Source organism: Balaenoptera acutorostrata, chromosome 3 (assembly GCF_949987535.1).
Source record: "Balaenoptera acutorostrata chromosome 3, mBalAcu1.1, whole genome shotgun sequence".
Classification (NCBI taxonomy): Eukaryota; Metazoa; Chordata; class Mammalia; order Artiodactyla; family Balaenopteridae; genus Balaenoptera; species Balaenoptera acutorostrata.
Genome location: NC_080066.1, coordinates 81,338,655 through 81,467,176, shown reverse-complemented (window position 1 = coordinate 81,467,176; position 128,522 = coordinate 81,338,655). Strand labels below are relative to the sequence as shown.

The window sequence follows — 128,522 nt, the reverse complement described above, 5'->3', positions numbered from 1 at the left end:
GTTCTATCTAGATAGGAATCCTTGATAAGGTGGGATTATAATTTACTACCTTATACGCCTGTCCCCCACACTGGACTGAAAACTCCTCAAAGGCAAAGATCTGGGTTTTGGCCATTTCTGGATCCTGCCCAGTTTCTCACAGGCTACCGGGCACAGAGGAAGCCCTTGAATGGATTCACGTGAAGAAGGAATGAAGGTTTCTCCCACAAATGAACCCGTAGGCCCACCCTTCTAAAATCCCCCCCTTCCGAGGTGGTGAAACCACCTCAGAAGCCCGTGGCCAGGCCCTGAAGGCTAAAAAGTACTTGACACTGACGATGCCGGAAGGTGGCTAAGCTGCTGACTCAAGAAAACCAACTTCGTCTTCCAAGACGGTCGCCTGATCTATCCTCAAGTTGTTTCGCCCAGACACATCCTGGCCTCATGCTTGCCTGACACCTTTGCCTGCTTCTTCAAGGGCCACCAGTTTCGCTCAAACAGCTTTCTCGTTCTTGTACCCTTTTGTTCTGTTGCTGTCTCATATGTTATCCAAATGATCCATTCTAACCCCTTCACACCTGGATCAGGAGACCTTCACCACACAAAGCCAACAGTGTGGACCACATCCTCCCATCCCCAAACCAGGATACAGTCCTTTGCAACCTGGGGTGTCCCAGGAAACCTGGGATAAATACTCATCGTATCTATAGAACCGACACTAAACCTTGATCCATTTTTAACGTAAATGGTCTTAATAACCACAAACATATTGGGGAGAAGAACAGTGAACAAAGCTTAACTGTTTTGTTGACTAACTGACTGTAGTTTTCATAGGCATGGTGACCATATTTCTGTAATTTTCTAACACAGTGTTTTTTTTTTAAACCTTAATTTTATTGGTGTATGGTTGATTTACAGTGTTGTGTTGGTTTCAGTTGTACAGCAAAGTGATTCAGTTATGCATATACATATATTCATTCTTTTTTAGATTCTTTTCTCTTATAGGTTATCACAGAATATTGAGTTCTCTGCGCTGTACAGTATGTCCTTGTTGGTTATCTATCTTTATATAGTAGTGTGTGTATGTTCATCCCAAGCTCCTGATTTATCCCTCCCCTCTAATGCAATGTTAATTTCAAATGTTCCATTAGTGGAAACATTTTTAATGCTGAATATTATGATTCATGTTGTACTGTTTTCAATAAAAGCAGTTCTTTATGTGTATATAAAAAAAAAAAAGGCTGCAAGAAGTAAAAACTACTTTTTATTAGTTTTGCTGTACACTGAACAGAGAAATGGGGTGACAGCTGGAAACAGGTGTGGGGGCAAAGGTTACTTTTTAAAGACAGGATCATAATATAGCGTGTTTGTATTTTGATGGAACCACATTTGGAGAACCTCTCGCCCACGGTAATCAGTTCCATAGAGAAAATGTAGCTAAAGATGACTACACAGTAATGTTTCTTTAATATGGACTAAAAAAAGCTAAAGTGTATAAAACCAAAGGCACAGAGAGGATGAACACAGAATTATTCACCAATTTATAGTGTATTTAGAACTAGGATACGTAAGAACAATCCAAAAAAAGCATTAGCGTATGGACTGTAAAGTATTAATTTAACTATTTTGGGAGATACACTAAATAAAGTAGTACATTTGGAATATGCTATCCTAAAGTGTAAAAAATAAACGTACTCTGTAATTTTTCCAAAAAGAAAGACTCCATTTCAGATAACAGTTTGAACAATCAATTCTCCTGGAAGATACTTAAAGCAAATTAATTTGAAAACTCACATACTTTAGGCAAACTTTCCTTCCTTTACACAATTATCAGAATATTTGAAGTTTTTTTTTTTTTTTTTAAATTATATCATTCCCACATTTTCATTCTTTTTTTTTTTTTTTAAATACTCCAACTCCTTTTCTTTTTCTTTTCTTTTTTTTTTTTTTAAATATTTCCTCTTTTTTATTTATTTATTTACTTATTGGCTGTGTTGGGTCTTCAGTTCGCGCGAGGGCTTTCTCTAGTTACGGCAAGCGGGGGCCACTCCTCATCGCGGTGCGGGGACCGCTCTTCATCGCGGTGCGCGGGCCTTTCACCATCGCGGCCCCTCCCGTTGCGGGGCACAGGCTCCAGACGCGCAGGCTCAGCAGTTGTGGCTCACGGGCCCAGCCGCTCCGCGGCATGTGGGATCCTCCCAGACCAGGGCTCGAACCCGCGTCCCCCGCACTAGCAGGCAGACCCTCAACCACTGCGCCACCAGGGAAGCCCAGAATATTTGAAGTTTTACCTCCATTTATTGACTGATCATTTCTTGAAATACAGCATGAACTCTCAGCTTCAAATGAAACTGAAGGCTTATCTTCCCAAAGGAATATTTTACCAATTTGTTTAGGTCTTTTTTCCTCTTTTAGCTATAAACTAAAAGACTATCATAAATATAATTTACCCCGTCAATAATCTAATTAATATATTTGACCAAATAACGTTGGTTGGTTTTTACTATCTATAATAGCTCAAAATTATTCTGAGTTTATTATGTTCTAGGTACTATACTAAGCAGTTCGTTTATTAAACAAAAACCATGTTTATTTCGGTCATAAAAAGGCTAAAATGAAGTATGTTCTAAGTACTGTCAAAAGTAGCTCCTTGGGCTTCCCTGGTGGCGCAGTGGTTGAGAGTCTGCCTGCTAGTGCAGGGGACACGGGTTCGAGCCCTGGTCTGGGAAGATCCCGCATGCCGCGGAGCGACTGGGCCCATGAGCCACAATTGCTGAGCCTGCGCGTCTGGAGCCTGTGCTCCGCAACGGGAGGGGCCGCGATAGTGAAAGGCCCGCGCACCGCGATGAAGAGCGGTCCCCGCACCGCGATGAGGAGTGGCCCCCACTTGCCGTAACTGGGGAAAGCCCTCGCACGAACCGAAGACCCAACGCAGCCAAAAATAAATAAATAAATAAATAAATAAATAAATAAATAAATAAAGTAGCTATTAAAAAAAAAAAAAAAAGTAGCTCCTTGAAGAGAGTATCTTCAGCGAGAGATGGTCTTAGAGTCATATGCCTTTAAAACATTTTAGAAGGGCGCATCACAACATCAACTGAATAAATCACTCAATTAATGTTCTTTCAGAGAAAAAAAAAAAAAAAAGGCAAATCACACTTCAAAGAGAAGATGCTGGTAACCTTGTCATGACCTGAAGAATTAACCTGGTTTTACTGTTAGTACACGAGAGTTAGTTACAGTGAGGTATGTCTTAAGGTTTGTAAACAAAGGGAATTATCCTAAACTTTGTAGGAAAAAGGAAGCCTGTTATGTAGAACTGCATACATGATGCCATGAAACATTCCATTCATTAAACTAATCATCCAGGTTCTGAGTCCCTGTTTGCCAAGCAACTTTATGATTTGATTTACCATATCAAATCTGCTCATAAAGAGAAATGAATTTTCATTTAACCTACCATGAGAATGAACATCCTCAGTCAATTTCTGATTACGAATTAATAATAAGTAGGCAATCTGTTTTACTTAGTCTCCTGAGCTTGGTTAACGTGACTCTGATCCTTGCAGATGGGCCAGCTCTTGAGGCCCTTTGAGAGTGAGACTGAGCCAGATCAATTCAATAAGGTAATGAAACACACCCTTGTTATCAGGCTTCTTGGGAGATCATATACCAACCTTTTCCCCAGGTGGTATGTGCAAAAGTCCTTTGCTTTTTTATTCTCCACATAGATGAGGTTTGTTGAAAAGAACCTGGCTTGCCAGTGGCAAGTGGTCTCTCCTTGGCCAAACTCTAAATGGGCTTCTCTGAGCCACTTTTTCAACTAGGCCTCATCCTTGTGTAAGCAGATGGGGTAGGGGCTCCCTGGAGAAAGAACCAGATACAGCTTCTTGACATAAGAGAAGCCATTTTAGGCCTAAACCATTTTGTGATCTAAGCCTGGCCACCATGCTTGCCTTTGAATAGGTCTCAGTAATAATGATCTTAAGGGAATAAAAGAACAAAGGACTCTTATCAGGCAAGAGAAGGAAGAACAGCAAAGATAACAAATCAGATAATAAAGACTCTCAGTTCATTTCAATGGTAAAGATTAGCCTGAAGCACTTTTTTGAGCTGTTCTGCAGAATTTAAACCCCCTCCAGGGCTCAAACACCAGATCTACTGGAAGCTAAGGGATGATGATGTTGACCTTTTCTGACCCTCATAGCTTCAATCACGCTTGGAACTCTGTCGACCTTTGCCCCAATTCTATGCAGAATTCTCTGCTCAAGCTCCTTCATAAATATGCATACACCAGCCAAGCCCCTTCATGAATATACACGTACCCTTAGCTTAAAACTTCCCTAATTTTGCTGTTCCAGGATACACTCCTTTGGGAAAGATCGCCTGTGTTCTCCCTACTTATTGCAAATAATAAATGGGTCCTTCTTTCGCTCTTTCCCTTGGTTGCGTCTTTTGGCTCAACATCCACCAGGAGGTGAACCCAGTTTTCGGGTAACACTTGGGCCTTGTCCTTCAGAGCCTAGTTGTAACAAGACTCTTGTTAAACCCTCTCGTTCAACTCCACGTAAGCCTGACTCTTAAGAAGTGCCCTCATGGAGAAGCGCAACACAGGGTCACAGGGTCATTGGTGAAAGCAAAGGGGAGAGTAGAAACTGATCTGAGCTTAGGCTGAAACTTGAAACTGCTATGGATATGGAGGTCAGAAGGGAGCATGGGCATGAATCCTGAATGGTGGGGAAACTCGAAACCATCACAACCAAGAGGTGGGTTCCATGACACCCGCCCCTCAGGTGAGCAGCCCTGACTCCTTTGCCCCCATGAGGGAAGGCCCACTCACCTGACTTGTCCCCCCGGAGTGAAGAGAGGCCCCACTTTTGAGTGTTGTGTGTCAATAACATTGTTGTGTCACCGGTGGTCATGTTGATCAGTTGAAGAGGATAAGATTTAAAAAAAAAACAAAAACTTGTTAAATCGGTTTAACCACAATCCCACCATCAACATCTGATCACCTTCAATGTCTAACCAAATTCCTCATCTCTCACCATCTCCCAGGTGATATCTGATCAAAATGGCCTGCCTTCAGCAGGAATCCTGTTAGGTTAGTTTAGCCAGAATCTCCCTACCCCTGATGTTTCCTCTCAGTAATTTTCTATCCACTGACAAGCCACCCCCTTTCCCACTTCCCCCCGACCCCACTATTGCTCCTTGGCTATAAATCATCACCTGTCCATTCTGTAGTAGGAACTGAACCCAGTTCTATACTGAGTGCTCTTTTCTCCAATTTAATAGTTCCTGAGTAATACTTGTTTTTACTGCTGTAACTACTGTCCAGCTCTAGTTTTTTGTGATACTAGGAAACTGGAACAGGATATGTTTACTTAAATACATGTGTTTACTTTCCATTTAACTATTAGACAGCATTGATCTATTAGGAGTAATACTTTTACCTCTGTCAGTAAAGAGCTAAAATGTGTAAAAGAAAAGTTATCCCAAACCTGGTCTGGGACAAACCTTTTTTTGCTTGATGTAATTCTCTTTCTGGAAAGAAAGGAGGAAATGAGCATCCCTGACAAAATGCTTACGCATGTTTAATGAGATAGAGACACATTTTGTGAAACTAGTTACTTACCCACCCTAGCTGACTCTCATGTGATTGTCAGTCAAGAGGCAAGTGGCATGTAAGGAAATAACTCTTTTTAAAAATTTAGTCTAGGACTTCCCTGGTGGTGCAGTGGTTAAGAATCTGCCTGCCAATGCAGGGGACATGGGTTCGAGCCCTGGTCCGGGAAGATTCCACATGCCGTGGAGCAACTAAGTCTGAGCAACACAACTACTGAGCCTGCGCACCACAACTACTGAAGTCTGTGCGCCTAGAGCCCATGCTCCGGAACAAGAGAAGCCACCGCAATGAGAAGCCTGCGCACTGCAACGAAGAGTAGCCCCTGCTCGCCACAACTAGAGAAAAGCCTGCATGCAGCAACAAAGACCCAATGCAGCCAAAAATAAATTAATTTTTAAAAATAATAAACAAAATAAAAATCTAGTCTAACAATAATCTAATTATTTCCTATTCCTATTTCCTATTATTTCTGTTAAAGAGAAAAATCACAGGCCCAAAATGGCAGCACTTGTGTTAAAAGCCCATGATTTAATACCTAAGCTAACAGCAGTTTTGACCTTTCCCAGAAATGTAATCTTAATCAATCAATTTGGAATTTGCTGGTCAGCACCAAGAGGTAATCTGTCACTTGGGCCCTCTCCAACTCCACCCAACACCCTAAAGGAAGAAGAAGCAATCTGCCTGACAAAACCCTTCCCAGCAAAAGATGCCTTAGCCTAAAAATAATCCATTATTTTTTTTCATTAATAGCTCCCTTGTGCCCCACACTTCTTTCTATAAAAACCTTCCCTTTTGTACAACCTCTCAGGGGGCCCTTCTAGTTGCTAGATATGATACTGCTTAAATCATGAATCACTGAATAAGGCCAATTAGGTCTTCAGACTTTGAACTTTGTTTTTTAACATTTCCTATTTCTATAAAGCATCAATTGCAAAATGGACTAACTAGCAGTTTTTCCTTTGCATGCACAATTTTGATATAGCTTTGATATTTGTTTATTACCAAATTTGCAGAAAAGGTTTCTTTAATTAATGTGTACACTGTGTATTTACGTAATAAGCAGTTACGGTAGGGGGTCCTCAGAGAAAGAGATCCAGGCATGGCTTTCTTGACATAAGAGAAGCCATTTTAGGCCTAAGCCATTTTGTGATCTAAGCCTGGCCACAATGCTTGCCCTCAGTAATAATGATCTTAAGGGAACAAAAGAACAAAGGACTCTTATCAGGCAAGAGAAGGAACAACAACAGAGATAACAAATCGGATAATAAAGACTTCCAGGGGCTTCCCTGGTGGCACAGTGGTTGAGAATCTGCCTGCCAATGCAGGGGACACGGGTTCGAGCCCTGGTCTGGGAAGATCCCACATGCCGCGGAGTGGCTGGGCCCGTGAGCCACAATTACTAGCCTGCGCGTCTGGAACTTGTGCTCCACAACGAGAGGCCGCGATAATGAGAGGCCCGCGCACCATGATGAAGAGCGGCCCCCACTTGCCGCAACTAGAGAAAGCCCTGGCACAGAAACGAAGACGCAACACAGCCATGAATAAATAAATAAATAAAAATTAAAAAAAAAAAAGAAAAGCCGGTTCCTTTAAAAAAAAATAAAATAAAATAAAGACTTCCAGATCTGTTTCAATGGTAAAGATTAGCCTGAAGCACTTTTTTGAGCTGTTCTGCAGAATTTAAACCCCCTCCAGGGCTCAACCACCAGATCTACTGGAAGCTAAGGGATGATGATGTTGACCTTTTCTGACCTTCATGACTTCAATCAACTAAAGCCTGGAACTCTGTTGACCTTTGCCCAATGCCATGCAGAATTCTTTCCTCAAGCTCCTTCATGAATATGCATGGACCCTTAGCTTAAAACTTCCCCAAGTTTGCTGTTCTGGGAGACACTGCCTTGGGAAAGATCCCCAGTGTTCTCCTTACTTGCTGCAAGTAATAAATCCTTCCTTCTCTGGCTTGGTCATGTCAAAGGACTACCATGACAATTCTTTCTTTTAATAATCTTTTACTCATAGGCTTTAATGATAACACTATTATTTGGGAAGCATGTTTTTATCATAAATGAAATGGGAATGTCTGTATCTATATTTTAACTCTATCACTACTTCAGTCTAAGACAGAAGTCCCTTAATAGAAGATTGCTCAAAAAAGGTCAAGTGAATACAAATGAGTGTCTGTTGCTTTTAAACCAAGACTTAGAGGACAGGGTCAAAAAGAATAAATAACTACTTAAGACTCCCTTCTTCTACCTCCTCCAAAAATAGATTTTTTTGCTCTTAGGGTAGCTATTGGGCCCAGTTTTTGTTTTCTGATCGGGATAGTAATAGGAATGAGACAGGAGGGAAGGGGGCAGGGCACAACCTTTAAAAGAATGACACAGCCATTGAGGATGCAGAAACTAGTTAGAACCAACTAGGTCCAAGATGGCAGAAGATTCAACTTCCAGTAGCCCTTGAGCCTCATTACACGCTCACTGTAATATCAATACATTAGCTAAATGATACATCCACAGGCACCATGACAGCTCCAAGGCTGACCATAAAAGTCCAAAAAGTGGGTGGTGGCCCAATTCCTGGAAATCCCTGCCCCTTGTCCAAGATAGTAGGAATAATCCTCCCACCTATGAAATTACCCAGCCCGTAAAAACTATCCCCCCCACACCTCAGCAACACTCTTGCCTTTTGAGATGGACCACATTCTGACTATGGAATGCGTATATCTCTAAACAAACCTGCTTTCGCTTTACTATGGCTCGCTCTTGAATTATTTCCTGCGCGAAGCCAAGGATCCTCACTTGGTGGCCTGTCCCAGGGACTCACCCGAGACCTGGGACATGACCATCCTCATGTGTCCCATTTTTCCTGCAACAGGAAGAGCCTGAGGAAAGACTAGTTTGGTTAAAGTATTTTGAATGTCAAACTGGTATGAGACAAACAGAAGAACCACCTCTATTTTGGTCACATTTATTTTTAAAAATAAAAGCAAACCAGGGGAACTTCCCTGGTGGCACAGTGGTTGAGAGTCCGCCTGCCAATGCAGGGGACACGCGTTTGAGGCCTGGTCCAGGAAGATCCCACATGCTGCGGAGCAACTATGCCCATGCACCACAACTACTGAGCCTGTGCTCTAGAGCCTGCAAGCCACAACTACTAAGCCCGAGTGCCACAACTACTGAAGCCCGTGTGCCTAGAGCCCGTGCTCGGCAAAGGAGAGGCTACCGCAATGAAAAGCTCGCGCACCACAACAAAGAGTAGCCCCGGCTCACTGCAGCAACAAAGACCCAACACAGCCATTAATTAATTAATTAATTAATTAATTAAAACAAAAAAACCAAACCAGGGTTGATTATAAGAAAAAAGCAATCCTGTCTCACCAGAAGGTCTGATAACTGGGCAGAACTGCTATAGAAGTTATCAAGAGTTGCTTTATAGAAGTAAAAATTTCAAGGTTGCTGAACTAGGATACTCTTACATATTCAAAAAAGTACTGCTTTTTTTTTTTTAAGAAAGAGGCTGTTTTATGATCCACTTGAATGACATCTGATGAACAAATACTATAAAAACTTACTCCTAAAAATTTTGTTTTGTTTTCCTAAAAATCCTCTACATATAATCACAGAGAAATGTGACAACTATTGGATGCAAAAGGGAAGCTGTACTGGTTTTGCTTAATGCTTGCATTATCACACAGTGGTGGTGCAATCCGGTGTCAGTATCATAATACTCTAAGTTAACATTTTCACCTTTGCTTCCTTTTTTTTTTTTAAATAAATTTATTTATTTATTTTTGGCTGTGTTAGGACTTTGTTGCTGCGAATGGGCTTTAGCTGCAGCGAGCAAGGGCTACTCTTCGTTGTGGTGTGTGGGCTTCTCATTGCGGTGGCTTCTCTTGTTGTGGACCACGGGCTCTAGGCGCACAGGCTTCAGTAGGTGTAGCACGCAGGCTCAGTAGTTGTGGCTCTCAGGCTCTAGAGCACAGGCTCAGTGGTTGTGGCGCCCGGGCTTAGTTGCTCTGCGGCATGTGGGATCTTCCCGGACCAGGGCTCGAACCCCTGTCCCCTCCATTGGCAGGCGGATTCTTAACCACTGGGCCACCAAGGAAGTCCCTGTTGCCTTCTTCTGTTTTTTTCCTGATGTACTTGAAGGTACTAGAAAAAATCTCACTAGAAAATTTATCATCACCAGATAGTGTTATAAAATATGATCGACGCTTTGGCAAACACTTCCCACAACTAAAGTTGAAGATAAGGTTTCCCAAACAGTTGTTTTACTAGGGTAAACTGGTCTAACCTCAAACAACAGGTAGCGGAGCAGTATTTTTTTAAAAGAAGGTTCTGTGCATTTGGAAACTAAGTCAAAACATCAGTATTGATTATACCAAGGCCAATCATTCAGACAATTAAATAGAGTATTTAATACAAACAAAAATACTTTATAAACACAATCTTTTATTTTAAACTTCTCCATGTTAAAAATGAATCAGTAAGTGTCCTGGTAATCACACCAACAAATATTTTGTTAGTTATAAGGGCAAGCTGAATTCAGTAACAAAAAAATATAATTAAATTATGTTGTAATATGAAACAAATAATTAAGATAGATTATTCTTACTTTGATTTACTTATTCAAAAGCCATTGAAATCAAACATTTCATTTTCTACAGATGTGTAGTATTCTGCCCTGTACAGAACTAAAGAGAAAGTGATTCTGTATAATCAGCCATAATATGCAGAGATTCCTAATGCCTCCAGTTATTTTTGTAAAACTTAGAACAATACCTAGTATAATACTTAGTTGCTTCTAGTAGTCATTAAGATTTTAGTTCTGTTCCTTGAATTATATTCCGAATCTTCTCAGCATCATTTTGTACAATTTTGTTGGATGGATCAATCTTAAGGGCAGCTTCATAATCCTGTAGGCCTATATTTATATAGCAATGATGATGAATAAAATATTTTATAAATACTTGTGTTATCTAAACAATATTTTTTAAAAATAAAAAGAATCATTAAATCCATGGTTCAGCACAAGCAACAGGTTTTAGTCAGATTCCCATTTTCACATACATGGTGTCTAAGAGACGGAAGAAATTTTTCAGTAATTTCAGAAATAATTATGATTTCATTCAAGATTCAGTAAGAAGCAGTTATTTTAAACTGAAATACAAATAAGCTAACAGCTTAAATTCATTAAAGCATGAATAGACTCAAAACTCATATATCAAAAGGACATTTTATCACTTCAATGAAAAAGTAATAAATGTTATCTTATTTCAAAATTCTAGATTTTAAAAAATAATTTTGGTACACTCAATCCATACTTTATATAATTTATAGACTATAGTTTATGCTTTTTTTTTTCCTAATTATCCTATCTACAAAATTTCTTTGAGGAAAATTGGTTAAAAAGGAAAGCATTGTGGACTGGTTGTTAAATATATATAACTGAATCTAAATCTTTAACAAAAATATCAGTGAGAAGAATTTCTAAGGAAACTTGCGTTCCAGGTGCTATTGATTTGCCATGCCACTTCAGGCAAATCACTTAACGTCTCTAAGTCTCCATTTTCTCATCTTTAAAATGAAGGGTCCTTTTAGCTCAAAAAAGTCTAGGATGCTGTAATTCCTAAAGAATGCTTATAGTGTTTCATTCCTGTCTTGATAATTTTTATCGTCATGAAGTTGGACAAGACTCTTAAAAAAAAGGATAGGCATATAAACCTAATTTGGATGCTTTGGTTAGAAAAATCTAAAAAGGCCAGAAACAAGCTTACAAACAAGTCAGAAATAATAAAACTTTATAAGTTAAAGCCAATTCCCTGGCAAGACATCATCAGGAATAGGCCTTTAGGCCTTGAATAAAGGGAAACTGAACGGGAATCTGGGTAGGGAAGTATGGGAAGAAGAGCACTGAAGATAAAACTCGGGGGCAACATGAGTAACTGCAAATAGTCCTTAATTACATTAAAAATGAAAAACAATAAAACTTAAATAAATATGGCTTCCATACACATGAGACCAAATTACAAACCTTAGTACGGTCTCACAAAAATAAGCAATTGATCATACATTGTGATAGATCAGTTATTTCTGAGCTTATGAATGTATATATGTATATATGTATGTATGCAGTATCTGCGTGTCTGACCAAAGAAGGTCATTTTAAAATTTCCATTATATCTTAAGTGACTCATTTATCACACATCTTTCCACAAAAAAACTTGTCTGATACTACAGCATCTCCCTAGACCTAGGGAGATGTTTATATCTTGTGTTAATTCCCTTCTACAACAATGATTTTTTAAAATATTTCAAATCATCTTTTGTTTTGTCAGATAAATTGCAAAGAATAAATTAAATGCTAAAAGTATAAAATAATGGAGTCATCTTGAATAATGGCAATGACTTTTTTTTAGAGTATAACTTCGAACTTAAAACATTTCTGTCATTTCTTACCTTCTACATACAATTCTAGTTGACAGAATGCTGTTCCACGTCGTACATGTGCCTTCATTCTTGCATTAGCATTGTCTGCAACAGGTGGTGTCAATAATTCTAGTGCCTTACAAAAAGAAAAAAAAATAGGGAAATAGGGAAAAATATAATTTCCTAATTTAAACTTGAGCAAAAACATGATAAAACTCAACTTTAAAACAAGCCTCGGGCTTCCCTGGTGGCGCAGTGGTTGAGAATCTGCCTGCTAATGCAGGAGACACGGGTTCGAGCCCTGGTCTGGGAAGATCCCACATGCCACGGAGCGGCTGGGCCCGTGAGCCACAGCTGCTGAGCCTGCGCGTCTGGAGCCTGTGCCCCGCAACGGGAGGGGCCGCGATAGTGAAAGGCCCGCGCACCGCGATGAAGAGCGGTCCCCGCACCGCGATGAAGAGTGGCCCCCACTTGCCGCAACTAGAGAAAGCCCTCGCACGAACCGAAGACCCAGCACAGCCAAAAATAAATAAATTAATTAATTAAATAAATAAATTTAAAAAAAAAAAAACAAGCCTCAAGCCCTCACCCACCTAAATTTTTGGCTTAACTAGGACAGGAATTTATCAAATACATACATTTATGTTGAACAATTTTAGGACTTGTTCAATTGTTCCTATATGAGATTCATACCCTTGCCCCCAAACTTATGATTTAGTTTATCATTTGAAACCTCTACAGCTTTACCTTTACTAGCAGGGATGATTAAATAGCATTAATTTAATTAATGCTATTAATTATAGTATTATATATAATATATATAATGCTTCTATATTTAAATTTGGTGATTCAGTTTATTCATTCATTCAATAAATATTTGTTTGTGCCCGAAATTATGCTACTAATAGGAAAACTGGATCATAAAAATATTGTCAGATCTTCAATAGCTTAATGAGATCAAAATATGAGGACTTGATTGTTTCCTCCATATCCTCAATCTCAAGGAGACACATAAGAGATTTTGCATGTGATTTCCCTTAAAACAAGTTACTTTGATATGGGGGGAAAAAAAAAGAAAAAACTAGAAGTTTAAGATAATGACATGATATTCATAATGGAAATTAGAATATACTAAATTACTCTGAAAATGGAAAAATGATCATGGAGATATCCTTTTACTGTGCAAGCAGTAGTGACACCAAGTGTTCTTCTATCTCGCATTAAGTCTGCAAAACTTTAATAAGAAAAAAGGTGAGCACAAACTGACAACCATTTACTAATTTCCTTCTGAACTTCAACTGATACACCAGGGCAATTGATAGGGGATCTCTAATCTAATTTGAAGTCTCAAGAAACACTAGTTTCTTGTCCATTAAAAAAATTCTTTTTGGGGGGAATTCCCTGGGGGTCCATTGGTTAGGACTCTGTGCTTCCAATGCAGGGGACACAGGTTCGATCCCTAGTTGGGGAACTAAGATCCTGCAAGCCATGTGGCACGGCCAAAAATATATATATTTTTTTTTTTTCAGTAAAAAGATGTAATAAGCAAGATTCTTAAAATCCTTGCATCTCATTTATTCAAATTTAACTGACAAAAGATAAGGGCATCATTTAAACCAATAAATAGGAGCATAACAATTTTAAAGCACCATATATAAATAAATAGATATACATACCTTAGAAGAATCTTCTATGGCCTTGTGTAAGTTTTTCAGTTTTAGATGGCAAGCAGCCCGATTCAAATATAGTAGTGGAATCTTATTATTTAGTCTTATGGCTAAGTTGTATGCATTAATAGCTGCCAAATAGTTTTCTGTTGCAAACAATTTGCTAATGAGATGAAAACATAAAAGAAAAACAATGTAACACTATAAGAGAAACACAGAAATAATATCTAATGATATTTGGCACAGGGGATGGATGGCTTCCTTTCTTTCCATTCCTTGTAAAATGGACATTGCGGGCGGCACTAAGCCCACCTATCCTCCATACATCAGCATGTAATCTGAACGGGACTGACCTCACCTCCACCTCCAAGGGTAGCCAATCAGTAGCTTAAGCCAATAGGCATATTTCCATCCTCCCTGCTACAATGATTGACAAAGGGATGGATTTATGACCTAAACTGGTCTATTCAGAATGAAGCCTGTGATTTGATTACCAACGTTGGAGAACGAAAAATTGGGAAAACTCCCCCTGCTGGACACAAATGAAGAAAGCACATAAGCCCAAATTGTTGCTGACCATTTTTAATACTGTGGGAGGAGCTAGCACTAGAATAAAGTTGATACTATTGAATTATGAAAAGGATAAAAAGGCAGTTAAGCTGTTGGACCAAGCTTTACCCGAAATGTAACACACCTTTAGCTTTTTAGTTATATAAGCCAATAAATTCCTTTAAACATTAAGTCAGTTTAAATTGGGTTTCTCAGTTACTTGCAAAACAAAAGCATCCTAATAAATACACTCTTTCAGTTCAAACCTTCCAAAATTCTCTTCAAATAAAGAGACGTACATAATTAAAGGATGTATTTAAAACATAAAGTTTCTTTTTTGTTTTTCATGTACAATTCCTGGTATTTCGAAAAATGCATAAACATAAGGAAAATAGAAAATACTTTGCCAAATATAAAAGTGCCATATAAACAACACTTTGTATTCATTTCCAGTCGATTGTACTGTACACTTTACAATTCTAGAATAATAAGCACGATGACTTCAAAAGTAGACCCATAAAAGGAGCCAGCAATTCATGAATAAAAGGTAAAATGATACCACTGTGACATCTAACCTAAGCCTGACTCAAGTTTAAAATAACTTCCACAAACTAGAAAAGCTAATTCTGTGGGAACAGTTTAGCTTTCTGAAATGTCTCATTTCAGCTAGGATGTTTCTGACTGCAAGTAACAGAACCTCAACTCAAACTGGTGTAAACAAGGAAGGAAATAGATCACCTCACATTAAGCAAGTTCAGAGGCAAAGGCTCCATGCCCAATATGACCAGCAGAACAAGGATCTTATCAAGGCCTCAGGTTCCTTCCATTTCTCCACCCTACTGGACTCAGCAGCTACTTCATCCTGGAGCTGGTTTTCCTCATGCATAGTTCAAGGTGCCACATTCAGGCACAATATTCATTAGAAGAAAATGGGACAGTATTTTCTGGGATATGCTCCTTGAGAGCTAGAAAACCTTGCCCAGAAATCTCCCAGTTCACTTCCTTTCCCATCTCACTGACCAAAAATATCTACCCTTAAAAAATATTTTGCCTTAAAAAACCCACCAGTTTCTCCTGTTCTCAATTCTTCTACCCATTCTCTCTCTCTCCAGTTTCACTCCTCAATGCTATATACTGCTGTTTGGGAACTTTTAAAAAAATTCAACAATATGACCATCTGTCCATGTTAATAAATATAGAGATATACTATTTTTACAGAGATTTTTACAGACCACTCTCTCATTTGTGCAAGGATTTCTAAAACCAGTCTCCTCCTACTGATAGACACTTAGGTGTTTTGTTTCCCAATACTTAGTTTTTATAAACAATATTATAATAAACATTACTGCACATATACATAAAACACACACACACACCAGCAGTGTAATGAAAGTAATCCTGATTTGTTGCAGTCAATCAGAATTTATAGCTGAACTTGGGATAAGGTCCCCACCCTAAAGTCACACAGGCAAGGTCTACACACCTAAACAAAATAGGGACTCCGCCAACAAGGATAAACGGAGATGATAAATGTTGGCTAGATAACCAATTGTGTCTACTACAAACCTTCTTTTTAAATTAATTTAATTTTAATTTTAAAATCTACCATTTTAACCATTTTTAAGTGTACAGCTTAGTGGCATTAAATACATACACACTTTTGTACAACCATCAGCACCATCCATATCTAGAACTTTCTCATCTTACCAAAATGAAACTCTATACTTACTGAACAATAACTCCCCATTCCCTCCTACCTTTGACAACCACCCTTCTTTTTCTGTCTCTGTGAGTTTGACTACTCTAGGTACCTCATATAAGTGGAGTCATATAAGGACAATATTTGTCCTTTTGTGCCTAGCTTATTTTACTTAGCATAATGTCTTCAAGGTTCATCATGTTGTAGCACGTGCCAATATTGTCTTCCTTTCTAAGGTTGAATAATAGTCTACTGTATGGATATATCACATTTGTTTATTCATTTATCCATCAACAGACCCTTGGGTTGCTTTCACCTTTTGGCTATTGTGAATAACGCTGCTATAAACATGGGTGTACAAATATCTGTTTGTGTCCCTGCTTTCAATACTTTTGTGTGTATATCTAGACATAGAACCGCTGGGTCATATGGGAATTCTTTTTTTTTGGTCATGCTGCACAGCATGCAGGATCTTAGTTCCCTAACCAGGGTTCGAACCCGTGCCCCCTGCAGTGGAAGCATGGAATCCTAACCACTGGACTGCCAGGGAATTCCCTCATATGGTAATTCTATTTTTAACTTTTTGAGGAGCCTCCGTACTGTTTTCTCTACTGTGCACCACCATTTTACATTCCCACCAACAGTGTTCAAAGGTTCCAATTTTTCTACAACCTCACCAACACTTGTTATTTTCTGGGGTTTTTTTTGTTGTTTGTTTGTTTTTTAATAATAGCCATCCTTCTGTGTGTGAAGTAGTATCTCATTGTGCTTTTCATTTGCATTTTCTGAATGATTAGTGATGTTCGGCATCTTTCCACGTGCTTATTAGCCATGTGCATATCTTTGAAGAAAGGTCTATTTAAGTCCTTTGCACATTTTTTAATCAGGCTGTTTATTTTTTGCTGTTGAGTTGTAGAAGTTCTTTATATGTACTCTGATATTAACCCTTTTCAGATATATGATTTGCAAATATTTTCTCTATTCCATGGGTTGTCTTTTCACTCCGTTGACAGTATCTTTGATGCACAAAAGTTTTTAATTTTGATGCATTCCAAAATAACCATTTTTTCTTTTGTTACCTGTGCTTTTGATGTCACATCCAAGAAATATTGCCAAATCCAATGTCATGAAGAACCCTATGTTTTCCCCTAAGAGTTTTATAGTTTTAGCTCTTATGTTTAGGTGTTTGATCCATTTTGAGTTAATTTTTGTATATGGTGTTAGGTAAGGGTTCAAATTCATTCTTTGGAATAAAGACTGAAAATGGAATGAAAACTGGATATCCAGTTTTTCCAACACCATTTGTTGAAAAACAACATCCTTTCTCCATTAAATAGTCTTAGCACCCTTGTTGAAAATCATTTGACCATATGATTTTCATATATGAAGGTTGTTTCTGGGCTATCTATTCCACTGGTTTATATCTATATAAACCTTATATTAATACATTCATTTGGAGTTCCATTTTTCATCTTTAACATAAGTTTACAGTTTTATAATGTAACAGTTTTATCAGAAAAATTCTCCCAGATTCTAAAGGAAGAAGAACTTACAATGAGCAGTATTAAAAGAACCAGTGTAGGATGTAGGAAACAAACTTATGGTTACCAGGAGGGAAAAGGGGGGAGAGGGATAAACTGGGAGATTGGGATTGACATATACACACTACTATATATAAAACAGATAACTAATAAGGACCTATTGTACAACACAAGGAACTCTACTCAACACTCTGTAATGATCTATATGGGAAAAGAATCTAAAAAAGAGTACATATATGTATATGTATAACAGATTCACTTTGCTGTACACCTGAAACTAACACAACATTATAAATCAACTATACGCCAATAAAAATTTTAAAAAATAAGAGCCACTGTAGGAGGCATAAGAGCAAGAAATATGAAGTACTAAACATTTTTAATGTTTACATATATATTAAAATATAAATCCAAGTGAACATTACATTCTTTAAAGTTCAATACCAGTACAAACAACCAATAAAGCATAATTTGCTTTATGGCTTTCAGAATGGTTCTGAACTCAGAAATAGCTGAATTTCAAAAGGAAAGGGAAAAAAAATTAAACCTCTGTCTTAAGGGCAGTAGCCTTTGAACACCAAATTTAAACAGAGAAGCTAATAACCAGTAAGTCTCGCCTGAAGACTCCAAATAAAGCAATGCCAGTGAAAAGAATTATGCAAAAGTACTCATTCAAAACACATTGAGTCCTTATGGTACTGACTGTACAGAAAGAACAAAAGAGACGTGGACAATTGCGAACACTCCTGTCATTTTTATGATGATTGATTGGTTTGACTTTGTAAAGAAAGAAACATTCTGATTGGCAATGGCCAAAAGGGCCAAACATTTTGAGCAACGGTTCAGCATAGGAGAAGTTACAAGAAGCAGGAGTGATAAGAAAGAAGCAATGTGGAGGGAAGTAAAGAAAGGGGCAGAAAAAAGTTAAGAGAAATCAAAAGCAGTGGGGCTTATACTGATACTGGGTATAAAATAGATAACTAATGAGAACATACTGTATAGCACAGGGAACTCTACTTAATGCACTGTGGTGACCTAAATGGGGAGGAAATCCAAAAAAGAGGGGATATATGTATATGTATGGCTGATTCACTTTGCTGTACAGTAGAAACTAACACAACACTGTAAAGCAACTATACTCCAATAAAAATTAATTAAAAAAAAAAGAAATGACTAAAGGAAGCAAGATGTAGAATTTGTACCTTGATAGCACTGTTCTTTGTATACTGAGATGTTACAGATTATATGTCACACCGTCATTTTATATATAGTAAGAAAAAATCTGCCAGTTAAACTATAACAGTGTTTGCTTACTTGAAAAAAAAAAAAGCAGTGGGGCTTAGAAACAGCAATGGAGGCAGAGAGTAACACATATTCCAATACAAGACACAACAGCTCTGTTTTGTGGGTAATAAGGACTCTAACAGCCACCTACCCCTCAAAAGACTTTTAAGGTCCTTGTTTCTTTCAGCATCTTAGGTGGGTAGAAAACATTCTTGGTATCTCAAGAGCTTCTAAAACTGAGTATTAGTGCACCTTAGTGAAGGAACATCAACCAGTACAATTTAGCACTCAGGATGGAAGGAGGAAAAGGACACTGCACACAAAATAAAATGACAAGTTAGGCCATAATAGGGACTGTACTGCAACAGAATATTATGGGCTGTAAAATACATACAATCAACAAACAAAATTATAATTATGTCAAAGAAGTCATCCTAGAATATGGCTTCTAAACTTTAAGTCAGGCAAAAGGTAGCAGCATAAGAAAACTGTCTTATCTCCATAAACAAATAAAGTTGTAAAAAATGCAGCAGAGCAACAAGGCAGATTTGGCAGATCTGTTCTGAAAGTAGGCAAGTACAAGTAAATACTGGGAGACAATTCTCCATGGCTCTTTTACCCTGTGTGTCATATGTCAGATGCACTGACAGCTTCTGTTTGGGACTATCTTTTCAAAGATGTTTGTATAGAGCACAGCCTTGGAAGATAGAGATAGTGTCTCTCTCTGGGGCAAAGAATAGATTTGTTCACTGCTCAGTATAATAAAGATATTATCACCTTGTGAGGCAAAAGTTGGACAGGTTTGCTTATAATCCTCTCTAAAAAGCTGTGCTCCTTAAGCTTGGCCTTCTCAGCTACGGTACAAAACCTACTGTGTGTACAGCATCCACCTGGGTCCCCCTCTGCATTGGCCCCATGGGACTTTAGGGGCAGAGGGAACCAACACGAAGGTCATTCTGTTTGATGTGCCTTGAATAGTGAAGTCCTTTCTCTTTGACTCATGAGTCTCCTGACTTCTGTCAGCACCTATGAAACTGTGGTAGGCTAACTCTTCACAGTTCTTGCCAGGGCATGGATCCAAACCAAAGTGTTAGAAAGAAATTCAATCTGGCAAGTAGAACTGTATGCTGTGTTGGGAGAAGATGGTAACAGGTGGTTAACAATCAGTATCAAAAAGTCCAACATGAAGTAAAAGGACATCCAGACAGGCAGATAGAATCCAGCTACAGAAAATTCACAAACAGCAAGCAAACAGAAATTCAGACTGGCACAAGTTGGTACTAGGTTAGTCAGTCATCAAATAGCAGGCTCCCACACACAAAGCTGGGGTTCAGAAGAGAATTAACTTGGGTGGAAAGAGAATAAGTAAAAGCAGAGCAGAGCCTCAGTCTTAAAAGGACTGGAGTATTGGGCAGGCTATAAAATCTGACACTTAGGCCAAGAGAAAAAAAAAGAAAATTCAGACACTAGAACTAATGTAGGTAATTTTATGTAACAACAGTAATATGATGCTGGGCGCTAGATTGTAGAATTATATATCCTTAATTTCCTCCTATCTAACATTACAATTTGCTGTACAGAGTGAGGTATGCAGATGGCATTCAAGTGGTCCTAATGTGGGGGAAGAAGGAACTTTCAGTCTGGGGTTAAGAGAGCATCCAAAAAAACGCATGCTAAAACTCAAGCACAAAGTAACATCAGTGGGACAGAACAACGATTCATCTAACCTTATATGATTATAATTGACTGGAAGGGTAGCTATTATTTACAGATTCTGAGTCATGTAAGGCTGTTAAATAACAACACACCATGTGAATATATAAATTAGAGCACAGAAACTCTGTTTTATGAGATGTTCTCAGTAAAAAGCTATCTGGTACAATGTTAATTGCCAACGGTAAAATGTTCTCATGAGCAAATAAAATTACCTAAGCTTATAAATTTTCCTGAAAGGTAGATTTGGCATCTAAAACTAAGACTTGGCAGTAGAATGCTAGGTAAAAAAAATGAAAACATTCTATGGCTTTTTCTAAGAGTCTCTTTCGAGTAGATACAATCCCATAAACAGTTTTCTCAAACTATTGCTCTTTTGGAAGGCTTGTCCACTTCTACCCACGGGTTTAAAAACAATAAAGGACAGTGGACTGTTTTTGCCTGTGTAAATATAGAAGGCTAGCATGAAACAAAGCCTCTGGAGAAGAAAGTATTTGAAAGTATTTTATCTTTTGGCTTAAATTCAACACTGCTTCTGAATGGGTTCTATTATGTCTGTTTCTGTCTTTTGTACTGCATTACATTGCCAGAGAGGATACATTTCTCTCTAATAATTAGTACCTTTCCTTTTATCTGTTTGTACTTGGCTCTATGAGTAACTGTACTTTGTTTCTCTGGGTGTCACTGGTAAATAAGTTTTCTTCCATCTCTCCTCATTTTTAACTCTTTTCTTCTCCTATTTTGCTTCTCTTTCTTATTCTACCTAATTGGAGGCAGTGAGGCAAAATGGTACAAAAAACAACAGAGACTGAAGTGATTACAATCTACCAGTCACACCCGACTGCAACCAAGTACACTTTTGCACTAGGTTGCTGGCAATTCATTGCTTTTGCCAGCAGTCACACACACACACACACACACACACACACACACACACACACACACACGTCTTTTGCTGTACTTGTCAAATTCCAACCTCAGCTCACTGATCTTATCTGCTCTTTCCTCTCTTAAATCAAAATCACAGCATTAGTATATCAAAAATAAAACCAGACCACACACTGTCTAAGACGTTTAGCCAGTCCCAGCACCAAAAACATCTTATGCCAAAGGACTTTCTAACCATCTCCATCAACCTGCTACCTTTGGGCTGATCAAAAAGCATGCTTCTTCTTTGTCCTCACGTGAAAGTTTGTATTTGCTGGTCTTTCCTACTCTCATCCTCCTCTATTCCTTTGCACTTTCTCATTCCTGTTCTACCATAATTGACTCCAACTCCCAACCCAATCCTTTCTTAATCCTCAAAATTTCCACACAATGCTTTTTAAAGTAAGCCTGGCTCTTTCCGGAGGGCAGTGCTATCTCTACCACTGTCTCTACAGAGGACCATCAGGGAAGGGGCTAGGACCATAGGACTTGGCATTTTCCAGACTCGCTTCTGCTAGTTCCAAGGTGTAATTCTCCCCTTATGAAAAAATCATCATCCTTTGGGACTCCAGACATCTTTACCCTGTGGCCTTCCAGTCTCTGTCATCTAACTGGCTTTTTAAGAGCATTATTCTCTTATTCATTGAGGGCTTTGAAACCTGGCTCCCAGCAACTGTCTCCATCCCAATTTATGCCATAATTCCAGAAGATTCTAAGGTTTATGTATATGACCCATTTATCAATTTAGCCTTGAAATACCTGGGACTCCTTAACTCAGATTACCTTCCCTTCAACTTCACTTTTGCTACCCACTCCCTGGGCCACATCTTGGACTTTGTCGTCACCTGAATTGTACTACTTCAGCGATATCAAACTCTGGAATCCCAGCCACTGACCAGAACTTTCTATTCTGCAAACTTTCCCTTTATAGTCAACCTTCAACCTTACAGTGCCCTCTAATTTCTTTTTTTTTTTTTAATTAATTAATTAATTAATTTTATTTATGGCTGTGTTGGGTCTTCATTTCTGTGCGAGGGCTTTCTCCAGTTGTGGCAAGCGGGGGCCACTCTTCATCACGGTGCACGGGCCTCTCATTATCACAGCCTCTCTTGTTGTGGAGCACAGGCTCCAGACGCGCAGGCTCAGTAGTTGTGGCTCACGGGCCTAGTTGCTCCGCGGCATGTGGGATCCTCCCAGACCAGGGCTCGAACCCGTGTCCCCTGCATTGACAGGCAGACCCTCAACCACTGCACCACCAGGGAAGCCGCCTCTAATTTCTTAACTGCTCTGTATTCTCTTAGTCCACTGGGCCCCTCAGGGCATCTCTTCCTTTCTAACACAGCCTAGATTTCATGGTTAAATATCCGAGCTATTTTTCCATGAGCAATCTGGTCCCTTGCACTACTAGTCTTCTGCTATACTTGTCAGTCAAAACTCCAACCTTGGATCAATGATCTATTCTTAAATCCAAAACACTAAACACTACAGAAGATAAATCACATAGTTATACTGACTGGCATCTCTATGAATTCACGTTCTCTAATCTAGCAGAGCCCTCAACAGTACCCACCAAGCAATTATTGTTAGAAATGTATCTAGTTTCATACTTGCCTTCACTTTCTTTCCTTCCGTCTCAGAAAATAAACTCTGTCTATTGCAACTTAATCTTTCAATATTTTCTAGACCAAAGAAACCAATCCAACAGGAGAGCACCTTCAGCTATGCACACTTCAGTACTCTCAGGCTGCAAGGAAGAGCAATTCATGGTCACACCACTTGGGCTGCCTTCACGAAGGCTGAACAATTGGAACAAAAGGACAGGAAGAAGATGTTATTTATCTCTGAGAGGTGCACAGCACTATCTGAAACACAAGCTTCATAATCATATTGACTTGGGATTGAATCCTGGTTCTACTTATAAACTACCACCTGAGACAAGTTTCGTAACCTCTCTAGCCCTAGTCTACATTTATAAAATCGTAATAAAGATAATAATATCCAACTAGCTAGATTGCTAAAGGAATTAAAAGAGCTATTTTGTGCAAAGCTGCTAGCCTCTCAATAAACATTTGTTAAATGAGTGCAAAAGCAGTGGTTCCTAGCCAACTACAGTTGTGAGGATTTAATGAGATAGTATATGTGAAGCTCTTGTAACCTATCACAAGCTATGAACATAATAACTGTGATTATGACAATGGCAGCTTAAAGATAAGCAAACACTATTAAACAAATAATTTAGACTGGATACACCTGGGGGGCAGGGCAGGCAGAAGGCCAGCAGACGGGGTAAAAACCAAGGGGGGTTGGAGCTTCAAGATGGCGGAAGCGTAAGACGTGGAGATCACCTTCCTCTCCACAAATACATCAGAAATACATCTACATGTGGAACAACTACAGAACACCTACTGAACGCTGGCAGAAGACCTCAGACCTCCTAAAAGGCAAGAAACTCCCTACGTACCTGCGTAGGGCAAAAGAAAAAACAGAGACAAAAGAATAGGGACGGGACCTGCACCAGTGGGAGGGAGCTGTGAAGGAGGAAAGGTTTCCACACACTAGGAAGCCCTTTCGCGGGCGGAGACTGTGGGTGGTGGAGGGGGGAGCTTCGGAGCCACGGAGGAGAGCGCAGCCACAGGGGTGCGGAGGGCAAAGCGGAGAGATTCCTGCACAGAGGATCGGTGCCGAGCAGCACTCACCAGCCCGAGAGGCTTGTCTGCTCACCCGCTGGGGCGGGCGGGGGCTGGGAGCTGAGGCTCAGGCTTCGGTCAGATCGCAGGGAGAGGACTGGGGTTGGCGGTGTGAACACAGCCTGAAGGGGGCTAGTGCACCACGGCTAGCCAGGACGGAGTCTGGGAAAAAGTCTGGACCTGCCGAAGAGGCAAGAGACTTTTTCTTGCCTCTTTGTTTCCTGGTGCGCGAGGAAAGAGGATTAAGAGTGCCGCTTAAAGGAGCTCCAGAGACAGGCGCGAACCGCGGCTATCAGCGCAGACCCCAGAGACAGGCATGGGACGCTAAGGCTGCTGCTGCAGCCACCAAGAAGCCTGTGTGCAAGCACAGGTCACTATTTACACCTCCCCTCCCGGGAGCCTGTGCAGCCCGCCACGGCCAGGGTCCCGTGATCCAGGCACAACTTCCCCGGGAGAACGCACGGGGCGCCTCAGGCTGGAGCAAGTCACGCCGGCCTCTGCCGCCGCAGGCTCACCCCACAACCGTGCCCCTCCCTCCCCCCCGCCTGAGTGAGCCAGAGCCCCTGAATCAGCTGCTCCTTTAACCCCGTCCTGTCTGAGTGAAGAACAGATGCCCTCAGGAGACCTACATGCAGAGGCAGGTCCAAATCCAAAGCTGAACCCCGGGAGCTGTGCGAACAAAGAAGAGAAAGGGAAATCTCTCCCAGCAGGCTCAGGAGCAGCGGATTAAATCTCCACAATCAACTTGATGTACCTGCATCTATGGAATACCTGAATAGACAACGAATCATCCCAAATTGAGGAGGTGGACATTGGGAGCAAAGATATATTTTTTTTTCCCTTTTTCTCTTATTGTGAGTGTGTATGTGTACGCTTCTGTGTGTGATTTTGTCTGTATAGCTTTGCTTTTACCATTTGTCCTAGGGTTCTGTCTGTCCATTTTCTGTTTTTTTTTTTAACTTTTAAAAAAATTTTTCTTAATAATTATTTTTTATTTTAATAACTTTATTTTATTTTATTTTACTTTATTTTATTTAATTTTATCTTCTTCTTTCTTTCTTTCTATTTTTTCTCCCTTTTATTCTGAGCCGTGTGGATAAAAGGCTCTTGGTGCTCCAGCCAGGCATCATGGCTGTGCCTCTGAGGTGGGAGAGCCAAGTTCAGGACACTGGTCCACAAGAGACCTCCCAGCTCCATGTAATACCAAACAGCGAAAATCTCCCAGAGATCTCCATCTCAAGGCCAACACCCAGCTTCACTAAATGACCACCAAGCTACAGTGCTAGACACCCCATGCCAAACAACTAGCAAGACAGGAACACAACCCCATCCACTAGCAGAGAGGCTGCCTAAAATCATAAGGCCACAGACACCCCAAAACACAGCACCAGACGTGGACCTGCCCACCAGAAAGACAAGATCCAGCCTCATCCACCAGAACACAGGCACTAGTCCCCTCCACCAGGAAGCCTACACAACCCACTGAACCAACCTTAGCCACTGGGGACAGACACCAAAAACAACAGGAACTACGAACCTGCAGCCTGCGAAAAGGAGACCCCAAACACAGTAAGTTAGGCAAAATGATAAGACAGAAAAACACACAGCAGATGAAGGACCGAGGCAAACACCCACCAGACCTAACAAATGAAGAGGAAATAGGCAGTCTACCTGAAAAAGAATTCATAATAATGATAGTAAAGATGATCCAAAATCTTGGAAATAGAATAGAGAAAATACAAGAAACATTTAACAAGGACCTAGAAGAACTAAAGAGCAAACAAACAGTGATGAACAACACAATAAATGAAATTAAAAATTCTCTAGAAGGGATCAACAGCAGAATAACTGAGGCAGAAGAACAGATAAGTGACCTGGAAGATAATATAGTGGAAATAACTACTGCAGAGCAGAATAAAGAAAAAAGAATGAAAAGAATGGAGGACAGTCTCGGAGACCTCTGGGACACCATTAAACGCACCAACATTCGAATTATAGGGGTACCAGAAGAAGAAGAGAAAAAGAAAGGGACTGAGAAAATATTTGAAGAGATTATAGTTGAAAACTTCCCTAATATGGGAGAGGAAATAGTTAATCAAGTCCAAGAAGCACAGAGAGTCCCATACAGGACAAATCCAAGCAGAAACACGCCAAGACACATATTAATCAAACTATCAAAAATTAAATACAAAGAAAACATATTAAAAGTAGCAAGGGAAAAACAACAAATAACACACAAGGGAATCCCCATAAGGTTAACAGCTGATCTTTCAGCAGAAACTCTGCAAGCCAGAAGGGAGTAGCAGGACATATTTAAAGTGATGAAGGAGAAAAACCTACAACCAAGATTACTCTACCTAGCAAGGATCTCATTCAGATTTGATGGAGAAATTAAAACCTTTACAGACAAGCAAAAGCTAAGAGAATTCAGCACCACCAAACCAGCTTTACAACAAATGCTAAAGGAACTTCTCTAGGCAAGAAACACAAGAGAAGGAAAAGACCTACAATAACAAACCCAAAACAATTAAGAAAATGATAATAGGAACGTACATATCAATAATTACCTTAGATGTAAATGGATTAAATGCTCCAACCAAAAGACATAGACTGGCTGAATGGATACAAAAACAAGACCCGTATATATGCTGTCTACAAGAGACCCACTTCAGACCTAGGGACACATACAGACTGAAAGTGAGGGGATGGAAACAGATATTCCGTGCAAATGGAAATCAAAAGAAAGCTGGAGGGCTTCCCTGGCGGCGCAGTGGTTGAGAATCTGCCTGCCGGTGCAGGGGACACGGGTTCGAGCTCTGGTCTGGGAAGATCCCACATGCCGCGGAGCAGCTGGGCCCGTGAGCCACAGCTGCTGAGCCTGCGCGTCTGGAGCCTGTGCTCCGCAACAGGAGAGGCCGCGATAGTGAGAGGCCCGTGCACCGCGATGAAGAGTGGCCCCCACTTGCCGCAACTAGAGAAAGCCCTGGCACAGAAGCGAAGCCCCAACACAGCCAAAAATAAATAAATAAATAAAGTGTAAAATTAAAAAAAAAAAAAGCCTCCTCACTGGGCTCCCTATCTGTGGTCCTTCTCCATTTCGTCATATAATGATGGTCTTAGCTCCATGTGCCAGGAACTGGACAAAGCATTTAAAAAAAAAAAAAAAAAAGAAAGCTGGAGTAGCAGTTCTCATATCAGACAAAATAGACTTTAAAATGAAGACTATTACAAGAGATAAAGAAGGACACTACATAATGATCAAGGGATCGATCCAAGAGGAAGGTATAACAATTGTAAATATTTATGCACCCAACATAGGAGCACCTCAATACATAAGGCAAATACTAACAGCCATAAAAGGGGAAATCGACAGTAACACAATCATAGTAGGGGACTTTAACACCCCACTTTCACCAATGGACAGATCATCCAAAATGAAAATAAATAAGGAAACACAAGCTTTAAATGATACATTAAACAAGGTGGACTTAATTGATATTTATAGGACATTCCATCCAAAAACAACAGAATACACATTTTTCTCAAGTGCTCATGGAACATTCTCAGGGTAGATCATATCTTGGGTCACAAATCAAGCCTTGGTAAATTTAAGAAAATTGAATCATATCAAGTATCTTTTCCGACCACAACGCTATGAGACTAGATATTAATTACAGGAAAAAATCTGTAAAAAATACAAACACATGGAGGCTAAACAATACACTACTTAATAACCAAGAGATCACTGAAGAAATCAAAGAGGAAATCAAAAAATACCTAGAAACAAATGACAGTGAAAACATGATGACCCAAAACCTATGCAATGCAGCAAAAGCAATTCTAAGAGGGAAGTTTATAGCAATATAATCCTACCTTAAGAAACAAGAAACATCTCAAATAAACAACCTAACCTTACACCTAAAGCAATTAGAGAAAGAAGAACAAAAAAACCCCAAAGTTAGCAGAAGGAAAGAAATTATAAAGATCAGATCAGAAATAAATGAAAAAGAAATGAAGGAAATGAGAGCAAAGATCAGTAAAAGCAAAAGCTGGTTCTTTGAGAAGATAAACAAAACTTATAAACCACTAGCCAGACTCATCAAGAAAAAAAGGGAGAAGACTCAAATCAATAGAATTACAAATGAAAAGGGAGAAGTAACAACTGACACTGCAGAAATACAAAGGATCATGAGAGATTACTACAAGCAACAGTATGCCAATGAAATGGACAACCTGGAAGAAATGGACAAATTCTTAGAAATGCACAACCTTCCGAGACTGAACCAGGAAGAAATAGAAAATATGAACAGACCAATCACAAGCACTGAAATTGAAACTGTGATTAAAAATCTTCCAACAGGGCTCCCCTGGTGGCGCAGTGGTTGAGAATCTGCCTGCTAATGCAGGGGACACGGGTTCGAACCCTGGTCTGGGAAGATCCCACATGCCGCGGAGCAACTAGGCCCGTGAGCCACAACTACTGAGCCTGCGCATCTGGAGCCTGTGCTCCGCAACAAGAGAGGCCACAATAGTGAGAGGCCCGCACACCGCGATGAAGAGTGGCCCCCACTTGCCGCAACTAGAGAAAGCCCTAGCACAGAAACGAAGACCCAACATAGCAATCAATCAATCAATCAATCAATAAATCTTTAAAAAAAAAAAAATCTTCCAACAAACAAAAGCCCAGGACCAGATGGCTTCACAGCTGAATTCTATCAAACATTTAGAGAAGAGCTAACACCTATCCTTCTCAAACTCTTCCAAAATATTGCAGAGGGAGGAACACTCCCAAACTCATTCTACGAGGCCACCATCACCCTGATACCAAAACCAGACAAAGATACCACAAAGAAAGAAAACTACAGGCCAATATCACTGATGAACATAGATGCAAAAATCCTCAACAAAATATTAGCAAACAGAATCCAACAGCACATTAAAAGAATCATACACCATGATCATGTGGGGTTTATCCCAGGAATGCAAGGATTCTTCAATACACACAAATCAATCAATGTGATACACCACAGTAACAAAATGAAGGAGAAAAACCATATGATCATCTCAATACATGCAGAGAAAGCTTTCGACAAAATTCAACACCCATTTATGATAAAAAACCCTCCAGAAAGTAGGCATAGAGGGAACTTTCCTCAAAATAATAAAGGCCATATATGACAAACCCACAGCCAACATTGTCCTCAATGGTGAAAAACTGAAACCATTTCCACTAAGATCAGGAACAAGACAAGGTTGCCCACTCTCACCACTATTATTCAACATAGTTTTGGAAGTGTTAGCCACAGCAATCAGAGAAGAAAAAGAAATAAAAGGAATCCAAATCGGAAAAGAAGAAGTAAAGCTGTCACTGTTTGCAGATGACATGATACTATACATAGAGAATCCTAAAGATGCTACCAGAAAACTACTAGAGCTAATCAATGAATTTGGTAAAGTAGCAGGATACAAAATTAATGCACAGATATCTCTAGCATTCCTATATACTAATGATGAAAAATCTGAAAGTGAAATTAAGAAAACACTCCCATTTACCACTGCAACAAAAGGAATAAAATACCTAGGAATAAACCTACCTAAGGAGACAAAAGACCTGTATGCAGAAAATTATAAGACAGTGATGAAAGAAATTAAAGATGATACAAATAGATGGAGAGAAATACCATGTTCTTGGATTGGAAGAATCAACAATGTGAAAATGACTCTACTACCCAAAGCAATCTACAGATTCAATGCAATCTCTATCAAACTGCCAATGGCATTTTTCACAGAACTAGAACAAAAAATTTCACAGTTTGTATGGAAACACAAAAGACCCCAAATAGCCAAAGCAATCCTGAGAAAGAAAAACGGAGCTGGAGGAATCAGGCTCCTTGAGTTCAGACTATACTACAAAGCTACAGTAATCAACACAGTATGGTACTGGCACAAAAACAGAAATATAGATCAATGGAAAAGGATAGAAAACCCAGAGATAAACCCACGCACATATGGTCACCTTATCTTTGATAAAGGAGGCAAGAATATACAGTGGAGAAAAGACAGCCTCTTCAATAAGTGGTGCTGGGAAAACTGGACAGGTACATGGAAAAGTATGAAATCAGAACACTCCCTAACACCATACACAAAAATAAACTCAAAATGGATTAGAGACCTAAATGTAAGGCCAGACACTATAAAACTCTTAGAGGAAAACATAGGCAGAACACTCTATGACATAAATCACAGCAAGATCCTTTTTGACCCACCTCCTAGAGAAATGGCAATAAAAACAAAAATAAACAAATGGGACCTAATGAAACTTAAAAGCTTTTGCACAGCAAAGGAAACCATAAACAAGACCAAAAGACAACCCTCAGAATGGGAGAAAATATTTGCAAACGAAGCAACTGACAAAGGATTAATCTCCAAAATTTACAAGCAGCTCATGCAGCTCAATATCAAAAAAACAAACAACCCAATCCAAAAATGGGCAGAAGACCTAAATAGACATTTCTCCAAAGAAGATATACAAATTGCCAACAAACACATGAAAGAATGCTCAACATCATTAATCATTAGAGAAATGCAAATCAAAACTACAATGAGATATCATCTCACACTGGTCAGAATGGCCATCATCAAAAAATCTACAAACAATAAATGCTGGAGAGGGTGTAGAGAAAAGGGAACCCTCTTGCACTGTTGGTGGGAATGTAAATTGATACAGCCACTGTAGAGGACAGTATGGAGATTCCTTTAAAAACTAAAAATAGAACTACCATATGACCCAGCAATCCCACTACTGGGCATATACCCTGAGAAAACCATAATTCAAAAGGAGACATGTACCAAAATGTTCATTGCAGCTCTATTTACAATAGCCAGGACATGGAAGCAACTTAAGTGTCCATCAACAGATGAATGGATAAAGAAGATGTGGCACATATATATAATGGAATATTACTCAACCATAAAGAAGAAACGAAATTGAGTTATTTGTAGTGAGGTGGATGGACCTAGAGCCTGTCATACAGAGTGAAGTAAGTCATAAAGAGAAAAACAAATACCGTATGCTAACACATGTATATGAAATCTAAGAAAAAAAAAAGGTCATGAAGAACCTAGGGGCAAGACAGGAATAAAGACACAGACCTACTAGAGAATGGACTTGAGGTTATGGGGTGGGGGAAGGGTAAGCTGTGACAAAGTGAGAGAGTGGCATGGACATATATACACTACCAAACGTAAAATAGATAGCTAGTGGGAAGCAGCCGCATAGCACAGGAAGATCAGCTCGGTGCTTTGTGACCACCTAGAGGGGTCGGATAGGGAGGGTGGGAGGGAGGGAGATGCAAGAGGGAAGAGATATGGGAACATATGTATATGTATAACTGATTCACTTTGTTATAAAGCAGAAACTAACACACCATTGTAAAGCAATTATACTCCAATAAAGATGTTAAAAAAACAAAAAACAAAAATCAAGTGGGACTTTGATTTGATGTACAGTGTAAATTTTTTTCAAAAGATATATCTTTATTATAAAGTGTAAAAATGAATGCAACTTTTAACAAGAGGAAAAACAAAACCAAAATCGGGATAAACCATCTACCTTTGGTCTTGACCCAATTTTCTCCACTCTTCTCAAGGATCTTTCAGCCACCTCTTCTGTCTTATCTGCACATCTATTCAAACCTTGTCTATTCTTAAAGAAGAACAAGACAAAACAAAAACTCTGAAAGTTTCTAATCCATTGGCTTCTGGGAGTATTTTTGTGTACTCCTTTATTTTACCAGATCTTCAAATGTTGATAGGTCACAGGGTTTTATCCTTAGGCCACTACTCCTCTGGTCTACGTGCTCTTTTCAGATATCTCACCTACTCTTGTAAATCAACTGCTACATAAATGCTGATAACCTCCAAATCCATAATACACTGCTGGCCTCTCCCCTGAGTTTCAAACTTGCTGGACACTGTCAGTCAGACTCACCAAGAGACAGCTCAAACTCAACATATTCAAAATTGAACTTACCTACATTCCCTCCTAAATGGCCCTCTTCTAGAGTTCTCTAATTCAGTTGGTGGCATCATATAATCAATCATTCAAACTAGAAACCCAAAGTCGCCCACAACTACTCTTCTCTCACTCCCCAACAATCACTCAAGAAGTCCTCCCTATTTTACCTCCTGAATATTTCTCACATTGCTCTCCTCTTCACCCTATAACAATGTCATCATGGTTCAAGACCTCTGCCATAGTTTCTGCAACACTTTTTTCCCCACCTTACAGAATAAAATATAAGAATAACATGAGGCCACTGCCTATTTTTCTAGGTTCATTTGGCATTATTCCTAGCATCAAATTTATGTTTTAGCAAGCAATAAACTACCCAGTTCCTGACCTATATATCACCCTATTCTTGTCTCTGAGCTTTTGCTCATACTGTCTCCTCTGCTTAAAATGAATGCCTTTCTGTCCTTCCTCCTGAAACTCCTACTTATCATTAAGAGGAGCTCAGGTGCTATAATCTTTAGGAAGCTCTTCCTGAAACTACCTTCCTTCCTTTAAGGTTAGGTGCCCCTCTTCTGTATTCTCATTTTACCTTGTTCTATATATTGTACTTCCCACACAGTGTTATAAGTATTTGTATATGTCTCTCTCCTCTACTGATCTCTGTAGCTCAGAGCCTAGCCTACAGTCTGACAAACCGCAAGCAATCAACAGATGTTTATTTAATGGTTCAATAGATGGAGAAGAAGGGAGAGAAGGAGAGGGGATTTTTGTTGGGAGTAAGAGGAACAAACCTGTCAGCCCCAGGCTTCTGAACTTCAGAAAAATTGTTAACTCCAGCTCAACTCCACAAATCAATCTCTGGTGTTGTTATCAGATATGAGAAAAGACCAAGAAAGAACAGAGAGAAGATGAGAAAAGAAAAACACAGACTTTGTGGTTAGACAGATAAATCTCCCCACCAAAGATGTCCACATCCTAATCCCCAAAACCTGTGAATATATTAACTAAAATGGTTAGTTAGAAAGAACCTTGCAGATGTGATTAAGTTATGGCTCTTGCGGTAGGAGATTATCCTGGATTATACAAGTGGGACTAATGTAATTATAAGGGCACTTATAAAAGAGGGAGGCAGGAGAGCCAGAGTCAGACAAGGAAATTGGAAGCAAAATCCAGAGTGACGCAACTGCTGGTTGGGGGCCATAAGCCAAGGAATGTGGGCAGTCTCAAAGCTGGAAAACCCAAGAAAATAGATTCTCCCTTATGGCCTCCAGAAGGATTGCAACTGATATCTTGATTTTAGCCCAGCAAAACCCATTTTAGACTTCTGACCTCCAGAACTATAAGATAATAAACTTGTATTGTTTTAAGCCACTAAGTTTGTGGTAGCTTGCTATGGCAGCAATAGGAAAATAATACAAAAGTGTATAAAATGAGATAAATAATGTCTACAATTGCCTCAAAATATTAACTCAAATTACCACAGAATATAGCAGAATTCATTGTTGTTAATTGTCTAAAAGGTTACACATAGAGCCACGTATAAATAAATAAAAGGACTGTCTGGATATAAAATGATAATTTATAGGATAATTTGATAATCTTTTAAAGATGGATATGACTAATCAAAGTAGCTACACTTTTAAAGAACCATGATTTTAAGGGAAGTATTATGAAGGACTTATGTTAAACGTTAAGTGATTTAAAAAGGGATTTTGATAAGCAATCCAAAAGACATGATATTTTTCATTTCCATGACATATAAATACAAAAGCAATAAAAATAAGAGCCTTATTTAATTGTTATAAGATCTGACTTTTTAAATATGGAAGCACTACCTACAGAATTGGCATATTTGCATTATTTCTCCCCCAAAATCACACACACACATGTCAAGATAACTAGAAAATATGTAAGTATTAATATCTACATAAATTTATTTTAAGTCTCATGGCCAGAGTTCAAACAACTTACTTTCCTTTGTCCTTCAACCATTCTGGGTTCTTTTCCTCTTCTGTTAAATCACAAAGTTCAGGAATGTCAGTATTCATTGCTCTTCGTGCCTCTGCTTGTTTATGTAGCCACTGAAATGAGAATGAAGTTTAATGAAGGACACAAAAGTCTTGTTTTATTAAAAGTTACTTTTAGATTTTCCATTTTCCTATACAAGATGGAAATACTATTTGTTATGGACTGAATGTTTGTGTCCTCCAAAATTCATATGTTGAAGCCCTAATCACCAATGTGATGGTATTTGGAGATGGGGCCTTTGGGCGATAATTAAGCTTGGATGAGGTTATGAGTATGAGACTTCCATCATAAGGTTAGTGTCCTTATAAGAAGAGGGAGAGACCAGAGGGCATGCTCTTCCCCACCCCACCCCACCCCAGCATCCTGACCTTGGTCTTCCCAGCCTCCAGAACTGTGAGAAATAATTGCCTGTTCTTTAAGCCACCCAGTCTATGTACTTTGTTATAGCAGTCTGAGCAGACTGATAAAATATTTGATGGTGGTGATTTTAAACTTCTAGTTTTTATACATCTTTAAGCTTTTTTTTAAACTTCACTAGCTGATCAAGATCAAATGTATAAAAATTTCTAGTCCAAATTTCATCCAAATTTCTGGGAGTTCATGTGAATACTGTTTTATTTTTCTTGTTTATAATATATATATATATATATATATATATTTTTACATTATAAAAATATATAAATGATTTTTTAAATAATTATAATTTTATAGTTACAGTGATACTTTAATAATAAAATATAGAAATATGCTGTTAATAATAAGAAAAAAGTTAATATTTATAAATTGTCATTATATCTTAAGGAGATTCAATTATTTCCACAACTTTTCAATTGAGAGAGGTATCAGTTCACACCTTACAGTTAAAAAAAAAAAAAAAAGCAGTTCTTAGTGCTTACACAACTAAATATACAATATTCAAAATCCCAGAGCTCAGGAATTTATAAATGAATGAAAGCTATTAATGCCAAATGTCACATTAGAAATACTTGATATTAATAATTAATTGTAATAAAGTAATAAATTTACAAATCTTTTCTTACCGCAACATACACTGACCCAAAGTTTATAAATCTATTATGGAAAATGATGTATTTGATAAAATAAATGCACATGCAACATTTTATCTCCTGGGATAAGCAACAACACTGGATATTAAATCAGTGTTTTCTCATCAGCATTCTGGAGCCAAAAAAAAAAGAAAATCCTGCAAAATATATTTTTGTCAAAAGGAAATATTAAATTTTTTCATGAAGTTATATCTTTAGCTTAATGACTACTTTAAAAATTCAGACCCAGTAACAGTTTCAATATATGGAATAAAAAATATTTTCATTGTGGTCACTGTAACTAACAGCAAGTATACCAACCTCCTCTTCTTCTGCTACCTGTGATTCCCGGAGAGCAGTTGGGAATACTCGAGGGGTAAAGTTGATTTTAATATTGCCGACAGAGCGAGGAGCAGGAATACTGTCTTCCTTTAACTTCTCAAAAAATATATTTTCTGAATTTCTCCCTTCAAAAACAATATCAGCAACTAAGTTATTTATCTCTCATTTCCTAGTTAACAAACTGACTTTTAAGGTAATTACACATTAAAGCTACTTCTAAAATCCTATACAAATAATCCAAACATATTTTCTACAATAAGGAATGTAAAATCCCTCATTGAAATTATGGCAGCTAATTATCTGTTCTTTCATCAGTGACCTCAGCTACTTTTCTGGGGTTCTGTTTGTTAAACCACACAGTGTCTAACTTACATTCACTACAGAGGAAGCCACTCTAGGCAACTTAATCTACATCAACTCTAGAGGAGGGCACCTAGGCAAAGCCATCACTTTCCTTAAGCTCCGGTATCAGTATCTCCTATAAGCTCCCTGGTGATGACATAAAAGTTTTTCAGCTATTAAAGACAGCTAATGGGAACAGGCAAAGAGTTGTAATGAAAGGCTATACATTTGTATAAAGGTAGTTAGATGTAATAATTATTAAGTCAATACAAGAGGAGAAATTAATCTATGTGTTAGAATATAAACTATATGAATAAAGGGAAGGAAAGGTACTAAAAAGGAAAAGTACTAAAAACACGATATACAGATTTAAAAGGCAAATATCAAAATTGTTTAAAAAAAGATTTTCCAGAAACATGACAGAGAGTTAATATCCTTGATATAAAATGAACACATAAAATTAAGATATAAAACTTCCAATTTAGGGAAGTGGAAATGGCGCAGTGGTTAAGAATCTGCTTGCCAATGCAGAGGACACGAGTTCAAGCCCTGGTCTAGGAAGATCTCACATGCTGCAGAGCAACTAAGCTCGGGTGCCACAACTACTGAAGCCCACGCACCTAGAGCCCGTGAGCCACAATGAAGAGTAGCCCTCACTCGCCGCAAGTAGAGAAAGCCTGCATGCAGCAACAAAGACCCAACTCAGCCAAAAATAAATAAATTTATATATTTTTTAAAATGTCTGAAAAAAAGAGAAAATTTTTAAAAAATAAAAAATAAAACTTCCACTTTAAAGAAAAATTGAAAATGGCATGAATTAACATTTCAAAGGGAGGGAGGAGGAGAACAAGGAAGAAAGAATAAGGACTCAAACAAAGAAAGTAACATTAACAAAAATTTGAACAAAAAATTTCCACAGATGATTGTGGTTGGGAATGCAGTATCCTACCCATCCTCCCCTCTTTCTTTTAGTAATAGAATCTACTGTGCCAAGGTAGAATCTACAAAATCCAGCCTCCCTTAAGAGTAGGTGTAGTTATGTGCCAAACCTGAGACAACAGAATATGAATACAAGTGCTGTATAAAACTTATGGATCATTATCTTACATGTAAATCTACTCGCAGTGGACTTCCTCTTTCCCCTTCCCACTGGCTAAAAAACAATGCCAACTGCAGCATCCACCTTGGACCCAGAAGTGGAAGCCAAATGATGTGATGATTGATGTGGCCCAACCAGCCTAGATGGCCCTGTGGAACAAAGCCATCTATCAGGCCTAGATTGATTGCTGTTACATAATAAGTCTTAAATTACAGAGAATTCAATTTCTATCTTATTTGATCTATAACTTCGGGCCTCTTTATTTCAGCAGTTGGCTTGAACCTACCTAACACAATGTCCTAAGAATTTTATAGCCTGGTAAACTGTTGTTCACTTGTGAAGCCAAGAGACATTCCTAGATATGTAAGAACTAAGTAAATATACCATCTAGCCATGTTTCCTGAATAAATTACTCAAAGAAATGTTCCAGAACATGGACAAATAAAATTAAGAACTCAGAACTGGGAAACCTGAGGGTAAAAATGAAAAAGGATAGGTTTTCTAAAACATACGAAAAAATGTTGTAAGACTTTTTAATGTTATTACAACAGAAGGAAAACAGAATAAAAAGTAAAAATGAAGTATATAAGTTCACATTTTATACTAATGATTACTAGGATACACAACATGGAGGGAAGAAGCACTATTCTTCCATAATGAGAAATTTAAAAATTACTTTGCTATTAACTTTGCTAAATAAAAGTAAATGAATAAACATTTGAAAATGCTTATGGAAATCATTACGGTGACCATGAGTTACATTAAAAATAGGATATCTAGCTTTCAAAGTCTTACAGTAAAATAAGACACACAGAAAAACATAAAAAGAAATTAGCTTTCTGTTTTCAGCAGCATAGGTTAAAGTTTTAACAAACTTTAACACACAATTTTACAAGCAGACAAAATGCTATGAACACATAAAATGCTTGATAAAAATACAACAAATAAACAAAAGTTTCAAGTACATAGTTCAGTTCAAAAAGTATGCTAAAGAAAAGGCTTATCAGCAACTTATAGCCAGGGTAATCTCAAAAGCTGACAGCTGACAAAAAGCTACTTGGAAAGATTTCAGATATAGATATAGATATCTAGATAGGTATACCTATGAAGGTATATATCTATCTAGATATCCATATCTGTATCTGAAGTTTTATATATATGAATATACTATATATTATACATATATATATTAGAGACTATATATAAAGGATAAAGGCTGGAAATTTAATGCTGATATAGGTACAGAGGTGAGAGCTGAAAAGGCAATTACAGCCTGAGAAGGGCTACACTCTCAGTGAAATGGACACATAAAATCTCTGTCCACAACCCCAGGAAAGTGAAGCATGTCTCTTCCTGGGGCTCTGGATAAGAGAAGAAAAAACGTCTCTCGTGAGAAACCTAAACTTCAGGTATCCGTTCCGAGGAATTCTTACTTCTGCAAACCAGGACACACGAAATTTCCTCATATGCACACATAAAAATAATCCGTGCTGAAGATGAGCACACAAACAAAAACTACAAATCACATGTGGATACACGGTATGTTTCTTCCTTACAGTATGGAGAACAGTCAGCAGACACAACAAACAGGAAGACTGGCCTATTAAGAATTTGAAATAACAGAACAATCTGAAAGAGACTATAATAATTTAAAACATGCTTACTTAAAGAGCTAAGACAGGCTAAAATCCATAATGAAAAACTAAGGAATGAAAAAAGAACAAACAGGTATGAAAGAAGCAAACAGAACTTGCAAAATGAAAAATATTGTCCCTGAAATTGAAAACCTCTAGGACAAGTTTAACAGCACAGCACATTAGGCATATTTGAAGAAAATTTGCAAACTAGAAGAGAGATCTGAGGATATTATACAGAACGCAGCCACGGAAGATAAAGGCAATTTGAAAATAATTTGCTATTTGAAAACAATAGCTTATAACTTCCCAGAACTGAGGTAAGACATACGTTCTTTGAGTGAAACTATACTCCAAGTTCTGATATTATGAGATGAATAAATATAAAACTGCACTTAGAGTAATAAAATCAACATATACCAAAGTGAAGAATTTTAAAGCAACCAGAGACAAAGGATGGATTACCTTATAAAGGATCAATATTGAATCAAGAGCAGACTTTCAGCAGCAATATTAGAAGTCAGAAGGCAATAGAAACATATCTTCAAATTACTGATGGAAAATAACTGTCAATCTTGAATTCTACAACCATGTAAAACATCATTGAATAACAATAACAAAATAAAAATAACTGAACTTAACATTCAGATCTTTATTAAAGAACTACTAGACAGGAATAAAGACGCAGACATAGAGAATGGACTTGAGGACACGGAGAGGGGGAAGGGTAAGCTGGGACGAAGTGAGAGAGTGGCATGGACTTATATATACTACCAAATGTAAAATAGATAGCTAGTGGGAAGCAGCCATATAGCACAGGGAGATCAGCTCAGCTCAGTGACCACATAGAGGGGTGGGATAGGGAGGGTGGGAGGGAGATGCAAGAGGGAGGACGTATGGGGATACATGTATATGCATAGCTGATTCACTTTGTTATAAAGCAGAAACTAACACACCATTGTAAAGCAATTGTACTCCAATAAAGATGTTAAAAAAAAATAAAAAACTACTAAAGGATTTACTTAAAGGAAAGGTAATTGGATCCAGAAAGAACTTAGATGCAAGAAGCAAAGATAATTAAAAAGCAGTAAATATGGGTCAACAGAAAGAGTAATGAGTATATGTGGTAAAGCCACACTAACGACTAAATTTAGAGGTTTAAAAATAAGGTGAGATCACCTGACTCCCTCCCTGCCAAAAAAAGTGGAATAAAATCTTTAGACAGTAACAGAGGATGGGTATGACTGAAGTTCATGTATTAAATTTCCTTCTAATATTTACAAGTAATGGTAGAGATTAAATTTTGTTTAGTATGCACATTAAAAATATAATAATTGTAATTATATCTATGTATCAAAACAGTTCTAAAAAATTTAATATCATTCAGAGAACAAAAATAGAATGTATACCTTTCAAATTAGTAGAAAGGAAAGGAGGTAATTAAGAAAAATTATTTAATCCAAGGCAGAAAAATACAAAAAAGAACAAAAAAGGAAGTCTGGGGGCTTCCCTGGTGGCACAGTGGTTGAGAATCTGCCTGCCAATGCAGGGGACACGGGTTCGAGCCCTGGTCTGGGAAGATCCCACATGCCGTGGAGCAACTAGGCCCGTGAGCCACAATTACTGAGCCTGTGCGTCTGGAGCCTGTGCTCCACAACAAGAGAGGCCACGTTAGTGAGAGGCCCGCACACCGCGATGAAGAGTGGCGCCCGCTCGCCACAACTGGAGAAAGCCGTCGCACAGAAACGAAGACCCAACACAGCCAAAAATAAATAAATAAATAAATAAAACCAAAAAGTTAAAAAAAAAAAAAAAGGAAGTCTGGTAAATATAAATCACAAAGTAAGAGGGCAGAAGGAAATTCTAAGACGTTAGGATATATTTTATTATAGTTTTAAATTTATTTATTTATTTATTTTTGGCTACATTGGGTCTTCGTTGCTGTGTGCAGGCTTTCTCTAGTTGCGGAAAGCGGGGGCTGCTCTTCGTTGCAGTGCGCGGGCTTCCCACTGCAGTGGCTTCTCTTGTTGAGGAGCATGGGCTCTAGGTGCATGGGCTCCAGTAATTGTGACACGCAGGCTCAGTAGTTGTGGCGCGTGGGCTTAGTTCCTCCACAGCATGTGGATTCTTCCCAGACCAGGGCTCAAACCTGGGCTCCCTGCATTGGCAGGTGGATTCTTAACTACCAGGGAGGTAGTGCCACCAGGGAGGTCCCAGGATATATTTTATTTATAATAATAAACCTAAGTAGCCCATATCAAAAGAAAGACTCACAATAAACAAAAATACACACTAGCAAACTACAAATGATTTATAAACACATTTGTATATAACACAATGACCCAGATAATATAAAATATGAGAACAACTGTCATTCCCCTTTTATGCATTTGGAAATTAAAAAAAAAATTCTCCCTAATAATTCAAGGACAAAAAAAAAATCATGATGGGTTACAAAATATTTGCAACTAAATGGCAATGAAAACACAAGATTTCAAGACTTGGTGAATTTATTAATGCAGTATTTAAGAGAAAAAATTATAACTTCATATGCATGTGTTAAAAGATTCAAAAATTAATGCAAACAAATTGTATAAAGAACAGAGAAAACCCAAAGAAACTAGAAGAAGCCAAATAAAAATAAACACAGGAATTAATGGAATAGAAACAAAGAAACAATAAAAGATCAACAAAACCAAAAATTGCTTTTTTGAACAGACAAAATTTGCAAAATGCTGCAATAGTTGATCAAGGAAAAATAAAATACTATTAGGAACAACAACAACAACAAATATATATATATATATATATATATACATTTCTTTTTCAGATTCTTTTCCATTATAGATTACTACAAGACACTGAATATAGTTCCCTGTGCTATACAGCAGGTCCTTGTTTATCTATTTTACATACAGTAGTGTGTATATGTTAATCCCAAACTCCTGATTTATCTCTTCCAACACCCCCCGCTAAAAAAAATGTTTTTTAAAATTATTTCTTATATGTGGAACCTAAAACAAAAACCACACTCATAGATACAGAGAACAGATTGGTGGTTGTCAGAGGTGGGGGGTGGGAGGTGGACAAAATGGGTGATGATGGTCAAAAGGAATGAACTTCTAGTCATAAAATACATAAGCCCTGCAAATGAAATGTACAGCCTGGTGACTATTGCTAATAATACTTTATAGCATATTTGAAAGTTGTTAAGACAGTAAATCTTAAAAGTTCTCATCATAAGAAAAAAAATTCTAACTATGTATGGTACTGGACAGATTTGCTAGATTTACTGTGATGATCACTTCATAATATACACACATATCAAATCATTATATTGTACACCTGAAACTTATAATAAGTCAATTATATCTCAATAAAAAAAAGAATTTTAAAAAAATTATTACCTTTCCTCTGTTTCTCCCTTCCCTCTTCCTAATACTCCTATTATTTGAATGTTGGACAACCTGGATGGATACTCTAGTTGTTTTATCTTTCCTATTTTAAAATCTCTCTGTTGGGTCTTCTCTGGCAGCGCAGTGGTTAAGAATCCGCCCGCCAATGCAAGGCACATGGGTTTGATCCCTGGTCCAGGAAGATCCCACATTCCACAGAGCAACTAAGCCCGTGTGCCACAACTACTGAGCCTGTGCTCTAGAGCCCATGAGCCACAACTACTGAGCCTGCGTGCTGCAACTACCAAAGCCCATGTGTCTACAGCCCATGCTCTGCAACAAGAGAAGCCACTGCAATGAGAAGCCTGCGCACCACAACAAAGAGTAGCCCCTGCTCGCTGCAACTAGAGAAAGCTGGCGGGCAGCAACGAAGACCCAACACAGCCAAAAATAAATAAATAAAATAAAATAAAATAATAAAATCTCTTTGTCATCTTATTCTATTTTCTGGAAAAAAAATTAACTATATTCCAGCTATTTGATTTAATTTTTAATTTTTTAATTACATTTTTAATTTCCAAACCATTCTTTTAGGAAAATTTCTTTATTACAGCCTCTTGCTTTTGTTCAAGGATTAAAATATGTTCTCATCTCTCTGAGGACATTAATTATAGTTCTTTTTTTTAATTTTTGAATTTTATTATTTTTTTTATACAGCAGGCTCTTATTAGTCATCAATTTTATACACATCAATGTATATATGTCAATTCCAATCACCCAATTCATCACACCACCATCCCCAACCCCCGTGGCTTTCCTCCCTTGGTGGCCATAAGTTTGTTCTCTACATCTGTGTCTCAACTTCTGCCCTGCAAACCGGTTCATCTGTACCATTTTTCTAGGTTCCACTTACATGCATTAATATACGATATTTTTCTCTTTCTGACTTACTTCATTCTGTATGCCAGTCTCTAGATCCATCCACGTCTCAACAAATGACCCAATTTCCTTTTATGGCTGAGTAATATTCCATTGTATATATGTACCACATCTTCTTTATCCATTCATCTGTCGATGGGCATTTAGGTTGCTTCCATGACCTGGCTATTGTAAATAGTGCTGCAATGAACATTGGGGTGCATGTGTCTTTTTGAATTATGGTTTTCTCTGGGTATATGCCCACTAGTGGGATTGCTGGATCATATGGTAGTTCTATTTTTAGTTTTTTAAGGAACCTCCATACTGTTCTCCATACTGGCTGTATCAATTTACATTCCCACCAACAGTGCAAGAGGATTCCCTTTTCTCCACACCCTCTCCAGCATTTGTTGTTTGTAGATTTTCTGATGATGCCCATTCTAACTGGTTGTGAGGTGATGCCTCATTGTAGTTTTGATTTGCATTTCTCTAATAATTAGTGATGTTGAGCAGCTTTTCATGTGCTTCTTGGCTATCTGTATGTCTTCTTTGGAGAAATGTCTATTTAGGTCTTCTGCCCATTTTTGGATTGGGGTGTTTGTTTCTTTAATATTGAACTGCATGAGCTGTTTATATATTTTGGAGATTAATCCTCTGTCCGTTGATTCGTTTGCAAATATTTTCTCCCATTATGAGGGTTGTCTTTTGGTCTTGTTTATGGTTTACTTTCCTGTGCAAAAGCTTTTAAGTTTCATTAGGTCCCATTTGTTTATTTTTGGTTTTATTTCCATTACTTTAGGAGGTGGATCAAAAAAGATCTTGCTGTGATTTATGTCAAAGAGTGTTCTTCCTATGTTTTCCCCTAAGAGTTTTATAGTGTCCAATCTTACATTTAGGTATCAAATCCATTTTGAGTTTATTTTTGTGTATGGTGTTAGGCAGTGTTCTAATTTCATTCTTTTACATGTAGCTGTCCAGTTTCCCCAGCACCACTTATTGAAGAGACTGTCTTTTCTCCATTGTATATCCTTGCCTCCTTTGTCATAGATTAGTTGACCATAGGTGCGTGGGTTTATCTCTGGGCTTTCTATCTTGTTCCACTGATCTATGTTTCTATTTTTGTGCCAGTACCATATTGTCTTGATTACTGTAGCTTTGTAGTATAGTCTGAAGTCAGGGAGTCTGATTCCTCCAGCTCCATTTTTTCCCCTCAAGACTGCTTTGGCTATTCGGGGTCTTTTGTGTCTCCATACAAATTTTAAGATGTTTTTTGTTCTAGTTCCGTAAAAAAATGCCATTGGTAATTTGATAGTGATTGCATTGAATCTGTAGATTGCTTTGGGTAGTATAGTCATTTTCACAATGTTGATTCTTCCAATCCAAGAACATGGTATATCTCTCCATCTGTTGGTATCATCTTTAATTTCTTTCATCAGTGTCTTATAATTTTCTGCATACAGGCCTTTTGCCTCCTTAGGTAGGTTTATTCCTAGATATTTTATTCTTGTTGTTGCAATGGTAAAAGGGAGTGTTTTCTTAATTTCTCTTTCAGATTTTTCATCATTAGTGTATAGGTATGCAAGAGATTTCTGTGCATTAATTTTGTATCCTGCAACTTTACCAAATTCATTGATTAGCTCTAGCAGTTTTCTGGTGGCAGTTTTAGGATTCTCTATGTATAGTATCATGTCATCTGCAAACAGTGACAGTTTTACTTTTTCTTTTCCAATTTGTATGCATTTTATTTCTTTTTCTTCTCTGATTGCCGTGGCTAGGACTTCCAAAACTATGTTGAAATAATAGTGGTGAGAGTGGACATCCTTGTCTTGGTCCTGATCTTAGAGGAAATGCTTTCAGTTTTTCACCATTGAGAATGATGTTTGCTGTGGGTTTGTCATATATGGCCTTTATTATGTTGAGGTAGTTTCCCTCTATGCCCACTTTCTGGAGAGTTTTTTATCATAAATGCGTGTTGAATTCTTTCAAAAGCTTTCTCTGCATCTATTGAGATATCATATGGTTTTTATTCTTCAATTTGTTAATATGATGTATCACATTGATTGATTTGCATATATTGAAGAATCCTTGCCTCCCCGGGATAAATCCCACTTGATCATGGTGTATGATCCTTTTAATGTGTTGTTGGATTCTGTTTGCTAGTATTTTGTTGAGGATTTTTGCATCTATATTCATCAGTGATATTGGTCTGTAATTTTCTTTTTTTGTAGTATCTTTGTCTGGTTTTGGTATCAGGGTGATGGTGGCCTCATAGAATGAGTTTGGGAGTGTTCCTTCCTCTGCAATTTTTTGGAAGAGTTTGAGAAGGATGGGTGTTAGCTCTTCTCTAAATGTTTGATAGAATTCAGCTGTGAAGCCGTCTGGTCCTGGACTTTTGTTTGCTGGAAGATTTTTAATCACATTTTCAATTTCATTACTTGTGACTGGTCTGTTCATATTTTCTATTTCTTCCTGGTTCAGTCTTGGAAGGTTATACCTTTCTAAGAATTTGTCCATTTCTTCCAGGTTGCCCATTTTATTGGCATAGAGTTGCTTGTAGTAGTCTCTTAGGATGCTTTGTATTTCTGCGGTGTATGTTGTAACTTCTCCTTTTTCATTTCTAATTTTATTGATTTGAGTCCTCTACCTCTTTTTCTTGATGAGTCTGGCTACTGGTTTATCAATTTTGTTTATCTTCTCAAAGAACCAGCTTTTAGTTTTATTGATCTTTGCTATTGCTTTCTTTGTTTCTATTTCATTTATTTCTGCTCTGATCTTTATGATTTCTTTCCTTCTGCTAACTTTGGGTTTTGTTTATTCTTCTTTCTCTAGTTCCTTTAGGTGTAAGGTTAGATTGTTTACTTGAGATTTTTCTTGTTTCTTGAGGTAGGCTTGTATAGCTATAAACCCCCTCTTAGAACTGCTTTTGCTGCATCCCATAGGTTTTGGATCATCGTGTTTTCATTGTCATTTGTCTCTAGGTATTTTTTTGATTTCCCCTTTGATTTCTTCAGTGATCTCTTGGTTAGTTAGTAATGTATTGTTTAGCCTCTATGTGTTTGTGCTTTTTACGTTTTTTCCCCTGTAATTCATTTCTGATCTCATAGCGTTGTGGTCAGAAAAGACGCTGGATATGATTTCAATTTTCTTAAATTTACTGAGGCTTGATTTGTGACCCAAGATGTGATCTATCCTGGAGAATGTTCCATGCGCACTTGAGAAGAAAGTGTAATCTGCTGTTTTTGGATGGAATGTCCTATAAATATCAATAAAATCTATCTGGTCTATTGTGTCATTTAAAGCTTCTGTTTCCTTATTTATTTTCATTTTGGATGATCTGTCCATTGGTGTAAGTGAGGTGTTAACGTCCACACTATTATTCTGTTACTGTCGATTTCCTGTTTAATAGCTGTTAGCAGTTGCCTTATGTATTGAGGTGCTCCTATGTTGGGTGCATATATATTTATAATCGTTATATCTTCTTCTTGGATTGATCTGTTGATCATTATGTAGTGTCCTTCCTTGTCTCTTGTAACATTCTTTATTTTAAAGTCTATTTTATCAGATATGAGTATTGCTACTCCAGCTTTCTTTTGATTTCCATTTGCATGGAATATCTTTTTCCATCCCCTCACTTTCAGTCTCTATGTGTCCCTAGGCCTGAAGTGCGCCTCTTGTAGACAGCATATAGATGGGTCTTGTTTTTGTATCCATTCAGCAAGCCTGTGTCTTTCGGTTGGAGCATTTAATCCATTCACGTTTAAGGTAATTATCGATATGTATGTTCTTATGACCATTTTCTTAATTGTTTTGGGTTTGTTTTTGTAGGTCCTTTTCTTCTCTTGTGTTTCCCACTTAGAGAAGTTCCTTTAGCATTTGTTGTAGAGCTGGTTTGGTGGTGCTGAATTCTCTTAGCTTTTGCTTGTCTGTAAAGCTTTTGATCTCTCCATCGAATTTGAATAAGATCCTTGCTGGGTAGAGTAATCTTGGTTGTAGGTTCTTCCCATTCATCACTTTAAGTATATCATGCCACTCCCTTCTGGCTTGTAGAGTTTCTGCTGAGAAATCAGCTGTTAACCTTATGGGAGTTCCCTTGTATGTTATTTGTCATTTTTCCCTTGCTGCTTTCAATAATTTTTCTTTGTCTTTATTTTTTGCCAATTTGATTACTATGTGTCTCGGCGTGTTTCTCCTTGGGTTTATCCTGTATGGGACTCGCTGTGCTTCCTGGACTTGGGTGGTTATCTCCTTTCCCATGTTAGGGAAGTTTTTGACTATAATCTCTTCAAATATTTTCTCGGGTCCTTTCTCTCTCTCCTCTCCTTCTGGGACCCCTATAATGTGAATGTTGTTGCGTTTACTGTTGTCCCAGAGGTCTCTTAGGCTGTCTTCATTTCTTTTCATTCTTTTTTCTTTATTCTGTTCCGCAGCAGTGAATTCCACCATTCTGTCTTCCAGGTCACTTATCTGTTCTTCTGCCTCAGTTATTCTGCTATTGATTCTTTCTAGTGTATTTTTCATTTCAGTTACTGTATTGTTCATCTCTGTTTTTTTGTTCTTTAGTTCTTCTAGGTCTTTGTTAAACATTTCTTGCATCTTCTCAATCTTTGTCTCTATTCTTTTTCCGAGGTCCTGGATCATCTTCACTATCATTATTCTGAATTCTTTTTCTGGAAGGTTGCCTATCTCCACTTCATTTAGTTGTTTTTCTGGGGTTTTATCTTGTTATTTCAGCTGATACATAGCCCTCTGCCTTTTCATCTTGTCTATCTTTCTGTGAATAGTAAAGGTTTCTTGATGCACTGTGACTGTTTCCACAAACTGATTTCACCAGGAGTCCCTCATGTGAGGACGTTCTGTCAGATTCTCTTGGTGTGTGAACTGTCTTCAGGTTCAACATATGAATGAAGTTTGGAGGTTGGGGTCCATCCTGCTAGTGTTGGAGGGTCTCCTGCAGAGGCGGGGGGTGGCTGTGGCTCACCGTGGGGACAAGGACACTGGCAGCATAAGTTCTGGGATGTACTCCTTGGCGTGAGCCCCCCCAGAGTCTGCCATTAGCCCCACCTAATTATAGTTCTTTTTAAGTTTTCTTCTATTCCCTGCATTACTTGGTTGTTCCAAATTGCATTTTTCTGTTTGGTTCTTGGCTATCTGCTCATATTAAAGATGAAGTATAAATATTCTGACTGGAAGTTTTGTGTACATGAATCTAATGATTGTTGACTAGTGAGCTTCAGCATGGTGAACTAGTGGGGCCATTATAAATGCCAGGGTTTTTTCATCCTATACTAGTTAGCTTCCCTGTAGAGGAATTCTCCAATCTGCATCCCAGGTGCACTGGGCTCCTGCATGCATATGGGGAAGAGGATAGAGCTGGAGGGGATCTCTTGAATCAGTATTTAAGATTTTTACAATGCAGACTTTCACTCAATCTCTGTATTTTCAGAGCAGAATCTCACTCAGTCCTCAATTGTGCAGAAAGTAAACCTCCAGCTATCTGCTGTAGTATGGGAGGAGATCTGGTAATCAAAGTCCAATGCACTTTCAACCAATCCTATTTTTTCCAGACCTACGTTTGCCCCTACCTTTAGAAGTACCTAGTTCTACCAAGTTGAAAAGGGACAAATCCACTTGCCCTGAAGCCTCATCTCTCCCACTACAATGCTTTTAGTAGCTTAGCAAATAGATAGCTCAGCAAATCAAAACTAGCTCAACAGATACCGGTAACTGACCTCAAGAGGCTTCCCCTTTTGGATTTTTTTTTTTTTTTTGATGTGGAACATTTTTAAAGTCTTTACTGAGTTTGTTACAACATTGCTTCTGTTTTATGTTTTGATCTTTTGGCCTCAAGGCATGTGGGATCTTAGCTCCCTGACCAAGGATCGAACCTGCACGCCCTGCATTGGAAGGCGAAGTCTTAACCACTGGACCACCAGGGAAGTCCCAGCTTCCCCTTTTGAACAAAGCTGTTTCTAACAAGGCAAGAAAGCCCCCATAGTCATGTAACTAATTAATGCTCATTGATTCCCCTTTCCTCATACCTTATAAATATAGACAACAGTACAAGAGCAGGGACCCTCAAATGCAGCCTTTTGGGGGAATGGCCTCACTATGCCTGGCCCTAAGCATAACTCTGTGGAATAGTAAGAACTTGAGGAAATTGTGCACACTTTGATGCTTTCCTGCTTAAAATCAATAAACATTATTTTTTCAATTTTATTGAGAAATAATTCATGTACAATAACTATACTCATTTTAAAGTATATTATATGAGTTCTGACAGATGTACATGCTCCTGAAATCACAATCAACACAGAAAATTTCTATCACCTCTAAGAGTCCCCTATAACCCTGTGAAGTTCATCCTTTCCCTTCACTCCTGGCCCCAGGCAACCACTGATGTGCTCTCAGTCATTATAAATTAGTATTTTCTAGAATTTCTTGCACTATGGACTGCTGTCTTGCTTTTTTCAGAATAATTTTGTGATTCATTCATGTCATGTGTATCAGTAGTTTTCCCTTTTCTAAAAAATAAATTTATTTATTTATTTTTGATGGCATTGGGTCTTCGTTGCTGTGCACGGGTTTTCTCTAGTTGTGGCGAGCAGGGGCTACTCTTCATTGCGGTGTGTGGGTTTCTCATTGTGGTGGCTTCTCTTGTTGCAGACCATGGGCTCTAGGTGCGCAGGCTCAGTAGTTGTGGTGCACAGGCTGAGTTGTTCTGCAGCATGTGGGATCTTCCCGGGCCAGGGATCGCACCCGTGTCCCCTGCATTGGCAGGTGGATTCTTAACCACTGGGCCACCAGAGAAGTCCCAGTTGTCTCCTTTTTATTGAAGAGTAATATTCCATTTTATGAATGTATTTCATAATTTGTTTATCCTTTCACCTGTTGATGGACATTGTTTCCAGTTGTTCACTATTGTAAATAAAGCTGCTGTAAATATTTGAATACAAGTTTTTAGGTGGACACATTTCTCTTGTGTAAATACCTAGGACTAAAATGGTTGAGTTATATGACAGGTTATATGACAGTTGACACTCTTCCAAAGTAGTTGTACCATTTTATATTTTGACCATCATTGTACAAGGTCCAATTGCAGCACATCCTCAATAACACTTTGTACTGATGAACTCTTTAATGTATAATATTAGCTATCTTAGTGGATGTGTAGTATATTTCACTGTGGTTTTAATTTGCATTTCCTTACTGACTAATGATGTTGAACATCATTTCATGTGCATGTTGACCATTCATATGTCTTCTTTTATGAAAAGTCCATTCAAATCTTTTGTCTAATTGTTTATTGGGTAGTTTGTCTTCTGTTAGGTACACGGTGAGGCAAGAATCAATGTTCATTTGTTCCCACAGATACCCAATTGTTCCAGACTTTCCTTTCCCCATTGAACTGTCCTACTTTTGACGAAAAGCATCGGACCATACAGGTAAGGATCTATTTCTGCTCACTGTACTCCCTTCTTTTGACCTTTCTGTTCATCCTTTCACCAGTTCCACCCTATCTTGATTACCATAGCTTGATGTTAAGTCCTCAAATCAGGTAGTATAAAGGTAGTATAAGTCCAACATCTTTGTTCTTATTTTTAAAAATTTCTTTAGCTAGTCTAGGTCATTTGCATTCTAATATAAATTTTAGAATCAACTTGTCGATTTCTACAAAAAGCTTACTGGTATTTCTGTTGGAATTGCATTAAATCTATACATCAATTTAAGGAGAAGTGACATCTTAACAATACTGAGTTTTCCTATTCATGAACATGCTATATCTCTCCATTTGTTTAGGCCTTTAAAAATATCTCTCAGTAAATTTTTATAGTTTTCAGTGATGAGATCTTACACCTCTTTTATTAAATTTATTCCTAAATATTTTTTGTCTTAGTGTTATTATAAATTGATTAAAGTTTAATTTTCCAACTGTTTGCTGTTGGTAAATAAAATCATAAGTGATTTTTGTAATCTTATATCTTGAGATGTTGCTAAATTCACTTATTAGTTCTAGCAGTTATCTGTAGATTCCTTAGGGATTTCTACATAGACAATCATGTCATCTACAAATAGACAGTTTTACTTCTTCCTGTCTAATCTTCATGGCTTTTATTTCTTCTTCTTGTCTTAATACAGCAGTTAGGATCTCTAGTATAATGTTGAATGAGGTAGTGAAAACAGACATGCTTGCCTTGCTCTTCAGCCTAAGGGACAAAGTACACATTAATTCATCAGTAAATGTGATGTTTGCTATAGATTTTTGTGTAGAAGGCTCTTATCAGATTGAGAAAGTTTCTTTCTAGTCCAATTCTTTATTATAAATGGGTGTTGGATTTTCTCAAATGCCTCTTTGCAATATTGAAATAATCACGTTTGTCCTTTGTTCTGTTAGTATAATTAGACTGAATGATTTTCAAATGCTAGATCAACTTTCCCTTCCATTACCCATTTCCAGCAGTCAAAAATTCTCTAGGCTGTGTGAAAAAAAAAACACGACTACAGTGGTTGAACCAAACATGTGTTTATTTTTTCTCACTTAACAAGCTTGAAGAAAGATGGTCCAGCACGATTTATCAGCTTTCCAATGTCATTAATGTCCCAGGCTCTTTCTTCTTCCTTGTTCTATCATTCTTAATGTATGGCATGCCTCTTCATGATCTCAAGAAGTGCTAATGCACTTTTTGGCAAAGATCTTCATCTTAGGTAGAAAAAGGAAAGGGGGAGCAAGCAGAAAGGAACTGGGGACACTTACCTCAGAAAAGTAATACTTTTCTGTAAATCCTTAGTAGGTTTCTTCTTGCATTTCAAGAGCCAGAACTGTGTCACTTGCCTACATACAGTTACAAGAGAGTCTGGGGAAGTAAATTTTGTTTTCCCTTTTTTTTTTTTTAACTAATTTAAAATTACTTTGTAAAAATGAGTCACTGTGCTTTGATCCTTATTTTTTCATTTTATAATAAAAAATTTCAAATATGTACAAAAGTAGGATAGAATAATCACCATCATGCATTCATGACATGACTTCAATTATCAACTCATGGCGAACACCATTTCATCTTTACCTCTATCCACTTTCACATACCATATTATTTTGAAGCAAATCTCAGACATCATATTTACCTATAAATATTTCAGTAGGCATCTCTAAAAGATGAGGACTTTATAAACCTAACTACAATACCATTATCACATCTAAAGAAAAAAAATGTAATTATTCCTTAATTTCTTCAAATATCCAATTAATACTCAAACTTCCAAGAGGTAAGTTTTTTAGCTGGACACATTTCTTCTGTCCCCCACCCCCAAATCATGAGTCTATTGTTGAGTAGGCAATCTACAGCACCCGCTACACCATTTGTATTCAGTATACTATAAAAGTAGCTTGTCTCAAGAACTTTTCTGGGGCAAATAATACAATATTCTTTCTATAGTTAAAAATGCTATCAAATGAGCATTTTTAGTTAAAGGTGGCATTAAAACAGTAGCATTAGACTTTTTAGGAGCAGCCAAGTTTTCCTCTTTAAGAGGTCTAACTTTACTGACCAATGAGACATTTGTCAATTTTTTAAAGCAGTTACTCACAAATCCCGGCTAACTGAAGTTATTTGTATCTACAACATTTTATGTTCCTTAGGCACTGGCCACACGTTAAGTCATATTTGTATATTCCATAACTCCTAGTACAGAGGAGACACTGAGTAAATGAATATTTGTTAAATGCATGGACGAGATGGAAGAAAGTAACCAAAGCCTACTAAAGGATGCTACCGGGCATCCATAATGATACTACTGAAATAAGGAAAAAAAGGACTTCTAGAGTAAAAAATCCAAAAAAAGCTGATTTATACATTTTTTTCCTCCACCATGTTTAATTTCCCTTGTATCCTTGGATGAATGTTTTTTTAAACATCTTCAGGATATCTCTTATATACAAAAGTTTGTTTGGGTTCCACCAGTGTTTTAAAACATCCAATTTGTTTAGAAGTAATTGAAATTAGGAAGGAAATGCTTTCAAATACTCCAGTTGTATCAATATTTTGTTGAAATGGCATTAAAGAAGGAGATAGTGTAGTAGTTAACTTGCATGTCAATATTAAACCACAAAAATATATAAATTTAATAAAGCTACTGCTTAATATTTACTCTAAATGACTTTTTAACATGCTAAACCTCACTGTTAAAGTAGTAAAGACATATAGCCTTTGAAAAGAACATAGGTTTCAGAATCAGATCTGGGCTCAAATCCCATAGGTTTGCTTACTGGGTAGTTGTTTATCCTTTCAAAACGCCTACTTCCTTTAAAATAAGAATAGCAGCACTTACCCCAAAGTGCTGTTGTGAGGATTGAGTGATACAATCAATAAAATTACCTGGCATATAGTAATCATCCAAGAAACATTAATTGTCACTATTATGTAAGTGATTTAACTACAAAATGTTCCATTTACTAAACATAAATAAACCCAAAACAAAGTTTAACATTCTAAAATCAGATAAAAACAAACTCTTAGCTTTCAATAAAGAAAAATGTCCTCTCACCTATTTTTGAATACACCAGAATCAAAGGCCAGAAGAGTTCTTGTCTGCTTACAACAAAGTTTGCTTAACAGTACTCATTTTTCTGAGTTACGTGAGGAAAAGGTCTTTTAATGAAATTCCTATTTTCTTATCTCTAAAGAAATAAGTGAATGCTCCTGGTACTGCTAATTCACTCCAAGTCTTACTGCACCTGAGTTAAACACATATTTAACAACACCTGCATAAATTTCTAAAGGAAGCACATGAGTAAAAACAATATTGAATCTTTGCTCATTTTATTATGAAAACTTCACTACTTCCTAGAAGAAGAAATAAGTCTTTCACCTCAGTCTTTGTATTGTAGTAATTCATATACCAAAATAATGACCTAATACTGTGGATAGATTCATTCACACACATACACACATACACACACACACACACACACTCTGACATATATACTTCACTAACAGGACTCACTTTCCCAGAAAATATTAAGTAATCATTGTACCTTTTGTGACAAGATTTCTAGATACTGAATTCCTAGTAAGACCTTTATGTTTTAATTTTTTTCTCTCTTCTTCAATTTGCTTTTCTTGTTGATATAATTTTTCTTCTCTCTGAATTATTTTATGTTCTTCAGTTTTTCTTTGACGTTCTTTCCAGGCTTCCAATTCTTTAGTTGCTTTTATCCGTTCATTTTCTTTCATATCTTCTATTCTTTTCCTCTCTTCTTCTTCAATCTGAAAAAATTAAAATTACCAAATCTTTTAAAACATACAAAAAGCAATATTTTAAAAATAAGAAATTCGTTATAGCAATTAGTTATTTTTACCTCTAAACACTTGTCATTAAATCTGCAGCAATAGTTAGCAGTGAATAAAGAATTAAAATGGGAACAGTAAATAATTTAGCAGAATGCTCAATGATATGGTGTCACTGAACAAAGGTCTTAGTTCCAGATCTACCATTAACTATTGATATGTTCTTGGGCAGTCACTTTCTCTAGCCTCAGTTTACTTGCATGTAAAATGTGGACAGGCATTCAATTAGATGATATCTAAGGGCTTGGTTAATAAAAATAAAAAAAAAAAAAAAGGAAGAATTTATTACTCTGAAAGTTAAGTCACTTGTCCCAAAATCTTTACACACACACAAAAACATATATGCAAACATTTGCCTTTCTACTAATGCCAGTCTTACCTTGTCTTAAGACTGAAGTTGTGCCAACCTTCACCTGAGGAATGAGGGAATAATAAGAAGGGAATAGGAAGGAGGAACTAGGGAGTTCGTCTCAGGTGGGTGGAAATGTTTGAACTTTGAATCCTGCTGTCAACTATGTTTGCAATAGCAGTTATTTGACATTTCCACATGAAAAGCTAAATATCAGATGAATCTGAAAGCAATACATTGCTCAGTTGTGTGCCAATTTTTCTCCCTTTCACAAACTTCCCTCATATGGGCAAGAAAAAAAAATCCCTGTGAAACAGAGTAACTGGTTATTATATATGGTTGACTCCATGTACCTAACCTTCCTATGGTAACAAAAATTTCTCACCTCTATCGTCCAGAGAAGCAGTGTCTAACAGAACTTTTTTTAATGGTAGTAATGTTCTGTACTATCCAATACATTAGCCACTAGTCACACATGGCTAATGAAGCACTTAAAATGGGGCTAGTGTGACTGAGGAACTGAATTGGTAATTTTATTTATGTTTCATTAATGTAAATTTAAATTAATTTATTTTTAAATAGGACATCTGACACAGCTCTAGAATGACATGCTGGGAAAAAGTTTCCTAGAGGCTGAATTATTTTAGGATATAGAATTAACATTATAGGTATGAAAACCGTGCACTGAAGAGGTATTCTATAATATTTGCATGAGTTAATACCCTCTTCTGGAGACTATTTATTTTCTTATTATACCATGAAACATTTATTTTAAAATAAATTTCACAGATTACTAACAGGAGTTTCTTATAATCCCAGAATTGCACCTAAGGCCTAAACTAAGCACAAAAGATGCTAATTACTATATGTCCTAAATTCAGAGAGCCGCAGTGAGCCGCCAACAGGTTGGGCCAGAAAGCATCTGCACGTGGCAATGAACCAGCATTTAAATGCCTGATAATAGGCCATGATGAACAGTCAGTGTTAGCTAGAGGCAGCCACAACCTAAAAGAAGAAGATGACAACTTCCCCCAGTTTAGTAATATGTTTGCCTTTTTCCCCTTCTTCCTCTGTTCCCCAACACATGGAAGGAGGAAAAAGTATGTGAAGAGTCAGAACGCCTTCACCCCTCATGATCTCTGTTAAGCAGAGTGAATTTTGAAAAGTTTTTTAAAATGCATAAGACTGAGTCTTACTTACCAAAAACAAGACTGTTCTTATAACCAAAAGTAACAAGAAAGTTCTTCTATTATCCCAAGATGTAGTTAAGGGAAATATGTGTGTGCACGCACGCACACATGTGTGCATATAAAGATATATGTATATGCAATTTATAATAGGCTATATTAGAAACACAAAAATAGTCCTCAGGGATTAATGAGGAAGAGGAAGGATTAAAAAAGGCTTCAAAGAGCAAGTGACAGAAGGAACTAGAATGAACAGAAAAACATGAAGAAGGTAATACCTTATGATTATGATAAAGGCAGACTATATACAGCAAAGAGAAACAGAGACAGACAAATGTTAAACAATCCTTGAAGGTCTTATTTTTAAAAAAACATGATAAGGGGAATATACCACTTAAAGGAGGAATGTGTAGTAATTCAGAAAGCTAGAAAAACAATCACCACACTGAAGGAACTGGATTTTAAGTGCTTTGTACTGCTCAAAAAAGGACGCCATATAGTATGGGATATTAGTTTAATACAGACAGCAAATATAAGTAACAGGAGAATAATGAGCAGCTCCTAAACGAAATTCCTGAAGAAAGGGAAATCTATAATTATTTTAATTTGGAATGAATCTCTGGTTTATCAGGCATTGTTCTTTTTAAACCAATCTCATTTATTACGTGTAAAAATAATAAAATACTAGAAAACTGAATCAAGGAAAATTTTAAAATTATAATACATCTTGATCAATGATGTATTTCTTATCTATTGATATTAGGAAATCAAAAGAGAAAAATAGGGCTTCCCTGGTGGCACAGTGGTTGAGAATCTGCCTGCCAATGCAGAGGACACAGGTTCAAGCCCTGGTCTGGAAAGATCCCACATGCTGCGGAGCAACTAGGCCCGTGAGCCACAACTACTGAGCCTGCGCGTCTGGAGCCTGTGCTCTGCAACAAGAGAGGCCACGATAGTGAGAGGCCCGCGCACCACGATGAAGAGTGACCCCCGCTTGCCACAACTAGAGAAAGCCCTCGCACAGAAACGAAGATCCAACACAGCCAAAAATAAATAAATTAATTAATTAATTTTTTAAAAAAGAGAAAATAATATGATCTCACTACTTCTCAAAATACCCTTGATACTAAGAAAAAAAATTTTAGATCAATAAAAGGACCTACACAATATTATGCTTCATGGTGAAGCATTAAAAATATTTCTAGTAAAGTCCCTAAGGCCAATATGCCTACTGCTTTACTATTTTCTTAGCAGGCATAACCTACACAACAGATTTTGTTTAATAAATAAATTTTTAAAATAAAAAAACTTTAAATAAGAAATACAAATATAGATTATGCAGAGATAGAACATCATTATTTGCAAATAATATGGTAGACTACCTAAAAGAACACAAATAATAAACTGACAAACTATTAGAATGAAAAGGAGAGTTCAGCGAGGCAATCACATACAAGATCAACTTACACAAACTCTTATAACTAACTTTCCTACAATCTGGCAATAAACAATTAGGAAATACAATGGAAAAAGTCATTTAATTAGTAACTGCCAGAAAAGCTTTTAAAATGCTACAAGTAAGCGTCACAAAATATGAGCCAGTCCTATATGTAAGCTAAATAATTTTGCTGAGGGATATAAAATGTAAGTCTGAATAAATGGAGATAAATGCCACATTCCTGGAAGAAAATCTCAATATTTTAAATCTCAGTATTTTGATATTCTGCAAATTAATTTATAAGTCAATGTAAATCTAATCAAAATACCAAAAGAACTCTTAGGGAGCTTGATAAGTAACTGTGAAATTCATCCACAGCAGAAAACGTGCAGGTTTTATGGAGGTGTGAAGAGGTTGGCAATTCTCATCCATAAAGATCAAGTATAAAACTAGACAAATTTATCAAAAACAACCAATTCAGGGCAGTGGGAATTAACCAAAGGCAGCCTGCAGATTGATAACTGTTTATTCTAGAAGAACTGATAAAGTTATAGGTAAGAACAGTGGGAGGCTCTGACCTTCTGCCTAAGGTTACTCCCAACCACCCACCTCCAGCCAGGATGACAAGACTGACATTTTCACCAACATGAAACTAGGAAAAAGAACCCAGCAGCTTTGTTAGCAAGAACGGTGGACTCATTTCAGGGTGGGGCAGTGAAAATCTGTGGCTTTGGTGGAGAAAAGTGGTAAACTTGGTGGGAATGAAGAGGGAAAATTGAGGTCTGAGGTTGAGGTCCTAGTTAGGGTAAGTGCCTGAGTAGTCAGAAAATTAAGAGAAAGATCATGTAAATTAGAGAGCCATAGAAGGTCTGTAATAAGCTCACCATACACCCCTGGTTAAACAGCAAGCTATGCATTTCTGGGGGAGATCTAAGGAAGCCTGGCATAAAATAAAGCCAAGGGATACTTGAGAACTTGCTCTGTGAATGTACTTCCAAACCCACACATAGACCAATCAGCAAAGGGGTGGAAACCTTTCAGGCTGAAGGTATTTACTACCTCTGCCCAAATCATTATTTAATAAGTGAGTTACGCAGACACAGGGAAGACCCTTAAGGAAGCCAGTCCAAAAAACAAGAATTAAAAAACTCAGCAGAGACATCAGCAGTTGTATACCACAAGGGTGTCTAGACTGATCCCACAGTTAAAGTCCAGGCAAGTTACTAAAAAATAAACAATTAATTAAAACAGAACTCAGAATTACTATAATCTACTAATTAAAATGTCTAGCTTTCAACCAAAAATATATCAAGAAATAATTACTAAAGAATTCTCAAATTTGAAGAAAACATTACATACCTCAGAGAATTTCAAACCAAAGTAAAATAAATACAAAGAGATACACCTAGATACAACTTAGTCAAACTGCTAAGTAAATACAAAAGCCAAACAAAAACAGGGAAATCTTGAAAGCAGCAAGAAAAAAGGGACTCATTATGTACAGGGGAACAATAATACAATTAAAGGCTGATTCATCATTAGAAACAACGCAGGACAGAAGGCAGTGAAATGACATATTCAAAGCACTGACAGAAAGAAACTAAAACTACAAGTTCTAGATCCAGCAAAACCATTCTTCATAAATGAAGACGAAATAAGCACATTCCAAGATAAATGAAAACTGAGACAAACTATTGCCCACAGACCTGTCCAACAAGATATACCAAAGAAAATCTTCAGGCATAAAGGAAATGGCACTAAACACTAACTCTGATCTGTAAGTAGGAATGAAGAATATGGGAAATGGTAAATATATAGGTAAGTATAAAAGACAACACAGGGACTTCCCTGGCGGTCCAGTGGTTAAGACTTCGTCTTCCAATGCAGGGTGTGCGGGTTCAATCCCTGGTCGGAGAGCTAAGATCTCACATGCCTTGGAGCCAAAAAACCAAAACATAAAACAGAAGCAATATTGTAACAAATTCAATAAAGACTTTAAAAACAATGGTCCACATCAAAAAATCTTAAAAAAAAAAAAAGAATACAAATGGATGAACAAAATGTGGTATATACATAATAATAGAACATTATTCAGTCTTAAAAAGGAAAATTCTGACACATACTAAAAAGTGGATGAACCTTGAAGACATTATGCTAAGTGAAATAAGCCAGGCACAAATGGACAGATATAGTATGATTCCACTTACATGAGATACCTAGAGGAGTCAAATTCATAGAAACAGAAAGTAAAATGCTGGTTGCTAGGGGCTTAGGGAAATGCGGAATGGGACGTTATTATTTAACGGGTACAGAGTTTCAGTCTGAGAAGATGAAAAAGTTCTGGAAATGGATGGTGGTGATGGTTGCACAGTAATGTGAATGTACTTAATATCACTGAACTATACCCTGCTAAATGGTTAAAATGGTAAATTTTATGTTATGTTTTATCCAATTAAAAAATAAATTTAAAAAGAGAATAAATATTTTCTTGCTTTTCTTCTCTTTCTTTAAAAACTTGAGATTTTTTAAAAAGCAATACTTTTTAAAAAAAATAAATTTATTTATTTATTTTTAGCCATGTTGGGTCTTCTTCGTTGCTGCACGCAGGGTTTCTCTAGCTGCAGCAAGCAGGGGGGCTGCTCTTTGTTGCGGTGCAGAGGCTTCTCATTGCAGTGCCTTCTCTTGTTGCGGAGCACAGGCTCTAGGCACATGGGCTTTGGTAGTTGCAGCACGCAGGCTCAGTAGTTGTGGCTCATGGGCTCTAGAGTGCAGGCTCAGTAGTTGTGGTGCACGAGCTTAGTTGCTCCGTGGCATGTGGGCTCTTCCTGGACTAGGGATCGAACCCATGTCCCATGCATTGGCAGGTGGATTCTTAACCACTGCACCACCAGGGAAGTCCCAACACATACTGTTTAGTTTATAATATCCATGTACATATACCTATTCATGAACGGCAATAACAGCCCAAAAATAAGGAGAGAAAAATAGAATTGTATAAAGCAAAGTTGCTATATTTTACTGGAATTGAGTCAGTGTTAACCTAAAGTAGATTATAGATTGTGGTAAGTTAAAGGTGCATATGGCAACAATTAAAAACTTTCACAACCTAAAAAATATATACATATTGTAAAAATTATGTTTATTTATATTAGATTATATATATATACACACACATACATACACATAGACATGTAAATAGCTAAAAGGTCAACAAGGGAGCTCCAGTTTCAGCTCTGACAGGTTAAGCAGTTGTCATTCCTATCCTTATAACAAAAAAAGACACACTGAAAACCAAGTTTTCTTGGACCCATCAGAGAAGTGAGTCACAGGGCAAGCTGCTACCCTGAAACACAGAGATAAGTGTATCCAGAAAGACAAAAAGATCTGCTTGCCTATTGCAGAAGCAACTACAGCTGTAAACTGGTAGGAACACTTAAATGGTAATTTTGACAAAATGCTGGAGTCTGAGTGTGGCCCAGCATGACAGTGAGAAACTCAGGAGCCACAATCTTGGAGGGTGACCCCATATTTTTGTGAGCTTTACCATCAGAAACCCCCCTAGGTTACCATGAATAAGAACTCTGGCAGAAAGGGGGGAAAAATAATCATTGTGAAATACAGAAATACCCCGAGTATTCTCCATAACAAAGATCTACTCTCCAGGAGAAAGGACCTTGTCAGAGCTAAAGGAATTCCCTTCCCGTTGGGGGAAGGGAATTCCTCCCACTCCAGTCCTCCCCAGCCGTCTGGTCCCACCTAAAGGGAGAAAAAAACACAGTTAACTGTCAGGGCTTCAGGAAAATACACGGGGAACACTGCAGCTGGGGAAGAGAATAAGAGCCAGGGGAGAAAAGCTGTATCACTGGAGGAACACTTGTGAAGATCACAGGCCCAAGATACAGGCCCATGAAAAGACTGAGATTTAATGGCAAGATTATAGATTGTTTCCACTCCCTTACAATTTATTACCACACCAACAAGGTTCCAGGATAATGACAGTGGATTACAGAAGAAAGAGCTTATGACAAAGGCTCTCTCTGAGGATGAGTAGACAGAGAAGCCAAAAATCCCAAATTCAAAAGAGAAGGGGAAAAAAAAAAACCAAACCCAAAAAAACACTAGAGGAATTTGAAGCCTCTGGTACCTGTTATGTACAGCTAACATAGCTAACATTAAACATAACCCAAAACCCAGTCAGAGTAAATAAATCTACTCACTAAAGGCATATTAACCTTAGTTTCTATTACCTGATACAATATGCCTAGTGTTCAACAAAAAATTGCAAGGCATGCCAAAGGCAAGATAAAACACATTGTAAAGAGACAAAGCAATCATCAGAACCAGACTCAGACACAACACAGATGTAAGAATTATTAGTCATGGAATTTAAAATAACTGTTTAATATGTTAAGGGTTCTAATGGGAAAAGAAGATAACATGCAAAAATGCCCCCTAAGAATATCTTAAAGTTTTATCTCTGTGGGGACTTCCTTGGTGGTCCAGTGGTTAAGACCCTGGGCTTCTAATGCAGGGGTTGCATGTTTGATCCCTGGGCGGGAAACTAGGATCCCACATGCTGAGCAGAGCGGCCAAAAAAAAAAAAAGTTTTATCTCTGTAAACAAAGAATGTTGCCTGCCATTCTGGTAAACAAACAATGTTGTCCACCATCAAGCCATCAGCCACTGTAGATGCCCCAGTGGTGCACCCTGAGGGGAAATTAGGATGGAGAAAAACAGGATACTGGCCCTAGACAGTTAAGAAGCATTTCAAAGGAATAATTTCAATGAGCCCAGACTCTAGCATCTTCCCATACATAGAAAAGCACTAAAATCATTAACTTGAGATGTCTGTTTCTGTGCCTAGCAGTAATCTTTTGATGTTCAACTACATGTTTTTGTTTTTTCGTTTTTTCAGCAAAAACCCCTATATATCCTGGCTCATTCTTTACCTCTCTGGGACAGTTCCTCAGAGCTATCTGAGAGGCTGTTTCCAGGGCTACAGTCCTCAGTGAGGTCCTTGAATAACACACAGCCTAAAAATTGAGAGTTATGTTTTATCTTTTCAGTCAACATCTTCCACATGGAGCTATATATCATTCTAACAATGAGCTCCCTTAAGCTAAGAAAATTCAAGTATTAATTCAGTCTGAAGTTTAATAAATATAGTATTAAAATTTCTCTTGGAAAGCTATTAACTTCTGAAATTTAATTATTTAGTTGTTTGTTTATATTCTGTGGAAATGATAATCCAGTTAAAATAATACAGATATGTGTTCAAAGCTAAAATGTAACAAAATTGATTTTCATTTCAGTTCCCTTCTCTTCTCCCTACGAACTGTATCACGTCCCCCAAAATTTGTAATGTTGAAGCCCTAACGCTCAATGTGACAATATTTGGAGATAAGGCTTACATGGAGGTAATTAATGTCAAATGAGGTCATAAGGGTGGGGCCCTGATTCAATAGGATCATTGTCCTTATAAGAAGTGACACCAGAGCACTTTCTCTCTCTCTCTGTCTACCATATGAAGACACAGCAAGGACGCAGCCAGCTGCAAGTCAGAAAGAGAGGCCTCAACAGAAAATGAATTGGCCTGAACCTAGATACTGGACTTCCCAGCTTCCAGAACTGTGAGAAAATAAATTTCTGTTACTTAAGCCACACAGTGTGTTTTTTGCTTGTTATGTCAGCCCAAGCAGACTAGGAGATTTTCTTTTCCCTTTGGCAGATTTTCAAATAGGTGAAAGGTGGCCCAAAGATATCATTGAGAGTTATAAGGAGAGCCAATGGCTAATTAATTCACAAAGTAAAAAATCAAACTCATGAATAACTGAGAGGAACTTGTTAAACTCTCCAGCAAATTTGGACATAAGTAAACTGAAAGGCAGAATAACCTAACTAAACTGAAATCTGGACTTTCATATAAAGCATAAGAATTTGTAAGTGTCTTGGAAACTCCATGTGTAGACAAGGATAAGAGCAAACTCTTACTATAGTAGTTAGCTCTATCTGTCCTTGAACAAAAGTTATTACTTGATAGAAAATTCTTTGGTCTTACACTATATGATTTCACAATCCTGTCATGATTTGTTGGTATCTTTCAAAGATTCAGCTTTGGCTTACTGATGAAGAAATTTTTCTTAAGTCAGTACCTGGGTTTACTACACAGAGACATAGTACTGACATATTTACTGTCATATATGTTAAAACGCTTCTATTAAACTAGCCTTCAAATTCAAGGAACAAATCTGACAGAACTGAGGAACAGAAGAAAAATTGTTAGTTTTTTTTTTTTTTTTTAATTTTATAGCTACTTTATTTATTTATTTATTTATTTTTCGCTGTGTTGGGTCTTCGGTTCGTGCGAGGGCTTTCTCCAGTTGCGGCAAGTGGGGGCCACTCTTCATCGCGGTGCGGGGACCGCTCTTCATCGCGGTGCGCGGGCCTTTCACTATCGCGGCCCCTCCCGTTGCGGGGCACAGGCTCCAGACGCGCAGGCTCAGTAGTTGTGGCTCACGGGCCCAGCCGCTCCGTGGCATGTGGGATCCTCCCAGACCAGGGCTCGAACCCGTGTCCCCTGCATTAGCAGGCAGATTCTCAACCACTGCGCCACCAGGGAAGCCCCAAAAATTGTTAGTTTTTTAAACCAGATTTTGACTAATGGAAATGAATTAATATCATACTCTTGTACCCTACTCTTCACCTTATCCTTGCTGTTCAATAGTAATCTTATTCATCTCTGATAACAGACTTTTGCAAACAATTTCCTTTTTGGAGGTGTCCAATTGAACTCAGCTACTTCCATCTCAAAAGACCTTGCTGTTGAGATAACAAGGAACCATCAACAACTTAAATCTCTCAACTTCTCTCTGAAACAAAAGTATTTCTTCTCCCACACTCCCGTTCTTTCCAAGGCTAACAAAAACCTAATCAGTATTATAAATGTGTGATCCTATACTATCCATCTCTTTTCCATAACACTATTTCCATAATACATATACTAGCCACTTGAACAACTCAACTGGTACTCAAGCTTAACTCCATAAAGTGTGGGCCACTTACTTCCATATACAGAGCATTAAAAATATATATATTGCCCTAAAATTATCTACTTATAAACCTTCAGTGACTTCCCAAGAAGCTGATTAGGGTCTAGATTCAGGGACCTAGGGAAAGTAGTGAAAGAAGACTGACTGTCCTGCACTCAAGTTGTAAGAGCTCTGAGAAACTGCCCACAGACTTTCTCTGAGCTCTGTGAGGCAAGGGGACATAGGAAATAAAAAAAAGATTTTAACCACACCTCTGGAAAAGATGAAAAAGCTTATAGTCAGCAAAAAAGTGGATATATATGATTGTTGAAAGTTTATTTCTGCACAGATGCTGTGAATTTGGGATATATTTACACAAAACGTAAGTAGGTCAGTAGACTTGACAAAGTGTAAATATAAGAAAGTGTCAAAGATACTGCCTTTTCTCATGATACCATGCTAACGGCTAAAGTTAATTTCTCATATGTTTGGAAATTTGGTAGATGTACATAGAATTTTAGTGATTCCTGTTAGAACAAAAAGAAATTAAAAGTCTAAAAAATAATCATAGGAAGATAAGCACTGTTCCTTTTTCAAAAATAAATGTTTTGTTATTAGGGAAAACATATGTTTATTATTGGGAATACATAAAAAATTCAAAAAAAAAAAAAGAAAAACAATACTAGTGATCTTAACCCCCATTCATTTTCTATACTTTTTTAATTATCAAAATAAGATTTTATGTAATGACCTTTTTCAAATCGTCAGAAAACACATGGATATGCTACCATATTAACTGAAATGGAAAAGCCAATCTTCAAATTCAAATGTAACTACAAGGGACCCAGAATAACCAAAATAATCTTGAAAAAAACAAAGTTGGAAGGCTCATACTTCCTAATTTCAAAATACATTACAAAGCTACAGTAATCAAGAAAGTGTGGTACTGACATAAGGACAGACATATAGACCAATGCAATAAAATTGACAGTCCAGAAATAAACTCATACATCTATGAGCTGACTGATTTTTGATAAGGCTTTTTAACAAAGGGTGCTGGAACAAATGAATATCCACATGCCAAAGAATGAGACAGGACCCATACTGCACATCATATACAAAAATTAGCTAAAAATGGATCAACAACCTAAATATAAGAAGTAAAACCATAAAACTCTTAGAAGAACACATAGGGTAAATCTTCATGACCCTGGATTTCTCAACAGATTTTTAGATATATATGACTGACACCAAAAGCACAAGCAACAAAAGAAAAAAATAAACAAATTGGACTCTGTGCAAATTTAAAACTTTTGTGTACCACTGGACACTATCAAAGTGAAAATATAATCTACAAAGTAGGAGAAAATATTTGAAAGTCATTTACCTAATAAGGGTCTAGTATCTGGAATATATAAAGAACTCTTACAACTCAACAACAAAAAGACAAATATTCCAATTTAAAAATGGACAAAGGACTTGAATAGACATTTCTCCAAATAAGATATACAAATGGCCAAGACACACATGAAAAGATGCTCAGCATCACTAGTGTCAGGGAAATGCAAATCAAAACCACATTGAGATACCAATTCACACCCAATAGGATGACTATAATCAACAAAATGGAAAATAACAAGTGTTGACAAGGATGTAAGAAACTGGAATCATCATGTATTGCTGGAAGGAATGTAAAAGATGCACCCATTATGAAAAATTATTTGGTGGTTCCTCAAAAAATTAAACATACAATTACAAATGACCCAGCAATTCCATTCCTAGGTTTATTCACAAAAGAATTGAAAACAGGTACTCAAACAAATACTTGTAAGTGAATGTTAACAGTAGCACTATTCACAATAGCCAAAAGATGAAAAGAACCTAAATTTCCACCAACTGATGAATGGATAAACAAATTGTGGTATATGCATGCAATGGAATATTGTTCAGCCACAAAAACGAATGAAGGTCTCAGATATGTTACAACATGGATAAATCCTACAAATATTATACTAAGTGAAAGACAGCAGGCACCAAAGGCCGTATATTGTATGTGAAATGTCCAGAATAGGCAAATTCATAGAGACAGAAAGTATATTAGGGATTTTAAGGGACTAAGGGGAGGGAAGAGTGGGGAGTGACTGCTAATGGGTATGGGGTACCTTTTGGAGGTGATGAAAATATTCCAGAATTAGATAGTCATGATGGTTGTATAACCTGTGAATAAACTAAAAGCCAAAGAATTGTACACTTTATTTTTTTTATGTGTATGTGTGTATATATATATGTACACAAACACACACACACACACACACAATGGAATATTATTCAGCCTTAAAAAAGAAGGAAATCCTGAATCATACATATGTGGAATCTTAAAAGAAAAAGTCAGAATCACAGAAAGTTGAATGGTGGTGCCAGGGGATGGGGGAGTGGGGGAAATGGGAACATATTGGTAAAAGGGTACAAACTTTCAGCTATAAGATGAACAAGTGCTGAGGATCTAATGTATACCATGGTAACTATAGTTGATAAACTGTACTACATAATTGAAAGTTGTTAAGAGGGTAGATCTTAAGGATTCACATTTAAAAAAAAAAAAAAGATAAAAAAAGGGTAGCTATGTTAAGTGATAGATGTGTTAATGAACTTGACTATGGGATTCCTTCCACTATATAAACGTGTATCAAATCTTCACATTGTACACTTGAAATATACAATTTTATTTGTCAATTATACCTCAATAACTGGAAAAAAATAGCTTAAAAATAAAAAGTTACCATGGCAGCAGTTTGAAGAAGACCCTGAGTTCACCTCCTTCAATAAACATACCAAAATTACAACTATTTACAGAGCAATTATGGATGAGAAAGGACCTAAAGACTAACAGAAAAGATTTTCTACAACTAAAAATATATAGAAGGAACCATGAGACAGGTAGAAGGGGTGGAGACCTATGGTCAAGACCCACACCTCCAGCAGGCAACCCACAAACACGAGGATAAACACAGTTGCAAATGTTCTTCCCAAGGAGAGAAGGGTCCAAATCCACATCGGGTTCCCTAGCCCAAGGGTCCTGCACCACAAAGACAAGTCCGCAGAACATGATGCCTTTTTTTTTTTTTAATTTATTTATTTATGGTTGTGTTGGGTCTTCGTTTCTGTGCGAGGGCTTTCTCTAGTTGCAGCAAGCGGGGGCCAATCTTCATCGCGGTGCGCGGGCCTCTCACTATCGCGGCCTCTCTTGTTGTGGAGCACAGGCTCCAGACGCACAGGCTCAGTAATTATGGCTCACGGGCCCAGTTGCTCTGCGGCATGTGGGATCTTCCCAGAACAGGGCTCGAACCCGTGTCCCCTGCATTGGCAGGCAGACTCTCAACCACTGCGCCACCAGGGAAGCCCAGAACATGATGCTTTGAAGGCCAGTGAGGATTTTGCGCAGGAAAGCCGGAGAGCTGTAGGAAACAGACTCTACTCTTAAAGGGAGTATGCAAAATTTCACACACTCCAAGACCTAGCAGAGGCAATAATGTGAAAAGAGCTTAGGTCAGACCCACTTGCTGATATTGGAAAGCCTTCCAGAGAGCCAGGAAGCAACTTGGACTCCTCCTGGAGATAAAGACATGGGCAGCAGCCATTCTGGGGAGCTTGTTCTACCATGAGAACACTGGTGCCGGTAACATTTTGGAGTCCTCCCTCTAGTTTATTATTGCAGGAGGCTTACCTGTCCACCAGTCTATCAGCACCAGTACCAGGACACCTAAGGTCAAGCAGCCAACTGCACAGGAGACCTAGCTTTCCCCACTAGTGGGCGGGTACCAGCCTTGGCTCCACGGCCTCCCAGCCAGCCACCTTAGGATCTGGTCCCACCCACCCGTGGGCTGACACAAGACCCAGGATCCCCCAGGATTCACCCCCACCTTCCAGCAGGTGGCACCAATCCTAAGACACCTAGGCTCTGCAGCCAGCTGCTCCAGGACGCCCTGCCCACAGACAGCCTTGCTGGGACCTGGCCCCACTCAGGCTGGCACAAACCCCAGGACAGCCCAAGCCATGCATCCAACCATGCCAAGACCCAGCTCTGCCCATAATCAGCTGATTGCCGCCTCATGAGGAAGGGCCTAGCAGCCTACAGGGACAGGGGGCAGCCCTCTCTACCAGCATGCCCACAGTAATTGGCCCTGCCACAACAGAAGGGCCCACTTAGTCACATAGGGGGCACCCCTAGATCATCTAGCTATGGTGACACAAGGGGAGTATGTTGCTGAGCCCCATAGGATGTCTTTTATTTTATCTTCAATATTAATTAATTAATTAATTAATTAATTTGGCTGCATCAGGTCTTAGTTGCGGTAGGTGGGAATCTTCATTGCCGTGTGTGGGATATTTGTTGCAGCGTGCAGGATCTTTTAGTTGCAGCATGTGGGATTTAGTTACCTGACCAGGGATCGAACCCAGGCCCTGTGCATTGGGAGCACAGAGTCTTAACCACTGGACCACCAGGGAAGTCCCAGGACGTCTTTTACACAAGCCCACTTCTCCATGATCGGGAAATATAAATGACCTACTTAATAAGTCCCCTACATATGAACCTTCAAGTTGAGAACTTTCAAAGACGCGAACATGCGTTCGCATGTCCGATCACGTGAGTTAGTTCACATGCCTGGCGTACGTTGTCACGTGCGTGCATCCGCTACAGTGGTTGTGTTTTTGTGTACTTTACTGTACAGTACTGTATAGAATACAATACTGTACAGTATCTTTATTTCAAGCCCAGGATGTCCAAAAGCAAGCATTAAAGCAGCGGTGGTGACAAAGAAGCAGTGGCCTAGAGAAAGTACGAAGAGAGACAAGAGGAAGAAGTAACTGAAGAAATGAAGAGATTCACGATGCAAGAAATGGCAAGGGGATTTTCTTAATTTGAGGAGGCACTGTTAGGTTTTGAGGCACAGGACCTGAATGTAGAACAGTACACAAAGGTTGCAGCAGCTGTTCAGAATGCAATCCAGTGCCACCATGTCATCTATGACGAGAAAAAAAAGAGCTACTACCCAGAAATCACTGGAACCTTTTTTCAAGAGGGTAGATAGAATTGAATCCAGCAAAGAACCAGAACCTCTGCCATCAATGTCAGGCGTGAGTGAAATTGCAGCTTGCCCTCCGTCTCCTATTGCTGACGATCCTTTAGCTCCATCATCTCCCACCTCCTCTCCCTCCTCCAGTCAGTAACTCTTCTTGCCTGTTCACTCGATGCCAGCCCCTGTATGCCAGCTGTTGTACTGTACTACTGTACTTTTCAAGGTACTGTATGGTAAGATTAAATATGTTTTCTTTATTCTTCTTTTTTGTTTTTTATATATTATTTGTGTAAAAAGTATTATAAACCTATTACAGTACAGTACTATATAGCCGATTGTGTTAGTTGGGTACCTAGGCTAACTTTGTTGGTCTTACGAAAAAATTGGACTTATGAACACGCTCTCAGAATGGAACTCGTTTGTATGTAGGTAACCTACTGTAAACACAAAGAATTAGGCAAAATGCAGCAACAAAGGACATGTTCCAAACAAAGGAACAAGATAAAACTCCAGAAGTAGAACTATGCAAAGTGAAGACAAACAATATACCCAATAAAGGATTTAAGGTAATGATCATAAAGATGCTCAATGAACTTAGGAGAAGAATGAATGACCATAGTGAGAAGTTTAACAAAGAACTGGAAAATATAAAGAAGAACCAAACAGAGCTGATGCGTACAATAACTGAAATAAAAAATACACTAGAAGGAATCAACAGTAGATTATATGATACAGAGGAATGGATCATCGAACTGGAAGACAAAGTAGTAGAAATCACCGAAGCTGAACAGAAAAAAGAATTTAAAAAAAATGAGGACAGTCTTAAACACCTCTAGTACAACAAGCATACAAACAATCGCCTTATAGAGGTCCCAGATGGAGAAGAGAGAGAGAAGGGGGCAGAGTACTTACTTGAAGTGATAATGGCTGAAAATTTCCCTATCCTGGGAAAGGAAACAGACATCCAGGTCTATGGAGCACAGAGTCCTAAATAACATCAGTCTGACGAGGTCCACACCAAGCCACACTGTAATTAATTGGCAAAAATTAAAGATAAAGAGAGAATCTTAAAAGCATCAAGGGAAAAGCAACTAGTTACATACAAGGGAGCTCCCATAAGACTGTTAGATGACTTTTCAGTAGAAACTTCGCAGGCCAGAAGGGAGTGGCACGATATATTTAAAGTGATGAAAGGGAAAGATCTACAACCAAGAATACATGGTAAGGCTATCATTCAGATTTGAAAGAGAGATACAGAGTTTTACACACAAGCAAAAGCAAAGAGTTCAGCAACACTAATCTGGCTTTACAAGAAATGTTAAAGGGACTTCTCTAAGCAAAAAACAAAAGACCAGAACTAGAAATATGAGATTTATGAAAGAAAAAAAACCTCACTGGTAAAGGCAAATATACAGTAAAGGTAGTAGATCAACCACTTATAAAGCTGGTAGAAAGGTTAAAAGACAAAAGTAGTAAAATCATCTATATCCACAATAGATAGTTACAGGATACACAAAACAAAAAGATGTAAAAGATAATGTCAAAAGCATTAAATGTGGGGGGAGGGAGAGCTAAAAACAATCACATACATATACAGGTTACTATATATAACCTGATGGTAACCACAAACCAAAAATCTATAATAGAAACACAAAAAAGGGAAAGGAATCCAAACATAACACTAAAGAAAGACATCAAATCACAAGGGAAGAGAGCAAATGAATAAGAAAGGAACAAAAAATAACTACAGGGACTTCCCTGGAGGCACAGTGGTTAAGAATCCGCCTGCCAATGCAGGGGACACGTGTTTGACTCCTGGTCTGGGAAGATCCCACATGCTGCAGAGCAATTAAGCCCATGTGCCACAACTACTGAGTCTGCACTCTAGAGCCCATGAGCCACAATTACTGAGCACGCCTGCCACAACTACTGAAGCCCGTGCACCTAGAGCCCGTGCTCCGCAACAAGAGAAGCCACCACAACGAGAAGTCCGCGCACCGCAACGAAGAGTAGTCCCCACTCGCTGCAACTAGAGAAAGTCCACGCACAGCAACGAACACCTAACGCAGCCAAAAATAAATAAATAAATTTTTAAAAAGAACTACAAAAACAACCCCAAAACTATTAATAAAATGGCAATAAGTACATACCTATCAATAATAACTTTAGATGTAAATGAACTAAATGCACCAATCAAAGGGCACAGAGTGGCTGAATATGTACAAAAACAAGACCCATCTATATGCTGCCAACAAGAGATTCACTTCATAGCTAAAAACAGACTGAAAGTGAGGGAATGGAAAAGGGTATTTCATGCAAATAGAAATGGAAAGAAAGCTGGGGTACCAATACTTATATCAGACAAAATAGACTTTAAAACAAAGATTGTAACAAGAGATGAAGAAGAACTTTACATAATGATAAAGGAATCAATCCAACAAGAAGATATAACCATTGTAAATATATGTTCACTCAACACAGGAGCACCTAAATACATAAAGCAAATACGAACAAACATAAAGGGAAAAACTGACATTAACACAGTAAAAGTAGCATATTTCAACACCCCACTTAAATCAACAGATCATTCAGACAAAAAAAAAAATCAATAAGGAAACACTAGCCTTAAATAACACATTAGATCAGATGGACTTAATAGATATATATTTATACATAGAACATTTCATCCAAAAACAGCAGAATAAACATTTCAAGTACACATGGAACATTTTCCAGGACAGATCACATGCTAGGCTACAAAACAGGTCTGAATAAATTTAAGAAGACTGAAATCATATCAGTCATCTTTTCTGACCACAACACTATGAAGCTAGAAGTCAACTATAAAAAATAAACTGCAAGAAACACAAACATACGGAGGCTAAACAATATGCTATTGAACAAACAATGGGTCACTGAAGAAATCAAATGGGAAATCAAAAAATACCTGGAGACAAATGAAAACAGAAACACAATGATCCGAAATCTATGGTATGCAGCAAAAGCAGTTCAAAGAGAGAAGTTTACAGCGATACAAGCCTACGTCACAAAACAAGAAAAATCTCAAGTAAACAAACTAATCTCACAACTGAAGAACTAGAAAAAGAAGAACAAATAAAATCCAAAGTAGAAAGAAAGAAAAAATAAAGATCAGAGCAGAAATAAATGAAAGAGACTAAAAAACAACAGAAAAGATCCATGACACTAAGAGCTGAATCTTTCAAAAGATAAAATTGATAAACATTTAGCCAGAGAGATCAAGAAAAGAGAGGGTCCAAATAAATAAACTCAGAAATGAAAACGGATAAGTTAAAACTGACACCACAGAAATACAAAGTATCATAAGAGACTACTACAAACAGTTATGCATCAATAAAATGGGCAACCTAAAGGAAATGGATAAATTCTTAGAAACGTAAAATCTCCCAAGACTGAATCAAGAAGGAATACAAATATGAACAGACCAATTTGGTTCATATTGAAATTACTAATTTTAAAAACTCCCAATAAACAAAAGTACAGGACCAGACAGTATCACAGGTGAATTTTACCAAACATTTAAAGAAAAGTTAACATCTATCCTTCTCAAACTACTCCAAAAAACTGAAGAGGGAGGAATGCATCTGAAGTCATTATATGAGGCCAGCATCACCCTGATACCAAAACCAGACAAAGACCCCACAAAAAAAGAAAATTACAGGCCAGTATCACTGATGAACACAAATGCAAAAATCCTCAACAAAATATTAGCTAACTGAATCCAACAATACATTAAAGGGATCAAACACCATGATCAAGTGGGATTTATCCCAGGGATGCAAGAATATCCACAAATCAATCAATGTGACACACCACATTAACAAATTGAATAACAAAAATCATCAGATCATCTCAACAGATGCACAGAGAGCTTTCAACAAAATTCAACATCCATTTATGATAAAAACTGTCCACAGGGGAGGACCTTCAAGATGGCAGAGGAGTAAGACATGGAGATCACCTTCCTCCCCACAAATACATTAAAAATACATCTACATGTGGAACAACTCCTATAGAACACCTACTGAACGCTGGCAAAAGACCTCAGACTTGGGCTTCCCTGGTGGCGCAGTGGTTGAGAGTCTGCCTGCCAATGCAGGGAACACAGGTTCGAGCCCTGGTCTGGGAAGATCCCACATGCCACGGAGCAACTGGGCCCGTGAGCCACAATTACTGAGGCTGCGTGTCTGGAGCCTGTGCTCCACAACTAGAGAGGCCGCAATAGTGAGAGGGCTGCGCACCGCGATTAAGAGTGGCCCCCGCTCGCCACAACTAGAGAAAGCCCTCGCACAGAAACGAAGACCCAACACAGCCATAAATAAATAAATTAAAAAACAAAAAAAACAAAAAAAAACACCTCAGACTTCCCAAAAGGCAAGAAACTCCCCACGTACCTGGGTAGGGCAAAAGAAAAAAGAAAAAACAGAGGCAAAAGAATAGGGATGGGACCTGCACCTCTGGGAGGGAGCTGTGAAGGAGGAAAAGTTTCCACACACTAGGAAGCCCCTTCACTGGTGAAAACAGGGTGTGGGCGGGGGGGGGGAAGCTTCAGAGCCACGGAGGAGAGTGCAGCAACAGGGGTGCAGAGGGCAAAGCAGAGAGGTTCCCGCACAGAGGATCGGTGCTGACCAACACTCACCAGCCTAAGAGGCTTGTCTGCTCACCTGCCGGGGTGGTTGGGGGGGTGGTGGGAGCTGGCTTCAGAGGTCAGACCCCAGGGAGACGACTGGGGTTGGCTGCGAGAACACAGCCTGAAGGGGGCTAGTGAGCCACAGCTAGCCGGGAGGGAGTCCGGGAAAAAGTCTGGAACTGCCTAAGAGTCAAGAGACCATTATTTTGGGGTGCATGAGAAGAGGAGATTCAGAACACCGCCTAAACGAGCTTCAGAGATGGGCGCGAGCTGCGGCTATCAGTGCGGACCCCAGAGACGGGCATGAAACACTAAGGCTGCTGCTGCAGACACCAAGAATCCTGTGTGCAAGCACAGGTCACTATCCACACTTCCCCTCCCAGGAGCCTGTGCAGCCCACCACTGCCAGGGTCCCGTGATCCAGGGACAACTTCCACGGGAGAACACACAGCGCGCCTCAGGCTGCTGCAATGTCACGCCGGCCTCTGCCACTGCAGGCTCGCCCCGCATTCCATACCCCTCCCTCCCCCTGGTCTGAGTGAGCCAGAGCCCCCTAATCAGGTGCTCCTTTAACCCCCTCCTGTCTAGGCAAAGAACAGATGCCAGAGTGTGACCTACATGCAGAGGTGGGGTCAAATCTAAAGCTGAACCCCAGGAGTTGTGTGAACAAAAAAGAGAAGGGAAAGTTTCTCCGTTCAGCCTCAGGAGCAGTGGATTAAATCTCCACAATCAACTTGATGTACACTGCATCTGTGGAATACCTGAATAGACAACAAATCATCCCTGGGCTTCCCTGGTGGCGCAGTGGTTGAGAATCTGCCTGCCAATGCAGGGGACACGGGTTTGAGCCCTGGTCTGGGAAGATCCCACATGCCGCGGAGCAACTGGGCCCGTGAGCCATAACTACTGAGCCTGCGCGTCTGGAGCCTGTGCTCTGCAATGGGAGAGGCCAAGACAGTGAGAGGCCCGCGCACCGCGATGAAGAGTGGCCCCCGCTCGCCACAACTGGAGAAAGCCCTCACACAGAAACGAAGACCCAACACAGCCAAAAATAAATAAATTAATTAAAAATCATCCCAAAATTGAGGCTGTGGACTTCGGGAGCAACTGTAGACTTGGGGTTTGCTATATGCAACTGACTAGTTTCTGATTGTTATGTTTATCTTAGTATAGTTTTTTAGGGCTCGTTATCACTGGTGGATTTGTTTATTGGTTTGGTTGCTCACTTTTTTTATTACTTTTAAAATTTTTTAATTTTAATAATTTTTTAATTTTTTATTTTAATAACTTTATTTATTTTTTGTTTCTTTCTTTTATTTTCTCCCTTTTCTTCTCAGCTGTGTGGCTGACAGGGTCTTGGTGCTCCAGCTGGGTGTCAGGCCTGAGTCTCTGAGGTGGGAGAGCCACGTTCAGGACCCTGGACCACCAGAGACCTCCTGGCCTCAGGTAATATCAATCGGCGAGAGCTCTCTCAGAGATCTCCATCTCAACGCTAAGACCAAGCTCCACTCAATGACCAGCAAGCTCCAGTGCTGGACACCCCATGCCAAACAACAAGAAAGACAGGAACACAACCCCACCCGTTAGCAGAGAGGCTGCCTAAGATCATAATAAGTTTACAGACACCCCAAAACACACCACCAGATGCGGTCCTGCCCACCAGAAAGACACGATCCAGCTACATCCACCAGAACACAGGCAACAGTCCCCTCCACCAGGAAGCCTACACAACCCACTGAACCAACCTTCCCCACTGGGGGCAGACACCAAAAACAACAGGAACTACGAACATGCAGCCTGCGAAAAGGAGACCCCAAACAGTACGTTAAGCAAAACGAGAAGACAGAGAAACACACAGCAGATGAAGGAACAAAGCAAAAATGCACCAGACCAAACAAATGAAGAGGAAAAAGGCAGTCTACCTCAAAAAGAATTCAGAGTAATGAAAGTAAACATGATCCAAAATCTTGGAAATAGAATGGAGAAAATACAAGAAACATTTAACAAGGACCCAGAAGAATTAAAGAGCAAACAAACAATGATGAACATCAAAATAAATGAAATTTAAAATTCTCAAGAAGGAATCAATAGCAGAATAACTGAGGCAGAAGAACGAATAAGTGATGTGGAAGATAAAATAGTGGAAATAACTGCCGCAGAGCAGAATAAAGAAAAAAGAATGAAAAGAATTGAGGACACTCTCAGAGACCTCTGGGACAATATTAAACACACCAATATTCGAATTATACGGGTCCCAAAAGAAGAAGAGAAAAAGAAAGGCTCTGAGAAAATATCTGAAGAGATTATAGTGGAAAACTTCCCTAATATGGGAAAGGAAATAATCAAGTCCAGGAAGCACAGAGAGTCCCATACAGGATAAATCCAAGGAGAAACACACCAAGACATATTAATCAAACTAACAAAAATTAAATACAAAGAAAAAATACTAAAAGCAGCAAGGGAAAAGCAACAAGTAACATACAAGGGAATCCCCATAAGGTTAACAGCTGATCTTTCAGCAGAAACTCTGCAAGCCAGAAGGGAGTGACAGGACATATTTAAAGTGATGAAAGGGAAAAACCTGCAACCAAGATTACTTTACCCAGCAAGGATCTCATTCAGAATCAACGGAGAAATTAAAACCTTTACAGACAAGCAAAAGCTAAGAGAATTCAGCACTACAACAAATGCTAAAGGAACTTCTCTAGGCAGGAAACACAAGAGAAGGAAAATACCTACAATAACAAACCCAAAATAATTAAGAAACTGGTAACAGGAACATACATATCAGTAACTACCTTAAATGTAAATGGATTAAATGCTCCAACCAAAAGACATAGACTGGCTGAATGGATCCAAACACAAGACCCATATATATGCTATCTACAAGCGACCCACTTCAGATCTAGGGACACATACAGACTGAAAGTGAGGGACTGGAAAAAGATATTCCAGGCAAATGGAAATCAAAAGAAAGCTGGAGTAGCAATTCTCATATCAGACAAAACAGACTTTAAAACAAAGCCTATTACAAGAGACAAAGAAGGACACTACATAATGATAAAGGGATCAATCCAAGAAGAAGATATAACAATTGGAAATATTTATGCACCCAACATAGGAGCACCTCAATATGTAAGGCAAATGATAACAGCCATAAAAGGGGAAATCGACAGTAACACAATCATAGTAGGGGACTTTAACACCCCACTTTCACCAATGGACAGATCATCCAAAATGAAAATAAATAAGGAAACACAAGCTTAAAATAACACATTAAAAAAGATGGACTTAACTGATAGGTATAGGACATTCCATCCAAAAACAACAGAATACACTTTCTTCTCAAGTGCTCATGGAACATTCTCCAGGATAGAACATATCTTGGGTCACAAATCAAGCCTTGGTAAATATAAGAAAATTGAAATCGTATCAAGTATCTTTTCTGACCACAATGCTACGATATTAGATACCAATTACAGTAAAAACAACTTTAAAAATACAAACACATGGAGGCTAAAAATACACTACTACATAACCAAGAGATCACTGAAGAAATCGAAGAGGAAATCAAAAAATACCTAGAAACAAATGACAGTGAAAACACGATGACCCAAAACCTATGGGATGCAGCAAAAGCTGTTAGTTCTAAGAGGAAAGTTTATAGCAGTACAATCTTATGTCAAGAAACAAGAAAAATCTCAAATAAACAACCTAACCTTACACCTAAAGCAATTAGAGAAAGAAGAACCAAAAAAACCCCGAAAGTTAGCAGAAGGAAAGAAATCATAAAGATCAGATCAGAAATAAATGAAAAAGAAATGAAGCAAACAATAGCAAAGATCAATAAAACTAAAAGCTGGTTCTTTGAGAAGATAAACAAAACTGATAAACCATTAGCCAGACTCATCAAGAAAAAGAGAGAGAAGCCTCAAACCAACAGAATTAGAAATGAAAAAGGAGAAGTAACAACTGACACTGCAGAAATACAAAGGATCATGAGAGATTACTACAAGCAACTCTATGCCAATAAAATGGACAACCTGGAAGAAATGGAAAATTCTTAGAAAAGCACAACCTTCTGAGACTGAACCAGGAAGAAATAGAAAATAGAAACAGACCAATCACAAGCACTGAAATTGAAACTGTGATTAAAAATCTTCCAACAAAAGAAAGCCCAGGACCAGATGGCTTCACAGGTGAATTCTATCAAACATTTAGAGAAGAGCTAACACCTATCCTTCTCAAACTCTTCCAAAATATAGCAGAGGGAGGAACACTCCCAAACTCATTCTACGAGGCCACCATCACCCTGATACCAAAAACAGACAAAGATGTCACAAAAAAGGAAAATTACAGGCCAACATCACTGATGAACATAGATGCAAAAATCCTCAACAAAATACTAGCAAACAGAACCCATCAGCACATGAAAAGGATCATAAACCATGATCAAGTGGCGTTTATCCCAGGAATGCAAGGATTCTTCAATATGTGCAAATCAATCAATGTGATACACCATAGTAACAAATTGGATAAAAACCGTATGATCACCTCAATAGATGCAGAAAAAACTTTCAACAAAGTTCAACACCCATTTATGATAAAAACCCTCCAGAAAGTAGGCATAGAGGGAACTTACCTCAACATAATAAAGGCCATATATGAGAAACCCACAGCCAACATCGTTCTCAGTGGTGAAAAACTGAAAGCATTTCCTCTAAGATCAGGAACAAGACAAGGTTGCCCACTCTCACCACTATTATTCAACATACTTTTGGAAGTTTTAGCCACGGCAATCAGAGAAGAAAAAGAAATAAAAGGAATACAAATCGGAAAAGAAGAAGTAAAACTGTCACTGTTTGCAGATGACATGATACTATATATAGAGAATCCTAAAGATGCTACCAGAAAACTACTAGAGCTAATCAATGAATTTGGTAAAGTAGCAGGATACAAAATTAATGCACAGAAATCTCTTCTATTCCTATGCACTAATAATGAAAAATCTGAAAGAGAAATTAAGGAAACACTCCCATTTACCACTGCAACAAAAAGGATAAAATACCTAGGAATAAACCTACCTAAGGAGACAAAAGACTTGTATGCAGAAAAATAAAAGACACGGATGAAAGAAATTAAAGATGATACAAACAGATGGTGAGATATACCATGTCCTTGGATTGGAAGAATCAACATTGTGAAAATGACTATACTACCCAAAGCAATCTACAGATTCAATACAATCCCTATCAAACTACCACTGGCATTTTTCACAGAACTAGAACAAAAAATTGCACAATTTGTATGGAAACAAAACAAAACAAAACAAAAGACCCCAAATAGCCAAAGCAATCTTGAGAAAGAAAAACGGAGCTGGAGGAATCAGGCTCCTGGACTTCAGACTATACTACAAAGCTACAGTAATCAAGACAGTGTGGTACTGGCACAAAAACAGAAATATAGATCAATGGAAGAGGACAGAAAACCCAGAGATAAACCCACAAACATATGGTCACTTTATCTTTGATAAAGGAGGTAAGACTATACAATGCAGAAAAGACAGCCTCTTCAATAAATGGTGCTGGGAAAACTGGACAGCTACAGGTAAAAGAATGAAATTGGAACACTCCCTAATAGCATACACAAAAGTAAACTCAAAATGGATTAAAGACCTAAACGTAAGGCCAGACACCATACAACTCTTAGAGGAAAACATAGGCAAAACACTCTATGACATAAATCACAGCAAGATCTTTTTTGACCCACTTCCTAGAGAAATGGAAATTAAAAAAAAAAACAATTGGGACCTACTGAAACTTAAAAGCTTTTGCACAGCAAAGGAAACTATAAACAAGACGAAAAGACAACCCTCAAATGGGAGAAAATATTTGCAAACAAAGCAACTGACAAAGGATTAATCTCCAAAATTTACAAGCAGCTCATGCAGCTCAATATCAAAAAAACAAACAACCCAATACAAAAACGGGCAAAAGACCTAAATAGACATTTCTCCAAAGAAGATATACAGATTGCCAACAAACACACGAAAGGATGCTCAACATCACTAATCATTAGAGAAATGCAAATCAAAACTACAATGAGGTATCATCTCACAATGGTCAGAATGGCCATCATCAAAAAATCTACAAACAATAAATGCTGGAGAGGGTGTGGAGAAAAGGGAACCCTCTTGCACTGTTGGTGGGAATGTAAATTGATATAGCCACTATGGAGAACAGTATGAAGGTTTCTTAAAAAACTAAAAATAGAACTACCATATGACCCAGCAATCCCACTACTGGGCATATTCCCTGAGAAAACCATAATTCAAAAAGAGTCATGCACCCCAATGTTCATTGCAGCACTATTTACAATAGTCAGGACATGGAAGCAACCTAAGTGTCCATCGACAGATGAATGGATAAAGAAGATGTGGCACATATATACAATGGAATATTACTCAGCCATAAAAAGAAACGAAATTGAGTTATTTGTAGTGAGGTGGATGGACCTGGAGTCTGTCCTACAGAGTGAAGTAAGTCAGAAAGAGAAAAACAAATACCATATGCTAACACATATATATGGACTCTTAAAAAAAAAAAAAAAGGTTCTGAAGAACCTAGGGGCAGGACAGGAATAAAGACACAGATGTAGAGAATGGACTTGAGGACACGGGGAGGGGGAAGGGTAAGCTAGGATGAAGTGAGAGAGTGGCATGGACATATATACACTACCAAATGTAAAATAGATAGCTAGTGGGAAGCAGCCACATAGCACAGGGAGATCAGCTCAGTGCTTTATGGGAGGGTGGGAGGGAGACGCAAGAGGGAGGGGATATGGGGATATATGTATACGTATAACTGATTCACTTTGTTATACAGCAGAAACTACACAACATTGTAAAGCAATTATACTCCAATAAAGATGTAAAAAAAAAAAAAAAACTGTCCACAAAGTGGGTGTAGAGCGAACATACCTCAACATAATAAAGGCCATATATGACAAACCTAGAGACAACATCATTCTCAATGGTATAAAGCTGAAACCATTTCCTCTAAGATCAGGACAAGACAAGGATGCCCACTCTTGCCACTTTTATTCAGCATAGTATGGAAATTCCTAGCCATAGCAACCAGACCAGAAAAAGAAATAAAATGAACCCACATTGGAAAGGAAGAAGTAAAACCGTTACTGTTTGCAGATGCCATGATACTATATATTAAATATCCTAAAGATGCCAGCAAAAAACTATTAGAATACATGAATTCAGTAAAGTTGGAGAATATAAATTTAACATACAGAAATCTGTTGCATCTGTATACATTAACAATGAACTATCAGAAAGAGAAATTTAAAAAAACAATCACATTTACAGGAGTTCCCTGGGGGCCTAGTACTTAGGATTCCGGACTTTCACTGCTGTGACCCCGGTTGAGTCTCTGGCCAGGGAACTGAGATCCCATAAGTCATGTGGCCAAATAAATAAATAAACAAACAAAAAAATCACATTTACAATTGCATAGAATAAAAAATGAGCAAGTAGTTACTTGTGGCCTTTCTATCCCTTAGTTATCCATGCTTCTAATAAACAGGGCATGTGGTTTCACTGATAAGGGCTTTTTAAAGGCCCTATAGTATAATCTAGACAACTCTAGAAAGAAACTCATACCTCATCTGCATGATTAGGCAAAGTTGTTTTACAGTTAAAGTTTCCGGGTTTCAACTTTAAGAAAAGAATAGCAGAAGAAAGCACTTCAAATTTGACCTGTTTAGTTTAAAAATTAGTGGGAAATGGGGTCCCCTAAAGTAGAAAATAAAACAAAATAAAACCAAAATATTCAAAATAGAAGGCAACCTACAAAACAAAAGAGTGAAGAAAACAGGAAAAGTAGGCAATAGCAGTCCAAAATAAAGAGGGGGAAAAAAAAGCATGTTTCAGATTGGTCTGCCATGAATATTCCAACTTTTCATTAATCACTCCTACCCCACCTAAATTCTTCACCCTCTGGGTAGATGACCTTGCTACCTTCACCAAGGAAACAAAGGGTTACTTTAACTATCTGTGTCTCTAAGAATTTTCCAAATGCTTAGTTATTCTTTACTCCTGCCCTTTAGGGTCAAAAGATAAAATATCCCCTATTACCTAAGATTTAATTTTTTCACCTGTTCCAACCTTCATCCCACCACAAAATAAAAACTGCTTCATCATCAGTCCTCTCTCTTGGTTGTATTATCAATCTCTCGCTCTTTATTGGCTTCTTTCTTCAACATATAAATATGTTCAAAATCCTTTCGTCTTAAGAATACAAAAGCTCTGCCTCCACCCTGCAACCTCTCAAACTCATTCCCCAGAATGAGCTTTCCAAAACACAAACCCAATTATTTTGGGATTCTTGCTGAAAATTCCTAAAGCGTTCCCTTCAGGAGATTTTTCTAAATATCAAGATTTTATTTCTAATCAACAAATGTTCCTCGCTGTGCCAAACTCTGTCAGGCACTTATCCAAACTAACTGTAACGTCATTTTCCCATTTATCCCCAGGTAACTGTGGCTTATTCTCCAGTATTCAGCACAAACAACATTGCATCATATTTCCTGACCAGCCTCTCAGACTGAGATACCAATCTCTTGCCAGTGTTTTCTCTTCATCTGCCCATGACTTCTTATGCATACTATGGTGTAATCTTTGTTTTTTCTTGTCTGTCACCCTCTCTATACTATGAGTAAAGGGAAAGTGAAGACTGATTTGTTCAGCTCTGTCTCAGTACCTTTCACAGTATTCAATAAATGTCTGCTAAATGAATGATAGATCAGCAGCAAAGATAATGAGAAGTGGATGCAGTAAACCAAGTTTGAAGCAACAGACTTGAAGTAAAGATTTATTCCAACATGTGTAAAAGTGATTACTATTTGAAATACCATTCTACAATACCTAAAGCAATTGTTTTATGGGGCTTGAAAGGGAGCCAACAGAATAGACAGCCTGTCTCCTGCAGGCCCCTGCTTATGTGAAGATGTGGATCATCTCCCTATCAGCCTAAGGATGAAGCAGACACAAAGAAAAAGCAGTGCTAAGGATGCTGCAGAGAGATGGAGTCAGAGCTTGGATTTACTGCTCTATCGCAGAACTCTTCCTGCTAGATCAATCAAATTATCTTTATTGTTTAAATTCTAATATTTTCAATTCCAACTAAGTTGTAAAATGACCACAAGTTCCTCCCGTAACTATATGCATGCCCCTTTGCAATGTGACTTAATCTTTCTTTCCTAGAAAAGGTGCAGTCTATTTCTCTAACCCTTAATCTGGGCTTGGATATATGGGACATTTGGCTAATGGGACATTGGCAAATGTGACACAGCAGAGGCTTTAAAAGGGCTTGTGCATTAGGGCTTTCCCACTGCAGACGTTTTAAAAGCACTTGTGCATTAGGGCTTTCCCATTCTTGCTACCAGGAACACTAACTATGAAGTAAAGAAGCCTGTGCTAGCCTCTTGGAGAATGAAATACCACATGGAGAGGGGCTCAGCTTTCCCTGGCAAGGCTCTAAACATGTGACTGAGGCCATCCTAGAACTTCCAGCCACAACCAAGCCAACCTTAGACCACAAGAACAGCCTGACCAACATATAGAATCGTGAGAAAATAAATGTTTTAAGCTACTAAATTTTGGATAGTTTTTATACAGTGTTATTGACTAGATGTTTGTGTCCCCCCAGATATGTTGAAGCTTTAACTCCCATTTGGAAATGGGCTGCTGAGGAGTAATTAAGGTTAAATGAGGTAATAAGGGTGGGGCCCTGATACAATAGGATTAGTTTCTTAATAAGAAGAGACACCAGAGATTTTTTTCTCTCTCTCAGCTATCTGCAAGCCAGAAACCAACCCCACTGGACCTTGATCTGAGACTTCTAGGCTCTAGACCTGTGAGAAAATAAATGTGTGTTGTTTAAGTCATCCACTCTTTGGTATTTTGTTACGGTAGCCCAAGCAGACTTATACTATACAGCATAGCAAACTGACACAGTGAGTCTTAGCACTAGCCCTGCTAATTATTTTTAAAAGGTTACTAGTAGGGCTTCCCTGGTGGCACAGTGGTTAAGAATCCGCCTGCCAACGTAGGGGACACGGGTTCGAGCCCTGGTCGAGAAAGATCCCACATGCCGCAGAGCAACTAAGCCTGTGAGCCACAACTACTGAGCCTGTGCTCTACAGCCCACGAGCCACAACTACTGAGCCCATGCACCTGGAGCCCGTGCTCCGCAACAAGAGAAGCCACCGCAGTGAGAAGCCCACACGCTGCAACAAAGGGTAGCCCCCGCTCGCTGCAACTAGGGAGAAGCCCGCGTGCAGCAACGAAGACCCAACGCAGCCAAAAATAAATAAATAAATTAATTAATTAATTAATTTTAAAAAGAAAAGGTTACTACTAAAAAAAACCTATTATTTTGTGGTACATGTAATTCAAGTTTTAAGCTAATTTATGGTTTAAGCTAATAAGGAGTTGCCTTTTGTCATCATATCTCTTCATTTGCTCTTAATGGAACATCAAAATTATTTTTTGCTCTTTTCTGAATGGTGTCTAATATTGGACAGAGTAAAAATAGCTACATCTATCCACCAGAATAGAACTGTACTATGGTTATAGGGTACTCGAACAATATATTCACATTAATTCATTCAACTGTTTGAGCACCTACTATTTACTTGGCAACTGCTATGATAAGGATGAAAGAAAATGTAGTCTCAACTCTCAACACTGCTAAGGGAAAGAGACAGACAAAATGAATAGTTTGTAGTATAGGGTATAGACTTTCATAGGTTCTATCACTTCAATGTGATCTATAGCTTCATTTTTTATACACTAATGCCCCTAAAGCACCTTTCCCAATACTACCAAAGTCAGGCTTTCATATATCAGTAGATGAATAACTTCAAGGTATAGCATTGTGGTACTGCCTGCCAATCAAATTGTTCAGCTTCGTTATATTTACCAATGCAGCAGTGTGTGTGCCATTGTTTAACTATTTTATTAGTTCAGTAAATACTTATCTGTTGCCACAAATTTTATAGTATTTTGCTTTTAGTTTTTAAAATTCAGGAAAATGGTAAGATCCAAAGTTTGATAGTAGTGATAACATGATAAAGAAAAGGTGGAACTCATCAAGTATACAGAAAGCAGGAATCTTTGGACGGATGACCACATGTTCAATTATTAAGTAAAAAACAAAGTATATTAACGATTGGTGATATTTAAAAGTCAAGTAAAAATGATACAAGAAGCAGAGAAATCTTTGGAATTATGAACTGTTGATTATAAAAACAATACTAGTGATCCAAATGCAAAAGAACAGTCATGAGTCCATAGGACTCTTGATGAGATAATGCTTATTATAGATTCCTTAATCATTTCAAAATGTCAAAAATGAGAATTTGATGGGAAATTATCTGTAAAAATTAGTCACAATAGGTAAACCTATAGAGATATAAAGTAGATTGGTGGTTGTCTAGGGCTAGGGGTTCAGAGGAATGGGGAGTGACTGCTAATGAGTGCAGGGTTTCTTTTTGGGGTGATGAAAATGTTCTAAAATTGATTGTGGTGATGGTTTTACAACTCTAAATATACTAAAAACCACTGACTTGTAAGCCTGTAATGGGTGAACTGTATGGTATGTGAATTATATCTCAAAAAATATATTGCTGATTAAAGATTTAACTTGAAAGGCTCAACAGTTAAAAGATATTAATTGGTCAATATTTAGTGTTAAATCCATGCTTTTCTTGTTTTAAATAATCATGTCCAATAATTCCAAGATTAAAAAAGAAGTAAAACACTTACAGCATAAAACCTTATAACTGTTTTATTCCCCTGGAAATAGAACAATTTCCCTCAAACAAGTAAATCTATTGTTCAACCTTATACTCTCAACTTTCATACAGATTTTCAGAAATACACATCAATAGCAGATAGCCTACATAACACAGCAAGGCCTGTAACCAAAGTATGAACAAAAAAGGTGAGGAAGTACAGTGGTTGCAACAAATTATCAGTGCAATTACTGTATCTTTAATTAAAGGACTTTCCTATCAATCTGCAACTTACCTTCATCATGACATTTAGTGTATATTTTTGATCTTCCCGCCTTGCCCCAGCTTTTGCTTCCATAGCTTCTTTTGCGCTTTCTTGTGCTTGTAGGATAGATTTCTCCCTTATTCTTTGCATCATCTCTTTGTCAACTAAAACATAAGGAATATCAATAAATTAGGATCATGATGAATTTGTTTTACTTAGGAGAAACTGCTTACATACTGATCTGGGATAAGATGTTTTTGGACCCAACTTCACATGGAGAAGTGAAAACATTTCCCAGTATTAAACTGGTCAAGAAGCTAATATTAAAAGGTAAGCAAGTAACTGTAACAGTAATGAATTAGTAAAGAATGCATGCCTTGGGACTTCCCTGGTGGCGCAGTGGTTAAGAATCCACCTGCCAATGTAGGGGACATGGGTGCGAGCCCTGGTCCGGGAAGATCCCACATGCCGCGGAGCAACTAAGCCCGTGCACCACAACTACTGAGCCTGTGCTCTAGGGCCTAAGAGATACAACTACTGAGCCCATGTGCCACAACTACTGAAGCCCGCACCTAGAGCCCGTGCTCCACAACAAGAGAAGCCACCGCAATGAGAAGCCCGTGCACTGCAACGAAGAGTAGCCCCCGCTCACCACAACTAGAGAAAGCCCACGCGCAGCGACGAAGACCCAACGCAGACAAAAATAAATAAATAAAATTTTAAAAAAGAATGCATACCTTTGTGCACTGAGAGAGATAAACAGAGAGAGAGACACACACAGAGAGGGAGGATATGAATAAGAGAGAAGAGGAACAATGGAGAGGGGAAATAAGAGAGGGAATGAGGATGGAGAGAGGGGAGAGAGAGGAAGAGAGGGTCACAAGAGGGAGAGAGAGGAGTGTGGAATGAGTGGGAGGGGGAGAGGGAAAGGGAGCCGGAGGGGACAAGATGGGAGGAAAGAGAATACATTTATTCTCCTCTCTCTCTCTGTTCAGAAACTAGAACTATTTGCTTATAAACCTGATCACAATAAATCATCTCTGGGGGGTCTCCTAGAAGAGAAGATGGGTTGAGACCATCTGATATAATCAATCACCTTCAAAAATATAAATGGTGATTTATAGTGATACATATGAAGAGTACAGAGCCAGCCTTAGTAAAAATTACAAAGTAACATGACATGTTATATACAGAATTTACTATTCACAATTATTTTTTATTCAGTCACTCAGTATTTTAGAAACCGCAGGCTGTGATCCATTAGGGGGTAAATTATCTTAGGGGAAGAAGGATAAGGAAGGGATCTAGACTTTGAAGGAAAAAAAACAGGAGGGGAGAGGAAACTTGGGAGAGTGTGAAGTAGGGGAGTGATAAGAAGGGCAGGAGTGGAGGGATGACTAGTAAAGCTTTATACACACCTTCATAGTGTTTTAAAATATATGAAAAAATACACAAAGAAAACTAGTTATATTAAAACACAAAATTTTTAAAAATAAATTTGTGACATACAAGTATGTGCTTCTTTATTAATGCATTAAATAATATATAGCAAAATGTCTAATAAATACTATAATTTCAAAGTAGTACATATAAAAGATAGAGGTACCTGTGATGTGAACATACTTGTGATTTTTACTGACACTACTGTTGTTTGTTGTCTACATTCATAGTTGAAGGGAATATTAATTTCAGTTAAAAATAAGTAAAGAGTATGGAATTTTTACCCATCCAAGATCTTGGCTGGGAATTAGAACTGAAATTAGTTCAGAAGTCTCTCCCCAAACCACCTCCTGTTTAGTACAGAGTGGCAGACAGTTGGACCAGTTTCAGGGGCAGAAATAATTAAAAGAAAATCAAGTTTCCAAGTGAAATGCTCCACATCTAAAAGAAATGAAAAATGGATCAAGAAGGAACTTCAGAAAAAAATGGAGCAAGTACGTTTTGAATAATGAGGGAGGCAGGCTTGGAGTATAGACTGGAGCTCCACAATACTGCATGTGAAAAAAAGATTGTTAAACAATTTCACTGAATTGCATGTGAAACTGAGTTTGACTTCTAAAAGAATCTCAAACCTGGTTTCTGAAGTAAAATCGATGTTCATTACTTGTTATATAAGTTAGTTTTAAGACTGTTTTGATTAGTCTAACTGGCAAATTTCGGTCAAACCCAACCTGCTCCCTGATTTCTTTCAGCACATAAGCTAAGAATAATTTTTACAGTTTTAAATAGTTGAAAAAATCAAAAGAATAGTAATACTTTATGACATATACAAATTAGAATAAATTGAAATTTCAGTGTCAATAAATACCTATTGTCTATGGCTGCTTTTGTGCTGCAATAACAGAGCTGAGTAATTGTGACACAGACCACATAGCCCACAAAATCCAAAATATTATCTGGTCCTTTACAGAAAAAGTTTGCCAACCCTTAGTTTAAATGGTCAAAATTTGGAATCATTGACCATATAACCATGAAAGAGAAGACTCAAGCACCTGTGCAATGAAAGCAGATATCTAAATCAGAGAGAAAATTCCCTTCCCACTCCTGGATAAGATGGCCAACCAGTTTAAGAAGGGAATTTGACAGAGAAGAAAGTGTTTCATGTCAGAAACAGGGGAAAGTAACAGGTTTACAGATATGACTCTTCTTTAGAGCCTAAAAAGTTGGTGGACAAAACGTTACCTGGGGAAATCAAGACACACACACACACACACACACACACACACACACACACACACACACACACACACACACACACACACACACACACACACACACACACACACACACACACACACACACACACACACACACACACACACACACACACACACACTGAAGTCAGTGGTTCTCAAACCTGGCCAGGCATCATAATCACCTGGGGAGTTCTCAACCCCCAATCTGTTTATTTTAAAAGAAGCCATTCTAATAGATGATGGTTCTGGTCCCATCTAACTTCAAAATTAAGATTATCAACAACAGCTGAAATAAATCAAAGTATTTACATTTAATCTTAGGTACGAAGTCAGAACACCCTGGGTGTGTTTCATGACATATTCCCAGGCCCCATCTCAGACTTGAATCAAAAAGGAAGGCAGGGGTAGGAGAGCAGGTATCTGGTTTTTAAAAACTCCTCAGTTATTCTGGGACTCAATAAAGAACTAAAGTAAGCTGGCTATGGTAACCTAACTTAACCAGTATTTTCTGAGCTGAATACCACATTTTAGAGAAAAATTCCACCTGGTCCTAGGTATTAAAAAATTAAATTTCACAGCAAGATACCAAGAAAACATTAATATAAAGAATGGCTGCAATTTCCCCATTCTCAATAGTCCCAACTCAAGGCTTAATGCCAAAGACCTAAGAGAAATTTCAGGCAGTAGATAGAAAACACAAGAAAACATGACAACTAGATCAGGGAGGAAGATAACAGAGCTAAAGCAGTATAGGGCAATTACTGACCCACAAAGCTGATCTTGGCAGAAGAATAGAGTACTGATTAAGAGTACAGAGAATGGGGGATCTCAACTTGGACTGTACATTATAATTCCCAAAAAGCATTTTAAAAACTACCAGTACCTAGGTCTCAGTCTCACTCCCAGAAACTGATTTGATTGGTCTAGGGTGAGATTCAGACATCTGTATTCTGTAAAAGTTCCGTAGGTGAAACACTGCTCTAGAGTCAAACTGCTAAGACTCCACTTCTAGTCTGCCACTTACTAGTTGTGTGACCTTTGGCAATTACTCAACCCTTCTGTGCCTCAGTAGCCCCACATTAAAAAAAAGAGGGGGGGGGGTACCTAAGTGATAGATTGTTGTGAGGATTAACAGATGAACTAATGCCTAATACAAAATGAGTGCTAAATAAAGGCCATATTGGGAGGCCTTATCCCCTGAAGATAGGAGCCCACAACCTTTAAAAGCTAGTATCAATGGACTCTAATTTTTGAGTAATTAGATTACTCAGGAATTAGGTGATTTATTTTAAGAGGCAGCTGAAGCACTAACTCTTTTAAATCATGCTATGTGTCTATTTCGTTTTCCTAGAATAGCAACATAAATTCCAAAAGAGAAATTTTTAAATGGTATAAAGTATAAAAAGCACAACCAGGGCTTCCCTGGTGGCGCAGTGGTTGATAGTCTGCCTGCTAATGCAGGGGACACAGGTTCGAGCCCTGGTCTGGGAAGATCCCACATGCCGCGGAGCAACTAGGCCCGTGAGCCACAAGTACTGAGCCTGCGCGTTTGGAGCCTGTGCTCCGCGACAAGAGAGGCCGCGGTAGTGAGAGGCCCGCGCACCGCAATGAAGAGTAGCCCCCGCTTGCCACAACTAAAGAAAGCCCTCGCACAGAAACGAAGACCCAACATAGCAATCAATCAATCAATCAATCTTAAAAAAAAAAAGAAAAGCACAACCAGCTGAACGTCTTTTAGTAAAGAACTTACCACCTGACAGAGAAAGGGTCTCCCACATGGCCGCTTCTTTTTTGTGTAAAGTGAAAACAATAGTGTCATTCCCAATCTTGGCTTTGCTGCTCTCATCGTCTATGGGAGCATAGAGAAATACCTCAAATAAAAATGGAGGGCAGTTCACCTATTCAGAAGGGGGAAAACGGAAGTCAATTTAGTTACACAAATGAAAGACACACCCGTTCAGAAATAAGTGATAGAGGCCAAAATCATTTTCTTAAATTCCTGCTATAAATTTATTTCAGGTCACGATAAAAGCACGGCATATGAGGAAGTCTTGGATAAAATAATCTCTGACCTGGTGACATCTGTCTACAGACAAGGTGTCACCTGTATGGGATTCGTATTTTGTTTTGTTTGTTTTGCTTTGTTTTATTTTTAATAGGACTAAAATTTTAGGACGCTTATCTGCAAGGACGCGCCTGTGCATGTCCACAGCCGCGCCCTTGCAGCCGCTTCGGACCACACCCCCGGCCCCCCAACCCCCACCCCCACCCCCCCGGCAGGCACGACTCGCTTTCCTACCTTCAGATAGTTTTCCGTGCAGAACACGTCCGCGTCCCTGACGCTGACGCCTCTGAGGGGCACAGAGATGAAGACCGCAGTCCTCGTCTGCTGCCAGCTGTAGTCGCTAACCTGCAGGGGCATCCCGGGAGGCGTCCGGAGAGGCTGGGGAAGACGCGCGGCCGCTCGGTTGCTAGGGAAGCCGGGGTTACCACAGGCCAGCCCTTCCGGGTCAGGCCGGGCCGTGGCCTCCTCCCCCCCCGTTCCCAGCGTGCTCCGGGCGCGCCACTGCGGTCGACCTGCGGACTCCCCTCGCTACTGCTTGGGCGCCCCTGGCGGGAGCGTTACCGTTGCCTGAGGTCTTATCTCTTACCCGCAGTCCGAGCGAATCTGCGAAGTAGCAGACCCACTTCCGCTTAAGCAAGAAAAGAGCTTCACGCTTGAAAATGCAGAACAGGATGTGGGAAAGCGTGACCCGCGAGAAGCAGGTGCGACGTCCACGCGCCATTGCAGCCCTGGCCTTTTGTTTGTTCTGACGGAGGCTGTAGAAGTTAGCACCATTTGGTGTTCCTGTTTTGGAAATTTCCTGCTCATACTGACGTTCTGGCCTAGGAGCTTGCCTGTACTATTGTAGTCCTTAAAATCCTATCAACCGTAAGCCCGTCACAAGCATGTAGGTAGGGTTCGCTCCTTGGTTTGAGAACTGGGGAGAAATGACCGTATGACTCATCTGGCGAATGCTTGGCTGCAACTCAGCTGTAGGATAAGTTGAATTGACACGGATATGTTTTACAGTTGTTTAAGGAGACTTGTAACTTTAGCGCTGAGAGGAAACTTGAAGATCATGTGGTCTTCCCACATGCAGTATTTAAGGAATCTGAGATCCATATACCCAACCCCATTGCCACATGGATTAGTGGCTGAACTGTGATTAAGATCCTGACCCCATAACTCCCATTCCAATGTTCTTTCCTTGGGATGCTTTCTGGAGACACAGTTTATAAATTACTGGAATTTGATGTTAAAAAAAAAAAAAAAAAGGACATGAAAATTAACCATCTACAAAATATTTGCCACCTAGGAATGGGGATTTTTAACATTTTACTTTTGGAAGTCATTAATACAAATTTAAAAGCTCCTGAATAAGTCCTTGAGGAAAGCTAAGGAGCAGCAGACATTAGGAGGAAAAAAAATCATCTTTTACCCCCCAAACAGAGCACCCCTCACTACCTTACCTAATTTTGTCAGCTGTTCATCATCTCAAGGTTCCGTAACTTTGAATACTGGGGCCATGTTAGACTTCTTTTCCCTTGTTCTCCTAATCGGAGAAACCTAACAATCAATCCTGTAGATTCTTTTTTATGTTGCTTTTGGCATTTTTCCCCCTTGTGTTCAATTCCTACTTTTACCATTTTGTTTCAAACTCTCCTGTGTCTTCAAAAGACAGAGTTTATGCATTCCTGTTATATAAAATGTTAAAGTGTAGATTCTGCCACTACATAAAAACACAAGTGATACAATGTATGTATAGAAAATAAAAAGGATACTTCGTTCTGTTTGGGAGTTTCAGAAAAATTCGTTAGCAATCATTTTGTTAAGCACATACAAAAAACTCTGTGGTGAAATTGTTCTCCTGACTACCAGTCTTATGAAACTTTTTACACTCTGAGTGAATTATATCTTTTTTTTAAAAAACTTGATCAGTTTTATTGCTGAATCGTTACATCAGCTGATACCAATTTAAAACACCATTAATCTTTATACATTGTTTCAAGACAGGTACTTATCTAAAAAGTGTTTCACAAGCCTTGAAACTAATTCAGTCTTAAAAGTCTTAATCTTTGTTTCCTATTAGATTTAAAAAACAAAAAATCTTAATCTAACCCGATTGTGGATGGAAATTTGATATATGGCAAATGTGACTGTGCACATAAATGGGGAAAAGCAAAGAAAGGAATGACTATTGAATACATTGGGTGCTAGGAGAAATGGTCACCATATGGGAAAAAATGGGATTGGCTCTCTACATGCATATGGTGTCACACACAAAAATGAATTTCAGATGAACTAAAGACATACAAGCTTAAAACATATATTTTATATATACACATACACAAATACACATGTGTGTTTGTATGATCTTGGAGTAAGAAAGGATTTCTTAAGTATGACATCAAAAGCACTTACCTTAAAGGAAAAAGATTGAAAACTTGAACTAAAATTAAGAGCTGGTGCTCACCAAAAGGCACAATAAAGAATGGCAAGATACATATTTTTTCAATGCCCTTCAGTCAAAGACCACAGGGGCACCTGTAGTTGAACAAGTTGAGTTTATTTAGTCATTGGGCACACACCACATTGAGTGTCTCAGTAAGGGGGTGTCAGAACTGGAGGGAAGATCTAAGGGAGGGAGGGTTTCCTCTAGATTGAGTCCTTTATTAAAGAGAGGGTAACTCTATGACTGGGTAAAGAAGTAACTGTTCATAGCAGCTTCTAGCAAAAACCTAAAAACAAGCCAAATATCTATCAATAGGTATATTCATACAAAAGAGTATCATACAACAGTAAAAATGAATTAATTTTACTTTACACTGGATGGATGAGTGGAAAAAAGCAAGTCTTATAAGACCCTTAAGGAACAATGCCATTTTTATAAAACTTGAAAATAATGAAAACCAAATTTGTTGGTTAAGGATTCGTAAAGGAAAGTTAAGGTGTAAGAAAGGGTAATGGTTAACTCCTAGGTGAAAGTCTTGCAAATGACACCCTTTGTGGTAGCCAGAAAAGCTGATTTCTACATAGACACACCATGAATTAAGACAAAGTTTCTCAAAGTGTGGTCCCCTGACAACAATATCAGCATCATCTGGGGACTTGCTAGAAATGCAAATTCCCAGACCCCACTCCAGACCTGCTGAACCAGATAATCTGGAACTGAGGCCCAGCAATCTGTGTTTTAACACGCCCACCAGGTAATGCTGATACATACCAAAGTCTGTGACCCACTAGGTTAAGAGCTGGGTTTTAATGGAGGAAAGGAGAAACTTACAAAGCCAAGAAAAAACACAGGTTTCCCCATTCTCCCATCATCCCAAGAAGCACACTGGGGCCAGAGCACTATGCTCGATCTGCAGTGTAGCTCTGCATTACAGGAGAGGAATTCCATCCCCTTGCTGTTCTCCCTTCTTATAGGGCAAACATGAAAGGAACATTTTTGGGAGGGAAGTTATTGGGACCCAGGCAATCTTGGTTTAGGTGCAAACTATTTATAAGACTTATCTGTGAAAGCCAGCTACCCAATATCTGGAGACCTTGATTCACATGGAAAGATTTAGTTGGAAGAAAAAAATTACTAGTACCCTGGCAAGCTGCGTCAGATGCAGCCCCTCCCACTGGAAGACAGGAGGTCCAGGTCCTATTGGCTGGTTCCCTAGGAAAATCGAGAGAACACCCTAAATTATTTTTTGTTTGATTTTGTTCATTACAACAAAGCATGCCATCAGAGACCATCAAAGAAATTGCCAATTTTTTTCCCTCTCTAATTTTGGTGATGGATTTGCCTTATTCATCTTTTGATTCATAACGTACATATACAAATATCTATTATTTTTTATGTAACAAATATTACAAAATTAAAGTAAAATTTTTAAAAACAAGCTCTATAATAGAGAAGGGTCCTTATTTTCTCCTTATGTATTGTGAGGCTCTTAGGGAGTGAAAATGTACATTATGAAGCAAAAATTAAATCTGATTTATTATTCTTCACCTAAAATGAATTAACTAAAATTTGTTTATTTTTGGATGGTCAAACTGTCAAATTTGGCCATTGGGAAAGGTTGATTTATGACTTTTTTAACACCACCCCAGAACTTCTTTAAGCCTTTTCAAAATCCTTTATTCTTGGAACAAAAATGATTTAGACCCACTTTGAATTTTTTTCCTTTTTTTTTCTCCTCTAGGAAAGGGAATCAGTCGTTCTTCAAGAACCATTAGTTCTTTTTAATGGGGAATAGCTTTCAAGAGCAAAATCTAGGTACTAGGTTTTAAATGCATTAGCTATTTTACTCTTAAATTTGCGCTTTAGAAAAACACAATGTGATTTACAGCTAGACAAGAATATATAGGTAGAGCTCATGTAGACAGTGTGAACTATCCGTTTATACTTTTCCTTTCATTTTTGGCCCAAATATCTTAGATTGACATTTACAAAGTATAGATCTCAATGATTTTTCCTATTAGACTTGTTTTAGCGTATCAGTTTTTTAAAAAAATTTTAAGTGCTTCTAGTTTCTGATCTGGCATGTACAGAGCTTGGAAGTCACCACTCCATCCCAACAAGTAAAAAGCTGAACAAAATGAAAAATCAACAACTCTTCTTAGCTCCACAAGAAAAGTGAGGTCACAGGGCAAACCCCTGCCCCCCTGATGGGAAAGATTGTATCTATAGAGAATCACAACCCATCAGAGCAGAAACCTCCGTGGGAACTAGTGCCGAGGTAAGAAAACCTGAATGTAGTTGACAAATTGCTGGAGGCCCACTGTGGGCAAGTCTGAGAGACAAAAACTCCAGAGGTACCCAGTCATCAGGGAGCCCTCAACACTTTTGTGAGTTTTACTTCCTGAAGCTCTACCAGGTTCACACAGTGAATACTGCACAAAAATATTCTCATGCTCCCAGCAGGGGGATGGGAAAAGGAACCATTCTGAAATATGCCAGAGCATTTGTTCTTAGCAAGATCTGACCTCGGGAGAAACTATTTAACCAGAGCCTAACCTGCTAGGGTTTTATCAGAGTTTAACTGACTAGAGAGAAATTTACAGCATTAAATGCATATATTAGAGAAAGATTTAAAAATCAATCAACTAAGCTTCTACTTTAGGCAGCTAGAAAAAGAAAAGCAAATTAAATCCAAGGTAGCATTAAAAAATGAAATAGTTAAAAATTAGAGCATAAATCAATGAAATTTAAAATAAGAAATCAATAGAGAAAATCAATAAAACAAATCTGGCTCTTTGAAAATAAAATCAACAAGCCCCTAGCCAGGTTACCTAAGGAAGAAAAGGGAGAGGGCACAGATAACTAATATGAGAAACAAAAGAGGGGATATCACTGCAGACAACATGGATATAAAAAGGATAATAAAGGAATACTATGAACAACTCTATGCCTACAGATTTGATAATCTACAAGAAATGGGCCAATTCCCTGAAGGACATGATCTGCCAAAACTCACACAAGAAGAAATAGACAATCTGAATAGGCCTATGTCTATTAAAGAAATTCAGTCAATAATCCATAACTTTCCAGAACAGATCGCTCCAGGCCCAGATGGGGGTCGCTAGTGAATTCTACCAAACATTAAGGAAGAAATTATACCAATTCTCTACAGCTTCTTTCAGAAGATAGAGGCAGAGACTGTATTTCCTAACTCATTCTATAAAGCCAGACATACTACCACCCTAGAAATCTCCAAGAAGACTTAGCCAACCTTGTGCCAAGTCTTGAGGTTGGGTAGTGTCAGTCCTCTAACTTTGTTCTCCTTCAGTAATGTGTTGACTATTCTGGGTATTTTGCCTCTCCATATAAACTGTAAAATCAATTTGTCAATATCCACAAAATAACTTGCTAGGATTTTGATTGGGATTGCATTAAATTTATAGATCAAGTTTGAAGAACAATAATCAAGGCAGTGTGGTATTGGTGAAAGGATAGACAAATACATCAGTGGAACAGAATAGAAAACCCAGAAATATACCCACAGGAATATAGTCAACTGATCTTTGACAAAGGAACAAAAGCAATGTGATGGAGAAAGGATAGTCTTTCCAACAAATGGAACAACTGGACATCCGCAAACAAAAAAGTGAATCTAGGCATAGCGGTTATAACCTTCACAAAGTGATTTCAAAATGGATCACAGACCTAAATGTAAAATGCAAAATTATAAAACTCCTAAAAGATAACATGGGAGAAAATCAAGATGACCTTGAATTTGGTGATAAATTTTTAGGTACAACACCAAAGGCATGATTCATGAAAGAAACAATTGATAAGCTGGACTTGATTAAAATAAAATCTTTCTGCTCTGTGGGTGATACTATCAAGAGAATGAAAAGACAAGACACAGAATGGGAGAAAATATTTGCAAAAGATACATATGATAAAGGACTGCTATCCAAAATACATGAACTCTTAAAACGGAAACAATTAGAAAACAAACAACCCGATTAAAAAATGAGCCAAACCTTGACAGACACCTCACCAAAGAAGACACACAGTTGATAAATAAGCATATGAAAAGATGCTCCACATCATATGTCATCAGGGAAATACAAACTAAAACAATGAGATACCACTACTACACACATATTAGAATGGCCAAAATCCAGAACAGTGACAATGCCAAATGCTGGTGAGGATGTGGAGGAACTCTCATTCATTGCTGGTGGGAATGCAAAATGGTACAGCCACCTGAAGGACAGTTTGGCAGTTTCTTATGAAATGAAACATACTCTTACTATTTGATCTAGCACCTATCACCCTACCAGGTGCAGCATTTCCTATCCCATTCCCTTTTTTATTTCTTCTTAGCACTTATTCTCTAATGCACTTTTAGTTTACTTATTTTCTGTCTCTACAGAATAAAAACTTCATGAGTGTAGTGATTTTTGTCTGTTTGATTTACCGCTATATTCTTAGCATTTACAACAGTGCCTGACATATAAATAACACTTAGTAAATGTTGAATGAATGAATATCTACATACTGGGTTTCATAATTTTAATTTTTATTCTTTAGTTTACCTTTCAGGATCCTGAATGGTACTTCTCTTTAAAGCCTTTTTCAGGCTATGCTGTCATTTTCATCTTGAGTGGATCGAAATTTTAAAGGATGTTGGTTGGCTGTTTTTATCATTAGTTTTCTTCATATGTTTTGAAATTTTGATTTAGAGTGGGTTGTTTTTTTTTTTTTCTTTCCTTTTATTTTTATTTCTTTCCTCTAGGTTCATCCTTTCCTTTCTAGCAGTTTTAAGTTGCCTCTAACTTGTGTCCTAGGGACTCCAATTCAGCCAAGTGTTATATGCTAATTTAGTTTCGAATTCTTTGGTGATAACTGTACACCAGTTATCAACTGAGCAAATTACAAAACTGTGCACTTCTTCCACTTTAGGCCTATAAGCTGGAGTCCCAGGTATCAGTTGGAGCTAGGCTTGCTTTTTATCCGTTTTCACATGTGGGGCAGCAGTGCAGAGGAATCCCAGCTCCCTCCAGGCTTAAAGCAGTGCTATGTTTTTTGCCCATTTTTCATTCCTGTTATTTCTGTCAGCCATTTTTTTTAAATCAGTTTCACCAGAGGCTCATCAATTTTATTAATCTTTTAAATATGGGTTGGCCAAAAAGTTCATTTGGGTTTTTCCATAACATCTTATGGAAGAACCCGAATGAACTTTTTGGCCAACCCAATAAAATAAAATCTTTTATCTTTTGGGCTTCCCTGGTGGCGCAGTGGTTGGGAATCTGCCTGCTGATGCAGGGGACACGGGTTCGAGCCCTGGTCTGGGAGGATCCCACATGCCGCAGAGCGGCTGGGCCCGTGAGCCACAATTACTGAGCCTGCGTGTCTGGAGCCTGTGCTCCGCAACAAGAGAGGCCACGATAGTGAGAGGCCCGCGCACCGTGATGAAGAGTGGCCCCCGCTTGCCACAACTAGAGAAAGCCCTAGCACAGAAACGAAGACCCAACATAGCAATCAATCAATCAATCAATTAATCAATAAAAAAATAAATCTAAAAAAAAAAAAAAAAAAAAAAAAAAAAAAAAAAATCTTTTATCTTTTAAAGATAAAAATCGCCTATTTGTGGCCCTATTATTCCTCTCTAGTGTTTGTTTTCTATTTTATTTCCTATTATTTTCTTTATTGTTTCCTTCCATCTACTTTCCTTAGGATTTTTTATTCTTCTCTTATCCTCTTGAGATCAACACTTAGCATTATATTTTGGGCTTAAAAATTATCTAAAGCTATACATTTCCAATTAAGTATTGTGTTATTGCCATCTCTTAAGTTTTGAAATGTAGTAGCACTTTAGACCTCATTACCCTGCCAGATTAGAATTTTTGACTGCAAATTTCTGCTTTGGACTCAGAGTCAGGCAGGATGCTGCTTCAGCATCATTTATGCTTTTTTCTTTATTTCTTGTCCTGGGATGTATTTATGTTGGTTTTGAACCCAATTGTTTCTTTTTATATTTATCATTGCTATATGTTTGAAACAAAGGGATACCTAGAGCATCAATTCATAATGTTGTTTGATCAGAAGTCTCTGTACATCTTTTCTCTTTCCTACAACAGGTAAGATAAACATTTTTCCTGGTTTTCTTTCCTTCCACACATTTAAAAAAATCTTTTGTGCATTCAAATTTTATCTTGTATTTTTGTCACTTTTATTACCTCTAATACCAAGTTGCATCAACTGATACATTCACATTTTATGCAATCTCTTTTTATTCAAGGCACCTGATGGTTGTTTCAAGCAAACTTTGGATGTCTTTTGTAAAACTAATTTTATCATTCAAGCAAGTTTGTTCTTAATACTGCTACAGCGGTGTCTCTACTTCAGGGATCACTAAGCTGCTGAGATTGTAGCACTCCTCTCCAATTTTCTATTACCAAAACTGGAGTCCTAATTTGTAAAAATCAAAATAGAGATATGTTCACATTTTCTTAAGGAAACTCAGGACTCAGTGTTATGTATAAACTTCACAGGAAAAACAAGTTGTGTATAGCAAAGTCTGTGCAAAAATATTGGTTTGCTCCTCAGTATAAAACTAAATTCCTGGTAAACTGTAGGCTACTGCGCTGCTTAATGTTTCCTAGGACATCTCCTACCCAAAGCCAAGACTGTTACGCCTACTTGTCTTGATAAAAGTCAAGCATTTAAAAAACAGTTATTTTTCTCTTTAAAAACTAGCTTTATTTAAAAGAATCTGAAGCATAACACTAATAGGAAACAAACTTACAATACATATTGTTCAAGAAAGCCTGCCATACATAATTTCTACTAATAGTAGGTCTATATACTGATAAATAACATTCTTTATACAATGCACAAATGACATTTAGCATGATCCCTGAAAAGAATGGCCAACAATAACATGGACTGTTTGATAGAACCTCTACCCGTCTTACTACTTACCTACAGAATAAAAAACTAAAATGTGGAGATAAGTTAAACTCATCCAATTTTAAATTCTAGCACGGTGTTTAAGGAAGAAAGAAAAAGGATAAGAAGGAAGAAATTATAAGAGTTAAGTATCTTAAAAAGAAGAATGAGAATTGGCTTACCATTATTTATAGTAATTATTAAAAAGTATTCAGAATTGCGAATTATTTGGTTTAATATTTGGAAGCCCTTAGACAGTTAAACTATCCATTATCTACTATATCCAATCAGTTACCAAGCCAATTTTATTTCCCTGAAAACTGTAACCTGTACATTAACCACATAAAGAAAATAAACAATTTGGGGGTAACCTAGTCATTTCATACTTTATTCAGATTTTTCCACAAAGCAATTCATGAATCATTTAATACGAATACTTCTTTCGATTTCTATGATTCAAATAGAAACAGACCCAGTTCTAAAAGACTGTATATGAAAATACCAGAAAAAAAATCCCTAACATGTAAAACTAAATTTTTAATACAAAAAAAGAAACCCACGAAAACATTGGGCATTCAAATAAAGTATAATGGGATTATGACACAGTATCGTATCTGGCATTTTTTAAAGTTTAAGAACTGAATCAGATTTATTGCTATGTCAATTCTATCAACAGCCAACAATCAAATGTACAAAATATACCACAACAACCATGCCAAAAATGATGCTGTATGGAAAGATCATTAGCATAACATTGGTAGACATTAATCTTGTAATATACATCACTGATATAGTAAAACCTTGTTAATTCAGGTTAAATTGATGTCTAAAAATTTGAGTATTTTAAAAGATATGCAGTTTAAGCACTCACAAGCATTCTTTTTTTTTTCTGTTAAGCATGTAATTTCAAATATACAAATTTCCAAGTATCTATTACGCTTCTTTTGGGTACTTAAGGTTTAATGACAAAAGAATGCTTTTAAACTAATGTTCTGAAATAAATGCCTCTAAAAAGCTTAAAATTTTCCCAAGATTAAACATTTTTCTTTAAAATTTTGATTATGACTTTTATTAACAAATCTTTTCATCAGATAATACAAAGTAAACATTCAAGTCTTGTATCAGTGGTTATAAATTGTAATTAGAGGAGTTTTATGGTATTTTAATAGTTTATTAATAAATGAAGATTAATATGACTACTTATTTTGGTTATGGTGGAGTGAATGATATCTTTTTTGGTTGGAAGACATCAGAATAAGTTCAAAGTCTAATATATAATTTTAATGGTATGGGCTAAAAAAATCGAATATGCACTGTCAATTAAGATAATTCCTTAGTAAATTATAACTGTAAGAGGAAGATCAAATTTTTAAGAAGTATTTATTGTATTATGAGTGCTATGAATTGCCAACACCAAATTTTACCCCTCTCTCCCATTTCAAAGACATCAGGCCATCTACTAATCCATAAATATTGATGTCTCACATACTTCATAGAGTAGCTTAAACATACCAGCATGTGAAATAATTAGTATTACATAGTAATTTCCTTTGCCATAGGAATAAATGTTGGACAAAGTCTGGAAACATTTTATTTTCCAATTTGAATTACAGTAATTTTGCCACAGATCACAGCACTAGCGCATGTGTTACTTTAAACATGCTCTAAGAACAAAACAAAAATTTACTGCAAAAATACATGTCACCAATGTGGAACACACTCAGATTTGTATAAAAGTACTGAACTAATATCCCAAAAAGAGGTATATGTAAGCAGTACATAAGGAAGAAATAGTTTTAATATGAAACAGTCATTTAAGTCACATACATCATGATAAGAAGCAGGACTTTCTTTTATAAAAGATATTTTAACTAACAAGCAACATCATCTACATCACCTACAGAACAAGAAAAGTACAGGTATTTAGAATAAGTTTTAATATAATTACAAGTAATGTGTTTCAACAAAATATGACAAAGACGAAGCTTATCCATTGGGTTTCATTAAAAGTCTTCAATGAAAACTTTCTTCCCTTTATTTGCCCTAGACCACTTGTCTTGGGAGATACTAATCCCATCCCCAGTCCCTTTACTCCAGGGGTGCCTCTAAGCTCCCATCACTGTACCAAGAGTTGGAAAATTACAGATATAACTTCTATACTGCTTTATCGGATAAATGGAATAGAGAAAAGGGGGAAGTTGCTAAAATTTGGAAATGAGAAGAAAATCTCTGAGTTCAGAAGTAGAGGAAAAGAAATTGTTAAAAGTCTCCACAATCTAAAGGAGATTGGGAAGTACTCTCAAGAACCTGTCAGTCAATTTGATAAAAATACTGCTTTCCATGGTGCTTAAATGTGGTCATATTGTCTGAAATCAAAGATATTAAAAATTCATTCTGAATAAAGTCTTTAAAAAAAGAGATATTTAATCTCACTTCATTATCTTTGTTAAAATCTTGCTGCAAAAGACTGTCCCCTTAAAATCTAGCCAACCACAGCCAATAAAGAAATGAGAATTCTGATTAGAGGAAAGATATGAAATTTTGAAGTACAGAGCATCCAGGAAGGCAAAAGGCAAGTTGGTTTATACAGCATTCCACTTGAGAGTTTAGGATGGGAAGAGGGCAACTGGGAAACACACCAAACAACTCAACCTTCCTGAACCAAATCAGGAAAAAGGAAAGACCTCTGCTACTTTCTCCTTCCTACATTGATTGATTCCCTAAAGAGGACTGAGCACTCAGTATGATACAATACTGTTGTTAACTACATGATGGTGTAAATAAGCCTTTATGAGCTTCCCTAAGGATCTAATCATCTTATACAGAGTTCTAAACCACTATTTACAAATGAACTTTGGGAATCTGGATGCTTTTAATTAAACTTTTTTTTAATTAAAAAAATCTTAAATAGCACAAATGTTCATGCATATGAAACCTTTATACACTGCAAAAAAGAAATCCAAAAACTCTCGAGCTCCCTTTAAAAATCATTGCTTATATATATATTTTACTATTACATACAATTACTATAGTATGTTGGACAATAAGTACTAGCACTCAGTTTGTTCAAGACAAACAAATGTAAAAGAATATTAGAAGAAAACTCCTGATATTTTATCTGGATGATTAAAGTCAGCAGATTTCAGGGTAACCTATTATTGAAGTTTTTTTCCTACCACTAGGCAGAGTTGGGAGTCTAAACACACACACACACACACACACACACACACACACACACACAAATTGGTTTTCTTTATATTGTGTTCATCTATGAAGAATAAGCACTAGTACAAGAAAACCTTCAGTTTTATGTACATAATCTTCTAGTCTGGATAACAAGAATCATAATAGCAGTATGCTACAGTATTTCACACGAAAGGAAAACATGGATCACAAATCTAATTCCAAGCACTCTATCTGAAGAATAATTTATTTTTCTCTAGCAAGCTAAGCTGTTCCTGCATTAGGGAGTCCAGTAGCATCTAGAAGCAAGTGGATCGGGAATTCTCTAGTGAAATGAACAAAGCAAGTTCTGAGAAAGGAACTGACACTTTAAAACTTTCTAGTAACCTAGCCTTGGTGAGAGAGCCTAGCTGCTGACAGCCAGGTTGAACTTTGGCAAAACTTGAGAATGTAGGAGAAACCCCAAGATTTCCTGCTCAATTGCATGTATGTGTGTCTTTGTGTATATGTGTGCATGTGAGATGAGGCCTTTCAGTGATGGAAAAGGATTACACCAAAAAAGGTGCGATGCTACTGGAAGATTATGCCACCTCTGTGCATTTGTTTCCCTCACTGAATACTTTTTAAATGTTTAGGGCAGCTCGTCACTTGTCTTAAGAAAGCCATATCGATTTGTATCATAGCCTTCTTTGAGTCACGTTAGGCAAATTAGTATCTGGCCATTCTTATAGTTCATCACTTTCCCTACCAAAAAGCCTCTAGATAACTTCTGACAGTGTTATGTAGAGACAAATGTGGAACTAGTAAGAAAATTAAATCAAATACATGAAAACATTCATCAGCTATGATTGTAGTTTGCCTACGATTCATTGTTAGAATCAACCACGGGTTTTTCTTCTGTAAATTTAACAGATTCGTATTTAAGTAAGGTGCTCTTAAGACCTAAATACAAGAATAAAAATTCACTTGTTTGTAAGTTTTTAAAAACAACTACTTGGAAATGGAAAATAAAAGAATCACATTATAAATCAAGTATTTTTAGACTAACTTGGGAGAGGTTATTTCATTTTCACAAAACAAGTAATCAAAGTGTAAGCAATAGAGGGCTTTAGAAACTGCATAATCAGTTTTAGCAATGAGCACAACTTGAGTACTACCGTGTAAAGTGTTAACTCCTAAAGACATTGGAAGGTTCTACTCAGTACCTACCTAACTGTATTCAGTCATTAAAAAAAAAAACAAACCATGATCTGATGCTAGAACTAGGCATATAGCATACAGTGCATCATATCTTAAAAATCCGCACTCACTAGGATTTCAAAAACAACATAAGTAGGTCCTTAAACATTTAGAAAATTATGTATCTTTAACAAAAACTACAATGTAAGCAAAATGTGATCTTCGAGATGCTACTGAACATACCAAATGTCAAGAGTCAGCCCAAACTACTGCATTTTAACCTGCTCCAACTGGTAAAGTTTTCACACAAAGGAGTACCTAGTATTAGAGTTTATATCATTTCATTTCCTAAAACTATAAAGACATTTCTATTACAACTATATTTAAAATATCTTGTACTCATCTCTAACTAGTCACAGGTAAATGGAGAAAACCTTATATTGCCTTGTACCATATGAAATTGCTGTTTCTGTAGGTCAAAATTAAAACACTACTTAAAAAAATAAGTTTTATTCAATCAAAATACACATCACAAGGATTAATAGTTTTCTTCTAATAGGACATTAAATATTTCATTTTTATAAAATTCATCATTTGCTAGGCTGTATAAACTGTTCAAACCCTCCAATTACTGTTGTTCAATTGGAGAATATGAAGTTTCTTAGAAAAATCTCCAAATGATGAAAACTACACCAGTTCACTGGATAAAGTTCTGGTGACTACACTGTAAACAACAGAATTGAATAATTCAATTAACTTTGCTTTAGTGGCTTGTGACATGTGACACCAGTGCTGTCATGTAAAAGTGTGGGTTCATGTTTATTAACCAAAGGACTATAATCAAAATTTTCATGCATAATTTAAATTTCTTGGCAATATTGCTGCTGCTGTCATTTCACCAAGGTTTAAATTATCCCTTTTGCAGGTCACCACATAGTCTTCAGAACTTTTTTGGTCACAATGATGGTTCAAGTTTGGGAGATTTACCAACATCCAACCATTGTATAAATTATTATCAATTGTCATATAGAATCCTTTTTTTGGGTCACAGTTTATGATCCGCTCCAAAAACAGGCTTCTGTTGTTTCAAATCTTAATGAGTGCACCTCCAACTGTCTCCATTCTTGTTATCTCTCAAGAGAATACTCTCAGGCCCATTTTTACATTTTCCCCAGTCACAGCCGAAACTCCTGTCTGCTGAAGGGCCTCGAACTGTGAGTAAGCTCTCATCTTGGCTCTTAATTGATCTTTGTTTAAAATGGATTTTGAATTCCCCTGAGGCTCATTTTTAATTTTCAAATCTCCAGAACAAGATTTTTCAAACCACCACTCTTTTGCCAGCAGAGCCCTCTAAGGCCAAATTGATGTTTCTACCTATCTCATTTGCAATATGTCCCTGGTTTGAAATGATATTAAGAAAAGTATTCACAATTCTTCTGAGGATACTGTATTATTTATTTCTCTGGAAAACAATAACAAAACAACTCAATAATCAAATTGAAGAGTGAAGAGAATACTGTTATATTTCTAAATAGCACAACTAAAAACATCCTTTATGACAACTCTACTAATTGTAGTCAATTTTCAACTGATCTAATGTTAGCAATTTCATGTGGCACAATCCACAAGTTAATCAACAAATACTTATTGAACATCTACTATATGCTAACATCTGTCTCATATCTGTACAAACAGACATCCTGGAGAGACTGAGTTGATAATATGAAGGTCACTAATTTCAAGGACCCTAATATGGGACGAATCTGGTGTCATACTCTATTATTTTTTAAAACACTCATTAAAATGTATGCTTTCTTCCATGTTTTAGGTACATATATTCTTTCTGAAAATATGTTAAATGGATCCTCAAATATTTTTTGAACTAAATATTTAATTTGATATTGCCAAAGTTCAGCACTGGAATACACTTGACCCTTGAACAACGCGGGGGCTAGGGGTGCCGACCCCCTAACAGTCAAAAATCTGAATACAACTTTACAGTCAGCCCCCCAAAACGGTGGTTCCACATCCTGGGATTTAATCAACCGTGGATCATGTAGTACTATAGCATGTGTTTATTGAAAATCAGTGGGCCCATGCAGTTCAAACCTGTGTTGTTCAAGGGTCAACTGATACATTTTTCAATGATTCTAACTTTTAAAAGTCAAAACTTGCCTACATTTGCTATATATTATCTTGAAGCTTCAAGAGGCTTTTATGTTCATGATTACAAACTAAAATTTATTTGTATATTACTTTCTAATGCACCCCCATATACATTATTCTTATTTAAGATAGCAAACAAAAACAATACAAAGTTTGCACTAGCAACGAAGTGGTGTATTAATAAAAACTAAAAGGTAAATAATTTTTTTGTGTGTGCATTTAAAAAAATAATGTAAAACATTAAAATCCTGTGTCACTGAACCTCTGTAATACACAGGGGAAAAAAACCACTGTAGTTAATGCCTGTGATTAAGCATCACTGCCCACTGCAGGGGGACCAAAAGTTTCTCTAGTGCGCATTAACTGGACATCTTTGTCAGCCATACAGGTATCACAGCCCCATACTGCTGATGCTTCTGCCGTTAGGAGGCCATAAGCTGTTTCAGTCATTCCAGTGCAGATCCGATGAAACCATTTCTGACAAGAGGCTTCACATAAGATGGCATCCTGATCATCATTCACTTCATTTGTACAAATTCCACAAGGATACACTGGGTCAGAAGAAGAATGCCCATGACGGCTTGGGTGGAGAGAGGCTTTATTGCTTTTCTCAGTGGTGCATGTATCTGCGGCACCTCTAGGTTGTCGTGGCTTATTCTGTGTCCCGTTTGCATGGCTGTTGTTTGTAGCCTCAGTGCTACTCGAACGGCTATTCTCTTGATTTACGACATTGTTTCGATTAACATTTTTTAATTCAATATTACTCTGATTCACTGTGTCATCCATATTTAAGTGAGGTGGATGAGCAGAGGAATTTTGATTAGTGTTTTTGGTTGCTCCTTGACTAAAGTCTTGTTTTGGGGGTGGTGCTTTTGCTTGCCCAAAAGTGTTTGGGGGAGGAATAAAAGAATGATTAGATTCTAATGGAGAACTAAAATTTGAATTATTTCCAGGGACAAAGTTAGATGCCAAGTCAGGGTTAGATATTTGGCTAGCATTCTGTGGAGGAATCTGATTGAAGTTTTCAGCAGGATTTTGTCTAAAATGTTGATTAGGCATGTTAACATTCTGACTTAGTGCATTATTATAAGATGGGTTTCCAAAACTCGAATTATCATGTGGCCCAAAATTAAAAGCATGAGGTCGATTAAAACCCATGCCCAAAGGATTCTGAGGAAATGGGTGTGGCTGATTCCTGAGTGAGTAAGGACCACAGTATGGGGAAGACATTCTTGGAGGAACGTGAGGTGGCATTCTGAATGTGCTGTAGCCTCCAAAGCCAGGATAACCAGGGCCAAGATATGGATTTGACGAAGGTAGTGGTTTATAGGAAATAGTATTATAGTTGTCATCAAATGGATTAGCAGCCACTAGATGGTCAGAGTTTGGATTTGGTGGTGGAGCATACTCAGACAATGGAGGAAAAGAAGGCCCCTGAAATGAGAATGTGAAATACATGTGTTTGATCAAAGAAGTCATAAATGTTAACATTTATGAACCTAGTTTTAAATTTCTTTTGAAGTGTTACAAAAATTTAATTCTTCACCTGACCTTTCAATTCCAAATAATGTTCATATTTATATTTAATGATAAAACTGTGTAGGTTTCTTTCATTGAGGAAAGGAAATAAGGTGTACTTTTTTGAGCTCAAATCAATTGTTACAAACTCTAGAAGTATTCAGCCTTCAAAAGAAGCTTCATTACCATAATTTTCATTGAATATGCTTGCCTGTAACTCTAGAATCTTTCACTTAAAATTTTAACTAAAAATACCTTTATACCTCCAAATAGCCATAAAATTAAATAACAGTAAACAGAATCTAACTTTTTTTCCCTAGCTTAACTTCAGAGAGTTAGCTATTAAAGTATTCCCAAAGCACTAAGGCCTAGGTCTCAGACTGGAAAAATAAACTGCCAGTTTTAGTCACAACTGCAAGTTTAACAGTGTGGCCAAAATGGAAAAAGGTAATCTGTACACATTTCACACTTACTTGCAGTCTTTATAATAAAAACAGTACTTCAAATTTATAGAGGATAAAACCAAGAAAGTCTGTATTTATAACTGCTTATTACAACCAAAGGTTTCAGACAAAAGATGCTTCCACCATGATTGCTTCATGTTATGTACATACTACTGATTTATTATAATAGTTGAACATTACTCCAAGTTAAACTGGTATCCATATATTTTAAAATCTTTTCATAAAACTGCAGGCATCTATTCCTTTTAAATCAGCTTTAAGAATAAGCATTTTAATTTATCTGCCTACACTTCCTTCTTGCAATATTCACTCTAGGCTTACAGTCCGATAATAGCCATTAGTTGCAAAGCAAAAAAAACCCCAAAAAAAACAAATCACTGCAGAATTCACTACTAGGTTCTGAATTAGGAGAGGAAACAAAACCCATGACGAAAGTTAAATTTACCTCATAGCCTGATCATATCAGTGAAGAAAAACTGTTATTAAAGAAAATGCCCATTTACCTGGGTATTTGTCTTGCGCTTTTTCTTATCTGGGCTTCCTAGTTGTACACCTGGTCCTCCTAACCCATCCAGTCCGCTATCACCACCTAAAAATAAATCAATCAGTCAATCCAGATAATATTTCTACTCGTAAGTGAAATCTGTATCTCTCATAGCAATATCTATTATAGCTACCTGTTAATGTTTTCTACTTTTATTAGATAAAAGCAATACTAAGCTCTTATTATCTTTGTTCTTCAAAAAAGTCTTCCCCATAATCTCAGCCAGAAGCAGTCAGTCACCTCTACCCCATAGCATTTTTTTATCATTCTTTCAGTGAAAAAAGTAATTCTCCATCCCATCCTCAAACCTTCAGTCATCTGGTTTCCTATCCCTGAAGCAAACACTGTTGCTAGTTTCTGGTCTATCTTTCCAAAGATCATCTAGATAAATTCCAGTAAAGCTCTGGGGAGTACACAAACAATGGCATGCTTAGTATGGAACGATGGTCTGTACCTTGCTTTCTTGCTTGGAAATCATTCCATGTCATTACATATAGAACTGCTCCATTCTCTAATAACTGAGTAGTTCACAGTATGATTATACCATAATTCATTAAACTAGTCCCCCTCCCTATTGATGGATATTTTGATTGTTTTCAAACCTTTGCTGTTCTGCAATGAAAATCCACGTATCAATGTCTTTACACTCATGTAAAAGTCATTCCTAGGACTGGAATTATGGCATCCTAGTATATGCCTCTTAATTCTGAAAGGTATTGTCAAAATACAACAATGTATGTGAGTATGATTTTCTCAATATGGTCAAGCAAAAGCAAAAGCTTGACTGTGAATCTAAGAAGTTTAAAAAAACATAGGATTTTCTTCCATTAAAAAAACACTTTTTACTACAGAGAATTCTGAACATATACAAAAGCAGACAGAATAAAATTATGTACACACATATGTAGATACACATTTGTAGTAAACTATAATACATATTTGTAATAGATTAATAAATAAATCCAATGAGTTGACAGAGAATTATAGGAGACTTGCTCATACATGTGGATTCTGAGAAAGATATTTAAACTGAGACCTAAAAGATGATAAGAAATCTCTCATATGAAGAGCAGAACGAAAAGCCTCTAGGCAGAGAGAATAAATAGAAAGGAGCTTGAATGTGTCATGTCTGAGACATTTAAAAGAGGCCAGTGTGTTACGGAACTCTGGAGAGCACCTTTAGAAGAGGCTGAAGAGACAGGCAGGGACCAGATCATTTTAAAGTGTTATGAACTGAATGCTCGTGTCCCCGCACAATTCATATGTTGAAGCTCTGCCCCCTAATATGACAGTATTTGGAGGTGGGGGCTTTTGGAGGTAATTAGGGTTACATTAGGTCATGAGGGTAATGGGATTAGTGGCCTTATAAGAAGAGAAAGTGACCTCTCTCTCTCTCTCCACACTCCCTTCCTCCCTTCCAGCCTCCCTCCTCCCACATGCAAACAGTGGGAAAGGCCATATGAGGACAAAGCAAGGAGATGGGCATCTATCTACAAGCCAGGAAGACAGCCCTCACCAGGAACTGACAAACTGGCTGGCACCTTGATCTTGGACTTCCTAGCGCCAGACTGTGAGAAAATAAATTTCTGTTGTTTAAGCCACCCAGTCTATGGCATTTTGTCATGGCAGCACAAGCCAACTGAGACATAGAGCCTTATAGTTTATCGTAAGGAATTTGGATTTTATTTTAAGAACAGTGGATGCTCATTTAAGGATTTCGGGCAGGAAAGTAACACGATTTATGTTTTTAAAAGATTACATTAGCAGTTGTACTGTGAATAAATTGGTGATGGGAATGGGGTAGAAGCAGGGAGACCAGTAATGATATCTTTATAATAATAGTTCAGGAAAAGAAATAGTACTTGGCAATAAAGAGAAATCAGTGTGCTGGTGATAGTTCCACACATAACAAAAATGCAAAGCAGATGTCTGTAAGAGCTATTTAGAAGAAGTTTAAATACTGTGGAGGTAAAAAACTATGACAACAATAACAAAATTTTAGTAAGGATTCTGGACGTTAAATTAATATCTAAACATCAAAAGCTTTCATATTACAAACTATAACCAGTTAAAAGATAAAGTAGAAGATAAGCTTCCATTAACAGGAACAAAACTAAACTAAAATAGCTGGCAATAAATTTAAGAAATGCACAAGATCAGTACGAATAAAAACTTTTTAAAAGCCCTATTGAGGGACAAAGAGGAAGACTTCTAATAAGTGGAAAGGTACTCCCTGTTCTGGCTAGCCATCTAGAACAAAATAACACTTTTTATTTAGCTCACATATTATCCCAGATAGCCTGGTGGTGCCCTCCTCAGGGACATCAGCACCAGGTGTCTGAGTCCCAGGCCCACAGGGCCCATCCTCTAACCCCATAGGCATTCATACCAGCCTAAGCAGCACCCCCTTCTCAGAAACCTGAGTTTAAACTCCACAGGGACCCTCTTGTGAGTTTATATATTTTAATAATTCCAACCTCTTTCCTATGTCCTTCAGCCTTAAGAATGGTAGCTGCTTCCCACAGTTGTTACCTCTGTAAAAACTTTAGTATTCTATTTTGCCAGTTTAATATCTGTTAACTATACTTTATATCAAATTCTTTCCATTAAAAATAACTAGTCTGGGGGCTTCCCTGGTGGCGCAGCGGTTGAGAGTCTGCCTGCTAATGCAGGGGACACGGGTTCGAGCCCTGGTCTGGGAAGATCCCACATGCCACGGAGCAACTGGGCCCGTGAGCCACAACTACTGAGCTTGCGCGTCTGGAGCCTGTGCCCCGCAACGGGAGGGGCCGCGATAGCGAGAGGCCCGCGCACCGCGATGAAGAGTGGCCCCCGCTTGCCGCAACTAGAGAAAGCCCTCGCACGAAACAAAGACCCAACACAGCTAAATAAATAAATAAATAAATAAATAAATAAATAAAGTAGCTATTAATTAAAAAAAAAAAAAAAAACTAGTCTGGTTTCTGTCTCCTGACTAGACCCTGACTGATACATATTTCAAACACCTCCCAGGCTGAAAATAGTATTACTCCTATGTTAACATCATTCCAGAGATTTAGCTTACTATCTACCTACCTACTTTTCCTCCTGTGTATAAATTTGTGATAGTAATACCTTTACAAAAATGGGCTATTATTTTTTAAATAAAAGCATTGGGCTTCCCTGGTGGCGCAGTGGTTGAGAATCTGCCTGCTAATGCAGGGGACATGGGTTCGAGCCCTGGTCTGGGAAGATCCCACATGCCACGGAGCAACTAGGCCCGTGAGCCACAACTACTGAGCCTGCACATCTGGAGCCTGTGCTCCGCAACAAGAGAGGCCGCGAGAGTGAGAGGCCCGCGCACCGCGATGAAGAGTGGCCCCCACTTGCCACAACTAGAGAAAGCCCTCGCACAGAAACAAAGACCCAACACAGCCAAAAATTAAAAAAATTAATTAATTTTTAAAAAAAGCATTAAATTTTAACTTTATTAGAATTTAATAAATGAAAAAGAAATAAACTGAAGAATATGCTAAATGTTTCTTCACCAAAAGAGAAATTTTTGAAAATAATTCTCTAAGGCTAAGAAAAGACATCAAGAAAAACATTAAGTTGGAGAAATTATGGTATTTCTTTTTTCAATCTTTAGATGGTGTCAAGTGACTTCCTGCTTTGAAAGTTGAGGATAGTATAGTATCACACCTTATTCTACTTTTTTTCTCCCTAAATTTAGCAGGGTATTTTCTATCTCTAGATTCTTCATTTCAGGTAAATTTTCTTTTCTCATACCTTTGAATACTTTTTTCCGCTCTATTTGTTGAGTGCTCTATTTCAGGGGTACTAATTATCATTATGCTGGGGGGATTTTTTAGCTCCATACCTATTAGCTCACGTGACTAGTCTTTTTCATCTGCACTTAATCTGATTATCTGAAGTTTTTATGTAACTTAATTGTTAACTATCTTTATTCTGTTTCTAATTTGTAATATATTTGTTCTCTATATATGTTGTTTCAGTCAATTTATTTCCTTAGGTCTGCAATTTACCCTTCTTCTGTGTTTTAATATTATCTTGTCTTTGAGCTCTTATTTTATTTAAGTTCTACAACTTGAAGTACATGTGAGTTATTTCCTTCTGTCCTGTAGGTTATGGGTTCTTCATCTTCTGCATGCTCTTTCTCTTTTTATTCTTTGTGTGTCAGTTCACTAGTTTGCTATAGTATGTTTACATAATTATCGTGTTTTTATTTTTATCTTGTAACTTTGCCCAGACCTTTTAAGCTCTGATTTAATGTGCGTAACTTTGACTCCCTTTTATTCTTTTTTTTTTTTTTAAACTTTTTTTTTTTTTTTAATAGGGAGCATTTTCTTTTTTCAAATTTTATTTATTTATTTTATTTATGGCTGTGTTGGGTCTTCGTTTCTGTGCGAGGGCTTTCTCTAGTTGTGGCAAGTGGGGGCCACTCTTCATCGCGATGCGCGGGCCTCTCACTATCGCGGCCTCTCTTGCTGCGGAGCACAGGCTTCAGACGCGCAGGCTCAGTAATTGTGGCTCACGGGCCCAGTTGCTCCGCGGCATGTGGGATCTTCCCAGACCAGGACTCGAACCCGTGTGCCCTGCATTGGCAGGCAGATTCTCAACCACTGCGCCACCAGGGAAGCCCTCCCTTTTATTCTTATCTAAGATTGTTTGCCTGGCTTAGATGGTTTGCATCTATTGAGATAATCATATGATGTTTTTCCTTTACATTATTTATTTTTATAAATTTATTTATAAATTTATTTATTTATTTATTTTTGGCTGCGTTGGGTCTTCTCTAGTTGCAGCGAGTGGGGGCTACTCTGTTGTGGTGCGTGGGCTTCTCATTGTGGTGGCTTCTCTCGTGGAGCACCGGCTCTAGGCGCACGGGCTTCAGTAGTTGTGGCACATGGGCTCAGTAGTTGTGGCCTGTGGGCCCTAGAGCACGCGGGCTTCAGTAACTGTGGCACTTGGGGCTAGTTGCTCCGCAGTGTGTGGGATCTTCCTGGACTAGGGCTCGAACCCGTATCCCTTGCATTGGCAGGTGGATTCCTAACTGCTGTGCCACCAGGGAAGTCCCCTTTACATTATTTTAATGTTGAACCCAGCCTGACATTCCTATGTTAGCAAACACAACTTACTAATTTTTATATGAATGTTATATTTATGTGACTGGATATGCTAATATTCTCTTTATAATGCTTGCCTATGTTAGTAAGATTAACCTGTTGTGTTTCCTTGAAACGTCCAGGCTCTTAATTCTAAGATTTTGTTAAATGCACATCTACCTAGTCAGGGGGTGCAGTAACCCATTCACATGGGAGGATTCCCTTGAGTCCTCTGATTCAATTTGTATCCCTGAAGGCTTCTTTTCTGCCAGAGAGTCCTTTAAAAACAACAACAAAAACTTCCCCTGTTTCACTCATTTTTTTTTCTTACTCAAAGGAGTGAGAAGACAAGACTACTCATTTAATTTGCTTTTCTCCAGACTTGGGGTTATTAGTAATTCTCAAAATTTTGTAAATCACCAGCAGCTTCCAAGGGGCAGGGATTGTTTTAGAAGCCTAAAACAGTGATCCAGATTTCACCCTGTTCCAGATTTATGTTACCGGGCTATGCCACTTCCCTTGTCTGCTGCTATCGCTGACATTTTTGCTGTTTTTTAAAACTGTTTTGGTTCATTTCACTTGAAATTTAGAAGAGAATCTGTACGGTAGCTTTGTTCTACTATCTTAGAAGTTTATATCTATATCTATGTTCTTTCACTTAATCTTCATAACAAACCTATGAGGAAAATCATCCCCATTTTAAAAAAAGAAAGAAAAAGAAATGGAATTGTAAAGGTACAGATCATACCCCTGGTAAAAAAGCAGCTCTGAAATCTAAAACTAGTATTTGTTTTCTTTTGCTTTTAGGTATACAGTTCAGTAGGTTTTGAGCATATTCACCAGGCTGTGTAAACATCACCACTATTTAATTCCAGAACATTATCATCACCCCGAAAAGAAACCCCATACCTGTTAGCCATATAATATGTGGCTTTGAGTTTGGCTTCTTTCACTTAGCACAACATTTTTGACATTCAACCACGTAATTTTATGTATTAGTATTTCATTCTTTTTTATGGCTGAATGATATTCCACATTATGTTTATCCAGTCGTTAGCTGGTGAACATTTGGGTTGTTTCTATTTTGGAGGGACTATGAATAATGCATTTATGCACACGTTTTTAAATGAATGTATGTTTTCAATTCTCTTGGGTATACACCTAGGAGTGGAATTGCTGGGTCACATGGTATCTCTATGTTTAACATTTTGAGGAACTGCTCAACGGTTTTCCACAGTGGCTGCACCATTTTATGTTCTCACCTCTAAAGTCTGACAGTTCTAATTTCTTCACATTCTCCCCAAGATTTATAGTTTGTTTTTTTTAATATAGTGACTCTAGTGAGTATGAAGTGGTATCTCCTTGTGCTTTTAATTTGCATTTCCAAAATTACTAATGATGTTGAGCATCTTTACGTGTATTTATTGACCATTTCTTTATCTCCTATGAAGAAATGCCTATTCAAGTTCTCTGCCTATTTTTTAGAGTGTTTGTCTTTTCTGTTAAGTTTTAAGAATTCTTTATGTATATATTAAGGATACTAGAATCATCAGATGTAAAACACATATGTTTTTAATTTTGATGAAGTTCGAATTATTTATTTTTGTTTTGTTGCTTGGATAAAACTAGGTTTATCTGCTTCTAATATAGTAGTTTGCCTCCCTAAGATCTTATACATATACTGTCTTCCTCAGTGGCCCACAAAAGGCAAAAATGGAAACTTCTGGTTCAAACTAAAGGAACTCCTATCTTAATATAATCAATAAAAAACACTGAATCACTATGTTGCACACCTGAAACTAATATAATATTGTAAATAAACTAAACTTCAATTTTAAAAAAAAACCGTAAACAGTGAAAAATATAAACATTCATTAAATTAAAATATAGTTGTGACCATTAAAAAAATTTTTTTAATAAAAAATGATAAAGGGACTCCTATCTTTTAATTTTAATTTGACATGGTAATCCCATTTGAATAGATGGTAAGTAAAGAACTAAGAGAGAGATCCAGTGCACTCCTCAAGGTCATTCATTCAAAATCATATGGTTCAGGAATGGCTAAACCACTTAACCAATGTATAACTTTCAGTAGCCTATATACACTGAACTAATGAGTTCATATTAAAAATTTGTATGCAGTTTTCCATAACAGTATATACTAACATACTGAACAGAGAAATGTGTTGTTCTTGAATCTGAATACCTAGAAATTCTGTGGAAAAGAATTACTAATGGGCTTGAGGTCAAATAATAAAGTGGCTATATAAATAAACAAAAGGTCCAAACATCAGAGTCCTGTCTTTCCTAACATTTGTTATGGGTATTTCATTATAACAAAAGTATCAATAGAAAAAGGTAATTCTTAAAAAATAAAAAGTTATTAACAAATTAGTCTCTAATCTAGAATATATAAATTACCATTCACAGCATTATTAAGACTACTGAATAATTGTAATTTTACTATTAAAATGCTGTAATTTAAAGATGGACAAAATGTACTCTTAAGGTTAGTATCTACCATCTCTGTTCATTTTCTAAAACTCTAATGATAATTCCTGTATTTACTATAAGGCAAAGCTCTGACATTTGTAATCATTTAAGTAAATTCATTATATTCAAGTAATCTGTAAGCAAAATCACCTAAAATTCTTTTTTGAAAATTGAGTTTTATAGTATTAGTTTTTTATTTAAGAGTCTAATATCTCGGCGCTCCCCTGGTGGCGCAGTGGTTGAGAGTCTGCCTGCTAATGCAGGGGACACGGGTTCGAGCCCTGGTCTGGGAAGATCCCACATGCCACGGAGCAACTAGGCCCATGAGCCACAACTGCTGAGCCTGCGCGTCTGGAGCCTGTGCTCCACAACAAAAGAGGCCACGATAGTAAGAGGCCCATGCACCGCGATGAAGAGTGGCCCTCGCTTGCCGCAACTAGAGAAAGCCCACGCACAGAAACGAAGACCCAACACAGCCAAAAATAAAAATAAATAAATAAATTTTTTTAAAAAAAGGGTCTAATATTTCCCTCCATAAAACAATCTTCAAGTTCCCACTGGTCTCAGTTGCCCCACTTATAGTTCATCTAAAAAGTTAACTATGTAACATTTCCAATGGCTCTGACTCTTGGCCTTACCTAGGTCCCTCCCATTGGTATATGTAATACTGGTGGTTCTGTCATCTCCATGATGTTAATAAGTAATGTTAGATCAGATTCATGGTCATCAGGGCTAATCAGAATATAAGCTACCAAGAATTTCTGTAATTATTACTCTTTAAAAACGAAGTGCAAGGGGAGGGAAAAGTAGTGGTCATAAAGCCAGTTATTTAGGTTACCTTCATAACTTTTGGTACCAAAGCGTCTCTCTATCTGCTCTACATATCTGCTGTGGCTAACTCTGCAAGGTAAACCATGAACATTCAGCCAGAAGTTGAGAGTTGTGGGGCACAGAACCAAGAAAAGGGGAACTTCCAAATCTTGTTGTAACAGTGGCTACTCCGATCCTTCTGTTAATAATTGAATTTCTTCAACTCATCTCTTCACTCCTACCTTCCCAGAGCCCTCCAAATGCACAAGGCGGAAGTGAAGTGGGAAAGGGTGATACCAACAATAGAAAAAGAAACCTCTCTCATCTTAAGTTAAGGAATTTTCTCTATATATTATCACTTTTCATTATGCCAATCAATCTCAATTAAGCACAAAAATAGTTTTACCTCTCCTTTCACCCTTTAACCTTTATTTAGAGCTGGAAGCTTAAGTTGTTTCTCTACTTGTGGTCTTAGAGGAGAGTCCAACCTACTAAATGATACAATTTTTTCCCCATCTAAAGATGCTACAAATCAATGATTTTTTGATATGAAATCCGTTTGTAAGTATAAAATCATTCTTTTATTTGTAAGTACTTTTTATTTTGTAAAGAGTGGATTATTTACTTTAGGCCTTTTATGCATTTTTTTTTTTAGGTCTAGTTACAACTTCTTTATTCTTCCTATTAAAGACTCAATCTATTTTGGCCCCATGTCCTTAAAAGGGAGTGAAGGCATTATTCTGTACACTAGATAGCAGAGTGCCTTTAATATATTTAAAATTTTCCTTTATTAAACTCACTTTATTCACAATAATGGTTTGGTTTGTGACAGTGACTTCTCTCATAAGTAATGTGACTACATTATTTTAAAATATTTTATAATCAACATTTTCCTTTAAAGAGACTTGCTTCCTCATTATTCCAAATAAGTGTTTATTTTAATATGTGTATGTGGTATAAGGATGTATTCTAGGCTGATTAAATGACTCAAACCAGGTTTGTTTTCCCCCAAAATTCGTATGTTGAAATCCTAATCCTCATTACGATGGTATTAGGAGATGGGGCCTTTGATAGGTGATTAGGTCATGCGGGCTCTGCCCTTATACAACAGATCTGGGAGATTTAGTGCCCTTATATAACAGACCTGGGAGAGTTCCCTAGCCCCTTCCGCATGTTAGGACAGAGTGAGAAAGATTGTTGTCTATGAACCACGAAGTGGGTCTTCATCAGACACCGAATCTGCTGGCACCTTGATCTTGGACTTTCTAGCCTCCAGAATTGTAAGAAATAAAATGTTTGTTGTTTACAAGCCACGGTATTGTTACAGCAGCCCAAACGGACTAAGACAGTGCCTAACACATTGCCTGGCACACAATGGGTACTCAATTATTAGTTCTCATTTTGCTTTCCTTTAGACTAAACTATACCACTAGTGCACTTCATTTCAGCTTCTATAGTATTTAACATCCTATCAAAATATCTAATAGCCAGCAGTGTCAGCACAATCAGTGGACACTCAAGTATCAGTTTTTCACAACAGCACAGAAGTCTGGGATATAATGTCAGTTTACTCTACCATTTACTATGGATGTGAACATCTTAGCTAACAGCTTTATCTTCACCTGAAACACACACTTCTGTAATACTGGTCTCTACCATGGAATGGAAATATTGTGAATATATATGTGAATATAGTATTGTATGAATTCCATTAAGCATTTGGCAAAATGGCCTTATATGATTGACATGAAAAAGACATTATTTCCTTTTAGAATGCAAGGCAGAAAGTGTCTGCTATGTGATGCCCCAAACCTAGATCAATCTGGGCATGTAATAAATATTAAATTCAGAAAGCCCTCAACATCAGTGATTTAAAGTTTCATATATTTGTGGTTCTTGTGCCAGCTGTTCTCCCCAAACTAATGATCTTTGCATTACTGAGGTACATGAGGTTTAAGGCTGCTCACAAAGGTAAAGCATAGAGGGGTGGGTGGATGGCATCTAAGTGTGAAGCTGACTCTACACAATAATATCAATACCTCTAATAATGGGCGGTCTCAGTGGAGCTGAAGCTTTGAGGATGAGTATCTTACCAAAGTTGGGAAAAAAGAGGGCATGCCTAGCAGAAGGTACAGAATGTGCAAAGAAAAACTGAAAGACATGAGAGATCATGACAACATCCAGAGAGGAAATGTGACTATTTCAGAACTGGAGCATCGGAGACAAGGGTAAGCATTTCATGGAATATGAAGGATGGAGGACTAAGTGGTAGGCCTGGGCCAAATAAAAATATAAGAAGGTTGGATTGGGTTAATATAAGAAGGTTGGGGCTTCCCTGGTGGCGCAGTGGTTGAGAATCTGCCTGCCAATGCAGGGGACACGGGTTCGAGCCCTGGTCTGGGAAGATCCCACATGCCGCGGAGCAACTACGCCCGTGAGCCACAATTACTGAGCCTGCGCGTCTGGAGCCTGTGCTCCGCAGCGGGAGAGGCCGCGATAGTGAGAGGCCCGCGCACCGCGATGAAGAGTGGCCCCCGCTTGCCACAACTGGAGAAAGCCCTCGCACAGAAACGAAGACGCAACACAGTCATAAATAAATAAATAAATAAAAATTAAAAAAAAAAAAAAAAAAAAAGAAGGTTGGATTTTTATCCTAAATGCAATGGGGAACCAATGAAGAATTTTACAAAAAAGAGTAACATGACTAAATTGTGTTTGGGGAGCACTATAGCAATGGAACATACTGGCTAAGATTTGGGGCCGTAGAATTTAAGTTCTAGCTTCACCACTTACTAGCTGGGTAAACTTGAATATGTTACTTAACCACATATTACTTAACCTCTCTGAATATCAATTCCTCAACTGTAAACCTAGAAAGATGATATCAGCTAGCTTACAGGGTTATTGAGAGGATTAAGCAAGATGATCCATTTAAATTACTTAGCAAACTGTTTGGTAAGTACTCAATAGATGGTAGTTACTTACCACCAGCAGTAAGTAACAGTGTGGAAAATGGGTTAAGAAAGACAAAATGGGAGGCCACTGAAACCAGTGATATGGTTATTATAATAATCAAAGAGATAAGCAAAATCTGAACTAAAGAAGTGGTTGTGGAAAGATTGAGGAGATGATGGGTTCAAAACATACTAAGGAGACAGATAATCTAGGACTCTGGGACAGTGTTGAGTTGCAGTGGGGCATGGGTTTGGGTCACTAGATGAATGATCTTCATCAAGTTAGGGAATATGGGAGAAAGAGCATGCTGGAGGTCTCACAGATAGACACCTTTCATTCTACTTGTTAACAACAAAATCCATTTATCTCCCCCTCATAAATTTACTCTTCCTGTTATATATCTGACACCATTCTCTTACAGTTTTCTCCTCTACCTCTCTGGCTACTGCTTTGCATTCTGTTTTTCAGGGTCCTCTTTCCCCCCCCCCCCCCTTTTTTAAATTTATTTTTATTTTATTTTATTTTTATTTATTGGCTGTGTTGGGTCTTCATTTCTGTGCGAGGGTTTTCTCTAGTTGCGGCGAGCGGGGGCCACTCTTCATCGCGGTGCGCAGGCCTCTCACTATCGCGGCCTCTCTTAACGCGGAGCACAGGCTCCAGACGCGCAGGCTCAGTAATTGTGGCTCACGGGCCCAGCTGCTCCGCGGCATGTGGGATCCTCCCAGACCAGGGCTCGAACCCGTGTCCCCTGCATTGGCAGGCAGATTCTCAACCACTGAGCCACCAGGGAAGCCCCTCTCTTTCCCCTTTTATCTCCTAAACGTTAGTGTTCCTAAAGTTGTGTTTCTCAATGCTTTTCTCTTCTCACGCCTCACTCGCTTGCGTGAGCTCATCTACTCCCAAGGCATCAATTAGTATTCACATGTTTACTGATAACTTCCAGATCTCTATTTCTGGCTCAGACCACCCGCCTCAGTCCAAACCACGTATATCTGTTGCATACACTGCAACATCCCAGGGGGATAGTCACTCAATGTGTTGAAAACCAAACTCGCTTCCCTGACACTCTGCCTAGCCCTTACATATGCCAATTAAAAAACAAAACAAAACAACAAAAACCCCCAATCCTTTCCTTCAGACTTTCTCTCGTCAGCTCTTTCCGTCAATTCTGTGACTGTAAATTATGCTTCCTCTTCAATCTTAATCCAAATCTTCCACACACTTCTCTGATCAAGATGGTCTATATTTTTTAGTACAGTCTACTTTTAGCACTTCTGTGACAGTTTTGTGTTACTATGCCATTCTAAAATACATGCTTACCTCTCCAATGTCATTTCTAACTCTGGTTAAAAGCGTTTCATCTGAGGGTGCACAGTCTTTTAAAAGCAGATAGCTACTTAATCACTTTTGCCTCATGACTAGTGAAATTTCTACTTTTACTAAAGAACTATCATTTGTTCATAGTCTAGATGGAGTTATCTTGATACTATACAGTGTTCACCATAGTTTTGATATGAGTCATTAAGTCTGCTGTCTTAACTTCTTCAGGCAAAATAAGTAATAAATCAGACATAACTGCATTTGAAACAATAAATGTGGCATTTATGTAAAAAAAAACAAGCATTTCATCTGAAATGAATGCTTCAACTTCCTTCTTCATCTCTAAATTTGTTTTTCTTCCTTCATTTTCTCTTTTTTTCCCCAAGACTAACTCTTCATTTAGCATCCTTGTTGCTATTCCTTCTCTCATATGCAGAAACCTGATTTACGAGAATAGGAGTCTTGTCTGTCTAATGCCCAGCTTCCACAACAGCGAATGCCTAGCACATGGTAGATATTAAAAAACATGTATTGAATGCTTTATTAATGAATTATCCTCTTTCTGTTGCTTTTTCAGTTTCTCCCTTCTCCTTCTAAATCAGGTTCTTTTGTTTGTCTACTAATATGTCTGTCATTTTTCAAGGGAGAAAAAATAAATAAAGAGAACCCATACAAACTTCCTCTTGACTCTCTTTCCAAGTTATTGGCTATGTCTTTCCTTCTATCACCAAGCTTCTTTTAAATCATATCTTCACCACTTAATATTCACTACTTTGAAATGTAGTTTTCTCCCAAAAGTGCCTTCTCAAAATCACCACTAACTTCCTAGACCTTTTTCTCATCCCTCATCCTCCTTGCTGCTCTTTCTACATCATTTAAAACAAAGGAACACCCACCGCTTCTTAGAACTCTCCTCCAGGAGGCCTTCCTTGACTCCCTTAAAGATAGGTTATATGTTCCTTTATTTCCTGTAGATTATCACAGCATTTATCATGCTGTTTGTAACTGATTACTTATTTGTCAGTATCCCAGACTACACTAAAAGTTCTTGAAGACAGGTATTATGTCTTCTTAATCAATGTATTCCCACTGTCTGGCACTATAACTGCCCAACAAATATTTGTTGAATAAACGAATGAATAGCGTCATCAGATCAACATCTAAGAGTTCTAAAAATACTGGATAATGGGAGTGTTGGTTAAAATAAGGAAAAAGGGCAAGTAAACGTGGTGGGAGGGGCTATGGACAATCCGAAAGCAGCATAAAGATACGAATCAGTTCCTTCATGTATTCACTCATTCATTCATTTGGTATTTACTGTGAGCAAGGCAATTAGGAAAGAAACAGAAAGATAATCAAGATATTGCACCTATCCTCATGGATCTGTCTTACAATCCAGGGCTGAGGGTTTGGGGGGTGGTAACAACTGGTAGGAAATAGGAGTAAGATACTTTGGCACTAAATAGCAATTCTGAATCTAATATTAAAATATCAGGACAGGGATTTCCCTGGTGGCGCAGTGGTAAGACTCCAGGCTCCCAGTGCAGGGGGCCCGGGTTCAATCCCTGGTCAGGGAACTAGAGCCCACATGCATGCCGCAACTAAGAGTTCGCATGCCACAGCTGAGGAGCTGGCGAGTGGAATCTTAGGAGCCTGCCTGCCGCAACTAAGATCCGGCACTACCAAATAAATAAATATTAAAAAAAATAAAATTAAAATAAATAAATAAACTATCAGGACAAGTTTGGAAAACCACCAATAAGCTTCCTCTGGTCCACTTACCTTCACAATCTAGGTCTACCAGCAGCAGTTCTCAAACTTTAGTGTACATAAGGAACACCGGGGGAGCTTGTTAAAGATGCAGAGAAATCTCTCAGAAATTCTGATTCTGTGGGTCCAGGAAGCTACATTTTGAATAAGCATCCTAGGGGATTACGATGCTTTTGGTCTACAAAGTCCTTAGTCATTCACATTGTCATAATTTTGCCATATCTGAGTTATGTCTATAATATTATTTTCTAGTAGTTCCTTTTAAATTTAAAAAAATATATAGGTCTTTCTCTATATAGACAGATATATGCAGATATATCTATTTATCTATATCTTAGTCTTATCCTAAGCAAAAGGTTTGATAACATATTTTTGATAATACACATGAAATAAATACATAACCATTAAAAAGTCTGATTATATATATATCATTGGATAAGAAACAGTTTGAGAAGCACTGTTCAAGAGATTATGCTCTGCAAACACCACATTCTACATGCAGTCTGATGATATAAATTATAACTAGAAGCTCCAGGGCAGTGAAGTTCAGCAGAATTGTGCTTCGGAAGAGCCCATGTAGATAATCTGGTACCTTTTATGGATTATAAAATAATTTTAAAATGTTTTAAAAATTAATGTTCTAATTAGTACAAAATGACATCATAAAAACCCCTCTTCATATTGGTTTTTTATTTTAAAAAGTGCTGTGTCTTTTATTCTGGTACTTGATTCTCAGAATATTCTTGAGCTGACACCTAAGTCAACTTCCAACAACTAGGGCATCAAACTTAAAACCAGCAGTTGTAATAAAACAAAGATAGATCTGTAGTCTTGACGCACAATAAAATACCCATCAATTTTATTTAAAATTACGTTTGATTAAGACTGATAATTGAGTTCAAAGGTATAAACTTAATAAAGCTTTCTTTTCCTTCAACCCCAAAGTAATTTATAATAGTAGGCAAAATAACATGGCAAACATATCAAAGAAATAACTATCTTAGAAAGGTCTATTCCTTAAAGGCTTTGGCAATTCATAACCACAAAGAGAAAAGAAAGTTGAAATAGAAAACCTTCACCAAATGAAAGATTGTGCTATTAAGCCTGTAAAAACAATATTCTGCTCTAAATTATGTTTTTGCTTAAATGGCTAAGAAAATCAATCTCTAACTAAACACTCAAGTGATGTTATTTGGATATCACATTGTGATATCACTTATCACTGTGTCACAAGCCAGTTCTATAGGTTTACTCTCTAGTCACAGGGAACAAAAACATAGATGAATGACTGTGTTCCTTGATCTCTACATCACTTAAGTCAATTGGAAATTTACCTTACTACTTACTGATTGATAAAGCACTTTATCTTGTTTGGATGAAAGGATTATTTCAATAACTTCATAACTAGCCTCCCAGCTTTAGCCCTTGTTCTCTACAGTCTATTCTCTGCAGAACAGCCAGCTAAAAACATAAGGCAGGGGGCTTCCCTGGTGGCGCAGTGGTTGAGAATCTGCCTGCCAATGCAGGGAACACGGGTTCGAGCCCTGGTCTGGGAAGATCCCACGTGCCGCGGAGCAGCTGGGCCCGAGAGCCACAATTGCTGAGCCTGCGTGTCTGGAGTCTGTGCTCTGCAACAAGAGAGGCCCGCGCACCGCGATGAAGAGTGGCCCCCGCTCGCCGCAACTAGAGAAAGCCCTCGCACAGAAACGAAGACCGAACCATAAATAAATACATAAATAATTTTAAAAAACCAAAACAAAACATAAGGCAGATCACTCACTCTTCTGCACAAACCCATCCAGTCCCTACCTCAGAGTAAAAGCCCAACTCTTTTAAATGGCTCACAAGGCCAATACACATTCACCCCATACTTCAGCTCAGCTCACACTACTCTCCCTTTGCTCACTCACAATAGCTTCTTTGCAGTTGCTTGAACACACTAGGCAAATTCCAGACCCAGGGCCTTTGCACTTGCTGTTCCTTTTGCCAACACCGCTATTCCCACACATATCCATATGGCTCTGCTCTGTCACTTCCTTTGGGTCTTTGCTCAAACACCATCTTCCAGGTGAGCCCTCTTAATACATAATCGCTACCTCTCCACCCCCATACACATTTTCTAACTACTCTCCCTGCTTTGATTTTCTCCATACCACCTACCATTTGACATTCTATACCTTTTATGTGCTCATCATTTGTTTACCCTCCAAGAGTGTGCATTCCTCCTGGGTGCAGATGGTCTTTTTTGCTTTGTTCACCGCGGTATCCCAGTGCCAAAAACAGTGCCGGGCACACAGTAGATGTTCAATACATATTTGCTTAATGAACAAACAGTATTACTTCAACTTTGGGACTTTCGGCCTGAACCCTATTGAAAGCTGGAAATAAGAGCGGGAGGATACTCCCCAAATTTCCAGACGGCACTTGGTGTCTGTGAACTTGCATGCGTTATCTTTTGTCTGGCACATCGTTCCCTCTGATACTTCTTAGATAGTAAGGCAGCAGGAAAATGCCTAACTAGTGTGCAAGGAAGACGCCAGCCAACCGTGTATAAAACTGATTTGGGGCGATTTGATTCTTATCCATAAGCCAATAGAGAAAAGCCTTTTGAATGAATATAGTTCCTCCTCTTAAGCCTAAGGAAAATAAAGCTGTATGTTTGTTGCCTTTTGGAGAATGGGAAGGGGGGCTGGGAGAGACACGGAGGCCCGGCACACCTTCTGCAAGAGCGTCAACTCTAGTGCGGTCCAACTTACTTTTTTTTGAGGCGGGGGTGGAGGGCATCGTTCGTGGTCTCTGCCAGGGGGTGTTTCTTTCTCACCCTCCGGGCTGCCTATTGTGCTGTGTCTGGCCAACGAGGTAAGGTGGGCGAGGAGCGGGGTATGAAGGGATGCTGAGTGCCGCTTCAACTGCCTCCTAACACAAAGTCGGGGCGGCCAGGGCTCGGCGCAGGGGACGCGGGGGCCGCGCGCCTCCGACCGCAGCCCGGGCCCCGGGGCGCAGGCGGGACGCGGGCTGCGCGGAGTTAGGCCCGGACAGAGCCCCGTGGCCTCCCGGCGGGCGGGCACGCGGCCCCCGCGCGCCCCGCTCACCCCGCTCCCCTCAACCCGGCGCCCTTCTCGGTTACCTCGAACTCTCTTCAGCGAAATGGGATCCTTCTCCTGTTCTGCTGACATTACAGACCGCAAAGCATGACTCCCCCCCAGGCCGCGGGAATTCGGTCTCTTTGATGCTGCGGCGGCGGCTCCTCCTCCTCCTCGCGGGGCCGCTGCGGCTGCGAGGCGAGCCTCCGAGGCGAGGCGCGGTCGAGGGCGGTGGGGACGCGGGCCGACTTTGCAAAGTTTGGGAGGAGGACGAGGCCTCGGGGCGGCCGGGCGGCGTGCTGGGGCCGGCCGGGCTCAGCGGCGGCGGCGGGAGAGCGGGAGGGAGAGCGGCCTGGGGGCGGCCCCCCGCCCGGGGCCGGCGTGTGCGGAGGACTAGTGCGCCGCCGCCGCCGCCACCTCCTCCCACTCCTTCTTCTTCGCCGCCGCCGCCGCCGCCTCAGGAGCCGCTGACAGGGGAGGCGGGAGGCGGGCGGCCCGACCCTGGCGGCGCACTCACAGCGCCCTCTGAGGATGAGGTCTGCGCTCTCGCCGCTCCCGAGTCGCAGACACAAAAGCCCCCAGCTTAGAGCCGCCTGCAAAACCCGCTCTGGGGCGGGCGAGGGACGTGGCGCGGCCCCGCGGCTTCCCCGCCCCGAGCTCCCCAGCCCCGCGCGGGGACGGACTTCGGGGGGCGGGGGCCGCTGCCTCGTCCCGCGGCGCCTCCTGCCGCCGCCGCCGCCGCCGCCGCCGCCTCGCGATCCGCCTCGGCCCAGCCCCCACGGCCCGCGCGCGCCTCTCGCTCCACGCGGGGCTAGCGGGCCCGCGGCCCCGGGAGCCGGGGCGGGCAGCGCGCTCTGAGGGACCGCCCCGCCCAGCCCCGCGCCGACAGGCGCCCGGCGCTCCCCCGCCGCCACCGAGCCAGAGGACGCTCAGCTCGGCGGCCGACGCGCCCCGGTCCGGCTTGTGCGAGGAAACTGCATCTCCGAACTTCTTCGGAGGCCGCAGCAGGCATCTTGGCCTCGCGGCCAAGGATCTGAAAGAGGAATGTACGAGCCGAGCAAACTTTGTACGCGGGAGCTGGAGAGTTCTCGGCGGGCAGGTGGAGACCCAGATTCCCCGACTATGTGTCAGTGATCTGGACACCTGTTTGTGGAATGCCCCAACTGCAAGTTTTAACGACCCGATTCTTCAAAAATGAGCGATGCGTAATTAATACAAGAAAGGGGGATGGGTGGAAGCGGTGAGGCGCCGGGACCTGATGTAGACGTTAAATTTTAGGAGAAGGATCTCCCCGCCCCCATGTGATTGTAGATTGTATTTGGTTACTGATTCCACATCCATCGTTTAGGCTGTGTGACCTGAGGCAACTTAGGTAACCTCTCTGAGTCTCAGATTTCAGATCTTGAAAAGGCAGTGGGGCTACATCCCTGAGGTCTCTTCTAGCTCTGACATTCTTTGGCTTACTTTCACGAAACTATTCTCCCTGTTTGTTGGGTTTCCAGTTCTCCTACTAAAGAGAATCTGTAGGTGCAGACTCTAATCTTCAATCAGGTGAGACTGATTATTTTGATCCAGAATCACTGAGAAGCGCTCATTAATCATATGAGGGCTTAGAACTAACTACAAATAGGAGTCTCTTCCTTTCGGAGACAAGACCCATAGAACTCATTCACTTGCACGTATAATGTCAGAACAGATGTAAACATGAAACCAGTGTTA

The 128,522-nt window shown here is 38.3% G+C and overlaps 2 protein-coding genes across 4 annotated transcripts; both read right to left on the bottom strand.

Annotated features, from left to right (window-relative positions):
• Positions 1-10,067: 10,067 nt before the first annotated feature.
• Positions 10,068-91,484, bottom strand: DNAAF4 (dynein axonemal assembly factor 4). 2 transcript variants are annotated; one of them, XM_007194915.2, is made up of 9 exons: positions 91,075-91,484; positions 90,526-90,673; positions 86,110-86,243; positions 53,945-54,176; positions 35,507-35,652; positions 34,083-34,192; positions 13,707-13,860; positions 12,061-12,166; positions 10,068-10,525 (listed from the first exon to the last, which is right to left on the bottom strand). In XM_007194915.2, the coding sequence occupies exons 1-9, from the start codon at positions 91,195-91,197 to the stop codon at positions 10,416-10,418; spliced, it is 1,263 nt and encodes a 420-aa protein (XP_007194977.1). In that variant the 5' UTR covers positions 91,198-91,484; the 3' UTR covers positions 10,068-10,415. The 2 variants fall into 2 exon arrangements, with proteins under 2 accessions (XP_007194977.1, XP_007194978.1); XM_007194916.3 differs by lacking the exon at positions 12,061-12,166 and having other exon boundaries at positions 10,442-10,525; positions 91,075-91,483.
• Positions 91,485-100,580: 9,096 nt separating this feature from the next.
• Positions 100,581-127,612, bottom strand: PYGO1 (pygopus family PHD finger 1). Of its 2 annotated transcripts, none has more exons than XM_057543564.1 (3): positions 126,848-127,612; positions 109,227-109,312; positions 100,581-108,175 (listed from the first exon to the last, which is right to left on the bottom strand). In XM_057543564.1, exons 1-3 carry the CDS (start codon positions 126,894-126,896, stop codon positions 107,051-107,053), a joined length of 1,260 nt encoding a protein of 419 aa, XP_057399547.1. In that variant the 5' UTR covers positions 126,897-127,612; the 3' UTR covers positions 100,581-107,050. The 2 variants fall into 2 exon arrangements, with proteins under 2 accessions (XP_057399547.1, XP_007194991.2); XM_007194929.2 differs by lacking the exon at positions 126,848-127,612 and adding an exon at positions 126,477-126,781.
• Between the last annotated feature and the right edge of the window lie 910 nt (positions 127,613-128,522).

Bases quoted from the DNA above. Each gene is read 5' to 3' on its own strand.
- DNAAF4 (XM_007194915.2), bottom strand. From the start codon at position 91,197: ATGCCCCTGCAGGTTAGCGACTACAGCTGGCAGCAGACGAGGACTGCG. The intron at 90,674-91,074 runs GTAGGAAAGCGA...CCTTCTGAATAG, and splicing joins GCACGGAAAACTATCTGAAG to GTGAACTGCCCTCCATTTTT. The intron at 34,193-35,506 runs GTTGGTATACTT...TTCTCATTTCAG, and splicing joins AGGTAGCAGAAGAAGAGGAG to TGGCTACATAAACAAGCAGA.
- PYGO1 (XM_057543564.1), bottom strand. From the start codon at position 126,896: ATGTCAGCAGAACAGGAGAAGGATCCCATTTCGCTGAAGAGAGTTCGA. The intron at 109,313-126,847 runs GTAACCGAGAAG...ATTTATTTTTAG, and splicing joins TTCGCTGAAGAGAGTTCGAG to GTGGTGATAGCGGACTGGAT. The intron at 108,176-109,226 runs GTAAATGGGCAT...TTCTCATTTCAG, and splicing joins AGCGCAAGACAAATACCCAG to GGGCCTTCTTTTCCTCCATT.